We start from the raw sequence: 139,111 nt of genomic DNA, 5'->3' as shown, positions 1-139,111 counted from the left end.
CATGCAAAGCTTTCCCCATTGGGGTTTTGGTGCTGGCCGAGGTTGTTTGTGTTTTGCGGGATTTCCCACAACCTTTCCATTTGTAGATAGTCATGCATTGTGTACGGAAACTGCCGAAGGCAGTTCCCACTAACTGTCATATCCATCCACAGCCATCGACTTCCACTACCTCTGAACCTTCTGGACTACCTCCGCTCCTTCTTCACTAACCTCGGAGCTCCCCCTTGGCAAGGCCCTCAACATCCGGCTACACTTCACCTCGGGATACCACCCTGAAGGCAACAGTCAAACCAAGCAGATGAACCAAACCCTGGAGCAGTATCTACACGTTTATTGTAACTACCAGCAGGACAACTGGTCAGAACTCCTGCCCCTCGCCGAGTTCACCTACAATAACGCCCTGAATGCTACCACGGGGGTTTCACTGTTCTTTGCCAACAAGGGGTATCACCCCAACCTTGCTGTCCACCCCAAGCAAGATCTGACCTTGGCCCGAGCACAAGATTACTTGGTCGATCTCGACTCCCTCCACCAGTTCCTCCGTGAAGAGATGACCCATGCCCAGCAGCACTACCAAGGCCCTGCAGATGCTTGACGGCTCCCTGCACTGCCATTCGACATCGGCAGCTCAGCGTTTGTCATGGCCAAGTACTTCCGCTCTACTAGGCCATTGGTGAAACTCGCTGAGAAGAACCTTGGGCCGTTTGAGATCATTGTGCAGCCAGGCTCTCATTCACGCACCCTCCGCCTCCCCAACACCATGAAGGCTGTGCACCCAGTCTTTCATGTCTCCCAACTCAAGCCCACGACACCCAATACCATCCCTAACCGGGAACAGCCTCTGCCACTGCCAGTTGAGATAGATGGCAAACTCGAGTACGAGATCGCTGAGATCCTGGATTCCAAGACTGACTGACAGCGCAGCTGCAAGCTACTGTACCTGGTATGTTGGCTTGGGTACAAAGGCACTGATGAGGAAACTGAGTGGCTCCCCACTACAGAGCTGGAACACGCCTCGGATCTCATCGCCAATTTCCACGCACATTATCCGGCGAAGCCAGGACCACAACACACTTGATGGCAGAGGATGGGATTACTAATCAGTAAAGGCAGAATCTAACAACAGAGTGGAATAGGAGTCAGAGGTACTAGTCTCAGCCTGCCCAACTCTCTCTCCACCCAATCTTGCACCTCGCTCCTCAGCCTCCGTGTGTTCCCTCCTTGACCGCATGTCCATTAGGCATCATTCCTCAGTATTGGTGACGTATTCAAGCAAGTGGCCCACTATAGCGGTCAGGCCTGTCAGAGTCTTGTTCACAGCCAGGATCGCCTCGTGGATCCGCACAAGGTGATCCTCAGTGGAACGCTCTCCCTCCTCATCCGATTCATCATCCTCCACTTCCAACACCTCCATGTCCTCCTCAGGCCCCTTCACTTGTGGGTGCTTCACCACGGGTGACGTCCAGTCCCCACATCAACACTTCTGCTTCAGCCTCTGGCACTCAGTGCAAACACCATGATTGCCTGTACCCAAGATGCAGGCAACCTTACGCTGGATGCAACAATCGCAAGGTGGGGGTTCGTCTCCCGCTGTAGATGGTCGGTTGCTGGCCACGGGATGCTGTGATCAAGACGATCAGGATGATCAGTAGCACCCTGCGCCCCCGATCAGTCGACCAAGACTACTCACCTTCCCCATCACCGACTCAGCTGTTTTCCTCTTCTTTTTCTCCTCTTCCTCAGCAGCAAGACGAGCTGCCACTAGTCGCTCTGCCTCGTGGTGAGCCTCTTCTGCATGACGCAATTCCTCCACATGATCAGTCAGCCTCAACCCGATGCCGTCTGTGGCGTTCCTGGCATTTCTGGAGCATGAGCTCCTGTTTGTCGCCAGAGTCATACTGTTACGGGGATGGGGGAAATTCCCCATTCCTCGATCCGTTCTTATAGTGGGATGAGTGAGGTCATATCTGGTCTGTACCATAACTGGATATGTAATCGATGAATGATCCCAGTCTTGCCTGGGGGTGGACGATCGAATTCCCATCGATCGCGATTGGTGATGTAGTGAGCTATTAAGGGATTGATGGTAGGTAGTCGGAGATGCCAGGATGGACGGGTCAGCCACAGGTACTTGGTGCTCCTCAATGGAGCGTACCGTGTGCGAGGTCGCGACTTGTGAGATGGGCGAGAACTTCATATAGTTGCCATCGGGTACTTGGTGTTCGCAGTGCAAACGTACCGGTAGCGGGTTGATGTCATAAGCGTGCAATGAGGACTGACTAGTAGGGCCTTCGGTGACTTGGCGTTCCCAAAGGGAACGTACCGTTGGCAGAGAAACATGATGACTGGCAAAGGAGGGAACAGACGGTGGATGGGTGGCGACTTGGCGTTCGCGTAGCGAACGTGCCAGCATCACAGGAAGGTGGGCCTCAAAGTATTCACGATCTCCATGATCGTGAGGTGACGTCGTATGTTGAGTACTGGGGGGAGAGCGGAGTGATGAAGACCCATAGGGTACAGATTCAATAGGACGATACACATGTCGAGAGTCTTCGACTCTCGACCTCGAGTTCTCGTGGCGAGGGCCGTTAGAGGACTCAATATAACCAGACTTATAAGACATATTGAGAGTTGTACAGTCACACGGGTTCAGTTGAGTCACAGGGAGGGTTGTTACAGAAGACGGTACATGAGACAGTTGTAGAGCAGTTGTTAGTTAGCGGGAACCGCCTTCGGCGGTTTCCATACAAGACGCGTGACTATCTACAAATGGTAAGGTCGCGGGAAATCCCGCGAAACACAAACAACCTCGGCCAGCACCAAAACCCCAATGGGGAAAGCTTTGCACGAGGGGGGGAAAGGGGTAGAACAGGTAAGGAGGATAGGGTATCGGGATAGAGGACGGAAGGGAGAAAGAGGGGAGGAGCGATAGAGAGGGGAAGTCTTTGACCATGCGACGGATATGGTCGTTGGAGACTCCGTATCCGTAACACATACTGGAGGTCGTCAATGTTCCATGAAGAGAGGTCTATTGCGTGAGCTTTAGGGGGCATCTTGGGATGCGACAGCAAAGATTCTCACATGTGCACATGGGACTTCAAGGGTTCAGTCCCAAGGGGGGGATACTGTCACGACCTGCCAATTCCCACAGTCAGGTGACCATTCCCCACACCTTCTCCCACCTCTGCTTCGACCTCGTCAACTCCGCTCCCCACCTGACACCACCTGGACAAGCCCGTCACCCCTCCCTGTTGTTACTACCTCTTCCATGGCCTGTTAGAACGGGCAGATTCGGACGACTCCGGAGTGGAATCGGAGACTTAGTGTGGAAGGACCTCGGCCTCAGCGACTCAGGCAGAGCGCTGTGCCATTGCTGGTTGTCCTGGGGGTCCCTAATTTCGGATCTAGCAGAGGGAAAGTCTCTTGGGGGCATTTCAGGTTGATTTCGGACTGAGGTTACAAGTTACTAGTGTCAGGGACGCGTCCGGGGTCGAGAGGGCCCGGGGGTAATATCCGGCACTGAGGCCGTCGCGGGGTGTGGAGTGGGTGTGCGTACTGGCGGGCCCGATCCGGGACAGTGGTCCCTGGCCACTCAGACTGAAGTGGAGAATGTGAGAAGAAGGTTACTTCTTCGGTTCCCACTTCAGGTACATTTATGTACATGCGGCTTGAGTCACATGACAGGTGCCACATCATCCTCGGAGGCAGCCACAGGCATCCGGGTGTCCCCGTGGGGGATCCCGAGAGCGTCCGCTGTAGGAGAAATAATATTCAAAGAATAAAACAATGATCTATCAGAATAGTCAACGAACAGGTGACAAGTTCAGACGTTTAACAGATCTCATGATCTTTATGAGACTGGACAGACATTATAAATTATCTACACCCATGTAGTATGAGATTTAATCTACTACAATCATGCCTAGAACTTGGCATAGGTGTAATATTCAAAGAATATAACCCTACAACAAGAAAATAGCACATAGACGGCAGAATAAGAAGGAACATTGGGAAAGAAATGTGAATATCTCGGGAACCAGTAAACTTTTGACTGTAATCTTTTTACCATCTGAAAGGACTGTTTCTTAACTTTATCCACGGTTTTGTTTCATTCTAAAAGCTTCAAAACTGACGGAGATATCGCTCAAACGGCGAAACACCTTATAATTCATATATATTTATTTGCTAATTCTTACAAAAAGTAATGTGACTCAAGGGAAATATATTGGCGCCCGGAAGTCTGGCGGACCGAATACCATATGACAGAGTATTCCCCTGCGCGGGCGGACAGTTTTTGATCGCATCAGAAGAGGAGAAAATGCTAAAAAACCGGATCTTGTATATTTTCCCATGATTCATCAAAACTTTTTGATTTTAAGCTCAAATAAATCGGAACAAAGGAATGATTGATGATCTGGATCTCGGATCATAAGCATGAAGTGATTCAGAAGTCCGCGGATCAGTTAATTAATTGGGAAGGCTCTAGAACATTAGTAATGATGCGGCTTCACAAAAAGGGGTCAATTAGAGAACAGTCTAGAAAGTTCCTTTATAGCCGAGTCATTTCTAAAGATAACCGTTCGTAATTAAGGCGGTGTAGAGCATAGCTTCAGCGCTACAAGATCCCGCTGAGATCGGCCCAAAAGACAAAGAAATGAATTACTTATTGCTGAGTCATGTCCTAAGTCCATTATTAAGCTTACACAGCCCAAGCCCCTATATCATTCTAGAACTATCTATAATACAAATGTAGCACATGTAACTAGTGCGAGGCGTGGGAGTAGAGAGGCCTCTGAAAAGCATAAAAGGCCACCGCTTCTGCCCCCTCTCAAACCTCAGGTAGAAATAAAAGTTTAATTCTCCTCACCAGTGGTTGGTTCGTTTGCTCCAAAAGATAAAAGCAAATATTAGTTGTTAGCTAATATAAAACTAACACGTCACTCTAAGCGTGAGTTAGGGTCAGTTAGACGCAGCTGAACAAAAGTGTCATAGTGAGAATTAGTGAGAATTTGGTGGAGGGACTTCTTAATTGAATAATCTCTCAGCAATACTTGGTTATCACACCACAGGAGAAAAGTGAGCGATCCTGAACCTGCTAGATAACTAGCACGCACTCTAAGCGATAGAAAGAGCAGTTTGGTCACTCCTGTATTGAGTAACATTTATTGCGGAATTATTTTATTAGTAGTTTTCCTTCAGTAAATTATCAGGAAAATCACGTCCTACTGAAAAGTGGTATATCTAGGTGTAATATTGACTAGAAATCATAGTAAAGTCAATATAAAATTTTATCTGTAGACGATCTATACATCAGGTGAGATCGTTGGGGGGTGTTTATTGTTGTTTAGACAGTGAACAATCATATATTTGGCAACCAAAACACGGTCAGTACGCAAATCAGCACAAACTCTAATATCATTATTGGACATAGGAAACTGGTTACATAAGGTGATCCAGCTCCGCTCCTTCACCGACACCTGGGTTCCCTGTTCGGATTATTCCCCATACTGCCCTGGGACCTTTTGGTACCTTTTGGACTTTGTCTAAAGTACCTGTAGTTCAGAAATCCTTGTACCCTAGTTCTGATTTCGACTAAACCTCCCTAATGAACATCCTATGTTCCCCTCTTACAAGATACCCCAGCTCTATGAAATTAAGGACACCAGAGACATAAACAGAGGCACAGCACTCCCTTCTGAGTCGCTGACGCTGTGTCCTTCAAGGCTCTTGTATAACCTGTAGACTCAGGTGCCCTCCAGAGAAGATTCAGAGCACTACCTGGCATCCTAGATCCCCCTAGTTGAGCCCATCTGCACCAGAATTGGTGTGTTTGACAAGTCCAAAGGTAAACAGACGTTACCAAGGGGAAGCAGAAGTGAATAATAACTGACTCCACAGGACAAATGCATTTTAGGCAAAAAGCCTGAATTACATTTGAGAAGTGTGGAGTGGGAGAATGGTACACCAACTGAATAACAGAGGTTAAGTTTGTTCATAAGCAAGCAGGGGTACTATGAGGAAAATGTCTGGAAAGGTCTGGAACTCAGAAGTCGTAGTCCAGGATATTGGGTGCAGGGAAAATATAATATAAGGAGTAATTAAAGAATATGATGAGTGGAGGTAGGGTAGGAGATAAGGAGGTAACCAGGGGTACAGAGGTCCAAAGAGAGGACAAATGGAAGTCTGGATGTTATGGAAATGGGAATTTCCCATTTTAAACTCTTATGGGTTCTGTATCACATGATTTGTATAGTAATTAAGTTTAACCAATCAATAATCAACGAAAAACCTGCTGCAACACTATCTGCTACACTACATGTTACACCAACTGTGAAACTACCTGTAACTTCTTATGAACCACCTCCCTTCCCTTTTCCCTTTCCCTGTGCCTCGAATGGACAAAAATGGGCACCTCTGGCCCCATTTTTGTAACACTGGAGGTATGGAGATCCAGGTGGAAGGGGTAGGGCAAGGTAGGAGGAAGTATGACTAATAAAGGTGCATAAGTGAAAGGCAAGTAATATACAACTTGCCTGCTGTGGGTAAGAAGGTGAGAAGGAAGCTAACTTCTCACCTTCCCACAGTGGCCACAATATAACGAAAACTTCCGGAAATATCCAGAAGTCACATCATCAGCAAACTTGGTAGGGAGCTCTCAGAGCTCACAGAGCTCTGTGAGCAAATTGAGTCTTTTTGCTGTGCACCCTCTACACATTGGGTGGAGAAAATTAAATGGTTGAATGATTTTGTTCTCCTAAGGATGCAGAAGTGCAAAGATAATATATGTATATACATTTTTGGAAATGCATATTAAATGGCTAGCATCATTACTTGAAAAGCTCTATGAGCTCAGTGAGCTCATAGAGCTTTTTGTTTTTAAATAATGGATGGTCTTCATATCTCCATGAAATCTGCTTAGTTATTTTGGCACCAGTAGTGCAAAGATAATATGGATATATGTGTGTGTAAAATGGCCATTGTCATTGCTCTGAAAGCTCTATGAGCTCTATGAGCTCAGTGGGCTCATAGAGCTCATATACCTTTTGTGTTTACTAAAATCAGCACCTTATTTGTTTATTGCTATTTACAAAATATGAGGAAAACTCTGAAATTCAAAAATTTGCACTTTATCTTTCATCTCATTTCTTGCTCAAAACTCAACCAATTTTGATGATTCTATGTGAATTGGAATGCACCAAAGTGTGGCAATGTAACCATGCATGTTATGTAGGGTATAAATCAGTTTTAAAAAAGTGTTCCAAATGAAGTAAATTAAAAATACCACCCAATAAAGCAAACAAAAAGCTGATGTATTCTTCAGATATCATCCAAGCCTTTGACACCAAATTTCCCATGGTCAAAAAGCCATGGTTATTTGGCTCACCAAAACATGGTGGGAGAGTTTTCTAACACTGAAACATACATTGCTACATTGCCCCACTTTGGCACTTTCCAATGCACATTGAATTATCAAAAAAGTGATTTAATTTTTTTTTCCAATTATTCCTAATTTCCTGAAATATCTCTCCCTAACTTATCCCAAAATTTCTGATTTTCCCCCTAATTTCCCCTGATTTTTTGGACATTCTCCTTTTTTAGAAAGTCCCCCATTTTCTGAATTTTCCTTAATTTTCCCAGACTTTTTAGAAACCCCCCAGTTCCCCCTCAATTACCCCCCATTTCCCCCCTCATTTCCCCCTCATTTCCCCCCTCATTTCCCCCCTTCAATTTTCCCCTCATTCCCCCCCCCCCCCAATTCCCACCTCATCCCCCCCCTCATCCCCCCCCTCATCCCCCCCCTCATCCCCCCCTCATCCCCCCCTCCAAATTTCCCCATTTCCCCCCTTTAATTTTCCCCTCATTCCCCCTCCCAATTCCCCCCTCATTTTCTCCCTCATCCCCCCCCAATTCCCCCCCATTCCCCCCCTCAATTTTCCCCTCATTTTCCCCCCCCATTTCCCCACTCATTTTCCCACTCATTTCCCCCATTTTCCCTAAGTAATTTCAGATTAACTGCATTTATATCCCTAAATTTGGTCTATATATTGATTGGGCTACATAGCTCTATGAGCTCTCAGAGCTTTGACTACTTTTCAGAGCTCTCAGAGAAGGGGCGCTGCAGGTGGGTCAATGGTACATTGATACAAAGAAGGTCGTCCATGTAGGATAAAGAGAGAATAAAGAAGAAGTAAGATAGGAGGAAAGTGAGGAAGCATGGATGAGGGGAGAGGAGGGAAGGGGGAGGAGGTGAGGAGGGGTGGACATGTCACGGCCGTGCATTCCGGCCCGTTAGCCGCCCATCCCAATGCCACCCGAGCCCATTCCTGCTATGCGAGCGTGAGCGTGAGCCCCAACCTCAGCCCTATCCTCCATGAGGACTCCCTGCTCACTCCCCTGCTTGCCCCTGGGCTCCCCTGCACCTGGCCGACTCCCCCACAGCCACACCAACCTTCCTGCCCTGAGTCCGCCTCCGGCACCGTGCCCAGTGCGACCTCTCTACCCTGCCCACTCGGCCCCTACAGGGCCGCTACCATTCCTGTGCCCGACTCCAGCCCAACTCCGAGTCCGGCGCCGCTACGATACCATTGCCGCTATTGCGGCCCTACACTCCTTCCTTTATTTATCTGTTATTGTTTGTTTTGACCCTCGGTCATTGCCGGCCGCTGTGCGGCCAACCCCGCTCCTTATTCATGTTTGCTTCCGGACCCTTCGGCCTTCGGCCCGGGTCCACTCCCATTCATTCTTTCCTCCTATATATATCCTGTATACTACATTATAGTACTTTAGCTCTAATATCAATTTGACCACGACCTCCCAAGTCCTGACCCCAGCAAGGCAACCCCAGTGAGTCTGAAATGAGGGCCAAGAGACAGCTAGGGGGCACAGCCCTCCTTTAGAGTCGCTGAGGCCAAATGCCCTACCCTTGGGCCTTGTTCACGGCATCACGGCCATTGCGGCCTATAGCGGCCTGCTAACGGTGACCTTCGGTGCCGACCCCAGACCAGTGTCTAACAGGACAGCGGGGTACCGGGTCAGGTTGGGCCGGGTGGAGCCGGGTCAGGCAGGTGTGCCCTGACACTAGTTGATTTTGAACTGCCATACAAGCATTAGTTACAAGCTGTATATAAGCGCTAGGGAACTGAATAGAGAATAAGTCGCCAGATCTCGCGGAGATTGTGGGTGGAGAAAAGAAGAAGGAAAACAAACAAGAAGCACATGTTTAAGACAGTGAAGGTCAAACGTGACCTTTGCTGCGAGATAACAGGGTGCAGCAAAACATGGGACAAAAGGTCGTGGTGCTCTGTGCCGCTAGGTCGTTCAATGACAATTAGGAGAGGGGTTGTGGAGAAGTGGCAGGAAGTGGTTAGACAGCGACAGGCAGCAAGCAGAGTGTGCAGGGAGTGTTCGGGCATGGGAGAAGGTCGGGGAGGAGGTCGTCTGACTCCGGGGAATGCCGGGTCGTGACATCAGAGCAGCTTGGTGCCCTGACAATGGCTGGTTCCCAGTCTGTCAAAGACAATCAGCTATAATATTCAATGGGGGAGTAGATAGGCTGAAGAGTCATCTACCATGCCACTTTATATATCCACATATGGGTTTACGCTGGAGTCGGCATACACATGCGGCTTGATAAATAATAGACAAGCATGCTTTCGCATGCAATCTCAATAACTCAAAGTAGATGTATATACAAGATAAAATCACAATAAATATTGGGAATCAAGTAGAGAGCGTGTGTGGCCCTTGCAGGCCTTACACCTTCCCTTCTTGATTATTGTTTCATTTGATTGACCATTGTCAATCACTTTTCTGGAGCTGAGTTTGCAGGTAAACCATGTGCTCTCTAAGATCAAAAATTTTAGGAGTTTCACTGCTTGCAAGCTTGATTAGGTGGGGTATACCCATCCTTGGTCCTTGTGTGCAACAAGTTAGCAAGGAATCTTGATAATTAGTATAAAGCTTGGGAATGAACACTAAAGCACATATTGGGGGCTATTCAGGCTCGGCCATGGTAGGCAACATTGTATTGATATTCGTGGTTTGTCTATCCATCGGAGCCCATGCCATCCGTGGAATATGCCTGCAAGACTCCATGATAATCATCCTCATCATCAGCTTTGACACCTTCCTCTTCACTCATTGACACAGGTGGCCCCGTCGCCGGGACCGTTTTGGATTCACAATGAGATAATTTGCGCCCTCTTCGTTCGCGTGGTGATGGCTTCCGGTAAAGAGCGTAGTCTGAACTTTGTCCCTCAGGCCGTGGCGTGATTGGTTGCCTTGGTTCGTCGTCAGATGCATCACTCCACCATTGGGAGTTTGGCTCCTGGAGGTGCGAAAGCCCTAGTGAACGCTTGAAACGTGACCGGGATGGACGCGTTCCAAGGGTGGAATTATTCATTGAGTATTCAGCATGACTCATCCTGGGATTCCATAGATCATGATGAGTAGCGGAGGAGATATCATTCGGTGCAACATTGTTTCGAGGCACTTCATCCTCCACTGGTGGCGAAGATGTGCGCAGGGTTGATGTGTAACGTTTATCTGGGTGAATTGTAGAAGTAGGATCGCTGTCATGTGCCGCGGATGTCTCTGTTTCCCAATGCGGGGGCACGGCCGGTGACATTAATGGTGATCTTGACAAGGCTGAAGATGATGGCGAATTCATGTGCGCGCCAACTCTCCGCCTGCGGATCGGCACTATCCTGCTGGTCTCAGAGTCTGAAAGATGACTCTCTCCCGGTTGGCTGGTGGAGGACATGGAGGACGGACGCGACTGCGTAGAGTCACGAGTTACTCGTCGGCTGGACAAAATGAGGGGCCGCGGCCCACCCCCGAATACATTCGGCGAAACTGGTGGAGATTGGGGCCGTTCCTGGAGCCCACTCCCTCTCACGCGCCAGTTGGAGTCAGGGGGATTCGTTTTGGACGATCTTGTCGAAGTTTCTGAGTCGTAACCGGCGAGAAGTGCTCCAGGGCTTAATATTCTAGCATCAGTTGGGCTGCGGCTTAACGCCGAGGGGTTGCTGGTGGGCGAAGATATCGCACTATCTTGGGATGAATTCGAAGAATACGACGTCCTCCAAAGAGAAAACTGGCCAAAAGATTTCGTTCCTTCTGAAGATGACTCAGCAAATTTAAACCTTTTGGCACTATCATGGTGGGATCCCTTCCAGTAGTTCAAGGCTGCCGCAGCAAGATTAGATCGAGCTTTCGAGAGGGAGGCAACCGCATCGCTTGAGTCTAAGAATTGGCTCAAGGTTACTTTGGGTTTGGTGTCTCCCTTCAAGTCCTTGGTCTGGGTGGATGTAACAGCAACGTAACCTGGGAACCAAGGACTTTTAAGGAGTCGTCCGTGCACGCGATTCAGAGTAGATGGGATGGATAAAAATGGCGGGTCATCACTGCGTGTCCCGGATGCACGACCTTCTCTCTGCTGCTTGCGTGTTAGCCACACGACACCTTGCATTATGGATTCCAGTCCCACAACATGAACAGGATAGTTTTGCAGTATCTGGATGCCTTCAATAAATCCTTCGCCCATAATTCCCTCGGGTCGAGGAGCCTCAATTGGGGCTTCTTCGGCCCACAGTCCTCCTTTGTAGCGATTACCGGCAATAATCAGCCTGTTTCGTATTCTCAACACCATTGATGTGCAGATATCGATTAATAGTGTGATGCGCGGAGCATTCGAAAGGTTGGAGGGCGGCTGAGAGAATAGGAGATCCCACAATAGGATTACGTGCTCAAAAGGCAAGGTTCGGGAAAAGAGTGATGAAATCCATCCCAGGGCCCAGTAGGGCAGCGCAGGATCGAGAGATTTTGCATGCTACAAAGACAAGGTCAGATGAGGGACTAGGATTTACGTGATCAGGGCGTACAAGCTCTTCCCACAGCCCATTATCTGCCCAACAGAGTCTTTCGCTTAACCGTCCCAACACCCCTTGAACACCGTTTGTGTCATTGAGGTCACCCACCAAACCAATAAAACTGCCGAGATCGCCCACCATCTCCCCGAATGCCCAGAAGACGTCCGATTCGGCTTGGAGAGCATTGTCATAGTCAACTTCATGCAGTGCAAGCACGAAGTACAGCGGGGCGAGGACAAAGGACATTGCCTGGTTGTATCCCCGATCTGGATAAAGAAGGGCGTGGAAGTAGAGGATGCGGAGGAGGGAATCCCGATATGAGTTCTGCGGCTCATCGGCATTCTCGATGGCGGGGGGCACAGACGATACAAGAGGAGAGTCAGGAAGGGACAGGGTAATCTCGGGCTGGACGGAGTTGCGTTGCGGGCCAGACTTTACTTTCCGTATCGAACGAACCCTACACTGGATCGCTGCCCAATGGGGTTGAGAGATTTCTTGGCGACCCGGGGGCGAACTCCACGATGATGATGAGGGACCTGAATATGTCGGGAAGAAAGCTTGCAAATCCATGGCAGCTACATCCTTCTCTATGCCCTCAAGCAGTCTGTCACCAAGTGACAGCGGATACGTCGGCTATATGGGGGTTAGAGAGAAATGCAAGCCAATGAATCGATATCTCACCGCTCCCTGGACTTCAAGATCGCCTATAAAGCGACGGGCAATTCCCTATGAAGGAGGGGGATTGGCGGGGCGCCAAGGAAATAAGCAGGCCATCTCACCAGATATTTGAGTTGGGATTGTTCGACAGAACTGGTCCATTTAGACTTCTCCGGAGGAAGGGAACCAAGTAATAAACGCCACACCCGAGGTCGCAAAAATGGGGGATGGTCAGGGATTCGGCCAGCAGAGCAAAGGCGCCTAAATTCATCTATATTTACGGTATGAGGCGAGGTACTGGGGTCCAAGAAACTCTCTATCTTGTTAAGCCTGGTGGAGAGAAATTAGCCATTAATTGAGGGACCGGTGCCGCAAAAAGAGGGGCACCTGAGGGCCTCTTCACTGGCTTCTCCCATGAGAACGATGCAAGCATGCGATAATTTGTTGTTGAGGCAGTGTTTTGGGCTCTCCCGTCACGTGGCACTGAACGCTACGCGGCGAGGTTTCAGACTTGGAGCCAGAAATATGTCGCAGGACGCATCTGCAGCAGCATGTTGCATTCAACCAGACCACTTTTATCCGAATGGGTACACTATGGGGAAACGGCATGAACCCGGGGCGTTGCTCGACCCATCGCAGGACCCATTTGCCACACGCGGTATACCTGTATTTCGACCATCCATGGAGGAGTTCCAGGATTTCGAGGCTTACATGGAGATGGTGCAAGTTTGGGGAGCTAGGAGCGGAATCGTTAAAATCATCCCTCCTCGCGAGTGGTATTACCATGCGAATCTTGACATGGTCAGTCACTGATGACACTCCAGGGCGCAGTCTTTACCGTCAACGGTTCCTTTGTTGCCTTCTATTAAAGTGAAGAATCCCATTGAGCAACGCATGGAGGGTGGGGGTGGGCTCTTCAGGCAATGCAACGTGGAAAAGCGCAAGACATTTACGATCATGGAATTCGCTCAGATGTGTTGGAGGGAGGATCTCAGGTCGCCGAGCCCTTCTCAAACTGCACGTAGTGCACGTTCCAGCTACCGTTGCAACGGGACGTCCGGGGAGAGTGACTCTGAGCACAACGCGTCCAGTGTCATCCCATTCGACTGGGCTACCGTGGCGAACAGTCACAACTTGAGTTCAGAGGAACTAAATTTCTATTCTACATTCGATCCTCATTCAGCCTGGCTTCCTCCTGATACTCAGACATCGGACTATACTCCTGAGGCTTGCCGAAATCTTGAGCGTATTTATTGGCGAACGTGTGGAATATCTGCCCCGGCGTGGTATGGTGCAGATATGCAAGGATCACTGTTTACGGATGCTACCACAACGTTCAATGTTGCCCGTCTGCCGTCACTTCTTAGCCGTCTCAGCATGAGACGAGCCTTGCCAGGAGTGAATACTCCCTACTTGTATTTTGGCATGTGGCGTGCCACATTCGCCTGGCACGTAGAAGACATGGATCTTTACTCGATCAATTACATCCACTGGGGGGCACCAAAACAGTGGTACGCTGTCCCGAACGAACGGAGCAAAATGTTCGAGGCCATCATGCGAGGTAATCACTTACATTTCACCGTGATGTCCACTGATGCATGGTGTAGGGTACTTCCCATCTGACACTTCGGCATGTCCAGAGTTTCTGCGACACAAATCGTACCTTGCATCGCCGACATTATTAGCGCAAGCGTCATGCCGACCAAATCCACTGGTTCAACATCAGGGTGAATTTGTGATTACATTTCCCAGGGGATATCATGCTGGTTATAATATGGGATTTAACTGTGCCGAATCAGTTAACTTCGCCCTGAAGAATTGGGTCGATATTGGCAGAAAAGCCAAGTTTTGCACATGTGTACCCGATAGGTTTGTTTAGTCTTCGTTCGTGTGGCCACATGCATCTCGGGTCTTACCACTCAAGCAGCGTTCGCATAGATGTGGATGCACTGCTCGCGGAATCCAGAGAATCTCAGGAACAGGAGGAAAGGAAACGTCGGCATTTGAAACGCAAAATCCCTCCCGATGAAGTCTTGGTCCCTTCGCACCTTGCTAAGCACTCTGCACGTCATGATTCTTCGCCAGCAACGCTTCCTGCCCATTCGACGGACAAGTTGCTCGTGTGCTTACCGAAGAGGATCTCGCATCAACCACAATCGTCTGGTTACTTTTGTTGTCTATGTCCCTCATCCACAACTCACAGCTCTGGCCCTCTTCTGCGTTGTGCGTCCGCGCCACCGACGCATCTGCGAGGTCAGGCTTCGACGGCGACCAAATCCCAATCCCAACCGTTACCCCAAGGGCTGCTCCCAGTTGTCGGGCTAAGAGCTCATGAAACATGTGCGTTGGTGCTGCCAGAGACCTGGATTGATGTAGTGGACGGTGAGAACGTTGTGTGCGGCCTCGACTGCATCGGGAAAGACCGTTGGAGTTTGGTGAAACGATTCGTTGGCACTGTCACAGCATTTGCTAAACATGCTTGTCCCAGTAGAAATGCTCGGTGTGCATCTCTCCGGCTCAAAAACAACACGGGGCCAAGATACAATGCACCCGCGGGAAATGCATCAAGGCGTTTCATGTCACTTGTGCATTGCAGAAAAGTGATATAGCATTCAATACAGAGCTGACCCGATCAGACGTGGTTCTGGTTGACCCGGCATCAACACACTCCGATCAAGATCTCTCATCCACTTCACCAATACGATCAGTGAAAAAACTTTCCTATGAGCTTCTCTGCTCTCAGCATAACCCGGTATGTACTTGTCTTGTCTTCCCACAATGCAGCCCCCAACGATTTGTTCCAGATTGTTCAGCAGCGTCGGAGGACTCAACGGCTTGACAGGATGCAGGCGGATTTGCTTGCCTTGCCACCAGATTCTCGGATTAGAGTTCGAGTTTCTAGTGGAGTATTTGAGGTGACTCTTGTTCAAGTGAATGTGCCAGAGCACAGCATTTTGGTTCAGTGGGGTGATGGGTGAGTGCACTGGGATTCCCAAATTTTTCTCTGCTCACTTAGATGACGTACAGGAAACTACGTGATCTTAAGTGGGGCTGCATAGTAAAGGCATCGCCAAAGAATGTGCTTGGCACCTGTCTCCCTTCCTCGGGTGTAACAGGGCCTGACGACTTAGAACTGAAATCCGTTGGACAGAATCTCAGCTTCACCCCGGGGCAGTCAACAACTACAACTTTGCCTCCTAGCTTGTCCGACCCTGATCATATTGGCGGGCTCTTGGGTACCGTCCAGAGTGCCACCAGTCCTCAGCTACTTAACATCGCTCCGAATGAATCATCAACAATTGAACGCCAATTGAAGTGCATTTGCATGACGCCACCTCTTTCATCCGACAACGCATATGCTACACAAGGCCCGTTGCCGTACTCGACCCTATCTACGACCTTTGACCCGGTATAACTGACACACAGTGATTTGGTTGTATGCATGCTGCCTCTGACTGCCGCAGCTCCTTTGTTAGATACTCTCTGTAAATAATATGGGAGTTTCTGTGGTTTCCACTGCATCTGAAGCACCAGCGTTTCCAGCTTTCCACATCTGTTCCCGCTATTATTGGTTCAACTAGTTGAACTGCCTTCGGCTGGTTGAGGACATTTGTTGTATTCCAAATATAGCAACACGGTTCAGTGGCCCCCAGATGTAATATAGAAATGAGAGAACTGTAACTATAGAACATATGGTGCTAAAGCACCCATATTTATACCATGTGATGACATTCCGAAGCTTTCTATGCACAACACTCATGTGCTTAGTCATGTCCTCTACACCATCTTTCACATGTCTTGGTGACTTGCATTTCCAACAACATTGAATGTGGTTCCCTGTTCTCAACAACATCTCAACTGTAATTTAGGACATTCCAGACATAGGATAGCATAATAATTTCTAGTTCCTCCTCTCAGGTTGGAGGGAACTGTAAGGTTGTGTTCATGGGTAGTTTCTACCCAGAGTGTGTAGTTCAATCATGTGTAGGGCCTAGTTCCCAGCCCATTGAGATATGCGCTGTATGGTTGTTATGTTATAATCACGGCATTTCAGCCAGACACACTGAGTACAATATCACAGTATCATTAGATATCGCACTCAGCTCTACATGCCACACTTATATACATTTCTGTGTGGCACAAAAGAACAAAGGCTAAACTGTTAGAACAAGGAAATTTCCCATAAAAGGGAACAATAACCGTGACACATGGGCATCAGAATGCCACTTCAACATGTTATAGAAATGGGAATTACCCATTTTAGACTCTTATGGGCTCTGTGCACAGCCCATATTACATAATTTGTATAATAATAGAGTTTATCCAATCAATTACAACCAAAAAATTGCCACTTGTTAAACATCTATAAAATCATATGGACTGTGATATCCATACAATCCTGACCTCAGCTCCAGGCTCCCAGAACTCTGAAACCAACTCTGGAGCCCCACACCACCCTCTTCCTTGCCGACTCCCAAGAGGTTATCCCACCTCCAGCTCCAATATCACTTTCAGTCCAACTCCGGACCATTCCGGATCCGACCCCTAACGGAATAACCACTTGCTCTAATGCTAATGCTAAAGCTCAGTCTCAAGCTAATGCATGAGAACTATAATATTACCTAATGCTAATGCTATAAGGTAATATACAATGAGTTACAATGTATAAGAAATAAGAGTAAAAGAATGTTGTAACTAACCTCAGTCTCAAGCTAATGTGCGAGAACTGAGGGAAAAAAGGGAAACTAATTCAACCGAATGAATATAGTTTGTGGCCTTCACAGATAAGTCCGAAGTGACCAAAATAAGTAAGAAGAAAAGGTGTTGTGACCAAGTAGTCACGCTACCATGGGAATGTGGCTGTATGACAAACTCATCCAGCCTCCCATAGCACACAGTTCCTCCAACAACCCCAACCATGACACCTTCCAGATGAGTATGCAACATCCCTGCTCCTGTTAGATGCTGTGGGTTCAGACAATTCCAGAATGGAATCAGAGACTTATCATGGAGGGACCTTGGCCTCAGCGACTCAAGTGGAGTGCTGTGCCATTGCTGGTTGTCCTGTTGGTCCTTAATTTTGGATATGGCAAGGGTAAAGTCTCTAGGGGGGAAATCAAGTTGATTTCAGACTGAGGTTACAAGTTACTAAGTACATTGTATATATAGGAGGGGTCCAGTGAAGGGGGAGAACAGAAAATCCTATAAAGGCTGTTATTTCTTCTGATACTTATATGTTAGTATTGGTACTTTAACTCAACCACTGTAGCGTTTTGGTTGCTTTGTGTATTGATATTTGTATGTGTGACTAATTGTTTGTGTGTGTATGTAACTCTCAGGGTTCAATTCACTTGTCTACCTGATTGTTCCACATGAAAATCGTGCTATAGACCTCTATTTTTAGTTGTTTCACCTCTGTCTTGTCACTTTTAACTCGGAGTGACTCCAACTGACTTGACTCAACATCACTATTTCTTAACTTCTTCTTAACTTTCTACTGAGGGTTGATCACTTTTACTCAGATGTGATCTGAACTGCACACTAATCAGGTTTGACTGAGGTCATAGCAGGAGATGGCCCAGGAGGCCCAGAATGTATTGGCAGCAAGCACAGCAAGACACGCATGATCCATATCAATCTGCTACAAGTACAAGGGAATTCCAAGCAATAACAAGAAACCATACAATGAAAACGAATGGAAACAACAACCAAAGTCAGACGTGAGCAGATACTAATAATACACACAAAAATCGGAAACAATCACAAAAGCTCAGAAGATAGGAGATAGGAAAGGGAAGAAAAGTTTGAACTGCAATATTATGGTGGCAGCGAAAGGGGAGGGGGTGGGAGAGACAGAACTAGTCAAGCTATAGCAGCAGATATGAGCGAGTTAAGAAGATAACAGCAGCCAGGGAAGCAGGAGAGGCAGCAGCAGCAGTTCACGAGTGTGAGTTTGATGAGTGGCAGCAAGTTGGCATTTGACTCACCACAAGAGATGTGAGAGGATTCAGCCGATAGGGAGAGGAAAGGGGGCATCATGGAAGCCCTTATAAGCATGGCCTGAATCATCGTGAGCATTCTCGTGATGAGTGAAGTTCAGTACGTACCTCCACTGGTATAATCTGCTTCGCACATCTGCACCAGAAAACCCAGCGTATGACTGAGGCATGGTTCCTGGGTCCATCAAATGGTCAGGTTTGCACAGCGACTCATGAAAGATAGGGTGGCAAAGGGGTGAGTGTGGTGCTGAGACAGGTGCAGCAGGGTCTGATCAAGCAAGAGAAGTTGCAGCATCAGCTGGGCTGATTCCAGTTGTTGCCCCATGATTAGTCTTGTGAAATGAGGACATTAAACAACAATAAAACTTATTTTATTAGGACGCCTTATGACCCATGAGCCAGAGCACATGGGGGAGAGGAGTAAAGAAGGAAGAGGGGTGAGACCAGAAAATGCGGTCTTTTATACCTTTCCTAAGGGCTCTGTTTTCACATGTCACTTTACTATTTACATTGCTGAGTAATCTTGTATTGAGCTCAGTAATCCTCTTATATAAGCAATCAGCATCCCATTCTGCTTCTAGAACTTCTGGAAGTTTTGGTGTGGGAATCAACCAATTGCACTGCCTAACACCCATCATGACCTTATTTACCCTTGTTTACTCACTTTATTCTAAGTCACATGTCATGGGGGTTATTTGTTAGCTTAAGAGTGTAGCTTTCTGTTGGTATAAACAACAGTAAACTACAAGGATTATTTATGAAGATATGAATTTTTCAAGATTTAATTTCAAGGTTCTCCAGATTGCTTCAGCATTAACTCATCCATTTTCTTACAATTAATTCTGGATAAATTATGCCTTGTTCCTGGACTTGAACTCTTTAGTTTCGCATTTCTACCACAAAATCAGGACGTTTGAGCCAGTCTTCTCTGAAAGCTTGTTTTAATCTTGTTAAATCCATTTCTCCCTCAATTCTTCAGATTCTAACATGAAATCTTCCCATACACAGACCTATACTTCATCAGCAAACCTGGATGTGGAGGTCTGAGAGCTCTCAGAGCTCTCAGAGCTTCAGTACTTTGAAATTGCAGGTCACCCACCATACACCCGGCCCGGGCACCTCAGGCGACTTCCCGCTGTGCCCAGTACGCATGCCTGCACCGGATGCCCTCAGGATCTCCCACGGAGACACCTGGGTGGTTACGGCTGTGTGTGAGGGTGACGTGGCATCTGTCATGTGATCTAAGCCACATGTATATAAACGAACCTGAAGTGGGAACCGAAGAAGTAGCCTTCTTCTCAACTTTCCACTTCAGTCTAAGTGGCCAGGGACCACAGTCCCGCATCAGGCCTGTCAGTACGCATGCCCAATCTGCCCCCTGCCAAGCTCTCAGGCCCGGACGCTACACCTGGGCTCCCTCGACCCCGGATGAGTCCCTGACAACTAGAAATTCCCCCCTAAGCTTACTTCTGTTCCCCGTAAGACCTCTGACCTTCTGAAGTATCGGGACCGCGTTGAGAATGAGGCACAACGCTCCTCCTTGAGTCGTTGAAGCCGAAATCCCAGCTCACTCGCCTAAGTAGCCTCAGCCTCGAGATCGGTGAGGTTGACCCTCGCTAAAGCTTGGTCGTGAGTAGGACACCTGTATCGTTAGCGGCCAACATTCGGTCGCTGACAGCTACCATCGGCAAAGCTTTGCACGGTTCTGACATCTGAATCCAAATCAAGGATTCCGGAGGTGTTGACAGAGTTGTCACTCAAAGGATGGGGGTCTGCTTCAATGGGAGACCCTGAGGATGTGGTCCATGTTAAGGACTCCAGCTGAGCAGCAAGGAGGAAGTGAATTGTATTGCATTATGTATATTATGAACAACACACCTGAGCAGCAAGGGGGGAAAGAAGAAAACTACCTTCCTCACTCACTACTCAGAGGATGATAAGGTAGGCACACCCAGCTATGCAGGGCTGCTTCACAGAAAGAAATTGTCAGAGACCAGATCTGGGATGAAAGGCAACATCCCCATGATGGAGGGCTTCGGCCTCAGTGACTTATCCCAGGAGTGCTGTACCTAGTAACACATCTGTGCCTGTTAGATTGGGTGGATTTGGATGACTCCGGAATGGAATCGGAGACTTAGCATGAAGGACCTTGGCCTCAGCGACTCAGGCAGAGTGCTGTGCCATTGCTGGTTGTCCTGGGGGTCCCTGTTATAGGAATGGAGTCTCTTGCGACCGTGTCGACTGAACGTCAACCACAGCAGGTCCTCCTTGTCCACATCCTCCCATCTCTTTCTTTCATTCTCCCCATTCCCCCCTTCTTATACACTCACTCCGCGCTAAGCTTTCCCTTATTGGGTTTTGGTGCTGGCAAGATTATTTATTCCATTTCACGAGACTTCTCGCAATCATTCATATTCAATAGTTAGCATCACATTCATGTACAGCTACAGCCGAGAAAGACGGAACTAAATGAATAACACACTCCCACCTTCTGTGCAACAACTGTAAACCTCCTTGTGTCAACACTGTAACGTCTGTGTAAGGTTGTATATGTCTTGGTCACCATCTATATGGGTCATCCCTACCGAGGTTGATGACTCTAGCCCTGGATTGTCAAGTTCGCACGTGACTCAACTCAGGTATGTGCGAACATCTTCTGTTACAACTCACATTGCTTGCTGTCAGGGACCGGTCCGGGGTCGAGAGCGTCCGGGTATATTGCCCAGCGCTGAGGGCCCGGTGGGGTGTGAAGCAGGTGCATACGGTAACAGGTCCGGCGCAGGCAGATGTCCCTGAAGTGGGAATGGTGTTAATTATCATTAGAAGGAAAACTAAGCTACTTACCTGAAGTGGGAATGGTGAGAAGAAGACTGCTTCTCTGGTTCCCACCCCAGGTATGTTTATATACATGGTGCTCAGGTCACATGAGAGTTGCCACGTCGTCCCCATGCACAGCCCCAGCCACCCGGGTATTCCCATGGGGGATCCCGAAGGGATCCGCTGCAGGCGTGCGTGCTGGGTGTACCCGGGGGTGGTCCGGAGCGTCCGGGGCTGGGTGCGTCGTGCATGGGTTGCAGGCGGGTTAGTAGTACATCGATCAAGGAAAGTCGTCCGTGTAAATAGAAATAGGAAGAATAGAGAATGAGACAGAGGAGAAATAAGAAGAGGGGGAAGTGGAGGGAGGAGGAGACAGAAGGGGAAGAAGGGGGTAGCGGGTGGGGTGGAGCCGGGTGGAGCCGGGTGAGGTGGGTGTGCCCTGACATCACCCCCCCCTTAAGCCGCTTCGCCTCGAAGCGGCCAGAGGGTTTTCCCTTTCCCTCCCTGGGGCATGGGGGTGTGTCTGGTGGAACTCCTTAATTTGGTCGGGGGCATGGGTTAGTTGGTCGCGGGGAAGCCATTCATTTTCTGAGTCCGGCCAGCTGGTGAATTTTACCAAATACCAAAGTCTCCGGTGTAGCCACTTGGAGTCCAATATTTTCTCCACCTCATATTCCTCCTTTCCATCTACGAGTTCTGGACCTGGGCGGGGGTCGGGAGGTCGTTCTGCAATCTCGTCTGGGCGGTGCGGTCTGATGTTCGTCACGGACACAACTGGGTGGACTCCCTTTTGTCATGTGGTGAGTTGGAGTTTGACAGCGGCTGGGGAGATGACTTTAATAATCTTGAAGGGGCCTAGCCATTTGTGGTCCAACTTCTTGGTCGGCTGGTCCGTCATGTAGTTCTGGGCGCTAAGCCAGACCTGGTCGCCCTCTTGGTACTTTGGGGCTGCCTCACGGTCTCGGTCGTAATAGCGGGCTATCTCGTCCGCTGCATGTTCCAGCGCTGCTTTCGCCTCTTCCTGCATTTTCATCATCCTAGACGAGAAGGCATCTGCAGCTTCCACTTCAGACGTGTGTGTGGGTTCCGTCCCCATCCTGGGGTGCTGCCTGGTATCGAGTTCGAAGGGGGTCCGGCAGGTGGAGGAGTGGACGCGGTTGTTGTGGGCAAACTCTGCCAAGGGTAGCCAGTCCGCCCAGTCGTCCTGGTGGTGGTTGACGAATACCCGGAGGTAGGCCTCGATCTCCTGGTTAACTCGCTCTGTCTGTCCATCCGTCTGGGGGTGGTAGGGTGTCGAGGGGGTCAGCTTCACTCCTAGGAGGTCCGCAAGCTCTCTCGAGAAGCAGGAGACGAAGGCGCTCCCTCTATCGCTGAGGATCTCTTCCAGGAGCCCGTGGTGTTTCCAGACATGGTCCAGGAAGAGCCGCATGATACCAGCCAAGTCCACTGATGTCGTGGTGGGGATCGCGTGGATACGTTTGGACAGGCGGTCCACTACGACTAGGATGGCATTGTAGCCCTTTGACTCGGGGAGTTCTCCCACCATGTCTACTGAGATCACCTGCCAGCGTGTCAGGGCACACCTGCCTGACCCGCCTCCACCCGGACCCACCTCACCCGGTACCCCTTCTCCCACCCTGCACCCTTCCTTCATATCCCTTCCCCCTCTATCCCTCTCCCATTTCTATTTCTATTCCACATGGATGACCTTTCCCTTATATCTATGTATTATTGACCCACCCGCGACGTGCACACGACATGCCTAGCCCCGGACGACCCTGGACGGCTCTAGGGTGCAACCTAGTGCGTGCGTGTGCAGCATACGCCCTCGGGATCCCCCACAGGGACACCCAGGTGACCGCTGTAGGAGAAATAATATTCAAAGAATAAAACAATGATCTATCAGAATAGTCAACGAACAGGTGACAAGTTCAGACGTTTAACAGATCTCATGATCTTTATGAGACTGGACAGACATTAGATCATTATAAATTATCTACACCCATGTATCATGAGATTTAATCTACTACAATCATGCCTAGAACTTGGCATAGGTGTAATATTCAAAGAATATATCCCTACAACAAGAAAATAGCACATAGACGACAGAATAAGAAGTAACATTGGGAAAGAAATGTAAATATCTCGGGAACCAGTAAACCTTTGACTGTAATCTTTTTACCATCTAAAAGGACTGTTTCTTAACTTTATCCACGGTTTTGTTTCATTCTAAAAGCTTCAAAACTGACGGAGATATCGCTCAAACGGCGAAACACCTTATAATTCATATATATTTATTTGCTAATTCTTACAAAAAGTAATGTGACTCAAGGGGAATATATTGGCGCCCGGAAGTCTGGCGGACCGAATACCATATGACAGAGTATTCCCCGGCGCAGGCGGACAGTTTTTGATCGCATCAGAAGAGGAGAAAATGCTAAAAAACCGGATCTTGTATATTTTCCCATGATTCATCAAAACTTTTTGATTTTAAGCTCAAATAAATTGGAACAAAGGAATGATTGATGATCTGGATCTCGGATCATAAGCATGAAGTGATTCAGAAGTCCGCGGATCGGTTAATTAATTGGGAAGGCTCTAGAACATTAGTAATGATGCGGCTTCACAAAAAGGGGTCAATTAGAGAACAGTCTAGAAAGTTCCTTTATAGCCGAGTCATTTCTAAAGATAACCGTTCGTAATTAAGGCGGTGTAGAGCATAGCTTCAGCGCTACAAGATCCCGCTAAGATCGGCCCAAAAGACAAAGAAATGAATTACTTATTGCTGAGTCATGTCCTAAGTCCATTATTAAGCTTACACAGCCCAAGCCCCTATATCATTCTAGAACTATCTATAATACAAATGTAGCACATGTAACTAGTGCGAGGCGTGGGAGTAGAGAGGCCTCTGAAAAGCATAAAAGGCCGCCGCTTCTGCCCCCTCTCAAACCTCAGGTAGAAATAAAAGTTTAATTCTCCTCACCAGTGGTTGGTTCATTTGCTCCAAAAGATAAAAGCAAATATTAGTTGTTAGCTAATATAAAACTAACACGTCACTCTAAGCGTGAGTTAGGGTCAGTTAGACACAGCTGAACAAAAGTGTCATAGTGAGAATTAGTGAGAATTTGGTGGAGGGACTTCTTAATTGAATAATCTCTCAGCAATTTTTGGTTATCACACCACAGGAGAAAAGTGAGCGATCCTGAACCTGCTAGATAACTAGCACGCACTCTAAGCGATAGAAAGAGCAGTTTGGTCACTCCTGTATTGAGTAACATTTATTGCGGAATTATTTTATTAGTAGTTTTCCTTCAGTAAATTATCAGGAAAATCACGTCCTACTGAAAAGTGGTATATCTAGGTGTAATATTGACTAGAAATCATAGTAAAGTCAATATAGAATTTTATCCATAGACGATCTATATGTCAGGTGAGATCGTTGGGGGGTGTTTATTGTTGTTTAGACAGTGAACAATTATATATTTGGCAACCAAAACACAGTCAGTACACAAATCAGCACAAACTCTAATATCGTTATTGGACGTTGTTGTGGGGACAACTCCGTGTACCGCAAAAAGTCGGATTCTGCGGAATTTGGTCACTAACATGCAGTACATATTCGCTGACGCTCCCGATACTCATTCTATCACTATCCAACACTCCATACACTCATTCCATATTTTTCCATATTTTCCCCATCATTCCCGACAGCCCCAAGCCAAATTCCCACACCCAACCACGCCACCAATTTCACCCCCTCTCCACATCTCAAGAACCACTGCACCAATTGGGATGAATAAGGGCTCATTGGAAAGCTGGAGACGAAGAGGTTGCTGTCGGGAGGATAGGCGGGCGCTGTGGCGAAGCGTTGCGGAGTTAACTTTTACATTTCCCATTTTGGACCCATTGTCACATTTTCCCCATTCATTCATATTTCTTTTATTGTTTCTTTGTTCCCAATTGGATATTCATCATTTACGGTTGCCTAACGGCCCGTTTACATTCCCCCACTCCATTCATTCCATTCCCAACATATATAAACTAGATAACAGCTTGTACATAACAAGTTAGTATTGAATAGACCCGTGAAGGGACAAGCAGAAGTTGCATCCAAGTGGCAAAGACGCCATCCACGACCCTAACGCCCCCTCTGAGCTAGTTGCTCACGTCTAAGACCCCTCACATCATAATACTCAGCCTTGACGTCCAAGAGAGACGTAGGTGAGTGTTTGTTTGAGGTTTTTGCAGACTCAGTAGCACCCACGGACCAAAACCCGGCCCAACGAACCACACCTGCGCACACTACCACCCTCCCCCTTCTCTCTGTCTCGAGTCTAGGCGATAGACCCGTTACAACGTAGGAAACTGGTTACATAAGGTGATCCAGCTCCGCTCCTTCACCGGTACGCCCATCTGGGTGCCAAGTATCCATCAACCCAACCTCAGGAAGCTCCCTCAAGGAGTTGGAATCCCACTCGTTGCTGGTACGCCTGTCTGGGTGCCAAGTACCCATCAACCCAACCTCAGGAAGCTCCTCAAGGAGCTGTTATATCACTCGCTACCGGTACGCTCCCTCGAGCGCCAAGTACCTGTTAGCCTCTTGCCCTCGACTGGTCCAGCTTGGGATATCCCCTTTACTTGTGATCCTATACATCCGCGCATGGTACGCTCACATAATGAGCGCCAAGTATCCATCACAGCAGACTCCCACTCACCGCGAGGTCCCAGCTTTCTGTCAAAAGCTTTAAGGCTATCGGATGATACTCATTACACAACTAGGCCACCCTACATACACGAGGTCGACGATTCCAAGTTGTCTATAAGGACGGAAAGAAATGGATTACCCAGAACCCATTTCTTTAACAGTCCCTAATTTCGGATCTAGCAAGGGGAAGTCTCTTGGGGGGAAATCAAGTCGATTTCGGACTGAGGTTACAAGTTACTAGGTACATTGTATATAAGGAGGGGTCCGGAATCAAAAGCAACAAGGGTAGGATGAAAGGAGACAAAGGGAGCTGGAAAGAGGGACAACACCAAGGGTCAAGGGTGTGACTCAATGTCAGAACCGTGTGAAGCTTCGCCAATGGTAGCCATCGGCGACCGAACGTTGGCCGCTAACGATACAGGTGTCCTACTCGCGACCGAGCTTTAGCAAGGGTCAACCTCACCGATCTTGAGGCCAAGGCTACTTAGGCGAGTGAGCCGGGATTTCAGCTTCAACGACTCGAGGAGGAGCGTTGTGCCTCATTCTCGACGTGGTCCCAATACTTCAGAAGGTCAGAGGTCTTACGGGAAACAGAAGTAAGCTTAGGGGGGAAATTCTAGTTGATTTCGAACTGCCGTACTGTCAGAACCGTGAGAAGCTTCACCGATGGTAGCTGTAGGCGACCGAACGTTGCCCGCTTGTGTTACAGGCATCCTACACATGACCGAGCTTCAGCGAGGAATAACCTCACCAATCTCAAGGCCGAGGCTACTTAGGCGAGTGAGCCGGGATTTCGGCTTCAACGACTCAGGGAGGAGTGTTGCGCCTCGTTCTCGATGCGGTCCCGATACTTCAGAAGGCAGAGGTCTTACGGAGAACAGATGTAAGCTTAGGGAGAAGTTCTAGTTGATTTCGAACTACTGTACAAGCATTAGTTACAAGCTGTATATAAGCGCTAGGGAACTGAATAGGGAATAAGTCACCAGATCTCGCGGAGATTGCGGGCAGAGAAAAGAAGAAGGAAAACAAACAAGAAGCACGTGTTTAAGATAGCGAAGGTCAAATGTGACCGATAACAAGGTGTGGCGAAACATGGGACAAAAGGTTGCAGCGCTCTGCGCTGCTAGGTTGTTCAATGACAATTAGGAGAGGGGTCGTGGAGAGGTGGCAGGAAGTGGTTAGACGGCAACGGGCGGTGAGCGGAGTGTGTGGGGAGTGTTCGGGCATGGGAGAAGGTCGGGGAGGAGGTCGTCTGACCCTGGGGAATGCCGGGTCGTGGCATGTACAAGCATTAGTTACAAGCTGTATATAAGCACTAGGGAACTGAATAGAGAATAAGTTGCCAGATCTTGTGGAGATTGTGGGTGGAGAAAAGAAGAAGGAAAACAAACAAGAAGCATGTGTTCAAGACAGTGAAGGTCAAACATGACCTTTGCCACGAGATAACAGGGTGCGGTGAAACATGGGACAAAAGGTCGCGGCGCTCTGCACCGCTAGGTCGTTCAATGACAATTAGGAGAGGGGTCGTGGAGAAGTGGCGGGAAGTGGTTAGACAGCGACAGGCAGCGAGCGGAGTGTGTGGGGAGTGTTTGGGCATGGGAGAAGGTCGGGGAGGAGGTCGTCTGACTCTGGGGAACGCCAGGTCATGACACTCAATGGTGTTTTTCAAAGGAGGAGTGGAGGGCCAAGGCCCAAGGAGGAAGGAAGGAGGTTGGGAGTTGGGAATGGCTAGCTGACTGAATAGAAAGGAAGCAGCAGCCCAAATAGGAATGAGGGAGAATAGCAGAATTGAAATGGGACAATGCAATAGTTGCAAGATCCGAAGTAAGTCCGGAAAGTCCGAACTCGGAAGTAAAACTCCGGAATATTGGCAAAGGTAAATAAATGGAATCGGCTAACCAATACAATGGGTATAAGTGGAGGTGGGGTCAAACTCCGAGGTTGGAGCTAAGACCGGAGTTCCAAGATGGAGATGCAAACAGGATTCCAGAGTGGAGGTCTGGAGCCAGGAGCACAGTTGCACACTTGTCTGGAAGGTGTTGAGGTTGAGGTCGGACCCAGAATGGTCCAGAGTCGGACTGAAGGTGGTGTCAGAGCCGGAGGTGGGATAACCTCTTGGGAGTCGGCAAGGAGAAGGTGATGGAAGGGAAGTGGGGCTCCGGAGTTGGTTTTGGAGTTCTGGGAGCCCAGAGTGGAGGTCAGGATTGTATGGATATGACAGTGCCCTAATTTACTGACTGGCAAGGAACTCTAGAAGAGGGGGGAAACTCTAGTTGATTTTATCACTGAGGTGTAACCTATCTACAAGTTATGTATATATAGTTACATAGGAGGTGGGCCCATAAATGGCGGGGCTGAATGGAGCAGAGCTAACGGAGTTACAGGTTAGCTGACTGAATATTACTGACAAGTTGGGTTATGGGGTTAGCAGGGTGATGGACTATAACCCAGAAATGGAAAGGAGGGATCGGCCTGAAGGTAAACTTGCAGGAAAGGCAACTGAGTTGCTGTCAGGGGACGACTCCCAGGTCCCCATGACCCTCCCCTATGGTCCACAACCTCTGGTGTAACCAGCCCTATCCAGGGCACAACCTACTGTGGGTAAGGAGATGAGAAGGAAGCTAACTTCTCATCTTCCCACAGTGGCCAGAATATCAGGCAAACTTCCGGGGATACCCAGAAGGGATAGGAGCCAGGCCTGGAGCATGCGGCGTGCAGAGCATGCATGCATGCAGGAAGCGCAGCAGGTGGATGTGGGTCCAGGTCCAGGCTAGTCAGGGTGTGCCCTGACAGTTGCCTGGTGGAAGCAGGGGTGCACTTGCAGACATTGGAGCTGTCCAGAGACCTTTGGGGTTTCTGTACTTAGGGAGGCATAGGTAATATATTGAATTGAGGGGGTGGTGACCATTGGGGGAGTTGGAGGGGATTGCAGAATCTGGAGGCTCTGAGGTTAGTGATGAAGGATGTTATGGAAATGGAGATTCCTATGGACCATGCACACAGGTAAGACATTTCCTTCCCTTCACTTTGTTCTTTGCCAAACCCCATGCCAAGCTTTCCCACTGGGTTTTGGTGCTGGCTGGGGGATTTGTTGATTTCCAAGGGACTTCCCTTGGCCACTACAACCTTTGTATTAGATAGACACAAGTCATATGACATGTATGGAAAATGCCGAGATGTTTTTCCTTATCGAAATACATAACCCACAAACCTTGTGCTGCAATTGTAACCATCACACCATTGTGCCACCACTGTACACTCAACCTGTAACCCTGGAACCATGTCCACCTCCCTATTCATCCTTTCCATGACAAAACCACAACAAGGAGGGCATTCCCACGCCCAACCTCCTGCTCCCCGCTCCCACCAGTCCACCGGGTGGTTGAGCGGTCACTCCCATCCAACCAATAGTTCCCTATCAGGAACTGTAGCCTATCCCACCTCCTTAGGAGGGGGATATGGTCCAGGCAGCTCCAGGATGCCTGGCCATGCACCCATGGGTCCCACTTCCCACGGTCACCCACTTCCGTGCACTGGTCCACCAACCCGCTTTCCCCAACAACTCCTGCTACCGGTACGCTCCCATGAGCGCCAAGTCACCGATAGCCACCAACTGGGTGACTCCCTTTGGGAGTCCCAGTATCCCACACTACCGGTACGCTCCATCGAGCGCCAAGTCACTGCTAGCCAACCACTCCCAGCACACCTGCTACCGGCACGCTCCCAGGAGCGCCAAGTCCCTGTTAGCAGACCACCAGGTGGCTCCCTCAAGGAGTCCATGTTAAACTCGCTACCAGTACACTCCCAGGAGCGCCAAGTTACCGTTGGCCAACCCACAGGTTGTACTTCCAGACACTCATCCCTTTCCGCTCTCCCTCTGATGGCTACGCAGCCACCTCCATTAGTGAGCCGAACAGTTCAGGTTGGGTTCCCTGGAACCCATTCCTGTAACAAAGGAGCAGAGGCAATCCAGAAGGACCAGAGGCGATGGAAGGTGATGGCTGTGGATGGATATGACAGAAATGCAGTACTGTAGTATAATGACCATTAGTTCATTCCCACAGCCTCCAGGAGTTGCTGGAGGCACCAAATCAAATCAATCATGTTCATTTTCAATTCAATCCAAAATCTTCATATGACATGTGATGAACTTATGGTCATTATAGTACAGTACACTATGCTAGTCCAGGGGTGTGATCAGGCTGTGCTGGTCTGGGGATGGTGATTGGAATAGGTCAGGTGCTCCATAGTGTCATCAGTGGTGAGTAAGCAGCCTCAGGCTTGGCTGTACTCTGACAGCCATCAACACATCTAAGCTACACACTTCAATACCTGTGAATACCACCTTACAGAAGGGCTCCAGGACACACTAAATAACAGGCTAAGGCAAGAGAAAATGCTGATGTGTCAGATGCATATGGGCTGAGCTCACATCACTCCTCCCAGGTCTGGAACTGTCCCAGACCCATTCATATGCCCTCCTCCACCCCATGAACTTCTGCTCTCAGAGTCTCTGGAGGAGGATGAGTTTGTTGAGGTTTTTGTGTTTGCTGATCCAGCAATCAGAGTCCCTCTCCTGCCAAGTAGAAATACTGGGCTTCACCACTTGCAATCAGCTGTCTCAGCTGATTGAATCCCTTCATATCTGAAAGGGAACTGCAAGTCCAAAGATAGGACCAAGTAGTGATCCTAACTCCAGGGCAGCAGACTTGGAGGAAAGTCTGCACAACTTTGCTGCCAGTCATTGGCAGCATTCCTCTCATGCTGAGAGGTTCCTGATGGTCCACCCAACCATCTATCTATAATGTTATGGCTCCTTAGGCCAAGGAGCTGCTACTGTTTCTGGAAGTGCCCTGCACTTCCTTCCTTCTTCCTTCTTTTCTCTGGCTTTTCCCTATGGAAGGCCAATTTGCTTTCCTCTCGATCTGAGGGGCTGGAGAAGGTCTAAGCAACTATCTCTCCACTAGTTTTACACCGGTATTATAACTCTTTGAGCTCAGCTGAGAGCTGAGCTCAGGAAGCACCCTGCACTTCATCACATCCAGGGTTTTTCCCCTACCATCCATTCCTCTCACTCTGAGAGGTCTAGAATGGTCCAAGCAACCGTATCCCCACCCATTCCACATGGCGATAAAGGCATCTCAGCATCTGCTGAGTGCCAGCTCACCGATGCGCCCTGTACATTGACTTTTCCTGGGGCTGTTAGATCACCAGCCCCTATCTCTTCCTCTCATTCTGAGAGGTCAGTGGCCATCCCTACGACCACTTCCCCACCTGTTACAAGTAAGGAGAAGCACATACAAGCCTGGGCTGGGTGCCAGCTCACTGAGTACAGTGCCCCAAAAAACAGTTGCAATGTTTTGCACTTTTCACTTCACAGGCTTACTGCACCCTGGGAAGGGATCCTAAAATTGCATAAAAATATAAAAATAATGCGCTAGTACCTCATTAATAGCTCCACCAATTCTCTAATAAATGTGTTCATTTTCGGTAAAGTTATTCACTTTACAAAGGACCCATGTCATTGCAACGGTTTTTTGGTGTGCATTTTGGAGAAAGGAAAATCACATTAACTAGTATTTAGTATAACTACCTTTTGCCCTAAGTAGTGCCTCAATCCTCCTAGGCATACTCTCGATTAAATCCTGGCAGACACTTGGTCCTATCCTCTCCCACTCCTCCTGAAACTGATCCCACAGCTCATGAACACTACTTGGAGGTTCTTCATACTCCCCAAGCTTCCTCTTTACATGGTTCCATGAATGTTTGATTGGATTAAGGTCTGGGGACTGAGAGGGCCACTCCATGACCCTGATACCATGGTTATTGAACCAGTTCTGGGCCCTTTTGCTGGTGTGTTTTGGGTCATTGTCCTGTTGGAAGAGGATGTGGGCTGGGTTTTTGTCATAATATGAGGGGGTTTGCTGGAAGTCCTCTTCCAGGATTTGGCAGTAGAGCTCTGCATCCATCTTCCCATCAATCTTGCATGCCATTCCAACTCCATCTGATGCCATACATCCTCAAACCATGACAAAACCACCACCAAACTTTTTTGTGCCTTGCACCAGCCTGTCTGTAAGAGGTTCATCCCCCCATTTCCACACCCATTTCCTCCCATCTGAGCCCCAGCAATTCACCTTAGTCTCACCAGACCACACCACTCTCTTCCAATCCTCCGGAGTCCACTCTTTGTGGCTGATTGCAAAGTCCATTCTCTCCATCTTATGATATCTGCTGAGCATGGGCTGCTTCTTCTTCACCACTGCTTTCCAACCAGCCTCCTTTAGTTACAGACAAACAGCCTCAGTTGAGAGGCTGGTGCTGGTGACTTTTTGAAGAATTTGGGTGACTGGTGCAGCATTGTTGGCTTTACCAGAGTTGATAAGATGCATTGCATGATGGATATTGGTGTCTGACAGTTTAGATGGGCAACCACCACTGGGCTTAGGAGTGTCAGTACAATGTTTAGACCAAATATGGGTAACAGTGGAATGGTGGACAGCAGTAATTGAGGAGATCTGGTGAGCACTGTGGCCAGAAACAATGAGAGAAAGCACTTGTTCAACATCAGCAAACTTGGTAGGGAGCTCTTGGAGCTTTAGGGAGCTCTCAGAGCTCTCAGAGCTCTCAGAGCTCTGTGAGCAAATTGAGTCTTTTTGCTGTGCACCCTCTACACATTAGGTGGAGAAAATTAAATGTTTGAATGATTTTATTCTCCTAAGGATGCAGAAGTGCAAAGATAATATGTATATACATTTTTGGAAATGCATATTAAATGGCCAGCATCATTACTTGAAACACTCTATGAGCTCTATGAGCTCACTGAGCTCATAGAGCTCATAGAGCTTTTTGTTTTTACATCATGGATGGTCTTCATATCTCCATGAAATCTGCTTAGTTATTTTGGCACCAGTAGTGCAAAGATAATATGGATATATATGTGTGTAAAATGGCCATTGTCATTGCTCTGAAAGCTCTATGAGCTCTATGAACTCTATGAACTCAGTGGGCTCATAGAGCTCATATACCTTTTGTGTTTACTAAAATCAGCACCTTATTTGTTTATTGCTATTTACAAAATATGAGGAAAACTCTGAAATTCAAAAATTTGCACTTTATCTTTCATCTCATTTCTTGCTCAAAACTCAACCAATTTTGATGATTCTATGTGAATTGGAAAGCACCAAAGTGTGGCAATGTAACCATGCATGTTATGTAGGGTATAAATCAGTTTTAACAAAGTGTTCCAAATGAAGTAAATTGAAAATACCACCCAATAAAGCAAACAAAAAGCTGATGTATTCTTCAGATATCATCCAAGCCTTTGACACCAAATTTCCCATGGTCAAAAAGCCATGGTTATTTGGCTCACTGTCAGGGCCCAGCCCTTGTTCTGTGATGGGCCCAGGGGGATCCTCCTAGTCGCTGGGGTATCTAGTCCCAGTCCGAGATCCTCAAACTCACTGAGGGGGCTAAACCTTCTCAACCTCCTCTACAAATGGGAGCCAGGAACTATACAGTTTTCAGCTCTTTGTTGACTTTCCATAAATGGCACCCCCCCCCCCCGTGGGAATGAGCTGCTCACCCAGAAAGTTCCCACAGTTGTGGCTGTGATGGTTTCTGGGTGAGTAACTTGCCCAGAACTTTCCCATGGGTCTGCATGCATGCGGGGTTGTGGAATAGTGAGGGGCTGTGCCCTGACACTCACCAAAACATGGTGGGAGACTTTTCTAACACTGAAACATACATTGCTACATTGCCCTACTTTGGCACTTTCCAATGCACATTGAATTATCAAAAAAGTGGATTAATTTTTTTTTTCCAATTATTCCTAATTTCCTGAAATATCTCTCCCTAACTTATCCCAAAATTTCTGATTTTTCCCCTGATTTTTTGGACATTCTCCTTTTTTAGAAAGTCCCCCATTTTCTGAATTTTCCTTAATTTTCCCTGACTTTTTTTCAAGTTTTTAGAAACCCCCCAGTTCCCCCTCATTTTCCTCCCATTTTCCCCTTCATCCCCCCCATTTTCCCCTCCAAATTTCCCCCTTCAAATTTCCCCTCATTCCCCCCCCCATTTCCCCCCTTCAAATTTCCCCTCATTTCCCCCCCCATTCCCCCTTCAATTTTCCCCTCATTTCCCCCCCCCATTCCCCCCCTCATTCCCCCCTCATTCCCACCTGCTAGATAACTAGCACGCACTCTAAGCGATAGAAAGAGCAGTTTGGTCACTCCTGTATTGAGTAACATTTATTGCGGAATTATTTTATTAGCAGTTTTCCTCCCCAATTCCCTCCTCAATTTCCCCCCATTTCCCCCCTCAAATTTCCCCTCATTTTCCCCCCCATTTCTCCACTCATTTTCCCGCATTTTCCTTGAGTAATTTCAGATTAACTATATATGTATATCCCTAAATTTGGTCTATATATTAATTTGGCTATATACCCTTGGTGTGTAGTGCCGCATTGGGGGCTGAAAGTTAAGCTTGGTTTGTTCAGTTTCCGAGGGACTTGGCTGTGACTCATCACATGATGCCAGAGTCACTGCTCTTAAATTTTAATTTTTGATATCGGATAAATTAAATACTCAGGGAGCTCATATAGATAATAGTGCCCTGTGTGCAAATATAGCTCTATGAGCTTTGACTACTTTTCGGAGCTTTGACTACTTTGGGGAGCTCTGAGAGAAGGGGACCTGCAATTTCAAAGTACTGAAACTCTGAGAGCTCTGAGAGCTCTGAGAGCTCTATGAGCTCTATGAGCTCTCAGGCCTCCGCATCCAGGTTTGCTGATGAATTTTCAAAGCAGCCAATTGACACATTCTAGAATTGGGGATTACAGCTTAAAATCCATGTGTATTTATGCTCCAGAAATGTTTATTTGTTTACTAGTGTGTATTCTAAACAATATCACATGACCTATCAGATGATATTTCCAGTTTTAGTCCATTCTGGCAGCACACCAAAAAACCATTGCAATGACATGGGTCCCTTGTGAATTGGATAACTTTACCAAAAATGGACATATTGCTTATGTAATTGGTAGAGTTATGGACAAGATACTGACACATGTTTACATATTTATTTGAAATTTTAGAACCCTTTCCCATTGCTTAATAAGCTCTTGAAGTCAAAGGTGCAAAACATTGCAACAGTTTTTTGGGGCACTGTACCTGCATGACCTGACCTTTTCCAGGTCAAATTTCCCAGTGGTTCTTGCCACTATTCCCAGGTGACCCACTTCACCTGTACACCCATAATCGACACAGACAACATGTTCTATGTCAATTCCAGGCCACACTCCTCAGCTGGTGGTGAGCACTGGGCCATAGAAGCGCCTTGTGCATCAGGCCCCAACTTTTCCTTTACCCTACGGGTAAAGTACCTATTCGCTCCCTAAAAATCATTTAGGGAGGAGTGGCCTTAACTGGCCTAAGGTCTGTTAATTGACCCCATCTGCTCCCTGACAACTGTCTAGGGAGGAGTGGCCCTCATGGGCCTAGGGTCCTTTAACCCAATATATTATTGAAAGGCCTAGCAGCCTTTATGTTTGTGTTTAACTTTAAGCCATTATACAATGGTTTTGTAAAGGCTTGATTGCCTTTACCTTCATATTTCTTTAAGCTGTTCAACAATGGTTTTGTAAAAGCTTACTCCTTTTATTGTTCTTGCCCATGAAGGTCTAACCACTTTCACCATTCCTGATGCCACATGTGATGGCCATATTTTTAATAGTTCTTTCAGCCTCTGAAACATGGGGCTTTTCCCTCCTTTGTTCTTGCTGGTTAATGACTGGTTTTCATGAAGGCCTAACAGCTTCTGCTAATTTTTATTGTTTGAGCCATCCTTAGTGTTGGTTCTGTAAAGGCCTAACTGCCTTTACTCATTTAACTTCTTCTTGCCATCTTAGAGATGGTCAGCGAAGGTCTAACCACCTTCACCCCTTGTAATATCCACCATCCCAACTGCTTGTCCATATTATTCATGCCATCTTATGATGGTTCTGTGAAGACCTAATTGTCTTCACGCTTATTCTACATCTCCATCCCTCTCCAGGGATGTATAATTTATATTTCTTGTTACATGCATGAGCAGATTTCTTTGTCTTGGTATCTTGATGCAATATCAAGTATCGCATGGTGTCAGAGCCCAGCCCTCATTCCGTGATGAGCCCAGGGGGATCCTCCTAGTCGCTGGGGTATCTAGTCCCAGTCCAAGATCCTCAAACTCACTGAGGGGGCTAGCCCCAGCCTTCACAGGAAATGAGTTGAGAAGAAGGGTAACCTTCTCAACCTCCTGTGAAGCTGCTACAAATGGGAGCCAGGAACTATACAGTTTTCGGCTCTTTGCCAACTTTCCATAAATGGCACCCCCCCGTGGGAAGATTCTGGGTGAGCTGCTCACCCAGAAAGTTCCCACAGTTGTGGCTGTGATGGTTTCTGGGCAAGTAACTCACCCAGAACTTTCCCATGGGTCTGCATGCATGCAGGATTGTGGAATAGTGAGGGGAAAAATAGGGGAAAATGGGGGAAGGGTACAGTTCTCCAATAAACCATTGCAATGTTTTGCACTTTTGACTTCATGACCTTATAGCATGATGATAATGTATTCTAAAATTTCAAAAAAATATTTGAAACATGTAATAGTATCCCATTTAAATATGTACCAATTATGTAAGCAATATGTCCATTTTTGGTAATGCTATGTAATTTACAAACCACCCAGGTCATTGCAACGGTTTATTGGAGTACATTTTTGGGAAGGGAAAATGGCATTAATTAATACTTTGTATAGCCACCTTTTGCTCTAACCACTGCCTCAATCCTCCTAGGCATACTCTCAATCAGATTCTGGCAAATACTTGGATCTATCCTATCCCACTCCTCCTGGAAGCAATCCCACAGCTCCTGAACACTACTTGGAGGTTCTTCATATTCCCCAAGCTTCCTCTTCACATGATTCCAGAGATGCTCGATTGGATTGAGGTCTGGAGACTGTGAGGGCCACTTCATGACCTCAATACAGTGGTTATTGAACCAGTTTTGGGCCTTTTTGCTGGTGTGTTTGGGGTCATTGTCCTGTTGGAAGAGGACATGGGCTGGGTTTTTGTGATAATATGATATGGTTTCCTGTAGTTCCTCATCCAGAATTTGGCAGTACAGGTCCCCATCCATCTTCCCATCAATCTTGCATGCCATTCCAACCCCATCCCAGGTCATACAACCCCATACCATGATGGAACCTCCACCAAACTTTTTTGTGCCTTGCACCAACCTGTCAGTGAGAGGCTCCCCCACCTGCTTCCACACCCATTTCCTCCCATCTGAGCCCAGACGATTCACCTTAGTCTCATCAGACCATACAACTCTCTTCCAGTCCTCTAGAGTCCACTCCTTGTGGCTGAGGGCAAAATCCATCCTGTCCCTCTTGTGACGCCTGGTCAGCATAGGCCTTTTTTTCTTCACCACTGCTTTCCAACCAGCTTTTTTGAGCCCTTTATGTACAGTCTCAATGGAGAGGGATGTGTCATTGATGTTTTGGAGTATTCGGGTGACTTGGGATGAGTTGTCAGCCTTCCCAGAGTTGATGAGACAACAAGCATGGCGAATATCAGTGTCAGAAAGCTTGGATGGATGACCACCACTGGGCTTGGGAACATCAGAACGGTGTTTAGACCATAGGCGAGTGACAGTGGAGTAATGGTGGCCAGTAAGAACTGAGATTTGGCAAGCACTATGGCCAGAATCAATGAGGGAAAGGATTTGTTCAACTTTTGAAGTGGCTAAAGGATGCATTTCGGATTTGGGGCCTTATCATGTGAAGTCCTCCGGTATTTATGCTTTATTAATGTCATTTTGTTTACTAGTGTGTACAGTAAACAATATCACATGACATGTCACATGATATCCCTATTTTCTGTTCAGCCTGGGGGTACTCCAATAAACTGTTGCAATGACCTGGGTAGTTTGTAAACTACATAACATTACCAAAAATGGGAATATTGCTTACATAATTGGCAGATCTTTAGATGAGATACTTTCCCATGTTCTGAATATTTTTTTGAAATTTTCAAATACATTTTCATTGTGCTATAAGGTCATGAGTTGAAAAGTGAAAAACATTGCAACGGTTTATTGGAGAACTGTACCTGAGGGTGTGTGGGGTCCCTGACATCACCCCCCCTCTATGCCACTTTGCCTTGAAGTGGCCATGTTCTTGGTTGGCAGGGTTCTTTTGTCTTTGCTGGTTTGGGGGCTTCCAGGTGAGTCTGGTGGAATTCCTTTATGAGGTCTGGGGAGTTCTCCAGGTTTTCCCTGGGGAGCCATTCATTTTCCGAATTTGGCCAGCCTGAGAATTTGACGAAGTACCAGAGCTGTCCATATCGGTACCTGGAGTCCATGATTTTCTCCACCTCATACTCCTCTTCACCATTTACGATGTCTGGGCCCGGGGGTGGGTCTGTCTGGCATTTAGCAATTCCATCGGGGGTATAGGGGCGGATGTTTGTGACTGAGACCACCAGGTGGATCCCCCTCTGCCGGGCTGTGAGCTGTAACTTTACCACTGTCAGGGATACTACCTTAACAATCTGGAAAGGGCCAATCCACTTGTGGTCAAGTTTCTTGGTTGGCCAGTCTGTTGTGTAGTTCTGGGTGTTGAGCCAGACCTTGTCCCCGACTTGGTATGCTGGTGCTGCTCTCCGGTTCCTGTCATAATACCGTGCCATTTCATCTGCTGCATGCTCCAGTGCCGCTTTTGCCTCCTCCTGCATTTTCATCATCCAAGAGGCAAAGTCATTAGCCCCTTCAACTTCAGATGTGCGGGTCGGTTCAGTTCCCATGCGTGGATGCTGCCCGGAGTCAAGCTCGAAAGGGGTGCAATGGGTGGAGGAATGGATGCAGTTGTTGTAGGCAAACTCAGCAAGTGGCAGCCAGTCAGCCCAGTCATCCTGTCTGTGGTTGACAAACACCCAGAGGTAGGCTTCTATCTCCTGGTTGACTCGCTTGGTCTGGCCATCGGTTTGTGGGTGGTAGGCTGTTGAGGGGGCAAGTTTGATTCCTAGGAGGGCTGCCAGCTCCCTGGAGAAGTGGGAGATGAACGCACTGCCTCGGTCACTGAGCACCTCTTCTGGAAGGCCATGGTGTCTCCAGACATGCTCGAGGAAGAGCCAGGCTATGCCTGCCGAGTCTGCTGTGGTAACAGCAGGGATTGTGTGGATGCACTTGGAGAGCTGGTCCACCACCACCAGGATTGCATTGTACCCCTTGGAGTCTGGGAGCTCGCTGATTGTGTCTACTGAGATCACTTGCCACCTGTGGGATGGGACTTTGTTTGGGATGAGCTTCCCAACTTTTTGAGATGGGAACATCTTCACCTGGTTACAGGTGTCACATCCTGAGATGTACTGGGTATGTATCAAGGCATCTTGGGCCACCAGTAGTTGTGGGAGACGAGCTCTAGGGTCTTCCAGCACCCTGGGTGTCCCATTGTTGCTGAGTCATGGTGGAGTTGGACCAGGTCATGGCGGAGTTTTGGATCTCTTGGGACATACACCCGTCCTCAGTAGAGGATCAACTCTCCCTCCTTTCCCCACTCATCTGAGTGTAGGGTCCCCTTCTCTAGCTCTCTCAGTGCCTTCACCACCCCCTCATCATGGTCCCTCCCTCTGCATATTCTGTCGAGGATATCTGCTTCCTCTCCCTTGTCAGGGCACACCCGCCTGACCCGCCTCCACCTGGGCCCACCTCACCCGGTACCTCCTTTCCCACCCTGCACCCTTCTTTCCTGTTCTCTCTCCCCTCTATCTCTCTTCTACTTCTGTCTCTATTTCTATTTCTATTTCTATTTCTATCTTACATGGACGACCTTTCCCTTATATCTATGTATTATCGACCTGCCCGCGACGCGCACACAACATGCCTAGCCCCGGATGCCCTGGACGGCTCTAGGGCGCACTTAGTGCACGCACATGCAGCATACGCCCTTGGGATCCCCCGCAGGGACACCCGGGTGACTGCAGCTGTATGTGGGGTGATGTGGCAGACCTCATGTGACCCAAGCCGCATGTATATAAACACACCTGGGGTGGGAACTGAAGAAGTAACCTTCTTCTCAACATTCCCACTTCAGTGGCCAGGGATCGCTGTCCTGCATCAGGCCTGCCAGTATGCATGCCCGATCTACCCCCCGTGAGGTCCTCAGCACCGGACACTATGCCTGGACTGCCTCGACCCCGGATGTGTCCCTGACATCCCTCCACCATGATATTATAACTCAGCAGATAGCACAGTCTGAGTCGACTTTAATGTTATTACAGAAGTAAGAACAGTAAAGAGCGACTTGGAAGTCACATGACACTAAGTAGAGCATAGATTGAATAGAAAATGAAGAGAAATAACCACAACATGTGACCCCTTCTGTAGCTCTTACCTCGAACCAGTCCGGGTGCAGGAGGGTCATGTTCATATTGTCCTCCTTTCCCTTCAGGTGGTCCGGGCGGTGGGACAGTGCATCTGGTTTCCCCATGGGCCTTCCTGCTCCATGGACCAACAAGAAGTGGAAGTGGGAGAGGTAGAGGGATCACCAGGCCTGGTGTCAGTTCAACCTCTGGGCTGAGTGGAAGTAGGAGAGGTTCCTATGGTCGGTGAATATGTCAAAGGTCTCTGGGGTGCCTTCGAGTGGTGCCACTCCTCTAGGGCCCGGACTATGGCCAGCATCTCCTTGTCATAAATCTCATAGTTCTCTCTGCGTCTGAGAAGCCCTTGGACATGAAGGCCACTGGGTGGAACTCTCCATCCTCTTGGAGCTGAGAGAGTACTGCTCCTGTGGCGAAGTTCGAGGCATCACGTTCTAGCCTGAAGCGGCCAGAGTTGGAGGGGAAGGTGAGGACTGGCACTGAGGTGACAGCTTCCTTCAATCCATCGAATGCCCTTTGTTCCTCTCTGCCCCAGGTCCACTGCTTTGACTTCTGTCATATCCATACAATCCCGACCTCTGCTCCAGGCTCCTGGAACTCCGAAACTGACTCCAGAGCCCTACTTCCCTTCTGTCACCTTCTCCTTGCCGACTCCCAAGAGGTTATCCCACCTCCGGCTCTGACACCACCTTCGGTCCGACTCCGGAACATTCCGGGTCCGACCTCAACCTTGACACCTTCCAGATGAGCATGCAACACCTATGCTCCCGACTCCGGACCTCCACTCCGGAATCCCATTTGCGTCTCCGTCTCCGGAACCTCCGGTCTTAGCTCCGACCTCGGACTTTGACCCCACCTCCGCTTATACCCATTGTATTGGTTAGCTCATTCCATTTAATTACATTTGCCAATATTCCGGAGTTTAACTTCTGAGTTCAGACGTTCCGGACTTATGTCGGACCTTGCAACTATTGCATTGCTCCATTCAATTCCGCTATTCTCCCTCATTCCTATTTGGGCTGCTGCTTCCTTTCTATTCAGTCAGTCAGCCATTCCCCACTCCCATCCTCCTTCCTTCCTCCTTGGGCCTTGGCCCTTCACTCCTCCTTTGGGAAACACCATTGAGTCAAACCCTTGACCCTCGGTGTTGTTCCTCCTTCCAGCTCCCTTTGTCTGCTTTCAGAGTACCCTTGCTCCTTTTGATTCCAGACCCCTCCTTATATACAATGTACATAGTAACTTGTAACCTCAGTCCGAAATCGACCTGAAATGCCCCCAAGAGACTTTCCCTCTACTAGATCCGAAATTAGGGACCCCCAGGACAACCAGCAATGGCACAGCGCTCCGCCTGAGTTGCTGAGGCCAAGGTCCTTCCACACTAAGTCTCCGATTCCACTCCGGAGTCGTCCAAATCCACCCATTCTAACAACTTCCTGGTGAGTGCATGGAGAGGTCAGGCTTTCTCAGAGAAGTCCCGGATGAACCAGCGATAGAAGTTTATGAACCCAAGGAAGGATTGGGCACTGGCCAATCGGTCACCCCTCGCACCTTCACCAGGTCCATGGCAATGTGGTTCTCCGAGATGACTAGCCCCAGATAGTTGATCTTCTGCTGTTTGAACTTACACTTTTCTGGTTTGAGGAATAACCTCCGGTTCCTCAGGGTGGTAAGGACTTCTCGGACAACCTTCTGGTGCTCTTCCAGGGTAGGCATGAACACTAGGATGTTATCCATGTAGCAGATGACAACCCCTTGGTTTATGAAGTCTCAGAGAATGTCATTCATCATCATTTGGAAGGTGGCAGGGGAGTTGCACAGTCCAAGGAACATTACCATCGGCTCGAACAATCCCTGGTTAGTGGCAAAGGCAGCTTTCCACTCATCCCCTTCTTTGATGCAGACATTGTTGAATCCCCATCTTAGATCGAGGGCTGGGCTGTGCGGAGTCAGGTGAGGATGTCGGAGACGAGGGGGAGGGGGTAGGAGTTCTTGATCATAATTTCATTCAGTTTCCGGTAGTCCTGGACCAGCCTCAGGGAGCCATCCTTTTTTTTTTTACAAAGAACACCGGAGCCCCCATGGGGGACTTAGATGGGTGGATCCGCCCGTTGGCCAGATTCTCCCTAAGGAAGTCATCGAGTTCTCTCTGCTCTGTGGGTGACAACGGGAATGTCTTCCCCCATGGTAGCTTGGCCTCAGGGACGAGGTCAATGGCATGGTCCCAGGGCTTCTGGAGGGGTAGTTCCTCAAAGGCCTCCTTTGAGAACACATCCTTGAAGTCTTGGTAGTGTTGCAGCACCATCTCTTCAAAGGGTTGTTCCCCTGAGGTGGCATCCTGAGCCTCCTGGGCTAGCCGCTGCGATGGGGTGGTAGTCGCTCTCAGGGCATGCCCCCATCCGGGGGGGATTACACCCCATCCCCAGGTTCCAGTGTGAGGTCAGGGTCCCTTGGGGTTGTCAGCTGTGGCCTGAGGCCTTGGCAGGCAGGTGGGCATTGGGACATGGTGACTCTCTGCCGGGCCCAGTCCACTTCCGGGTTGTGGTGCAGGAGCCATGAATGACCAATGATGACTGACTGACAGCCTAGGTTGGTTACTGCAAATTGGGCCCGCTCTGTGTGCCGACCGAAGCTAAGGAGCACTTCCACCTCTTCCATGATGGACCCATTCTCATTCAGGGTGCCATCCACATTGTGGACTGGGACTGGCTGGGGGAGGGGGATGGTCTCCAGGTTGTGTTTTCGGACGAAGTCACGACTTATAAACATCCCTGTAGCCCCCGAGTCTAGTAGGGCGGAGGTGGTAACTGAGGCTAGGGACATGGTGGCAGTCAGCTTCACCAGGAGGTTAAGGGATCGGGGGGGACGTGTCATGGCCATGCATTCTGGCCCATTCCCCACCCGTCCTGATGCCGCCCAAGCCCATTCGCACTGTGTGAGCATGAGCGCAAGCCCCAACCCTCAACCCTATTCTCCTTGAGGACTCCCCACTCACTCCCCACTTGCCTGTGGTTCCCCAATGCTAGACCGACTCCCCTGCTGCCACACCAACCTCCCCACCCTGAGTCCGCCTCCGGCACTGTGCCAAGCACAACTCCTCTACTCTGCCCACTTGGCCCTCAATGGGCCGCTATCATCCCCACACCAGACTCCGGTCCAACTCCGAGTCTGGCACCGCTACGACACCATTGCCGCTATTGCAGCCCTATGCTCCTTCCTTTATTTATCTGTTATTGTTTGTTTTGACCCTCGGTCATTGCCGGCCGCTATGCGGCCAACCCCGCTCCTTATTCATGTTTGCTTCCGGACCCTTCGGCCTTCGGCCCGGGTCCGCTTTCATTCATTCTTTCCTCCTATATATATCCTGTATACTACATTATAGCACTTTAGCTCTAATATCGATTTGACCATGACCCCCAAGTCCTGACCCCAGCAAGGCAACCCCAGTGAGTCTGAAATGAGGACCAAGAGACAGCTAGGGGGCACAGCACTCCTTTAGAGTCACTGAGGCCAAATGCCCTACCCTCGGGCCTTGTTCATGGCATCACAGCCATCGTGGCCTATAGTGGCCCGCAGTGGCAACCCTCAGTGGCAACCCTGGACCAGTGTCTAACAGGACACTTGGACAGTACATAGATTGCAGGTGGGGGGACGGCCACTTCGGCTACTGCATCTGGGGAGCTGTTCCTCGTGGGGTTAGTGGGTGTGGCTTTTCTTTTCTTAGCAATCACTTGGTGTAGTTTAGGTTGCACAGTAGTCTTGGGATTACCATGATATCTACATGCGGGTACAGTGATGCTGGGGGGCGGCCAGGGCACATCCTTCACTGGTCACCTTCTCAAAAATCCTCAGTTAGTTCCTCCCCTGCTTCCTCCACTTTCACCTGATCCAGTCCTTGAGGGTGGTCCCTTAGTAGGTCCGCAATCGCCTGGAGGTCTTCCAGGGCTAGGCAGGCTCGCTGGGGTCTCGGTCTTGGGCAGTGTTGGGCCACATGCCCTGGTTGGTTGCAGTTGGAGCAGAGACCTGCTCGTCTTTGCTCCTCCCAGGGAGGGTGCATGCAGTCCAGGTCCATAGGCTGGGGGCCTGGATTTGGGGCCAGGGCCAGGATGGTGGCTGGGGTGGTGGGGCGCACGGGTGCTGGAGCAGGTTGGGAGAGGAAGGGGGATGGCTTGGTGGCTGGGAGGCAGGGTTGGGTGGCTTGGAATCGCCGCCATTGGTTGTCAAGGACTGAGGCCTCACACTTCCACTCAGCCCAAGTCGTGGGATGGGTCAGAGGCGGTAGATGCTCTCACAGAGCTGGGGGTGGAGAGTGTGCTCGAAGCAGTCCACCAGGGCAACATCTCCCATCCACGAAATAGGGCCATACAGCTCAAACTGCTGATCAGCTTGTGTCAGGGGATGGACCCCAGGTCCCCCTGACTGTTGTGGTTATTTCTCTTCATTTTCTATTCAATCTATGCTCTACTTAGTGTCATGTGACTTCCAAGTCGCTCTTTACTGTTCTTACTTCTGTAATAACATTAAAGTCGACCCAGACTGTGCTATCTGCTGAGTTATAATACTGACCCCTCTCTACAGTCCACAGTCCAACCTGTAAACACAACCCATCTCAGGGCATGACTACTGTGGGTAAGAAAGTGAGAAGAAGGTTAACTTCTCACTTTCCCACAGTGGCCCAATATGGCAAAAACTTCCGGGGATACCCGGAAGTCACATGAAGAGTGGGAACCGGGCCCGGAGCATGCAGGTCCGGGTCCGGGCTAGTCAGGGTGTGTGCCCTGACACATATTTACTCAATGGACTGGGAACTAAGCAACCTACACAATTGAGCCACACACTGAAGGAGAGAACGAAGGAAGGTCAGTTGGGAGGTTCAAACGAGACCACCACCAAGCTGTTCCCTGGTTCTTTAGTTAGGATGGGGAAGTGTACTAGTATTATTAGTTGTAAATATAGTACCAATCCGAGTGTTTTGGCTAATTCTATTTTTATGGGTTAGTCTAAAATTTCTGGGAATTGACTTACAGCTAAACTGAGCCCTGCGGAGCTGTTCCTTTATTGAAATTTCTTAATTTCTCCAGGTGTAATTCTGTGTAGCATTGTTTAATTTGGAATTTAACTTGAATTAAATCTTCTACTTGGTGAAGTTTCAAATCTACTCAGTTAATGGATTTGGATTGTGTCTGGAATGTCCCTTGAGTTTGTTTTATTTTTGTCTTATTGCTTGTTTTAACAGTAGCAAAATAACTGTTTTGTGTTTACACTTTGAAATCTGGAGTGTTAACCAGCTCTCCTGTTGAAATATCTACTTAATATTTAATTGCTGCCTTTTACTACAGTGGCAATCTTAACTGTATATCACTTTTTCGCACTGGAGTGACAACCAGAAATGCTTGAGAAAAATAATACTCTATTTTCTTACTTCTCTAAGGGGGGTGAAAAGTTGCAGAAAGGGTCTCCCTTTTATACTCCTTGGGTCGCCTTCCTTTTTCATGCTCTACCTCCTATTTACAGGATTTATTTACAGTGTATTTTTCTCAAACTGAATAAAAAATGAAATTTTCACGCTATAGTTCTACTGCACTTTGCTGTGCTGAACTGCGGCTCTACTGCGGTCAGACTGCGCCTAGAATCCTTATTGTCCTTCCTCGCCTAAGCTATTTTAATGGTTAATTAAAACTTGACTGCACTGCATTTGTCACAGTTTTCCTATTTCAAATTCCTCATATTTACCATTAAATTTGCTATGACTCGGTGATTCTGAATTCAAACTTCGCATTACTATGCGTGCAGCTGCACTGAGACCTTCAGCTGATTTATTCCATTTTTATTCAGCGACATTTAGTTAAAATGAGACTTGAAATGGTAAATGAGTGAATTATTCAGGTTTAAAACTGAAAGAAAAAGTTGCTAGTAGTCAAGAATTACTCAAACGAATGTATTATAGCTCTCCACTTCATTAGAATATTGTTCCCTAAAATTCCTGCCATGGTCCATCGTAGTTTAGTGGTTTTCATGGATTTCGTTCATCTTCCCTGATTCCCCTTTGTATTATCACATCCTAATCCTCCATATGTATTGTTCGTTGTTATAGTAGGTCGTCCTCAAAGATATCATATTTTTATGTATTTTATTTAGGGCTCTGGACCTCTTGAAGCTGTCTTCCCACGCATTATCAGGTTTCTAACTTCATGTCCTTGTATCTCATTCATTTCTGGATGGTTTCTCACGTTCTTGGTATCATAAATTTTCATTTATTCTCACCTTTCCAATGGAACTAAAGTTGTGTTCTATTTCCTGGTATTCGTCGAGTTAGCAAAAGTTCGCGTGCACATTCGGTAATCACGTGCATCATTCCCATAGTCGTTCATATGCAGGCGCTGTTTCTGTTTAATTGTTCAGGATTTATGGTATGCGTGGGTGTTTATATCCTTTATATGGGCTTCTGTGATTTATTTCAGATTTTTCCCTCATGATCTAAGGTTGTTCTGCACTTTCCGTGCTTTGTTTTGACCGGGCTCTTCCTTATTTGGACGGAAATTGGTCTTTGCAATCTGCCAAAGTGTGGATCTCGGTTCCGACAGCCGGTTCCCTTCGCATTGCCACCCTCACATGTCATTAAACATGATGCGGATTTCTATATTCCCGTCATTGGTATAACTTTACAATGGCTGGACCGTTTGGGCTGAAAATTTTCATAACTATAGTTTCCTATTTTTCATAATTTCCGTGTAATTTCGTTGTATGTTTTAATTATGGATCCTACGTAAACATCGTTTTTTCCCTGAGCTCGGACTTTTGATGTCACTATTCCTGTTATTGGATATCTCATTAATGCGTGATCCCCCCATTATGAAAATTTGGGTGGATTAAGATTAGATCCCTTCCTTTCTAATGGGCTATCAAGCTCGTCTCAGTCGTTACTGGTTATTCTTCGCGCTTGCTTTTTAAGCGTTGTCCTTGTTTTGCGGGAGTTTTAGTCATATCTCCGTCGTTTATGGGTAGTTTTCCCTGTAATTACTTTCATTGGGTCCGTTTGGGGGACATCTACATTTCGTATTATAAACACGACCTTGAATTTTGCATTAGTTCCTGAGGAATCCTTGTTCCGCAGTACTTCCATCCTTGGCTACATGTGTGGACATGGGAAAGTAGTTTCCATGGAGGTTCTCTGATTGTTTTTATAGTCAAATCTTGGTCGATTGTCCTAATTCTTTGTTTAATATTTGCTATAAATTCCCCCAAGAATTCCGTCTTGTTGATGCTAAGCTTGAAGTATTTTTGCTAATTTTCTTTCTTTCAATTTATCGCGTATAATCGTAATAATTCATAAAAAAATTTGTTAAAATTCATTAAAGTTCAGGTCCTTCTATTTTCTCATATCTACTTGTCATATGGGGTTTTGTGATTTATCTGGCATATTTCCATAATGGGTTTCCATAGTGTGTCCGTTATTTCCCCTACAACGCTCTGGGTATATACTACCCATGAATACAACCTTACAGGGCTGGAGTTCAGAAAACTATACCCTACAAAGTGGGATCACAAGTTGAGGTTGAGGGCCATGATGAGAGAGTTGAGTGCAAACCAAAATGACCACCGAGGTTTTGTGTGCCAATGGATGACTGCTGAGTAAGAGAGTGAAATGACATGAGGGTCTAATTTGGGTTGGATCATGCTGGATTGGTGGAGGAAGAGAACTGGGGCCATCAATGCTGATTGTGATGCCCATTGTCAGGGGATGACCTCCGGGTCCCCATGACCCCTCTCTCTACAACCCACAACCTGACCTGTAACAGCCCATCCCAGGGCACAGTGCTACTGTGGGTAAGAAAGTGAGAAGAAGGTTAACTTCTCACTTTCCCACAGTGGCCCCAATATGGCGAAAACTTCCGGGGATACCTGGAAGTCACATGAGGAGTGGAAACCAGGCCCAGAGCATGCGGGGCAGAGCGCACATGTGGGTCCAGATGTGGGTCCGGGTCTGGGCTAGTCAGGGTGTGTGCCCTGACAGTTGGTCAAGTGCAGGGGAGCCTAGGGGCAAGCAGGGGGGGGTGAGCAGGGAGTCCTCAGGGGGATAGGGATGAGGTCAGGGCTCATGCTCATGCTCATGCAGCAGGGACGGGCTCAGGTGGCATCAGGATGGGTGGCTAATGGGCCAGAATGCACACAGCCCCCCACCTAGACTTCCCATGTATCTATATATACCATATTTGTAGATACTGAAAAGTCAGTCAGAAAATCAACCAAAGTTTCCCCCCTTTCTAGTAGACTCTCCCATCCATAAATTAGGGCCCCAACGTTATACTGGGCACAGCACTCCTGGTCTGAGTTGCTGAGGCCAAAGCCCTCTGATACACTGAGTCATTCCCTCCCATTAGAATCCAGTCTTTGACTGTTGTGGTTATTTCTCTTCATTTTTATTCAATCTGCACTTCTACTTAGTGTCATGTGACTGCTGAGTTGCTCTTTACTGTTCTTACTTGTGTAATAACATTAAAGTACAACTCAGACTGAGGTATCCTGCTGAGATACAATAGGTTATGAGCCCTCTTCTCTGAAGAGTTTTTCAAAAAACACTGATTTTTCGCATTTTTGACACACACTCTGAGTCCCTGTGTCCTCTATCGCCTCAGTTGCTGCACGCATTGCTTCATCGCACACCCACGGGATACTATGCATAACGGACTACATTCTGCCACAGTTTTGTAACGATTGACACATTTTTGATGCTGCTACACCGACTTCTTATCATTTTGACTCTGCCACATCACCTAGCACTCAGAATCATTCTGAAATCACACAGAATGCTTATCCCACGTCACCTAACCAGTTACTTCACCCTCATGCTGATCGCTGCACTCCCTCTGTGTGAGGTCTCAGGGTAGCTCAGCACACAGAGCCATAAGTGATACAAGGGTGTGTATTTTACAGTAGTGTGTAAGCAGTTACCTGGAGGTTCCCACTTACCCACGTGACTATATGTATCTTAATTACATGTGGCTCGGGGTTCAGGGCTATTGCCCTGACATTCTCCCCCCTTGCATTGCATTTGCGATGCATACAAGGTTAATGGTGAAGAAAATAAAGTTTAAGAATTGATTTACATTGAGTTTGAAATTATCAATGAGCGTTTTATTGTTGCCACTTTAAAGTGGGCGATTTGTACATGTCGGTGAAGGAGAGAGAAAAAGGTTTAGGGAATAAGTGAGTGTGGGCCGTCACTTTGAAGTGAACGGCGATACATGGGTATCACAGAGAGGAAAGTAATAGATTTTGTTGAAAATGAATTTCGACCCAAAGGTTGTATGTCTTTGGTGTTCCTCACTTGTTCCATGAGGGTTCGTGTGTAAATGGTGTTTACACACGAGCAGTGGTGGATGTGGGTTTTTTTTTGACGAAGTAGAGATTTCCGCAATTGTTACTTGTGGTTCCTCGCATACAATATTGTGTGCAGGGCCTTGAGTTGGGGAAGGTGTTTTCACAGGCACCTCGATGGCATATTACCATGTCACTTTCCCTTTCCTCAAGGGTGGAGTTATTGCCCCAGAGGAGGGTTTTCCTCCAGGTTGTTCATCTGGACATCCGATTGCTGTGTCGGATGCGATGACATAGCCTGGGCTACATTGTCGAGCTGTGGGCTCGACGAAGTGGGCGCTCCCTGGGTGGGAGCGGGTTGTTGTGTTCCTGAGCTACTTGGCTCAGGTGTGGAGTACAGTAGGTCTACCGTTCTTCCCGTGGGGAAGGGTGGTTGTTGGCCTGGTTGTCCAGTGCAGAGACTTGCGTCTCTTTCCTGGTATTTGGAAGCTTTTGCTTCCCGCTCCGCAGTTCTTGCAGCACGTTCCTCAGGGGTCCTGAGTGGTTTGAACTGGGACTTTATATAGGCAGCTTTGCCTAGACTTTCCCAAGAGATTTTTCCCTTGTTCTCCGGGGAATTGTACTCCTCCATGAGTCTTACAATACTCGGGAGTCCCAAGAAGTATTTCTCGGTTTCCTTCGCTTTTTCGCGAAGGACTCTATGTACCTTGCCGCTTTTGAAGGCAGCTTCAGCCTGTTCGTACCAGTGTACAAATTCTTTCCCACTCATGCTTGTCCACCAAGCATATGTGGCATTGTGTGCCGCTTCTGACTTTGCTATTCTCCTCATGGGGAAGTTGGGGTCAATTGTTACATCGACTGGAGCTTTGACTTTGCCGAACTCGTTAAGTTCGGCAGTCTTGTATAACATGTGGACACTTCCCTGCAGGGTAGCTTGCCCATAGGGTGCTGAGGTACTCAGTGGCCTGCCGCCTCTGGCAGTGGTCCCCATTTTAGGGTCTGCCATCAGTTGCCTACCGCTCTCCCTCTTCCCCTCGACATGGGTTTGCCCTTCTGAGGGCGGGCCCTTATGCAACCTGGACAGGGTCACCTGCCCACAGGGTGGCGGGATAGTCAGTGCCCCAGCACCATATCCCCTCCCCCTGACCTGGGAGGCCCCCATCATGATGGGTTTGGCAGTGAGGTCTGCCAGTGTGCATGCCTCTCTGAGCTTGCATTTTAGTAATTCGATCTCCCTCTTTTGGAGATCGACCTCTCTCTCTGTGTCTTTCAGAGAGTCAAAGATGCCCTTAGCATCTCTTCATGCTCTGTTGTATTTGCACCTCCAATGGGTGCAATTGTCGCAGGCATCTTCTGACACCCTCGAGTTATCAGACCATGCCTGTTTGGACGGTCTGGACGAGGAGCTGCTGTTGCTCCCTCATCTCCCTCCTACGAGGGACTTCATTTCTTTCAGCTCCTGGTGGAGCTGACCTGTCTGAGCAGCTACCGCTGATGCGATAACTGATTCCCAGCCTACATTTGGCTGGGGTGTTGTTGGACCTGGGCCGAATTGGCCGATCCAGGGGTTGATCTGGCCAGGGACGTTCCCTGGGGAGTATACCTGGGGCTGCAGCAGCAAATGCTGCCCCTGGAATGGCGCTTGTTGCGCCATCGGTGCAGTTTGCACCGTGTATGGTTGGAAGCCCCTTTGAGGAGGCTGGGGGTATGCGGTGCCTGTTGGCAACGCAGATGGTTGTTGGTTTGCAGCACTCATTTGTGCTGCATGCATCATGTAGTCCATGGCGCTTATCTGCACCTGGTGTTGTTGTTGTTCCGGGGAGCCTTGCTCCCCAGGTTGTCGTATTTCTTGTGGTGGTGGGAGGGGTTTTAGTTCTTGTGTGCATGGGATTCACCGCCGTTGTGTGTGCTTTTACATGTGAGCCTGTGGTTCACGTGGTCTAGGCGAGTTACTCACCTGGCCCATGTGATCTCTAGCACATGGTGTGGCTGTCCAGGTGAGTTGCTTGCCCAGAACTTTCCCACGCTCTTGGCTGTGGGCAATCGTCCCTCAGCTTTACTTCCTCCGCCTCTGTTTTTGGGGGCATAGTGATGCCAAGAGTTCCCTGTCTTCTTTGATAGGGAGGTTTTCTGGTTCCCTCACATTTTGTAGTGTGAGGTACTTGTCCAGGTGGACGAGGTCGTTGCAATTTCCTAGGGGTTCCCATGTGGTGTCCCCTAGCTCCCATTTAACCTTAAACCAGAGTTCATTGTGAACCCATGCGTGGTTTAAGATTTCGCGAACTACTGCTTTGCGATCGGGGTCTTCCCCAAAATTGTAGAATATGTTTACTTCCCTATTCAGGAGAATTTCTTGGTCATTCAGCTTGTGAGGTACAAGCCAGGATACGTGGAATCTTGGGTGGATTCCACGTTGTTCAAGTTGTGGTGACAACTCGAGGATGTAGTTTGACATCTCTGGAAATGTTTCCAGAATTTCGTAAGGCCCTATGTATAAGGGCTTTAGTTTACCTGCCCTCCCTTTGGGTAGGTTCAGCTTATCCGTGGATAAGTATGCAAGCTGGCCTTTTCTCAAAGGCGGGTCCAGGCGTCTTTTCTTATTCACCTGGATTGTTTGAGTGGTGCGATTGTGTATTATTGCGTCGTGTGCTGCCATGAGGTTTTCCTTCACCTTTTGGGCGAAGTCATTTACTCCCGGGTAGTCCGAGGGTGGTCCTGTTAGGCACATCTTTGGCATGTGGCCATAGATTAATTCGAATGGGGCAAATCCTGTCAATGTGTTCGAGCTCGCATTGATCGCAAATTCCACCATCGACAGCTTCGCTGCCCAGTCGCGTTGATCTGGTCTGACCATCACATGTAGTATCTGTACTACTCTTTGTATCATTCTTTCTGCTTGGCTGTCGCCTTGCGGGTGGAATGCAGTTGTGAATTTCAACTGCACACCGAGTATTCGGTGTAGTTCACACCAAAATTTTGACGTGAATTTCGAGTCTTGATCTGATATGATCAAGTGTGGTAGACCATGAAGTCTTACAACTTCGCAAAGGAATACAAACGCTAGTTCTAGTGCATTCATTGTTGTTTTTATTGGAATTAGGTGGACGTTGGATGTCAACCTGCAGATGATTACCCAGAGGTAATCATATCCCAAGCTTGTTGGGAATGGACCTGTGAAGTCCATGGCTATTGATGACCACAGTGTCTCCAGGGTCGGGAGTGGGTGAAGCAGTCCGGGATTTCTCCTGGTGCTTTTCTTTGTTGTTTGACAAGTTCTGCAAGACCTGCAGAACTTGTGGGTATCCTTCCTCATCGACTTCCACCAGAAGTGTCAACGGAGGGTTTCCACTGTTTTCTTGGATCCCAGGTGTCCAAGTGTTTCGTGGATGTTTTCGAGGATTATTCCTCGGATGGACTTCCTTTCATAGTTCCCTTTCAGGACTACTATTTGGGTCGTTCCTCCTTCGGGTTATCAGCCCATCTTTTATGGAGAAGTTTTTGGAATTCCCCGGGTTCTCTAGGATTTCCCGGTGGATCTGGCTTTGCAAGTATCCAGATTTTATTGCCTCAATGAGGTCTTTTCCTTCGAATTGTTTTCGAAGGTTCTCTTCTGGAATTATGATTTCTTCCAGGTTTTGGGCGCTCCCCCTAGAGTTTCCTCTAGGTTATCGCTCCCCCTAGAGCTTCCTCTAGGGTATTTCTCACGCATATTGCTGCGAGTCTCTTTTTCTCTGAGTTTTTACTCAGGGTCCTGCTTAGCAGCAGTTCTTCATATTCCTCGATTCTGTTGGGGATAGTATCTTCTGCATTTTTGTCCAGATGGATGTCCACTGACACGTAGTCATCGAAATGCAGATCCTCGTCAGTTGACAAGTTGTAGTACCGTGAAAGTGCATCTGCCACTTTGTTCTTGTGGCCTTCCACATATTTTATTTCGCAATTAAAGCTTGCGAAGAAGGCTTGCCATCTCAGGTGTCTACCTGAGTTGTGGTTTTTTGCTTTGAAATATTCCAAAGCTTTGTGGTCCGTGATTACTGTGAATTCACAGCCTCCCATGAGATCGTCTTGCCATCTAATGAGTGCTTCGAGGATGCCCAGTGCCTCGAGCTCATAGGCAAAGTACCTACGTTGTGTGTTGGTGAACTTTTTGGACATGAATGCGGCCAGGCAGCAAGTCTGCCACTTTTCGCCTTGTCCAATTAGTGCGCCCATGCCCGCTGGGCATGTGTCTGTTATGACCCAGACGTGGAGTTTGCTCCTCTCTTCTTCTGAGAGGCTTTCCGGTGGATTCCACTGGACAGGCTTCAGGATTGGAGCCCTGCATGCTAGATGTTTGATCTCATCAAAGCATTTCTGGTGGAGTGGTGTCCACCTGAATGTCTGCTTGTTTGAGCAGATTGTTTGCAGTGGCCCTGTGTAGCCACTGACATTTGGCATGAATATTGATAGATATTCTACCATTCCCAGGAATCTTAGGACTCCTGTGTGGTCTACTGGCTCTCGCCAGTTGCGGATTTTTTCCATTTTATCCGCTTGAGCATGGATGCCTTGTTTGTCCACGTGGCTTCCTAGAACATCTAGGATTGGGGCAAATGGCTAGAATTTTTTCCAGCTTATGTAGAACTTCGCCCCCTTGAGGCGAGTGAACAACCACAATAATGCTTTATTGTGGTTCTCCACCGAGCTTGTGCTGGTGAATATATCGTCGAACCAGACATGTAGGTGTCTGCCTACTTCTCCTCATAGTTCCCAGGTCATCGTGCGCTGGAAAGTACAGGGAGCGTTGCAGTCTCTTTGCTGCATTGTGTTTGAGTTGTACGTCCTGTGGGGCATAGAAAATGTCGTCCTATGGACGTCATCCAGATCCATGTGTATTTGTTTGTACATGTCCGACATATTGATCTTGGATCGGTATGTTGCTCTGGCGACTGATTCTTGGATCAGTTGCATGTCTGGCATTGGTGTGATGTCGAGGATTGTGTTTGAGTTACAATTCCTTGCGTCTATTACTGTGTGCAAAGATCCATCTGCTTTGCGGATACACAGTAGCAGGCATGCTCGCTCGCTGTTTGTGGGATACCACCATCCTGCTTTTACATAGTGATCTATTTTGGTTGCTAGTGCTTCCTGCAGTGCTGCAGGACATCTCGGGGTGTTTTCCCGAAATTTCTTGTTCAGATCCTTTAACGGGATTCGATGGTTCACCTCCCTCAAGGGAGGCATTTCTAATGGCACTGGTATTGTATCTCAGCAGGATACCTAAGTCTGAGTAGCAGTTTAGTGTTATTACAGTAGTAAGAACAGTAAAGAGCGACTTGGCAGTCACATGACACTATATGGAGCACAGATTGAATAGAAAATGAAGAGAACTAACTACAACAACTGGTGCCATTACAGTTTTGAATTTCTCTCTCCACCACTCCCTGAGTATTTCGAACTCGGGGTTGTTCATGGAGAGACCTTCCAGATGTGGTATGTCTGGAAGTTCTAGTCCTTCCGGACTAGGATTGGGCCAATCTTCAGGGTACTTTCTTTTGATTACCCTGAGGTGTGTTTCAATCCTGCCTCCCTGTCAGGGGGGCTTCTTTTTTGGTTGTTCTCAAGCTCTTGCTCGAGTTTTCCATCTGTGTGATCTCGTCACATGGTCTTCACTGACTCCAAGGGTATCTATGTTGCCCTTGTTCACCGTTCTCACTTTGTGGGACCGGAAGTCTAAGCTTACCTGGTTTTTGTTTAACCAGGGGGTGCCAAATATGGCGTCATATCTATCAATGTTAATCACATCGAAGTAGTGTTTTTCTATGTGGCCATTGATCTCAACGTCCATGTTTGTTCCAAACAGGATCTGTGATCTTGTTCCTTTCATCCCCATTTGAAGGACAACTGGGTTCTCCAATTGGAGAATTGGGATGTGGACCACGCAGACGAAGTCCGGCGATATAGCATCTGTTTCAGCTCCACTGTCAAGTAGCGCATAGGCTTTTATGCCTGCTATTTTTATGTGAGCCATCAGCATTCTCTTTGTTGAGAGCAGTCTGTTTGCGGGGTATTTTCCTGCATCTTTTGAGATGCGGAATTTCGCATCAAACAAGGGGGTCTGGGTTTCAATGGACTTTTGGTCCTTCTTCCCTTTCTCCTTGTTTTCCTTGGGTACTTTGGTGTATTTCCCTAAGGCATCTTTTCTTGGTGCTTCCACCAAGGCTTCAGCGACTTTCTCGTCTGCCGTGTTCTCTAACTGGCACGCTACAGCCAGTTTGATTTTGTAATTTATGTCGTCGTGATTGACAACTGACATTGGGCCCATCCTTATGGTCCCGATGTTGACTTCCTCACCCTCTGAGTTGGGTGAGTATTGAGGTCCTTCATATGGGTCCTCTACTTTGAAGCTTGATGCTCCGGAGTTACCAGAGTTGTTCTCTGGTTTTTCGTCTGATGAGTCTTCTGACTCTTCTTCTGTTGTGTTTGCGATCTCCATGGCGGCTATGCACCTTGGTTTTTCATCGCTCGTTGCATTGTGTCTTGGGCAATCTTTCGTTTGCCCTATTTTGCCGCATTTGCCGCAAATTGGAACTGACTTTTGGTCAGTTTTCCTCGAGTTTTTCGAGGATGTATCCTCTTTCCATCTGGATTTCAGCTCTTCAGCCTTCTTTCCTGATGGGAGAGCTCTACCGCAGCTCGTGGTTGCCGTGGTAGTTGTTCGGGTATAATATCCCGATTTGTAGGCTGAAGACATTTTCAGCCCATCGATTATCTTGTCTACACGAGATATTGCTTTTAACATCTCCTCATTTGAGGAGAAGTCTGCTCTGATTCTGTCATGAGCGATCATTTCCCTCTTCCATTTGAGGGGAATGTAGTTTAGGAACCTGGCGTTGAAGGACGCCTGGTCTGGCGGCGTCACCATCTGGGATGCTGCTTTAGACAGTTCTAAGTAGAACTGTTTTAGGCCTTTTTCCGCTTCGTATTTAACATTGCAGTACTTCTTTGTCACGTTCAACATGGCAGAGGCTTTAATGAAGGTTCTCATCAATATGTTGAGAACTTCAAGGAACATGCCCTCGTCTCCTCTGAGGAGAGTTTCGTCTTGGAGTCTTATTCCGAGGTCGAAAGTGGGTCCCCCTAATCTGCAAATCAAGCAGTCCAGATGGACTTCGTTGAATTGGGGACCTTTGCATCCTCGCAAGGTGAGGAATCCCAGTAGTTCTGTGAACCACTGCCAGAACGATTCCATGTCGTTCTCTCCTGACCATTTCTTGTCAGGAAAAGCTGGCCCATTTTTTAGAGCTTCAGGCTTCACTCCCTCTGGGTAGGGAGTGAGTATTCTCACTTCGGCCATTCTTATGGCCTTTTCGTACCATTTCTCTAGGTACTCCTCTTGCTCCCCTGCCTTCGTGGGGTCGCTATCCAATGGAGATCTCTCCTTTGGGGGGTTTTTGCTGGGGGGAATCTTCCTTGCAGCGTTTCTTTGGTTTCAGGCAAATTTGCCTGAAGTTGTATTTGAATTCTCTCATTGTTTTGAGAGAGTGTGGTTGAGTTACCTCTCTGTTTGAGAGGTTCATTGAAGGTGGATGTTTGGCCGAACCTTTGGTACGTGCCGATTCTCCTCCTAATTTCTGAACGATGCCTTCTTTCGGCATCATCTTCTCCTATCCTTGGGAGAAGGATCTTCTTAGTGTCTCTGTTGAGTCGCTGATGATACTCCAGTGTGCTTTCACTGGTGGTTCTTTTCATGAATTTTTCACAAGTTCTGTTTTTGTCCTGGCCCAGGGGTATTTTTTTGTTTCCTCACTATTTTGTGAGAAGTTTATCTCCTTCAGCAAGTCCGTCTGCTCGCTGATTTTTTCAGTCAACGCATCAATTGCGTTGGCCATTCTTTCTAGAGTTATCTCTAGACAAGCCGTGCTATTGTGGTTCGTTTCCTCGATCTTTTTTAGGATCGAGTTTATCACGTTTATTATGCACAATTCCTGGTTTTCCAGGAGGAAGTTTGGTTGGGTGAGCAGTGACTCTCCCCAGTTGACATTGCCGCTTCTGGGGGTTCCAGAAGGGGTTCTTGGAGTGAACACTTCACACTCGCTTTGTTTAGGTGAGGCTGTTGTGGAGGGTGCTTCCCTTTCATAGAGGGGTCTGTTTGCTGGTTTTTCCTTACTTTTTCGTAAGGCTTCTTCAGCGAATTCCCTCATTTCGGTTTGCCTCCTCTTCATTATTTTGGAGACCTCCTCTGAGGTTGGCAACTGTGCCTTGTCTGGCATGGCGTGGGGTAGTGTAAACAGCGGAAGTTCTTTTGGAGCTTCTGCACTCTGGGAGATCCTGCTCTCAGGGCATTTTTTCGCACCTTCTCAGGCTTCCAGCCTGAGAAGAAGTTGGTCTTCGCTTTCCGTCCCCCATTTGGATGGAACCTGGAACAGGTCCAGTAGTTTTTCGGATAGCTGATGTGGAGGCTCTTCCCTTTGTTTCCCTTTGTCTGCCTTTGGGGCTTGACTTGGGGACATGGGGGAGGACTCCAGGGGATAGTTGGGCCCTGGAGTTTCCTGCAACTCTATCCGATCAGCTTTTTGGGCTGATCGTTCGGCACTTACGCATTTATCGTGCAAGTCAATCACCTCCTGAAGAGGTGAGGGATCTTCCCCAGCTTGGGTTAGATCAGTATGTCATGGAGTTCTAGGGGTATTGGGCCCCACACTTACTCCACGTAAGTTTCTAAAACCTTCAGAGGCCAGCCCTGAGGTGGTTGCTTTTACCGGATCGTGTTGATCCTCATCGTCATCTGATGATGGCTGTTGATTTGAATCTCCCATGATGGGAGATTGCGGTTTCTTAATGAACCGCTCGTTTCTTTTTAGCGCTGCTGCAGATGCGACCTTGCCCTTGCGGGCATGTTTCAGCGCCATTGGCACTACCGAGTCAGATTGTTAAGATGTTAAGTTTTGGTGGGTTGTGTTGTAAAACACACCTCATACACTTAAAAAAGTGTGAGGTCTCAGGGTAGCTCAGCACACAGAGCCGTAAGTGATACAAGGGTGTGTATTTTACGGTAGTGTGTAAGCAGTTACTGTCATATCCATACATACTCGATCCCGAACCGACTCCCGGACCTCCATCTTCACCACCTCTGGAGTCCTACCCTACCGCTGTCTGTTCCGATATTCACCTTCGGTCCTGACACCACACCACCCCTCACCCCTCAATGCCACCTCCACCCTCCCGTCCTTCTCCTACCCTATCTCCGATACTCATCTCGGACCAAACATCACTCCTCTCACTCCTCCTCACGACACCTCCACCCTTCTGTCACTCTCCTACCCTATCTCCGTTCACTCCGACACTCACCTTCAGACCTGACACCTTTCCTCTCCTCCACTCCTCACCCCTCCCCTCTCTTCCCTCTGACCCTCTTCTGCTGACCCTCTGCCAAGTTATGACTTTTCGCCGCTGTCCTGTACCCCGTACTTGGACACTGCTCGTACCTTCGCTCTGAGACTCTGTCATAGTTCCTACCTCGGACTTTGACTCCACCTCGGCTTTAGTCCATTGCATTGGTGACCTCATACTATGTAAACACCATTGCCAATATTCCTCGGACTTTCAACCCCACCTCCGTAACCTCCATAAGCTCTGCAACCTCCGAGCTCCACAGATCATCTTCAGCACTTTTGCCGCTTGTAATGTATCTTTCACGTTTTCCCCTCATCCCTATTTGGACTGCTGCTTCTTCCCATTCTAGCCAGTTAGTCATCATCCCCACTTCCCCTCATCCTCCTGCCCCTCTGGGCTTCGCCCTCCTTACCTCCTTTCGGATGTACCACAGGTTCTGCCCTATGACCTTTGGTACCGCTCCACTTCTGTCATCCCTTTGTTCCCGTTTGGACGCCTTCATTCTGATTCGGACCCCCTTTGTTTCCTTGTGCTTTCGCCCTCTCCATTATATATATCGGCGCTTGTACATACTCGTTTTAGGCCTTTAGTCTAAAATCGACCTGAAATGCCCCCTAGAGACTTCCTGCTCGCCGCCTATGAAATTAAGGACCAAATGGACAAACAGCAATGGCACAGTGCTCCACTTGAGTCGCTGAGGCCAAGGTCCCTCCTTGCTAAGTCTCCAGTTCCCCTCCGGAATTGTCTGCCCTCACCCAGTTCTAACAGTTACCTGGAGGTTCCCACTTACCCACGTGACTATATGTATCTTAATTACATGTGGCTCAGGGTTCGGGGCTATTGCCCTGACACTCTGGTGCTACTCAATGTTTTTTGGGCCACAACTGGGGCCACAACTTTTTCTGGCTGTCTGGGCATCTCTACTTTGGACTGTGGCATTCATTTCTGCTCTCCTGGCATCCCTAGTGCTTGGATCAACTCCATTTTCGCACTCAATATTGTTCGTTGGGGACTCTCACTGCCGTTTCGATTTGGCACCAAGCGCTTCATTTGTTTGCTCACCCCCACATCCATGCCATCCCTGATATCCCTGGACTCTCATTTACACTCTCTGGGGATCTACACCATGTTGATTGCTCCCAAACTCGGACATACTATACTTCGTACAACGTCCTCATGGCTGTCAAAGGTTGGCACTGAACACTGTATTTTCCCGGCCCCCACATCCCAATTCATTCATATCAGCTCTGTTGGGACCTATACTGCATCATCCACCTTAGTTTTTGGGCAGAGTATACTTTGCATAGTACTCTTGCTCACACCTCAATTTGGTGTCGAGTGCTTCACTGTGGCTGGTCTGCCTCCACCATTTCCAACCTCTATTGGATCATTCCCTTCTGTCAGGGCACACACCCTGACTAGCCTGGATCCGGACCCGCATCTGGACCCACACCCGCATGTGTGCTTCTGCCCTGCACGCCGCATGCTCTGGGCCCGGTTCCTATCCTTCATGTGACTTCCGGGTATCCCTGGAAGTTTTCACCATATTGGGGCCACTGTGGGAAAGTGAGAAGTTAACCTTCTTCTCACTTTCTTACCCACAGTAGGCAAGTGTACTTACCTACTGTTTTATCTATCCACTTTCTATTATAACTCAGCAGATAGCACAGTCTGAGTCAACTTTAATGTTATTACAGAAGTAAGAACAGTAAAGAGCGACTTGGAAGTCACATGACACTAAGTAGAGCATAGATTGAATAGAAAATGAAGAGAAATAACCACAACACTTTCTTACCCACAGTAGTTATGCCCTGAGATGGGCTGTGTTTACAGGTCAGACTGTGGACTGTAGAGAGGGGTCATGGGGACCTGGGGTCCATCCCCTGACACCTTCACTCTCTGCCTCTCCTGATCTCTGGCATCATTGTTTTTGCCATATTGGTCGAACTTGGCTCAAACAACTCATATCAGGGAAATATGTAAAGGACCTCAACATTGGAACTGTTGTAGTTTGAGTTGTCTCTTTTCATTCCAATCTTCACTCTATAGATAGTCATGTGACTTTGGAGTCGACTTTATCCTTTCTACTTATTGTATCTAGGCTAAAGTCTACTCCAGGCAAGTCTTCCTGTATATTATCCTTTCTACTTATTGTATCTAGGCTAAAGTCTACTCCAGACTGCCCCAGGGCTGCTCACCTGAGTTACTACACTCTGCTGGGCAATTCACTTGCTTGCCCTGCAAGTCTACCTTTGGGCCTATCCCTCCTTTCCGTTTCTGGGTTATAGCCCATCATTCCACTAAACCCGTAACCCGACTCATTGGTAATATTCAGTCAGCTAACATCTAACTCTGTTAGCTCCACTCCACTCAGTCCCACTATTCACGGGCCTGCCCTTGCTGTAACTATATACACATAACTTGTAGATAGGCTACATCCTAGTGATAAAATTGACTAGAGTTGATCCCCCCTTTTAGTATTGTATCTCAGCAGGATACCTCAGTCTGAGTTGCACTTTAGTGTTATTACAATGGTAAGAACAGTAAAGAGCGACTTGGCAGTCACATGACACTATATGGAGCACAGATTGAATAGAAAATGAAGAAAACTAACTACAACATTTAGTTCTTGCTGCCAGTAAGTAAATTAGGGCACAGATGTGTAACTTGGCACAGTGCTCTTGGTCTGAGTCGCTGAGGCCGAAGCCCTCTGCCATGGAGATGTATCCCTCATCTCGCATCCAGTCTCTAACACATCTTCTGATCACCATGGTCACTTTGGTGACAATCACTGCATTTTCCTGGCCACTCCAGCAAGTTTTTCGCTTTTGGGCCACCATGTGGACCAGAATATCCGATTTTTATCTGGAACTGCCCCCCCTATTCCCATTGCCTATGCCACCGGTGAATTGATAGAATTCGCTGGTAATGCTAGTGCAAGTGCTCTATCCACTCCTGCCAACTCAGGCCCTGATTTCTGGATTGCAGACACTGGTGCAACGGCTCATATGACACCAAATCGCCACTGGTTCTCTGAGTATAAGCCTTGCAAGATCCCAGTTCGTCTTGCTGACAATAATCTGGTCTATGCTGCTGGTGTTGGCTCAATTGTGTTCAATCCTGTTAAAAATGGACGACCCCTGCGACCCATCGAGTTCTCCAATGTTCTCCATGTCCCTCTCCTTGCCAACAACCTCCTCTCTGTCCTCACACTCACTCGAAAGAAGAATTTCGAAGTTCTCATCAGGAAATCAACCATGGACTTTACTCTAAACAATCAAGTACTGTTCCAAGCTTCAGTTTCTGATGAGAATATAGCTTGTCTGGATGGATCAACAGTTGTTCAAGCTTCAGCTCTCAAAATGTCAACTTCTCTGTCCCCTGAACTCTGGCATAGACGTTTTTGCCACATTGGACAGGAACGATTCAAGCAGCTGGTTTCTGGCAAATTATTTGTGAGGGACCTCCTAATCCATAATTCGCCTTCCTCCCCTCCCTTCCCTGACTTCTGTGAACCCTGCCTGGCTGGCAAGCAACATCGCTTTCCATTTCCACCTGCTGCCTCTAATAGGAGAACTCAACCTTTGGCACTTGTGCACTCGGACCTCCATGGGCCAGTCTCAGTCCCAACTCCCCAAGGGCACAGGTACTGGATAAGCTTTGTTGATGACTATTCTCGCTATAGAAATGTCTACTTGCTGCACAAGAAGTCAGATGCCTTTCTTGCCTTCAAGGAATTCAAGGCCTTTGCTGAGAAGCAGACTGGATTCCCACTCAAGGCTCCCAGGGATGATAAAGGTGGAGAGTACATGGGTAGGGAGATGGACGACTTTCTTAAGACCCATGGGATTGCTAGGGAACATACAACCACTGCCACACCCCAACAGAATGGAGTTGCTGAGAGGTCAAATCGGATTTTTGATGAGGGAATTAGTTCTATGCTGAATGAGGCCCATCTCCCTGGTTCTTTCTGGGCCAATGCATTGGGGTCCTTTATTCATGTTCTCAATCGTTCTCCTTCCTCTGCTGTCAAGGGGGTCACACCATATGAGGCCTGGTTTAATCACAAGCCCTCAGTCTCGCATTTTCGTGTTTTTGGCTGCCAGGCTTTGTAGTAACTCAGGTGAGCAGCCCTGGGGCAGTCTGGAGTAGACTTTAGCCTTGATACAATAAGTAGAAAGGATGAATACAGGAAGACTTGCCTGGAGTAGACTTTAGCCTTGATACAATAAGTAGAAAGGATAAAGTCGACTCCAAAGTCACATGACTATATATAGAGTGAAGATTGAAATGAAAAGAGACAACTCAAACTACAACAGGCTTATGTGCATGTGCAAAAGAATAAATGCCACAGCTTTGAATCAAAAACACGAAGGTGCATCTTCATTGGTTACCCCCCAGACTTTAAAGGCTGGAAACTTTATGATCCATCCACTCAGCAAACTCTAATTTCAAGGGATGTGATCTTCGATGAACAGACTATGCCTGGTACGAAATCCAGCCACTCTGATCTCCCATACCACCCTCTATCTTCGAATCAAGTGCCAGAGTCAGGGGGAGACAAGCCAAGTAATAATCGCTTCACTCCCTTCCTTGATGAAATTGATACTTTGACTTCTGCCACTGATTCTAATCCACCTCCAAATCGTCCTCCTTCTCCCTCTCCTTCTCCTTCTCCTTCTCCCACTCCTAATCCTCCCTCTCCATCACCTCCCTTTTCTGGTACTCCTTCTCCTTCACCTGGCCCTTCCACTCTTCGCAGGACAACTCGTTCCACTGCTGGCAAGCCACCTGGTGAGTGGTGGAAGGTTAAGCCAACCCCTTCACCCCCTGTCAGCAAATGGGAAGCCATAGAGCCCACTCCTGATGTTGAGTCACAATCAGACTCTGATAAACTCGATGAGGAATCAGAGGATGAACTTGCAATGGCAGCTGGCTTTACCAAGTGGCAATCCAAGGTCTTGTCTATGGAGCAAATGGTTGAATTTGCCTTCGCAACTTCACCTGCTGAACCAAGGTCTATGAAGGAGGCTCAGAATCGTGATGATTGGGACTTGTGGTATGAGGCTGCCCTCAAGGAGTACACCCAGATGCTTGCACACAACACCTGGGAGTTGGTACCTCTTCCAAAAGGGAGAAAACCAGTTGGTCCTAAGTGGGTATTCAAGATTAAGGAGAATGCAGATGGGTCTATCGAAAGGTATAAGGCCAGGATCGTTGCTCAAGGATTTTCCCAAAAACCTCACCTTAATTACACTGAAACCTTTGCCCCTGTCACCAAATTCGCTTCACTTCGTACCATTCTTGCCATTTCTGCCATTGAAGACCTGGAACTTCACCACATGGACGTATCCTCAGCATTTCTCAATGGCGACCTCCAAGAAGACATCTACATGGTGCAACCTGAAGGGTTTGTTGAACCTGGAAAGAAACACTTGGTCTGCCATCTGAAGAAGTCGCTTTATGGTCTCAAACAAAGTCCTAGGCAATGGTACCAGAAGCTACATGGGACCTTCTCGGATTTGGGCTTTAAAAGGTGTCCCAGTGATAACTCCATCTGGGTTTGGGCTAAGGATAAGGTCAAGGTCATTATTCCTGTCTATGTTGATGATCTCACATTTGCATGCAATGATCTGACTGCTCTCAATGAGCTCAAGTCAAAATTGCAGTCCAAGTTTGAAATGCGAGATCTGGGGGAGCTAAAGTACATCCTAGGGCTTGAAATTCGTCGAAATCGCTCACATCGCAAGCTCTGGCTCTCCCAACATAAACATACCCTTGACATCCTTCAACGTTTCCACCATGAACACTCCAGGCCAGTTTCTACCCCCCTTGATCCTTCCATCCCCCTTTCCAAAGTCGATTCTATGTCCCAGGAGGAGAAGGAGTTCATGTCTGGTGTTCCATACTTGAGTGCTGTTGGGAGCCTCATGTATTTGGCTATTGGGACCAGGCCTGACATCGCATTGTTGTGGTTATTTCACTTGGTTTCCTTTCAATCTGCGCTCTATTTCACGTCACATGACTGCGGAGTCGTCCTTTACTGTTACTACTAGGTGTATTAACACTAAAGTCCGACTCAGAGCGGCTATAGCTGAGCTACAATACGCATATGCAGTTGGGCTTCTAAGTCGCTTTAATTCCTGCCCAGCCAAGGTTCACTGGAAGGCCATTCAGAGGGTATTCCAATATCTTAAAGGTACTTCAGATTTTTGCCTTGAATTTGGTTCCTCAAGTGTAGGGGGAGTCAATCTCTCAGTCTTCTCTGACTCTGACTATGCTGGTGACACTGAGAAGGCTAGATCTACCTCTGGCTATGCCTCCTTCATTGGGGCTTCTTGTGTCAACTGGTCAAGTCGTCGCCAAGATGTAGTGGCTAAGTCCACCACTGAGGCAGAGTTAATTGCAGCCAATTCTGGTGCATCTGATGGGACTTGGCTAACCCACCTACTGGAAGAACTTGGATTCCCTCAGGCCTCATCATTCCCCCTTCAAATGGACAACCAATCGTCTATTAAGGTGGCAAAGAATCCAGAACACCATGGAAAGATGAAGCACCTTGACACCAAGTATTATTGGATTAGGGATCAGGTAGATTTGGGGAAGTTGAGGATAGAATGGGTGCCATCAAGTGATAATAGTGCTGATATTCTGACAAAGGCTCTTTCAAAAGACCTTCATCAACAACAATGTTCTTTACTGGGACTTAAAAGACAGGAGCTAGATTGAGGGGGAGTGTTGTAGTCTATCTACCTCTTGTTTCCTTTGTTTCTCTTCTATTCTTCTCTATATATAGTCACATGACTGCAGAGTCGAACTTTAACTGTTACTACTTGTGTATTAACACTACAGTTCGACTCAGGAGTGCCTATAAGCTGAGCTGCTATAAAGCCAAGCTGGCGATGGCCTGGGCTAGCTGTGTGATAGCTACATTGGGGATAGGCTCGGCATCGTTGGTGGCTGGGACAGTAGGAATAGGAGGATCAGCAGGAGGAGGGTTGACGAAGTCGGGGACCTCGGAGCCAAGTCCAAAGAAGTGGACTGGATCTATGGGCTGCTCTGTGGTGTCTCTGAAGTCGGAATCTGCAACTGGTGATCGATTTCTAATGGGGCGCATGATCAGAGTCGACGGGAGAGGGGTTTCTAAATTAGAGAAGCTTCGGAACTCAACTGGATTTCTCGCCAGACAACTAGGACCAGGCTGCGAGGGTTTGGGAGACAGGGAGGCTGAGTTAGGAACCAATGTATGTAGTTGTGAACAACTGCGAGGGGCTTTGGGTGCCATACAAGACGTGTACTGTCAGGGAGTGATAAAATACTGTTAGAGACCAGATGCGAGACGAGGGATACGTCTCCGTGGTGGAGGGCTTCGGCCTCAGCGACTCAGGCCAAGAGCACTGTGCCAAGTTACACATCCATGCCCTAATTTACTTACTGGCAACGAGAACTAAAAGGGGGGATCAACTCTAGTCGATTTTATCACTGGGGTGTAACCTATCTACAAGTTATGTATATATAGTTACAGTGAGGGCAGGCCCATGAATAGCGGGACTGAGTGGAGCAGAGCTAACGGAGTTAGATGTTAGCCGACTGAATATTACCAACTCGTTGGTGTCAGGGGACAACTCCCAGGTCCCCATGACCCTCCCTATGGCCCACAGCCTCAAGTCTGGCCAGCCCTATCCAGGGCACAATCCTACTGTGGGTCAGAGATGATATATAAAAGAGAGGCAAGTATATACAACTTGCCTACTTGTGGGTCAGAGATGAGAAGGAAGTTAACTTCTCATCTTCCCACAGTGGCCACAATAGATTGAAAACTTCCGGAGATATCTGGAAGTCACATGAGACCCAAGACCCAAGGTCCAGGCCATCTGGCCGCACTGAGCGTCCGGCACAGGGTGCATGTGGGAAGTGCAGCAGCCGGGTGTGGGTGCGGGTGCAGGTGTGAGTGCAGGTGTGGATGTGGGTATGGGCTAGGTCAGGGTGTATGCCCTGACAGTTGGGTTACGGGTTTAGCAGAATGACGGGCTATAACCCAGAAACGGAAAGGAGGGATAGGCCCGAAGGTAGACTTGCAGGGCAAGCAAGTGAATTGCCCAGAAGAGGCAGGAGTGTGCTAGCGGACATCAGAGCTGTCTGGAGACCTTTGGGGCTCCATACTTAGGGAGGTGTAGGTAATATATATTGAATTGGAGGGGTGGTGACCATCGGGGGGGTCGGAGGTGATTGCGGAAACCAGAGGCTCTGAGGTTAGTGACGAAGGAGCAGAGGGAATCTGGAGGACCGGAGGTGGTTGAGGATGATGGCCGTGGATGGATATGACAGGGAGTGTTGTAGTTAGTTCTCTTCATTTTCTATTCAATCTGTGCTCCATATAGTGTCATGTGACTGCCAAGTCACTCTTTACTGTTCTTACTATTGTAATAACACTAAAGTGCAACTCAGACTGAGGTATCCTGCTGAGCTACAATACATATTGCCATGATGCTGCCAAGTCCACTGGTGGTCATCCAACAAAGCTTACACCTGCCAACATCACCTATGCAAATGTTGAAGTTATCCTTTTGTTTCTATTCAATCTCACTCCATATGAGTCACATGACTACTGAGTCGGACTTTACTGTTTCTACTACTTGTATAAACACTAAAGTCATCCTCAGGCAAGTCTCCCTGTATATACTGTTTCTACTACTTGTATAAACACTAAAGTCATCCTCAGAGGTGCCATAACCTGAGTTACAACAGCAAAGCATCTCATTCACATGCAGAAAGCTGATAATGCAGTCCAAGTGACCCAATCTCTTCAGGATGTCACAAGCCTCTCTGTCTCTCCCCAAACTGTTCATCGTCATCTTTGGAAGGCTGTGTTGTGGTTATTTCTACTTGTTTTCTATTCAATCTGCGCTTTCTATAGTGTCATGTGACTGCAGAGTTGCTCTTTATTGTTCTTACTTGTGTAATAACACTAAAGTGCAACTCAGACTGTGCTATCTGCTGAGTTATAATAGGCTGGTCTAAGGCCTGTGGTGAAGAAGAAGTGCCCATTTCTGAAACCAGCCCATCAGAAGGCAAGGTTGCTGTGGGCTGAGAGGCACCAGGAGTACACTGTGGATGACTGGAAGAGGGTATAGCAGCTCAGCTTATAGGCACTCCTGAGTCGAACTGTAGTGTTAATACACAAGTAGTAACAGTTAAAGTTTGACTCTGCAGTCATGTGACTATATAGAGAGAAGAATAAAAGAGAAACAAAGGAAACAAGAGGTAGATAGACTACAACAGAGGGTGTGGAATGTTGTAGTTTGAGTTGTCTCTTTTCATTCCAATCTTCACTCTATATATAGTCATGTGACTTTGGAGTCGACTTTATCCTTTCTACTTATTGTATCAAGGCTAAAGTCTACTCTAGACTGCCCCAGGGCTGCTCACCTGAGTTACTACATGGAAAGAGGCAGGAGAGAGAGGGTCTTACTGATAGGCAGGTTGAGGGAACATTGAAGTTTGGTGGTGGAAATGTGATGATGTGGGGATGCGTGCTGTGGGAGGGTGTTGGGTATGCCACTAGGATCAAAGGGAAGATGGATGCACAGCTTTATTGCTCCATTTTGGAAGATGAACTCCAGCAATCCCCCAAATTCTACAACAAAACCCCTGAGGACATTATCTTCCAACAGGATAATGACCCAAAGCACTGCAGCAAACTTGCTCAAAAGTGGTTCCAAGGTCATAACTACACTGTTATGAAGTGACCAGCACAGTCCCCAGACCGTAACCCCATAGAGCATCTCTGGTGGCATGTGAAAAGGAGGTTGGCTGACTATGAAACTCCTGCAAGTGGTGTGGGGGAGCTCTGGGATCGTTGTCAGGTGGAATGGGAGAAGATACCAAAGGAGGTGTGTCAGAACCTAATAGAAAGTATGCCTAGAAGAGTACAAGCTGTAATTAAGGCAAAGGGAAGCAGTTCCTTATCATGGGTGTTGTAATTGAGCTCCGGTGCCAAGAGTGTTCTAGAGCGGAAAGCAACAGGGCGAATCTCTCCATCATCACAACAGATGGACAGGCTTCTGGAGATCGTGTAATCGGAGGTGTCGGTTTCTACAATGAGGGGGGGTGTCGGGTACCCAATGAGTCAGGATGGGAGTATTGTAGTCTGAAAAAGAGGCCACACCAGGATTCGAACCTAGGACCATCCAACATATATTTGGAGGTGTTAACCACTACACCATATGGCCAGTAGCCATAGGCCTGTTCTCTAGGAGCAGATGGTCTGACCACAACAGCATGTGACCCATTCCTTTATATAGCAACCATGCGGGGAGATGAGACCTTTACCCTTCTTCTCACCTCATGCCCTGCATAGGCAAGTGTATATATTCCCTTTCTTTTACTATACATCTCATGCCCTGCATAGTGTCAGGACAGTTGAGGCTTTGCTCTTGCTGAACACATCTATGAACTTGTGGTACTCCTTCGGAATGGCCAAAAGGTCAACGGAATCAGTGTGGTAGGAGGCAGCCTTTAGGCAGCTTTCCTGGGAAGGGATGGTCAGGCTGAAGGATACCAATCCTTCAAGTCGACATGCCTTTGCAAATGCAGAACGGCTGACGAACTTGATGGATGGCAATGGAGAAGTGGGAGGCTGGGGCTGAGGTGCTAACGGAACATCAGGTGGTTGGATGTCGGACGATGGCAGTGGTGCTGGAGACGACAGGGGAGAGCTCGGAGTAACTGTCTTGGTTAGTTCAGGAGTTCGGAACGTAATACTGCTTGAGACCCAGTCAATCAACAGATTGTAGTGGGTAAGCCAGTTGTGTCCTAGGACTAGAGAACAAGATCCATCCAGCAATGTGACAAAGAAAGTCATAGGGGTGATGTTTCCGGAAGCGAAGCAGAGGGGAATATCAACAGCACAGGTTATGATTGAGTTGGTGCTGCTGTCGAAAAGGTGTAGTTGTAGAGGTTTAATCTGATATGTCTTCAGGGCCAGCTCCTTCATGAATTTGTTGTCGATGAAGCAGTTCAAAGACCCAGAGTCTATGAGTGCGGGAACATTCTCATAGGTGTGGAAGAGTTTATTAATACTTGGTATACCCCACCATTCACGACGCGTTCTGATCTTGGCATCACTACCTTGAAGGTTCAGGAACCCCAATCGACATCGTCACCAACCACAAGAACCTGGAGTATTTCTCTACCACCAAACTCTTGACTTGGCAACAAGCCCACTGGTCAGAGTTCCTCTCCCAATTCCACATGACTGTCCGATTCCATCCTGGAAGACTCGGAGTGAAACCAGATGTGTTGACTAGACACTGGGACATCTTATTGTATCTCAGCAGATACCTCAGTCTGAGTTGACTTTAGTGTTATTACACAAGTAAGAACAGTAAAGAGCGACTCAGCAGTCACATGACACTAAGTAGAAGTGCAGATTGAATAGAAATGAAGAGAAATAACCACAACACATCTATCCCAAAGAAGGGGATATGGACTACGCTCGTGTCAATCCGCAGAACTTCCAACTGGTCTTCACTTCGGAGCAGCTCACTGCATCCTTACGAGCCACATTTCTAGCTGCCACAGTAATCTGGGCAGCTGTACCCATCGACACAGAGGCTCTCCATTGAGACATCCTGTCATCCCTCTCCTCTGACACCACAATCTTTTCTCATCTCACTTCCCCCAACCTCCCCAATTCCCGCTGGTCTGTTGATGCCGAAGGCCTGTTAAGGCTGGACAACCGCATTTATGTTCCGGACTCCAACGATCTCCGTCTCTGCATATTGCAAGACAAACATGACCACCAGCTCTCTGGACACCTCGGTCAAAACCAGACTCTGGACCTAGTGTTGTAGTCAATAGACCTAGTAGTCGATAAGACCTACAGGCTCCTAGAGAACCAGTCGTGGCTGCATGGTGTAGTGGTTATCACCTCCAAATAGATGTTGGATGGTCCCTGGTTCGAATCCTGGTGTGGCCACCTTTTTCAGATTACAATACCTAGTCCGTCATGATTACACCTGGCCGGGCATCCGTACCTTCATCAAGAACTATGTGTCCTCCTGTACTTCTTGTGCCCATGCCAAAGTCCCTCGTCACAAGCCCTATGGCTTGCTCAAACAACTCCCTATCCCCAAACACCCTTGGAACTCCATCTCCATGGATTTCATTGAACAACTTCCCTCCTCTTCCGGATTCACTTCCATCTTGGTCGTCATGGACTGCCTGTCCAAACAGTGCATTTTCATCCCTACCCACAACACCATCACCTCTCCAGAACTGGCCAAGTTATTCCTTCTCCACATGTTTTCTAAACACAGAGTTCCTTCCCATGTCACCTCCGACAGGGGTCCGGAGTTTGTTTCTCATTTTTTCCGTTCACTTGGTAAGGCCCTTGACATCTGCCTCCACTTCACCTCTGGTTATCACCCGGAAGGAGATGGACAGACCAAATGGATGAACCAGATGCTTGAGCAGTACCTGCGCATCTATAGTAACTATCAGCAGGATAATTGGTCCGAACTCCTACCTCTCGCGGAGTTCGCATACAACAACGCTCCGAATGCCACCACAGGCATCTCTCTGTTCTTTGCCAATAAGTGTAGTAACTCAGGTGAGCAGCCCTGGGGCAGTCTGGAGTAGACTGGAGTAGACTTTAGCCTAGATACAATAAGTAGAAAGGATAAAGTCGACTCCAAAGTCACATGACTATCTATAGAGTGAAGATTGAAAGAAAGAGACAACTCAAGCTACAACAATAAGGGCTACCATCTGAACATCACCGTTCACCTGGAGCAAGACTTAACCTCAGTACACACCCAAGAGTACTCAGTAGATCTCGACTCCCTCCATCACTTCCTTCGTGAGGAAATGCATCATGCTCAGATCCGTTATCAGGGCCCGGCGGACTCCTGTCAGAGTCCTGCCCCAGCTTTCAAGGTAGGAACTTTGGTCTATGTAAAGGCCAAGTATTTCTGCTCCACCCAACCTTCCAAGAAGCTCTCCGAGAAAAACCTCGGCCCTTTCGAGATCATTGCCTGCATTGGAACCCACTCCCTCACTCTCCGCCTCCCAGAAAACATGAGAGCCATCCACCCAGTATTCCATGTCTTGCAGATCGAACCCTCCATCCCAAACATTATTGTAAACTCTGAAAAGGGTGGCCACACCAGGATTCGAACCCGGGTCCATCCAACATATATTTGGAGGTGATAACCACTACACCATATGGCCACAGCAGTTCTCTAGGAGATTGCATCAACCAATAGGAGGCAGGTCTATTGTACTGCAACAAACATCATTCCAAACCACCACCACCAACCACCTCCACCTCCAATAGAAATCAAAGGCAAAATGGAGTTCAAGATCGAGGAGATCCTCGACTCCAAGATTGACCAATGTAGACGCAACAAGTTGCTCTACCTGGTCAAGTGGTTAGGCTATGAAGGGACCGACAAGGAGACACAATGGCTCCTTGCCAGCAAACTCGATCATGCCTCCGACCTCGTCAAAGCTTTCCACTCTCGGTATCCAGACAAACCTGGACCCGAAGCTCCTTAGGAACCTTGACTCCTCTCCCATCTCTCCTTTCCCTCCAACTCCTCATTTTCATTTTTTATTTTTTCCTTTCTGTAAGTACAGCTCCCCTCACCTTACTAATTCTGGGCCTTCAAGGGTTCAGGCCTAAGAAGGGGATACTGTCATATCCATCCATGGCCATCATCCTCAACCACCTCCAGTCCTCTGGATTCCCTCCGCTCCTTTGTCACTAACCTCGGAGCCTCCGGTTTCCGCAATCACCTCCGACCCCCCCAATGGTCACCACTCCTCCAATTCAATATATTACCTACGCCTCCCTAAGTATGGAGCCCTGAAGGTCTCCAGGCAGCTCCAACATCCGCTAGTGCACTCCCACCTCTGCTGGGCAATTCACTTGCTTGCCCTGCAAGTCTACCTTCAGGCCTATCCATTCTGGGTTATAGCCCATCATTCTGCTAAACCTGTAACCCGACTTGTCGGTAATATTCAGTCAGCTAACATCTAACTCCGTTAGCTCCGCTCTGCTCGGTCCCGCTATTCACAGGCCTGCCCTTGCTGTAACTATATATACATAACTTGTAGATAGGTTACACCCCAGTGATAAAATTGACTAGAGTTGATCCCCCCTTTTAGTTCTCGCTGCCAGTAAGTAAATTAGGGCACGGACATGTAACTTGGCACAGCACTCCTGGTCTGAGTCGCTGAGGCCGAAGCCCTCCGCCATGGAGATGTATCCCTCATCTCGCATCCGGTCTCTAACACTCCCCCTCAATCCAGCTCCAGCTTTTTAAGCTCCAATAAGGAGCATTGGTGTTGATGAAGGTCTCTAGAGAGAGCCTTTGTAAAAATGTCTGCACAGTTGTCCCTGGAAGCCACCCATTCCCATTTGATCTCCAACCTCCCTAAGTCAACCTGATCCCTAATCCAATAGTACTTGGTCTCTATGTGCTTCATTCTCCCATGATGCTCTGGGTTTTTGGCAACTTTGATAGAGGATTGGTTGTCCATGTATAGAGGGAATGATGTGCCTTGGGGGTATCCAAGTTCTTCAAGTAAGTGTGTTGCCCAAGTACCATCTGAGGCTCCTGCATTTGCAGCATAAAGTTCTGCTTCAGTGGTAGACTTGGCAACAACATCTTGTCTCCTACTAGACCAACTGACACAAGAGGAGCCAATGAAAGACACATATCCTGTAGTGGACAGTGCTTTTGAGGCATCCCCAGCATAGTCTGAGTCAGAGAAAACTGAGAGTGTAAGATAGACGACATTCATAAGTCATCACTATGATGGCAATTGCTGGATGTGGCAGTACAGGTCACAAGCAGCCAATGTTTCTAGGCCCAGAAATTCATGTGTATAATTGAAGTTATTGTATTGTTTGATTGTTTTATATATACTATTTATATATCTTTTCAATATTTCTAGCTGCAAATTCCTGAATAACCTCCTGCACTGCCTCAGGTGGGAGTCCATGATGCCCTTTATATTTTTTGACTGCCCATTGGGCCTCACACCCATTCAGGCCATAGCAATAGCTCTCCATGTACCGTAATGAATGATTTGCAAACCTGTGGATTTGTGTTATCATAAATATTTGGGATTTAATTGAAGAAGGAATCCTTACTTTCGCATTGAAGTTATCGTCACAGATTCCAATGCTTTCTGCAGATTAATTTCCACATCTTCAACCTTCGATGATGGTGGAGATTCATGATAGGTCCTCTTTGAATAGCCCCATACTTGTTCAATAAAGTTCAGTTCGCAGTGGAATTTTGGGAGGAATAGAATGCCAAACCCAGCAGCTTCACAGTGTGTCTGAAGCAGGGATTTGACATTCATGAAGTCGTTAGAGTGGAAAAGGATATTGCGGCAGCAGCATTGTGCTGCTGTACCACGACATTTGAACTTGTCACACTGAGCACGAAGCCCAGCAACCTCATAGCCCCGCTCTTCTAAGATCTTTGCCATCCCTTTGAAATATCCAGGATATTTGGGGTGATCATCAGGGTAATAAATATGTTGAATTTGACCATTCCAAGTTGTGTCTGCCATGTGTTTAATCGTGGTTTGAGGTTTCCCATTGGGCCTGTATATGATTGTGCCACTTGAATCGTGTGCATTCACGGTTATTCCCCATTCCTTGGGACCCTTTGGCATTTTGAGTGCTGACAAAGCATCATCAGCACATTTGGAATGTGTGCGTGCATTGTCAAAGACCAAGACATGATTGTCATGGGGATAGTGCTCCTTCAAGATCTCCATTGCTGTTGTCACCTGTTTGATCACATCATCGTTCGTGAAATATCCATCCCGGTTACTGCCTGGCCTGAGTGTGACCCGAGCTGTCTGATCACCACCTTTCAGCCACCCATAATCAGCTGAGATGAAATCAGCCACCATAACAGAAGCACCTTCACCCTTAGCATAGGGTTTTGCTGTTTCGGAGTTATGAACCCAATGGACCTTCCAATGACCATGAGTGTAGAAGATGGATTCATCATGAAACCAGACAACAGTGCATGGACCCTCAGTTGAATCAATCACCTCTTCCCCCTTTTCATCCCATTTCCTCATTGTCATCCCATATTCAGCCATTGCAGGAAGAAACACATGCTGCCGATATCAGATGACATCTTCTCACTCATGACTGTCATATCCGTGCATATCCGATCCTGACCCGACTCCTGGACCTCCTTCTTCACCACCTCCGGAGTCCTGCCCTACTGCTGTCCGTTCCGATATTCACCCTCGGTCCTGACACCACACCTCCCCTCACCCCTCATGCCACCTCCACCCTCCCATCCTTCTCCTACCCTATCTCCATTCGCTCCGATACTCATCTCAGACCGAACATCACTCCTCTCACTCCTCCTCATGACACCTCCACCCTTCCATCACTCTCCTACCCTATCTCCGTTCGCTCCGACACTCACCTTCGGACCTGACACCTTTCCCCTCCTCCACTCCTCACCCCTTTCCTCTCTCCTCTCTCTTCCCTCTGACCCTCTTCTGCCAACCCTCTGCCAAGTTACGACTTTTTGCCACTGTCCCGTACCCCATACTCGGACACTGCTCATACCTTCGCTCCGAGACTCCATCATAGTTCCTACCTCGGACTTTGACTCCACCTCGGCTTTAGTCCATTGCATTGGTGACCTCATACTACGTAAACACCATTGCCAATATTCCTCGGACTTTCAACCCCGCCTCCATAACCTCTGTAAGCTCCGCAACCTCCGAGCTCCATGGATCATCTTTGGCACTTTCACCGCTTGTAATGTATCTTTCGCGTTTTCCCCTCATCCCTATTTGGACTGCTGCTTCTTCCCATTCTAGCCAGTTAGTCATCATCCCCACTTCCCCTCATCCTCCTGCCCCTCTGGGCCTCGCCCTCCTTACCTCCTTTCGGACGTACCACAGGTTCTGCCTTATGACCTTCGGTACCACTCTGCTTCAGTCTTCCCTTTGTTCCCATTCGGACGCCTTCGTTCCGATTCGGATCCCCTTTGTTTCCTTGTGCTTTCGCCCTCCCATTATATATATCGGCGCCTGTTATTATAACTCAGCAGATAGCACAGTCTGAGTTGCACTTTAGTGTTATTACACAAGTAAGAACAATAAAGAGCGACTCTGCAGTCACATGACACTATAGAAAGCGCAGATTGAATAGAAAACAAGTAGAAATAACCACAACACTCCCCCTCAATCCAGCTCCTTCTTCCTAAGTCCTAACAATGAACATTGATGCTGGTGAAGGTCCTTGGACAGTGCCTTGGTAAGAATGTCAGCACAGTTATCCCTAGAAGGTACCCATTTGATCTCCAATTTTCCCATGTCCACCTGGTCCCTAATCCAATAGTACTTTGTTTGGATGTGCTTCATTCTCCCATGATGCTCTGGATTTTTGGCAACCTTGATTGATGACTGATTGTCCATAAGGAGGGGGAATGATGAGCCTTGAGGATATCCAAGTTCTTCAAGTAAGTGGGTCATCCAAGTGCCATCTGAAGCCCCAGCATTTGCAGCATACAGCTCTGCCTCAGTGGTGGATTTTGCAACCACATCCTGTCTCCTACTGGACCAGCTGACACATGAGGAGCCAATAAGGGACACATATCCTGAAGTGGACAATGCCTTTGAGGCATCCCCAGCATAATCCGAGTCTGAAAAAACTGAAAGAGTAACTCCCCCAGAAGATGATGCTCCCAACTCCAAGTGATAATCCAAGGTCCCTTTGAGATACCTAAACACTCTTTGGACTGCATTCCAGTGGACTTTTGCAGGGCAGGAGTTGAAGCGACTTAGAAGGCCAACAGCATATGCTATGTCAGGCCTTGTCCCAATGGCAAGATACATGAGGCTGCCAACTGCACTCAAGTATGGCACACTCTGCATAAAGTCCTTTTCCTCCTGGGACATATCCATAACTTTGGAAAGAGTGATATCTGGATCAAGAGGGGTGGAAAGGGGTCTGCAATGCTCATGATGGAAGCGTTGCAGGATGTCTGAGGTGTGCTTGTGTTGAGAAAGCCAAATCTTGCGATTTGGGCGATTTCTGTGGACTTCTAGACCTAGGATGTAGTTCAACTCCCCCAGATCCCTCATTGCAAACTTGGACTGAAGCTGAGCCTTGAGGGCAGTCAAAGCAGCCAAGTTGTTGCAGGCCAGAGTCAGATCATCAACATAAACTGGAATGATCACCTTCACACTATCCTTGGCCCATACCCAGATGGAATTGTCACTGGGGCACCTTTTGAAGCCCAGATCCAAGAAAGTCTCATGGAGCTTCTGGTACCACTGGTGAGGACTTTGTTTGAGGCCATAGAGAGACTTCTTAAGTGTTGTAGTTTGAGGTGTCTCTTTTTGTTTCAATCTTCACTCTACATATAGTCATGTGACTTTGAGGTTGACTTTATCCTTTCTACTTATTGTATCAAGGCTAAAGTCTATCTCAGGCAAGTCTCCTTGTATATTATCCTTTCTACTTATTGTATCAAGGCTAAAGTCTATCTCAGACTGCCCCAGGGGTGCTAACCTGAGTTACTACACGCTGTGATGCAGCTGGGATACACAACCCTCCCTCTATGCCATGTGCCTAAGCAGCCATAGCAGGGATCCTGGGCACCCTCACCAGTGGCATCCATTGCCTCTCATGCTCATCCTCCATTGTGAATCCAAAAGGGGGCACTTGTGTGTGTGTGTGACTCTCAGTTGCAGGTGAAAGTATTATAATTTGAAAAAGGTGGCCACACCAGGTGTTACAGGAATGGAGTCTCTCGTGACCGTGTCGACTGAACGTCCACCATGGCGGGTCCTCCTTCTCCATATCCTCCCTTCTCTTTGTTACCTTCTCCCCGCTACCCCCCTTTCTTACACGTTCACTCCGCGCTAAGCTTTCCCTTATTGGGTTTTGGTGCTGGCCGGAATATTTATTCTATTTTGCGAGATTTCTCGCGATCATTTCTTATTCAATAGTTAGCGTCACGTTTATGTACGGCAAGAGCTGAAAAGACGGAACCTAACGAATAACACACCATCCTCTTCTGTGCAACAACTGTAAACCTCCTTGTGCCAACACTGTATCATCTGTGTAAGATTGTGTATGTCTCAGTCACCGTCTATATGGGTCATCCCTGCCGAGGTTGACGACTCTAGCCACGGATCAGCGAGTTCGTGCGTGACTCAACTCAGGTATGCACGATCACCTTTTGTTACGACTCACGTCGTTCGCCCAGGTACTGGGTTCACGTCTGTCTCACCTTATGGTGAGCATCTGGTTAATTCTACGGATGGATGGACATCTGATACAAGCCCGTTCCCTTCGTCGCCGGTACGCTCTCGTGAGCGCCAAGTAGCCGTCGAACCCACCACGTGTCGTTCAACCTATGATCGACTAACCCCTCCGTCACCGGTATGCTCTTACGAGCGCCAAGTACCTGTTGACACATATACAGACTGTCCGCCAGTTAAACGGTCTCATACCTCGTTGCCGGTACGCCCGTCTGGGTGCCAAGTACCCGTCAACCCAGCCTCTGGCAGCTCCCTCAAGGAGCTAGAATTTCACTCGTTGCCGGTACACCCAATTGGGTGCCAAGTACCCATCAACCAATTCTCAGGAAGCTCCCTCAAGGAGTCGTTATCTCACTCGCTACCGGTACGCTCTCTCGAGCGCCAAGTACCCGCTAGCCCTGTGTCCTCGACTAGTCCCGCTCTGGACATTCTCTCAACCTGTGATCCTATACACCCACGCACGGTACGCTCACGTAACGAGCGCCAAGTATCCATCGTAACAGACTCCCATTCACCGCGAGGCCTCAGCTTTCTGTCAAAAGCTCCACGGCCATCGGACAATTCTAATTACACGACTAAACCGCCCTACATACATGAGGTGGATGATTCTAAGTCGTCTATAAGGACGGAAAGAAATGGATTGCCCTTAACCCATTTCTTTAACACCAGGATTCAAACCAGGGACCATCCCCCATATATTTGGCAGTGATAACCACTACACCATGTGGCCACAACTGGTTCTCTAGGAGCCTGTAGGTCTTTATTGACTAATAGGTCTATCAACTACAACAGAAAGTGCAGGTGGGTGGTCTCTAGTGCGTCATTGTTCTTGCATCTGCAGTTACAAGGCTGGCAGTGGGTGGGTGAGCCATACAGGCAGGGGACTAGGCAAAGGGCCCAAGGATGGAAGGAACTGGGTTTTGCTGATGTAAGGTTGCCAAGGGTTGAAGGAAAGGTGGGTGGTTGCCCAAAAGGGGAAAGGGGTGAGAGGTCTGAGGGTGGACTTGGAGGGCAGGCAATTGAAGGGCCTGGTAGGGGTGGAACTGTGCTTGTGGACATTGGTGCTGTCCAGAAGACTTTGGGGGTCTGAAACTAGGGAGGTATATGTAATATATTGATTTGGAGGGGTTGGGTTGTGATGTGTTGTGGTCAGACCATCTGCTCCTAGAGAACAGGCCTATGGCTACTGGCCATATGGTGTAGTGGTTAACACCTCCAAATATATGTTGGATGGTCCTAGGTTCGAATCCTGGTGTGGCCTCTTTTTCAGACTACAATACAGGGATGGCAGTGGCCTGGTGAGGGCCAAGTAGGTGGAGTAGGCGATGTCGCAGAGTCATGCTAGGCACGGTGCCAGAGGCAGACTCAGGGCAGGGAGGTCGGTGTGGCTGTGGGGGAGTCGGCCAAGTGCAGGAGAGCCTAGGGCAAGCAGGGAGGGTGAGCATGGAGGATAGGAGTGAGGTTGGGGCTCGCACTCACACTCACACAGCGGGAACGGGCTCAGGCAGCATCAGGACAGGTGGCTAATGGGCCGGAATGCACAGTGTAACAGGTCTATCCAACTAGACTCAAGACAGGAAGGAGGGGGGATAAGAATCTCACTACTGGTCAGGCAAAGGGTGTATGGGTATATTTTGGTCCTCTAGAGTGTGGTGCTGATAACTCTCTAGCTACTGTACAGCAGTCATGGAAGAGTCCGAAGAACCAATAAGGAAAGAACATCACATGACAATAAGGAAACATTGGGCTCTAGACACCGGAAATGGAATCAGAAAAATAAGGAAAAATAAGGAGTGTGTATGAGAAGTGGGTGAGAGTGTGTGCTATGTATTGAGGATGTGGGGAGTTTGTTGAGCATGGTAGAATCGCAGGATTTGGCTCATTTATGGTACACTGGCAAATCTGTTGTAGTTAGTTCTCTTCATTTTCTATTCAATCTGTGCTCCATATAGTGTCATGTGACTGCCAAGTCGCTCTTTACTGTTCTTACTACTGTAATAACACTAAACTGCTACTCAGGCAAGTCTCCTCATGTATATACTGTTCTTACTACTGTAATAACACTAAACTGCTACTCAGACTGAGGTGTCCTGCTGAGATACAATAAAATCCCCATTACAATGGCTGTGACACTAATACAAAATGGTGTCATTTAATCCTCTTGTTGCCTCTTCCTTATTTAGATGGCTGCTTCCTTTCCACATTAGTCAGCTGTCATCCCCCACAACCCACTCCACTCCTTCCCCTCTTGGCCTTGCCCTTTTGGGAAGCACCATAGAGTTCCAACCCTTGACCCTTGGGGTTGTTCCCTCATCCAGTCCCCCTTTGTCTCCTTCCAGTCCCCTTTGTCCTCTGACTCCACTCCTGTATTATTATATACACACTCTGTACATAGTTTCCTGTACCCCTAGTCTGAAATCGATGACTAGAGAACCAGAATCGACTGGATTGTCCCCCAAGAGACTCCCCCTGCTAACCTGAAATTAAGGACCACCTTAGACAACAAACCAACGGCACAGCACTCCACCTGAGTTGCTGAGGCCAAGGTCCCTCCTTACTGAGTCCCTTCCCCACTTCCAGACAATTACATGCTCTTATAACAGGTGAGTAGGGATTGAGATTCCAGGATGTGACAGATCTCTCCAGATCAGATCAGGGGATGGGGATCAGGCCAGTTTCCATGTGCTACCATCATCAGCAAACCTGGATGTGGAGGTCTGAGAGCTCATAGAGCTCATAGAGCTATATTTGCACACAGTGGACTATTATCTATATGAGCTTCCTGAGTGTTTAATTTACCCGATATTAAAATTTAAATTTAAAAGCATTGACTATGGCATCATGTGACTAGCCATAGCCAAGTCCCTACCATACAAGGGACTGAACAAACTCAGCTTAACTTTCAGCACCAATGCAGCACTGCACACCAAGGGTATGTAGCCCAATCAATATAGACCAAATTTAGGGATATAAATGCAGTTAATCTGAAATTACTTAGGGAAAATGGGGGAAATGAGTGGGAAAATGAGTGGGGAAATGGGGGAAGGGGAAAATTGAGGGGGGGAATGGGGGGGAATTGGGGGGGGATGAGGGAGAAAATGAGGGGGGAATGAGGGGAAAATTAAAGGGGGGAAATGGGGAAATTTGGAGGGGGGGAATTGGGGGGGAATGAGGGGAAAATTGAGGGGGAACTGGGGGGTTTCTAAAAAGTCTGGGAAATTTAAGGAAAATTCAGAAAATGGGGGACTTTCTAAAAAAGGAGAATGTCCAAAAAATCAGGGGAAATTAGGGGGAAAATCAGAAATTTTGGGATAAGTTAGGGAGAGATATTTCAGGAAATTAGGAATAATTGGAAAAAAAAATTAAATCACTTTTTTGATAATTCAATGTGCATTGGAAAGTGCCAAAGTGGGGCAATGTAGCAATGTATGTTTCAGTGTTAGAAAACTCTCCCTCCATGTTTTGGTGAGCCAAATAACCATGGCTTTTTGACCATGGGAAATTTGGTGTCAAAGGCTTGGATGATATCTGAAGAATACATCAGCTTTTTGTTTGCTTTATTGGGTGGTATTTTTAATTTACTTCATCTGGAACACTTTTTTAAAACTGATTTATACCCTACATAACATGCATGGTTACATTGCCACACTTTGGTGCATTCCTCACATAGAATCATCAAAATTGGTTGAGTTTTGAGCAAGAAATGAGATGAAAGATAAAGTGCAAATTTTTGAATTTCAGAGTTTTCCTCATATTTTGTAAATCCCAATAAACAAATAAGGTGCTGATTTTAGTAAACACAAAAGGTATATGAGCTCTATGAGCCCACTGAGCTCATAGAGCTCATAGAGCTTTCTGTCAGGGGACGACTCCTGGGTCCCCATGACCCTCCCCTATGGCCCACAGCCTCAAGTCTGGCCAGCCCTATCCAGGGCACAATCCTACTGTGGGTCAGAGATGAGAAGGAAGTTAACTTCTCATCTTCCCACAGTGGCCACAATAGATCAAAAACTTCCGGAGATATCCAGAAGTCACATGAGACCTGAGGTCCGGGCCATCCGGCCGCACTGAGCGTCTGGCACAGGGCATGCATGGGAAGTGCAACAGCCGGGTGCGGGCATGGGTGCAAGTGCGAGTGCAGGTGTGGATGTGGGTATGGGCTAGGTCAGGGTGTATGCCCTGACACTTTCAGAGCAATGACAATGGCCATTTTACACACACATATATCCATATTATCTTTGCACTTAGGAGAACAAAATCATTCAAACATTTAATTTTCTCCACCCGGTGTGTAGAGGGTGCACAGCAAAAAGACTCAATTTGCTCACAGAGCTCCCTACCAAGTTTGCTGATGTTGCAACCCTGTCTATGGTGATCAATCTTGGAGTTGAGAATTTCTCCAATCTTGAACTCCAGTTGTCCATCAATCACAATTGTATAGCAGCTCAGCTTATAGGCACTCTTGAGTCAAACTGTAGTGTTAATACACAAGTAGTAACAGTTAAAGTTCAACTCTACAGTCATGTGACTCTAAAATGAGAAGAATAAAGAGAAAACAAATGAAACAAGAGGTAGATAGATGTCAGGGATCAGCAATGACCCTGGACCCTAGCCGGCTGCGCATATGCATGTGGGAAGTATGCCAGTAATTCCTGTCTACTCCGCTTACCTAAGCCCCAGTGACCCGGATCATCTCCGGCATTGTTCTGGAACATTCTATGATCACGTGATTCTATCGGCAATCCGTTTGGTTTCCTTATTGCTGGACTCTACATGTACATATATAGCTGACCCTAAGATGGGGACATCCCTTTCCCCTGGCTTTAATCACAACTAGGTTATCGGAGCATCCTGTGCGAGCATGTGCATCCCCTGACAATAGACTACAACAAATCAGTGGAGGTGGAGGTTGGTTGCAGTTTGGGATGACATTAGGAATGGCAGGCTTGATTTAAGACACATGGAAGACCAGATGGATGACTCAGGGAGATGGAGTGTGATGGAGTGGGTGTCATATCCATACATACCCAATCCCGATTTGACTCCTGGACCCTTTCTGCCACCTCCAGAGTTTCACCTCAACCCCTGTCTGTTCCAATCCCCACCTTTGGATCTGACCTCACTTCCATTCCCCCCTGGCTCCCCCTGGCTCCCCCTGCCAATCTCTGCTAAGGTATGACCCCCCATTCCATCCTACACCCTGACCTTGGACACTGATTGCACCTCCACTCCGAGATCCCATCTTGGTCCCCAACCTCAGACTTTGACCCCACCCTGGCTTAAGTTCATTGCATTGGTGACACCATTTCATGTAAACACCATTGCCAATATTTCAACTCTGCCTCCATAAGCTCCAATACTGTCAGGGATGGCTCCAAAGGTGAGGAGGTCTTGGTATGGCACCCAGTGACAGGGGCAGGAGGGGTATGAGGTGGCAAGCCCAGGTGTGGTGTAGGGAAAGTTCTGAGGACATCATCAATGACTGAAGAATGACCCTCACATGCATGGACACTTGACCCTTGTATGATAGCAAGTTGGAATGGGAGGAAAGAGTAATTGAAGGAGTTAATCAAGGATGTGTGTATCACTTGGATTCAACACCATGTTGAAGGTCATGTGACAAGTTAAACACTTTAACTGGTGAGAGTGACCACACATTTCAGCCTCAGTCTTGGCACAAATTTCCCTGTGCATGGACATTCACCAGATGTTCCCACAGCTGCACATTGGCAGATCTTCATCAAATCTTCATCAAATCAGACAAAACTGGTATCAATGGAAAGCTGAGAGCGAGGGGGATCGGACATTAAGGATGAGAAGACTTAGGTGAGATACATTACATTTTTATGACATTTTTTTTTGGACTGTTTATGTTAAAACATATTTTGAAGAACATTATTCTTACACTATATGGATTATATGAACCTATGAACAACTACTTAGAAATATTTTCTAGTCAGAACTGTATGACACCCTGACTGAGTCATACACAGCCCCATCACACCTAACCAAGTCATTTTGGTTGAGTCATATCTGACTAAGTCATCTGAGCAAGTCATTAGCACTTTCTAGAACAAAAGCTTGTAAATACTCTATTGCATGTAAATAGTGCAAAGCATGGGAAAGAAAGGTTTTGAAAGGTATCAAAGGACCATGATTTTGCTCTCTTTGCAGCCCCTCAGAGAAGTAAGAAAATAGAGTAATATTTCTCTCAAGCACTTCTGGTTCTCACTCCAGTGCGAAAAAGTGATAAGACAGTTAAGTTTGCTACTGTACAAAAGGCAACAACAGTGTGATAAGTGAGATAGGAGATTTATAGGTGTCTAAGTAAGACACTTAGAAGCAGTTTGTTACTACTGAACAAAAAGTAACAGTGTGAGTGTGAAGGGAAAAAACAGTAGTATCTTTCCACACATAGGAGTAATCACTTCCTAAACTAAAAAGTGGTAAAATTAGGTGAATTCTGACTGAGAGTTGAACAGACCAGAGTCGGCTCAGACAGACAGAATTATTTGAATAGCTCCACAAGGTGTTTGATTGTTTGATTTTTCTATAGCACATTAAACTGTTGAAAAGCGACCAAAACACTAACACAGCACTGTACTCAACAAGTACACACCCCCACAACCAGGAACAGGAAAACTGCACTCTCAATTCCGCTCCTTCAGCAGGCAGGTGTCTCTGGCCACTGAAGTGGGACCTGTTGGTTATTATTATTGAGAGGAAAAGCTACCCTACTTGCCTGAAGTGGGAACTGTTGAGAAGAAGGCTACTTCTTTGGTTCCCACTTTGGCTGTGTTTATATACATGTGGCTGTGGTCATGTGGGAGGTGCCATGTCATCCTTGCATGGAGCTGGGCCTCTCTGGGCATCTCTGTGGGAGATCCCAAGGGGGTCCGCTGTCAGATGTGGAGTAGATGTGGCAGCAGTGGCAGCAGTGGTGGCAGTGGGGTAGGGGTCATAGGTGCTGGTGGTACATTGATAAAGGGAAGGTGGTCTGTGTAGTAGAGAAAGGAATAAAGAAGGAGAGAGAATGAAACAGATAAAATAAATAAAAGAGAGGGGGGGCAGAGGAGTCTGTGGGAGCGGGGCAGTGCAGAGCAGAGGGTGGCAGAGCAGGGTTGGGCAGGGTGTGCCCTGACAGATACTCCCAAGCTCCATGGACCTACCTCGGCCTATTGTCAGGGACGTGTCCGGGGTGGAGGGGGCCCGGATGTTGTGCCTGGCAGAGGGACCCTCTTGGGGTGCGAAGCGGGCATGCATGCTGGCAGGCCCGATGCAGGACAGCAGTCCCCGGCCACTGTCAGGGGACAACTCCTGGGTCCCCATGACCCTCCCCTATGGTCCACAGCCCTGAGGTGTAACCAGCCCTATCCAGGGCACAACCTACTGTGGGTAAGAAGATGAGAAGGAAGCTAACTTCTCATCTTCCCACAGTGGCCACAATATCAGGCAAACTTCCGGGGATACCCAGAAGTCACATGAGGGGGTAGGAACCGGGCCCGGAGCATGCGGTGCGCAGAGCGTGCACGCATGTGGGAAGCATGGCAGGTGGAAGCGGGTCCGGACGCAGGTCCGGGTCCAGGCTAGTCAGGGTGTGTGCCCTGACAGCCACTTAGACTGAAGTGGAAAAGGTGAATTGTTATTAAAGGGGAAAACTACACTACTTACCTGAAGTGGAAAAGGTGAGAAGAAGGTTACTTCTTTGGTTCCCACTTCAGGTACATTTACGTACATGCAGCTTGGGTCACATGATGGGTGCCACATCATCTTCGGAGACAGCTGCAGCCATCTGGGTGTCCCCACAGGGGGATCCTGAGAGCATCTGCTGCAGGCACACATGCTGGGCATAGCGGGAAGCCGTCCAGGGTGTCTGGGCTGGATGGGTTAACAGTACAATGATACAAGGGAAAGTGGTCCATGTAACTAGAAGGAATAAACAGGAAGAGAGAATGAAATAAAGGAAAGGGAGGAAAGAGAGAAAAGGGAAGAAAGGGAAGAAAGAGAAGAGGGAGGAAGGAGGAAGGAGAGGGATGGGTAGCAGGGGAGCGGGTGAGGTGGGCCCAGGTCAGGTGGGTGTGCCCTGACACCTATTTGCCATTGGTACTGTATGATTCATGTTTCTCCCTCACCCTTATTTGGACAGCTGCTTCTTCCTATTTAGCCAGTTAGGCATCCACCCCATTTCCACTCATTCTCCTGCCCCTCTGGGCCCTCACCCTCCCTACCTCCTTTCAGATGCACCATAGAGTCAAACCCTTGACCCTCAGTGCAATTCCTAATCCAAATTCCCTTTGTCTCTGTTTGGACACCTTTGTTCTGATTTGGATCTCCCTTTGTTCTCTTGTCTTCTGTCTCCCCTTATATAGACTATGTACATAATTGTTTGTACCTCAGTCTAGAATTGTGACCAGACACCCCCTTGACTTCTGCCCTTGAGACTTACCTGCCATCCTGAAATTAAGGACCCCATAGACAAACAGTAGTGGCACAGTGCTCCCTTCTGAGTTGCTGAGGCCAAGGTCCTCCTGTATTGAGTCTCCCATTCCACTTCCAGAACCACCCAAATCACCCACATCTAACAGTGGGTGCCCACATGGGCAATGGTCTTGAAGGGTCTGAGGTTCTTTTCAGACAACTTCCTCGAAGGTTGGGTGGAGCAGAAGTGCTTGGCCTTAATGTAGACTGAGTTCTGACCTTGAAACCAGGGGCTGGGATGCACCTAGCATCTGCTGGACCCTGCTAATGGATCTGGGTGTGGTGCATCTCCTCATGAAGGAATTGGTGGAGAGAGTCAAGATCTACTGTGTACTCCTGTGCATGTAAGGAAGATAGATCTTGTTCTGGATGGATGGAGAGGTTTGGATGGTAACCCTTGTTGGCAAAGAAAGGGGAGACACCAGTGGTAGCACTGGGAGCATTATTGTAAGCAAAGTCTGCAAGGGGCAAGAGCTCAGCCCAATTATCTTGCTGATAATTGCAATAAATGTGCAAATACTGTTCTAGTGTCTGGTTCATTCCCTCAGTTTGTCCATCTCCTTCTGGGTGATAACTGGAGGTGAAGTGGAGGTGGATGTCGATGTCTGTTAGTGTTTTAGTCTATCTACCTCTTGTTTCCTTTGTTTCTCCTTTATTCTTCTCTCTTTATAGTCACATGACTGCAGAGTTGAACTTTAACTGTTACTACTTGTGTATTAACACTACAGTTCGACTCAGGAGTGCCTATAAGCTGAGCTGCTATACTTCAGCCCTTTCACTGTAGTGGGGACAAGTTTGTGCAGGCCAAAACAAGCCCCATTGCACACTTCACCCTTACTGCATCAGGGACTAGGATTGGGGAGTCGTGGTAATAGTAGTAGTAGTAGGGACTGGGTAGGTGGTTCCAACAAGCCCAAGATCGTCGGATTTGGTGGAGTGGTTGAGGAGATACAGTGGTTTCCTTATTTTCATTACTATTTTCATTCATTCACACATGTGGCTTTCCTTTTCTTATTGTATCAGACTCTTCTGTGACAAGCTGTATAGTTTGTTAGAGTTATCAGCACCACACTCTAGAAGACCAATATACCCCTCTTGCCTGACATATAGAGAGACCTACCCCCCCCAGACCTGAGTCACAAGTCTAGTTGGATAGACCCATTACATTGTTGTGGTTATTTCACTTAGTTTCTCTTCAATCTGTGCTCTATTAGCTGGGTTATAATAATAAGGGAATACTGAATAGCATCTGTGATGTGATTCAAATGTTTTGTATTGTACATGTAATTATGATGACCAATGCCAGAGTCCAGTTTGCAGAGGGTCATGCAACAAGTCATTTAGTGTTAACCCATGTGGTCGTTGCACCCAACCCGACCCTGGGAGCTTGAGGAAGCACAGTCAAGGTCATGGAGTCAATACCTGGGCATGTGGTAAAATTAATGGTTTAAATATTAGTTGTAACTGTAACTGTTGTTGGTGTGCTGTAGTGTAGATGTTATAGCATGAGTTGAGGCTATGCAGTCTTTTTGGCTGCATGGGTTCATGTCAGGGCATACACCCTGACCTAGCCCATACCCACATCCACACCCACACTTGCACCCACACCTGCACCCACACCTGGCTGTTGCACTTCCTGCACATGCCCTGTGCCAGATGCTCCATGTGGCCGGATGCCCTGGGTCCCGGGTCTCAGGTCTCATGTGACTTCCGGGTATCCCCAGAAGTTTTCAATATTGTGGCCACTGTGGGAAGATTCGAAGTTAACTTCCTTCTCATCTCTGACCCACAGTAGGTTGTGCCCTGGATAGGGCTGGTTGCACCTGAGACTGTGGACCATAGGGGAGGGTCATGGGGACCTGGGAGTCGTCCCCTGACAGTTCAATTCTTGCTTGTTGCAACTTTTTTTTGGCATTCTCCCATGCAATATCACATGCCCAGCATTGAGGAAGCACAGAGTCAAAGCTGCAGAGTCAATACCTGGGCACAGAGAATGCCAGAAAAAGGTGGCAACAAGTGAGAATCGAACACATGCAGCCAAAAAGACTGCATAGCCTCAACTCATGCTATAACATCTACACTACAGCACACCAACAACAATTACAGTTACAACTAATATTTAAACTATTAATTTTACTGCATGCCCAGGTATTGACTCCATGACCTTGACTGTGCTTCCTCAAGCTCCCAGGGTTGGGTTGGGTGCAACAACCACATGGGTTAACACTAAATGACTTGTTGCGTGACCCTCTGCAAACTGGACTCTGGCATTGGTCATCATAATTACATGTACAACACAAAACATTTGAATCACATCACAGATGCTATTCAGTATTCCCTTATGTGGCACTTCCATATCTGGCCACATTCTGACCTCTATTCAGTAGGGTCAGTTGGGTCCCAGACTGTCAAAAACCCGGGTTGGAAGGGGGGGTAAATGCGTGAGTCCGAATGCAGGTGGGGCTCAACTAGAGGGGGGTCCAAGGGCTCTGGTAGTGAACCGAAGCTTCTCAGGGAGCCTGGTTCTGCTGGATGGTACAAGAGGCTCTAAGAAGGACACGGCCTCAGCGACTCGGAGGGAGCGCTGTGCCTCCGTTACGTCTCAGTTAGTCCTTGTATTTCTTATGTCTGAGGTGTCTTGTAGAGCAGGAACGGGAATCACTCAGAGGGACTTTGGGTGGCATTTTAGTCGAGATTAGAACTGAGGAACTACAGGTTCTAATCTATGGGTATTTATAAAGGAGAATGGGGAGGACTTAGTCAAAGTCCGAAATGGCAAATGGGACAACACCGAAAGGTGCCGAATGATACCGAGAGGTACCGAAAGGTCCCGAACGATATCTTAAACGGGGAACCGAGGTGTCGGGCCAAAGAGGGCGGAGTTGGAGGCCGGAAAATGAATGGGGAAGACAAATGGGTAAAGGGGGTTAGCCGACTGAATGGTAGGAAGAAGGTAGTCGTGCTAAAAATGGAAGGTGACTAGTAAGTGATAACGTGAGGGAGATCACCGAAGGATGTGGGTAGCTCCGAAAGCGGAGTTGCGTATCCGAAAGATGTTAGGTGACTCCAATAAATGAAGTGGGTGGAGGAATGGTTTAAGGGCATGTCACGGGATGTCGGAGGTCCGTCGGAATATCGGAGCAAATCCAGGGTCTCTGAATGTTCTGACTCGGGACCGAGGTTCCGGGATGGGAGTGGCCAAGGTTCGGTGTGCCGCAACCAGACCGGAGCTGAGACAGTCAGGAGGGAAGGTGACTTGGGGAGTGGGGAGGCATGGTGTAGGGGATGGTGAAGTTGTTAGGAAGGTGTGGTGTGGTGGGAGTGCGCGGGGTCGGGATTCCGGGATATGACACAGACTACCACTGGGGGTGGGCAACATAGGTTGGTTCCATGTTCTGCTTATGTAATCACATGGAGCAGAAAAGTGTACCAAAAATGTCTCATGTACTTTCTCACTGCACACAACAAATAAAGAGAAACATCATTAGTAAACATTAATCAGATTGACCTAAAATAAAAATTGTTCAGAGGAATTTTTGAGAAAGTCAAAAATGGCTGTGTTGTGGTCGAGGAAATGTGTATAATTTGCCCATACAGTTGAAACCATGATAACCCATACCTTGTGTTCCCAGATTTAGGTATGGGTAATGACAGGTATGGGCTACCTCAAATTTCTCACAGGCACATGCTATGTTTACATAAGTCTTTATCGTCAATCACCACTACCACCATGTCTATCAATGTCACCTCTCTATCACTCTATTCAATCTTTTTGAAGTAAGAATCAAGTGTGCTGCTGCAGAGCAATGATTGGGCTTCATAGTGGGTCTCACATCCAAACTGAGCCAACATGGACTCCATCTTCCATGCAAAGGAAGAATTCACTTGTTTGGTGTAAGTCTTCAGCAGGAGTGCTGCCTGAATGGCATCCTTACACGAGACAGCAGGCATGTCATCATCGGAGTTGTTGGCATCATGGGCTCTGTTATGGAAATGGGAATTTCCCATTTTAGACTCTTATGGGTTCTGTATCACATGATTTGTATAGTAATTAGATGTTATCAAATGAATTACAACCAAAAAACCCATCATGTCTAAACATCTGTGAAACCACCTGTACAACCATCTGAACCCCTTTCCCCATTCTATTCCCTATTCCTGTGCCAGAATGGACCAAAATGGGTGCCTCCGGCCCCATTTTTGTAACAGGCTCCTTCTGCGATGTTGTCCTTTTCCCTGTTCTCCCATGCCTCAGACATGGCATTGAAAATATTGTCATTGGAGACATCTGCAGCATGAATGATCTCTGATGGATTGTCTACCAGCTTGGCTATGCTCATTCTGTTTCTCTTGCTGAGGATTCCAACTGACTGGAGACTGTTCAGGCCTTCCTCTATGTGAGCATTGGCGATAGTGATTGGGTCCATTGATTCCAGCATCAGTATGTCCTTGTCCCACTGTGGCTTTCCTTCCACTCTGCCTGATGGTGATGGGTCCTCTGAATTGACAAGCATTGACAAAGGTATTGCCATTTTCCACACTTGTGTGCACAAGGGCAGGATTCCAGCCTTGGCCCAGCAGTGGCAGATGGTGTCTGGCATGACTTCCATCCAAGCTGTCTGTGCCAAATGCATTGCCTCAAGCTGGTCAATGTTATAAATTTTTCCTGGTGAGACTCCAGAATCGTAGCAATTGATTGCATGACTAATGAATTGACTCCAATAGTGTGCTTTGAAACAACAAATTACTCCAGCATCCATGGGCTGCACATGGGCCATCAGATTTGGTGCAAAAAATTTGCATCAGATGTTGGTCAAGTTGTCTTGCTGTTAGAGACTGGATTCAAGATGAAGGAGATGTCTCCATGGCGGAGGGCTTCAGCCTCAGCGACTCAGACCAGGAGCACTGTGCCTAGTTACATGTCCATGCCCTAATTTACTTACTGGCAGCAAGAACTAAAAGGGGGATCAACTCTAGTCGATTTTATCACTAGGGTGTAACCTATCCACAAGTTATGTATATATAGTTACAGCAAGGGTGGGCCCGTGAATGATGGGGCCAAGTGGAGCGGAGCTAACAGAGTTAAATGTTAGCCAACTGAATATTACCGATGAGTCGGGTTGCAGGGTTAGCGGAATGGTGGGCTATAACCCAGAAATGGAAAGGAGGGATAGGCCCGAAGGTAGACTTGCAGGGCAAGCAAGTGAATTGCCCAGTGGAGGTGGGGGTGCACTAGCGGACGTTGGAGCTGTCTGGAGACCTTTGGGGCTCCGTACTTAGGGAGGTGTAGGTAATATGTTGAATTGGAGGGGTGGTGACCATTGGGGGGGTCAGAGGTGATTGCAGAAACCAGAGGCTCCAAGGTTAGTGACAAAGGAGTGGAGGGAATCCAGAGGACCGGAGGTGGTTGAGGGTGATGGCTGTGGATGGATATGACACTTGCACAGTGTGGCCAGAAAAGTTATCGTGCAGATAGAGAATGTGCTGTCCTTGAGTGCAAAGTTCAGCATCCCACTGTCTAAGGTATGCCAAGTAAATTGCTGAGGTCATCCAGGCCTTGGCATTGTTCTTATAATTGAAGCCAAGCTCATGGCCAGTCTTTTTCTTGAAGCACCAAGGCTTGAATGCCTTTCCGATAATGAGAGGCTCCCATCTCTCAGAACCTGTGGCATTGGCGACAAAAAAGTATGTCAAGCACACTTTATTTCCCTTCAATCCTGGGGTTGGGCCCTTGCTTAGGCCCTTGTCTGGTGGCATACTAAGGAGAACTATTGGGTGACTGTTGGGGAGGGGGGATTTGCACTCACAAATAGTAAAGTCCTGTTTCATCACCATTAAAAATGTTGCTGAGGGAATACTTGGACAAGAGCCCCTGTAGACATGCCTGTTCTGCAGTGACATCTTCTGGGCTGGCTGAACCTGCCTCACCATGGCGTACATGCAGGCAGAGCCCGAGTCGATTTTTAATGGATTCAAGCCACCCATTGCTCATCTTAAGCTGGTCATGTGGTGGAATGCCAGCATGATCAGAAAATTGCTTAAATTTGGCCCAGAGTATGTCTCCAGTGAGTACCACCCCTTTCTCTTCAGCAGCAATAGTCCATAGCTCCAACATGTCAGTGACCATTGGGAATGTTGTCTGTTGGATGCACTTGAACTTCCTGGCAATTTCCAATTTCCAAAATTCCTTGCAAAGTTTTGTCTCACTCTTCACCCAAACAGAGATGAGAGGCTGTTTTATCTTGAGATTAGGGTAGATGGACTCAAAATGCTTTGCAGTCTTTGTTTGATTTTTCACATTCTTGTGATACCAATCTATGATCTTGATGCGCTGTTGCAGTGTGGCAATTTCTTTATGAGTAAAGACTGGCTGCTTCTTTGCTGATGGTTCTTCATCTGGGTCTGGAACAACTCTTTGAGAGCCTGGGAGTATTTTGAGTGCAAATTTCTCCAGCCATCACAGCACTCACACTTTAAGTTTGGGTTGGATTCACATTGCACAACATTTGCAACCATCCCCAAGTTTTGACCTTCAACACCGCTTGCAGCTTGCATGCACTGGGCAATTGCTTTGTGGTTGTTTGAGAGGGAGTCAAGGGCACTCTGAAAGTCCATTGCATGTTGGAGCTCAGCAAGAAGCAATGTTTCATCTGTGAAGTTTGCTTCATGATCCAGCCATTTCTCCTCTTCATCAGTGATCAATATTCCAGAAGTAAGTTTAGTTTTTAGCTTGTCAATGAGAGGCTGAGTGTCGTTTTTTAGAGCAGCAAGGCCATTCTTGAGAGAGGACAAAGTGATTGGCATGGTGCACAGTTGGACAGCATGTGGAGCAATTTCTATGTTTATTATGTACAGTATTTTCTGTCCTGATCCCCATCATCCTCACATTATTATAATATTAACAGTTAATAAAGTTTCAATATCTATGCATTCACCTGTCATCATTGCTCATATGTACTATGGGTTATGGATCAAATCTCAATATAAAATTCCCCCCTCACATTATGGATTATGGGGGACAGCAGGTTTATGGGTTGACATCCAATTTCCAATAGGAACCATGCCAGTTCCTGGAAGTTCCTATGGGTAATGGCAGGTTATGGGTTATCGCAAGTATGGCCTACCACGGTTTCAACTGTTAGAAACCACCTCCACCTAATGTGGGCAACTCTAGGTACCTATGCAGGGCTCTGCAGTTCAACTCCCAGAATGTCCATATTTTATGCATTAAGGTTCCTGAGACCACATGTACAAATTCCAACATCAACTGTATCTTCAATTGTAGGAAGTTACACACAAATTCCTCTGAACATTTTGTAGAAATCTACCATCTGCACCATATCCCCAATTTATATGCTCTCAGGAGGATACTGGAGAGAGAAAGTACAAACAGGGATTTTTGTTATGGTTTATTTGTACTTCCATTTAATTTATCAAGTCTTATGAGAAAGCAGGCCAATATAAGCTATGCAGCAAAGCCAGTGCTTGTGTCAGCATCTAATACAGGCTAGATTTTGGAAATATGAGTCCAGATTAAGTGTCAAGGGTACCAGCTGGGTTGTGTTTGCCCTGATGCAGCACACAAGTACAAATAAACCATAACAAAAATCCCTGTTTGTACTTTCTCTCTCCAGTATCCTCCTGAGAGCATATAAATCGGGGATACAGTGCAGATAGTAGATTTCTACAAAACATTCTGAGGAATTTGCATGTAACTTCCTACAATTGAAGATATGGGCAAATTATACACATTTCCTTGACCACAACACAGCCATTTTTGACTTTCTCAAAAATTCCTCTGAACAATTTTTATTTTAGGTCAATCTGATTAATGTTTACTAATGATGTTTCTCCTTATTTGTTGTGTGTGGTGAGAAAGTACATGAGACATTTTTGGTACACTTTTCTGCTCCATGTGATTACATAAGTGGAACACGGAACCAACCTACGTTGCCCACCCCCACTACCACCATCCCTTCCTTACATGCATGCTGTGCACACATCTTTATTCATTGTTTATTTCCTTTTTATTCCTTGATGTAAATAATTGTATTTACATGTATATACTGTAGTGTTGGGAAGGGTGAAAGTTTTCACTCTTCTCCTCCCCTGTCCAAAATAACAGCTCTATACTGCCTATGACAACTGGTTCCCACTAGATTGCCGGACACAGCAAATCAATTCAGTTTTAATTCAGTTCAAATTTCTCACGTGATGTGCAGCACATGTCACACTAAGGGATGAACTATGCAAGGAGATGGCAATAAAAACCGTGGGAATGAACCTATGGTCATAATGGCACAGGACCTTGTCAGAAAACAAATTCAGTCCTGGGCCAAAAATTTGCAGGACCCACTACAGAGTAGTGGGAATTCATTAACGGCTGAAAATGCAGGGGTCAATATTGAATAACTGGGGAATGCCACCTGAAGCGGCAGATCCCGCTACTCTTACAATTGCATGCATGTTCACTCTCAACGTTGCTATTGGCTGAGACGAAGCCGAGATTCGTTCTAAACCCACCGCACACTCTGGTTTCAGGACCACGTAATTTACACTGCAGCATGCAGTGAGCGGAGTAGAACTGTATGGGGCAGAGAATGGACCCTGGGTTTGAGGGTCATACAGGACCCTGTGCATAGGACAATTGAGTTTGGGAGAAAAGAATGTAGGCCGCTACGGAGTAGCGGGAATTGAGACCGTGGCACTGCCTCATTGAAATGGGTCACGTGGGGTTGAGCCCGACCCCCAATGAAAGGAGCTAAGAAACCATGCGAGGTCGATTTCCTTGATGTCTCTAGAGCACACCCACTTAGTTTAGAGCTTGCAAGTCTGAAAGAGTCTCTCGCTCAATATCAGGTTGGATTCGTCTCCTTGTATTGGTGTGCGTTTCACTGACCACCCTATCTCAGCACACCGCACATGCGCTATCAGTACAGCTTCAGCGGGCGGCTTTGGAAAAGCTGAATGCGCAAAATGAGGTCCACATCTTGCAGCAAACCAATGTCTTCCTTGAACGTGAAGTCAAGCTTCTACACACACAAGTCGAGCGTCCGTCTCAACAACCATCGCAAATCCACTCTGATCTATCACTCACACTTCTCCGAGCGCAGGAAAAGACCAAGTTCTTGGAAGAGGCCCTGTCTGAGCATATAAGGAACCATGTAGCTTCGAGATCGATACGGGACAGTCTGATTTTGAAGGTTGATTCCCTGGAAAACAGTCTCTCAAATGCCCACTTCCGTGAGGAAAGCGCTCTTCAACGGATAACTGTCCTGGAACGTGAGACTCGTCAAGCCTGCATTGAGAAGGAGATGGCGGATCTTGCGTTGACGGAGTATGCAGACCTTGTGCGCAAACTTGAAGGTCGGACCGCTACCTCAAACGAGTTTTGTAGTCTTCCTCTCACTTCACATGCTGAAGTCAATCCAACAATCCAGTCTCTCACTGATGCCCATGCTGGATTGCGGAGGCTTTTGGTTGACTCGCACCAAGAGGTCGATAAATTGCACGCGGAAATCAAAAATCTCCATGTAACAATGGAAAAATTACAAGCTAATTTACAGGCCAAACAAGGTGAAGAGCAGGCATATCAGCGCCAGATTACTGCATTGGAAAGTAGATTGGGCTTGTATGAGGCGGAAGATGGATCTGCGAGCCAGATGGTGGAGAAGTATATGTATGGTATGGGACATCAATGAACCCAACCTATCTCACTCAACTCTTGAATAGGTCATTCTCTCAGGCGTCAACCCAAGCTTTGCAAGCCTCATTAGAGCTCGTGAAGTCTCGGCATTCCGCCTCGCAAAACACCTTGCACCACAAGATAGAGACCCTCGAATTGGCCCTTAAGGGAGAGCGCGTTTTACATGACAGTCTGAGGCAACGCTTCGATGTCGTTGCCGAAGGTGAAGTCCGTCGGATCTTATTATTAGGATTCGTTATTCAATATTCGTACCGCTATCATCACCACTGTTTATAGAAATATCTCGGGCTAGTTTTGAACGACGCCGGGAGGCATCTCTGCGACTAAAACTGATTGCACGCGAAGAGTGTCTAGCCGAGGGTCTACGTAGAATCATCTGCAAGCTCGAAGAAGCTGTGTCAAGTCATTCTATCGGTAGTTTGAATGCGGATGGTGACCACACCTTGAGGAACATTCTACGCATGGCGCTTGCGCTTCAGGGCTCCTTAGATGGCCCTGGCAGTTTAGAGTCAAGTGATGGATCTCTTGGTCGGCTCATTCTTGCCCATAACACGCTGAACGAGGTGTTATCGGAATTGGAAAGAGAATCTGAGAGGAGGCTCGTGCTTGAGAACCAGTTTCCAGTCTCCACTCAGAGGGAATCGTCATCCGGGGTCAGATGCCTTGAGGACCAGATATTGGCCTTACTTCTTAAAGGCTCCATTACTGCGCCTGGAGAAGCGTCCGGTTCATCGACTGATGCAACGATCAAAGAACACTCACTACAACCCGGCGAAACTGTTGATTTTCCTGCCCACCTTACCCCGGGTCACGTCCCAACATATGGCTTCACCCAGAACCATTATGGCCAGCCGACTCTACCCGCATGTGCTGTTGTGGAGCGAGTGCTCGATAAGCATCAGCAGCTGCGGCAGCAATTCCGCGACTGTCGTACCGGCGTCGTAACCGTGCTGGAGCAAATTGAAGGCGCAGTGGAACCTGCCATGAGTTACCATGGAGGTTTTCGCGAAACAGCTTTTCGCTTTCTGTCCAAAGTTGGGGCTCGGTTGAGCGATATAATCGAAGACGTCCTGGTGGAAATCGAAATCAGAGTCTCCGATGACATGCGTTCCATTCAGGGATTCCAGACACTCCTGAACCTTACCAAGGAACCAGAGTTCCCTTCCCCCCAGGGCCATTCATTTGCGGAAATCCAAGAAGATTTCCAGAAGTTCACGAATGAAGCATCGTCCCCCTCTCGACCTTACAACAAAGCGCTGGAGCAGAAGTTAGGCGACATTCAGCATGATCTAGCAGTGCTCAAGCTTATCTTTCATGAAACATCAACTCCCTCTCTAATGACTAATCATCTCTCTGACTCATCCCGATGGGATGCCTTCATCTCCTCCTTGAGTTTCCGCCTGGGCATGGTTCCTATTAAGACCCAGGACACCAATTCTCCAACCGTATCGTATGGCACTCAGAGAATCCTGGACCATTCTCGAATTTCTGGCATCCTGGGCCTGCGTTCCGTTACTCGCAGGGATAAGTTTTCGGGAATTACACTAGAAGTAACTCCAAGAGGATCGATAGAGGGTGGCGTCGATGTAGAGTGATAACCCACATCATCTTAATCCTGCGCTAGCCAACACCGTGCAACCCGTGTGCTTTCTTGTGCATCGCTTCAAACCCGATCTCTGACCCATAGCATGGGGAGTGATTCACTCTCCCCATATTTAAAAAGAGTATCATCACGCGGGTTGTTCATCTTAGAATTTTCGTTGACATTTTACATTCCACACAGTCGTGAGAGGACAACCAAACATAGGACGCTACGTGTCGGAGAGATGAATTCCTTATCCAGTCGGAAGGGATCCTAGGATAAACAAGGTCTCTTTTCCTTTTTTATTCTTCCTTTGATTTGAATTTGTTCCACTGGAGTTTGAGGTACCGGGTAATGCGGGAGAGCTGTCAGCGATTTGTCTCCATATGCTCGGGGGCGGGCGGCCAGATGCATCGTGTGCGTTCTGGCTGGCTCGGATGAATTCCTTTGGAACTTGTGAGCGAGATGATGGTGGAAGAGAAGGAAAGCTGTCCGTTAAATTCATCGTGGGTCGGCCAGTGACACCATCTGTAACTGTTCGTAAGAATTTGCCTTGAGGCTGCGGCGATGGATTACTCGAAACACTTCCCTTTCCGTGACAGAGAGGGGAACGGGGCGGTGCTCGAGGTGGAAAGTGTCACGGCCTTTTCGTCACGATTCCAGACCCCTACCGATGCTCCAGCACCAACATGCTTCTCTGGAGGTTTCTTCGAGTTCACGGGAACATTTGAAACAGATCCCAATGATGGGAACTGTTCCCCTTCCTGCGTCAAGTCATATAGAATCGTTGGAACACTTGAAGATGTTTGTTTCAGCCTCACCTGTGATTTGAGCCTAGTCCAGCTCTGAAGTACCTCGCTTTGCTTTTCCTTTTTGGCCTCAAACAGATCGAGGATTTTGACAACGATTGGGCTCATGGCTCCTAGATTCCCATCGAACACGATGTGAATGTTGTCTAACATATCACGAGAAGACGATTCTGAAGCTTGGAAGCTCCGGACATTGGACAAAACTGATAGCCGTGCGTGCGAGCTGAGATTTTGCAGGGAACTATCCAACGTCCCTAACCTTCATGGGGGAGGATCAGTGTGCGGACTAGCAACAAGATTCCCCCGTACCCAGCGAAAATTGCTCCAGCACCAGTCGATATTTCACTTGGTGATCCACAGTTATCAGGATCGGTCAGATGATGGTTCCCCAATGTTCTTCTGCGATTGATGTTCACGATCTGCTCGCTTGAACTGGCAGTTGTGCTACCTGGCACGCTCACTCTGCTTGACGTTGACGCATGCTGTAAGTTGCTTGATCCAAACACACTCCCAATGCGTAATTTGTCCTTTTTCTGCCGGGTCGACATCTCATCGCCGTGCTGCTGAATTTGGTGAATTTGCAAATCCAACTGCGATGGGAAAACGATGAATTTTTGTGCAAGGCAGTCCGAGTGGGGACACGGGAAATGATCAGATCTTTCAACGAACCATCAGCTCGCGAAGGCATGCTCGTGAGGGCCTCCTACCGGAAGTGCTGATACTGAAAACAATATAAGAAGACTCCAGGTAAAGTAATTAGTGAACATACTAGTTTCTCATAGTTCTGGAAGCTGCATGAATGAGTGTTCAGGGTGCGACCCCATAAAGGATAGAAAGAATTTACTAGTAATCTCGAGTCCCGAGACGTCGACAAACGAAACACTCCTCATGTCTTTCCCTCAGATGGAACGATAATTCGTCGTCCGCATAGAAGCACTCCTTACAGAAGGGACACAGTGGGTGAATCACGTCCGCCGTTCTTTCCTCGGGGGTTTCGCTCGCCCCTTTTGGTAAGGGAGGCGGCCGTCGCAAGGATGGAAGATGCTGTGCTAGCATTCGTGGTGTGTACAATGGATGTTCATGGGGAAATATCTTCTTATGCCGAATGCACAAGTCGCTGAGTGAGGGATGAGGAAACATGTCAACTGAACATCAGTGCTTGGTCACCAACCACAAGAATTGTGCATGATCATCGCGGACATGGGACTTCAAGTCTGCCCAGCCCTTCGCGGTGAACTCGCACTGGACATGTGGACAGTTAAACCTGCAACGAAAATCAGCAACCTAAGCTGGGACAAGTGAATAAGAAACAGGTAACCGGAGTAGGAGAAGGGATTCATTCATCATTTCTTTTGTCTCGAATACTATGCCCAATCTATCATCAATGAAGGACTGAGCCTTTGGGGGAACCTCGCAGGGGCTAGAGCCGGATGATGTGAAAATAAGTCGAGGCTGTGGGCTCTGGCAACGACCGTCAATAACGGTATGAGTTGAGGCGCTGGGAATCTACCTTGCAAAAAGCACACTCGTGTTTCTTGTACAAAGCCCTCCACCGGAGGGCACATTGATGACATGTGCGGTGATTACAGCTAGAGATAGCGTAATACTTCACAGGCTCAGCACAAATCAAGCAGGAGTCTTCGCGGGAGGACAAGGTCGTTGGCGTGGCCGTCCGCAGGTCAGCAATTGGCATTTCGACCGAGATTCCCGCGGACCAACGCTTGTGGGGCTTCTTTCCCGAAAGGGTTTCCAGGACTCCTCGGTTCGGTTGTCCTTGGGCATGGCCTGACGTCCCAGATGGCATCGTGCTCGGACTAATTCTCATGATGCCTGAAACTCGTGACTCCAATGTTACCTGCACAGCAGTGGACCTGCATGTGCGTTTTTTGTGCCACTTGCGCTTATCTTCCCTTTCTCCATCACGACTTTGTTGCTTACTTCCTTACAGGAGGATGTAATGCAGCAGATACATGTGTTTACATGGGTACTTAATGCAACGTGCACTCGGATATCCACCAGTGGGTCAAGATGAATGCCCTGCAGATGATGCCATCATAGCTGCCTGAGAGGCTGCCGTGGCAGCTTGCCGTGTCCGCTTCCTTTCCGCCTCTGGAGAACAGCGTCGTGGGTTACAACTTCATGGATGATGCTGAGGCACACACCTTGCTCCTTTTCGCGCTCAATCTCAGCCACAATGGACTCAATAGTTTGGAAGTCCAGATTCTACCCCCAACATAATACAAAATAAGCACTGCAAAAGCTCGCTAACTCACGCAACTTACAGTGATTTGATTAAAACCTTCCATGAGGCTGATCTCGATATTTTTTGCACCAGTTTGCACAACCTCCAGCAAGCTCTTCACTGTCAGCTTCACCGCTTCGTCCCGGCTTAAGTCGTCCTTATAATTCCTCTCAAGAAATTCTCGGACTGTCTTAGATGATCTACCGATGGCGTTTGCCTACCATCATGAGCCAAAGTTTTCAAAGCCAAGATGAATAGCACGTACCTTCCAAGCACTGTATATACCACTGGGTTCCGTCTGATATAGTCGGGGCCGCGTATCCGCAGGATCGAAGCCCACAATCAGAGTCGAAATGCCAAAGGGGCGCACCCCACCAGATTGCGTATATTTCTATAGCAAGTTGCTTAAGAGGATGCGTGCACATCTCTGGATCTGGCAAACCTGCTGAATCCCCGCAATATACCGAGTGATATATTCCACAGAGACGGGATCTTCTACAGTAAGGCGGTGACTCTGACATTCCACACGTGCTTTGTCAATAAGGACACGCCCGTCAGCGGTCAGACCTGAGATAACATGAGTAATAGAAATATACAAAGTAGGAAACAATCCGTACCTGCAAATGCGAGACAAATATGGTCATCGAGCATGACAACCTTCCGGACGGTCCGAGAGTCCTGGAGCTGCAGCACAGATTTCTTCTCGACACCGAGCACGACAACATCTTTTCCACGAACGCCAACCTACGATTGAATGCAGCCATGACATTCCACAAAAATCAAACAACACTGACTGCACAAGTCCCTTTTCTGACAGCTTCAAGTGCATACTCCACTTGAAAGAGATGCCCGTCAGGAGAGAATACGGTTAAAGCTACCACGTAACAATGTCAGATCAGGTTTAATAAACTGATGGAAGATTAAGTTGTAACCTCGGTCGTACGATGCAGACATGAGTGAAGGCGTAACTGTTGCTGGACGCGTACACGTCTGAACACGTGGTTTCTATGGCTGTGACGGAGTTAGCCGCATGTAGGAGCCGAGGTTGGTCGGTTATTTCGGTACACGTGCGGGAATAAGGGCCGTGAGATGGCGGGGTTTCAATTTGTGGAACACATAGAAACAATATTACAGGGCAGTTGATATGCAATTCGGAGGGTTGCATCATGATGAGTGGTTAATCAGGTGGAGATCCGACACGGACCTTGGTGTTGGGCCAGGACGACCAGCTCTACCTTTCGGTGTACGTACAAAGGCAATATACGACACGTGCACGTTCCCCTCTCAATTAATGATGTTGGGGAATTCTAGGAGGTGAGTTTCACATGGATGTAATTCCAATGAATGAACATGTGAGGAAGGGACATTTGCGCGGTTATGCTACACGGTCGTACAATGAGGCTGGGTAGATTGGCTAGTTGGATCCAACAGTTTAAATGCCAGTTGTTTGATGAACTCTTGTGTGTCACATCGGCCATGTTGTTGCGACAGAATGGGACTCATTCCCTAATTTCACGTGCCACATAATGGTGTTGAATCGGAAAGATCCGTTCGACTGTTGCTCAATTGCGTTACGTAACTCAAATTCTCCGCATCCGGCTCAAAAGGAGAATAACCGGTTTCGGACCTCTCACGCCCCGGGGTCGCTACTTAAACCCATCCGCTTGAGTCAAAGGGTCTTCCCTTCTCCCCAATCCATAACCCCTCTGTATCACACATCATTCAATAATGTCCACTGTCATCGTCGTTGGTATGCTCGCAAATTACCTTCTCTGCGCAGTATTTCACTCACCTCCAGCATTTTAGGTGGTGGTCTTGCGGGTCTCTCAGGTTTGACTCTTCTCACAATAGCTCCGTTTCCCTATATCCTTATAATACCTGATACAGCATGTCATACCATTCTCGAGCGCGGTGGGAACGTCCTTCTTTTGGACAAGAATCCGTGCGTTTTCAACTGAGCTTATCTGCACCTGGCCTAATCAAACCGCCGCTTCACCGCAGCTTCATGGGAGGCAATTCCACAAAAGCAACTTCGGGCATTAATGGCGCAGGTACAGCAACCCAACAGGAACTCGGCATTCCCGATAGTGCCAAAATCTTTTTCGAAGATACCAAGCGATCCGTGAGTACAATATGACCCTTTCATTTTCACCCCACGAGTAATCGCTGCCGTTGAATTTCCAGGCTCGCGACCTCGCTCGCGATCACCTCATCAAAGTTCTCACTGGTCGCTCTGGCGACGCCGTCAATTGGTTGCAGGACAAATTCTCACTGGATTTGTCTAAAGTTGCACGTCTTGGTGGCCACTCTCAGCCTCGCACGCACCGCGGTAGTGCTCAGTTCCCCGGGATGGTCATTACCTACGCCCAGCTGGAACGTCTCGAGGACCTCGCTGAGACTACACCTGACCGCGTCAAAATCATCCTCAAAGCTCGCGTGACAAGGCTTCTCTACGAGAATGGCGCCGTTGTTGGTGTTGAATACCAAAAGGATGGAAAGACACAGAATGCGCTTGGACCCGTCGTTCTCGCCACTGGTGGTTATGCTGCCGATTTCACCGAAAACTCATTGTTGAAGAAGCACAGGCCTGAATACTATGGTCTTCCCACCACCAATGGTGACCATTGCACCGGTGATGGTCACAAAGTGGCGCTTGCTATTGGTGCTAGTGGTGGGTACACATCCCCGACTCGATTGTGTTAGGACTATGGTGATCCCTTATCCCCATTTCTTAGCCATCGATCTTGAGAAGGTTCAGGTCCACCCCACTGGGCTTGTTGACCCCAAGGACCCCGAAGCCAAGGTGAAATTCTTGGCTGCCGAAGCACTTCGTGGATGTGGTGGGATCCTGCTCGACAATGAAGGTCAACGTTTTGCCGACGAGTTGGGCCATCGTGACTATGTTACTGGTCGTATCTGGCAAAACGGCAAATATCCTATTCGTTTGGTACTGAATGGACAGGCCAGTAAGGAGATCGAGTGGCATTGCAAGCACTATGTTGGCCGCGGCCTGATGAAGAGATTTGAGAACGGTCAGGAGCTTGCAAAGGAGTTTGGTTTGGACCCAAGAGTCTTGGAGAAAACTTTTGATGAATACAATGAGATTGCGAAGGACCCCAAGAAAGATCCTTTCGGGAAGAAGGTCAGCGTCGCCTCCACTTTTCATTGCCTAAAAGGAATAACGGATCTCTCACGTTCTCACTGTGCAGTACTTCCCCGGGGGCAAGTGGTCCCTGGATGACTTCTTCCACGTTGCCATTATGACTCCCGTTCTCCATTACACTATGGGTGGCCTAGAGATTGACGCTACTTCTCGTGTTATTGACACCAGCCATAAACATATTGCCGGCCTTTTCGCTTGCGGTGAAGTCGCTGGTGGTGTTCATGGAGCTAACCGTCTTGGCGGATCATCCCTACTTGGATGCGTCGTATTCGGCCGTGTCGCTGGTGATAACGCTAGCGCTTACCTCCTACAAAACTCCAAGGCTGCTGGGCGGTTAGGTGCTGTTGCTGGGCATCTTTTGGAGACCAGGGTCAAGGTGGATCCTTCAAACTCCAAGCTGAGCTTGGAGTTCTCCTGGGCCGATGGCCCTACTTCCTCCGGTCCTTCATCTTCAATGCTCTCTTCAGCCTCTGTCGCCTCGCCAATGCATTCCTCTGAACCCCCTTCTCCCGAGAGGACTGCGAAAGAAGAGAAAGAGGGTAAAGCTGCGGAAAAGGCTTCTTCTGGAGAGTATACTCTAGAGGATGTGGCCAAGCATAACAAGAAAGAGGATATATGGGTTGTCGTGAACGGGGAGGTGCTGGATGTGACCAAATTTTTGCCGGAACACCCTGGTGGCGAGAAGGCTATACTCTTGTTCGCAGGAAAGGACGCTAGTGAGGAGTTTAACGTACGTATAGCAACACCCATTATGGATACTGGTGACTGAGGATTAGCCAACGCAGATGCTCCACGACCCTAAGGTTATTCCTCGCTATGCACCCGACGCCATCATCGGGAAGCTGAAGGCATAAATGCTTCGTTTCTGTTCATCATCAACAGCTCTTGTCCACAAATACACGTCGCGTATGTGCGTGCGCCCCACCTAATCCCCCCTATACTTTCTTCGTTTCTTTGTACGTTACACATCTCCGTCACCAGTTAAAATTGAACATTTTGGATGAAACCTCTGATTACCATATTGTTGTTGGCCCCAAAACCTCAATCCGTGATCTGAATGCCACCGCTATGGACATCGTTGGCGTTGAGCGCTTAGAGTACAACCTCGTGCGCGACGTCACGGGATAGGGTGTGATAGCATTAGTAATATTTGCTTTGAACTATGCAGGCAAGACTCCAGCCTCTATGACTTCGCAGTATTATTTAAGAGCTTCGAACCAATGCGCGAGAAAAAATCGAAAAACGAATTATTATAAATGCAACTCCTAGATAGCTACTTTGTTATCCAGTAAGAGATACATTCCATATTTTTTTTGTAAATATTCGTACGCGCCAGAAGCGTACTGGCGACAGCCGCTTGTGGACCTTGATTTTGCTTCCGAACACAAACCAACCCTTTGCAGCACAACTTTATTCTTACATACACTTTAGCATCCCACTAGTGGCCGTTCTACGACTATTACGGGGTTTCAGGCTGCGCCGCCGCTCATCAAATAGACGAGTAAGTCCGCAGGGCTGACGGTCGCAACAATCGACTTGGGGAAGTGGAGAACGGAAGTGAGCGGTCTGCGAAGATAATTCATGTCGTCTTTCTCCTCTTCAAGGGAAAGTAACGGGTTAATTACTATCGTCAAAGCTCAGGTTGTCTTTCTCCTCTCTACCCTTAGCGAAGATAGATATGAAAGGTGGGTTTTCACCTTGCGCATCCTCTTTCATCGAATAATGTGATTAAACTAATCCTAAATCATGCACCCTTACCTGTTCATAGAAATCAGGCGGAAATACGATCACTTTGCGAGCAGCATGGAGTGGAGACATATCTCCATTTCATTCGACGACTCATAGCAGCGTCTGCCTCTCGACTCCAGTCATCCTCCAGCAGTACCTCACAGCAATATGACACTTCATCCGCACTCACATCCCGCCTCCTCGTTCAAGAAACCCAGAGGCTAGCAAGAGACCCATTCCTTGCGGACCGTTTCCGTGATGCAGTGGACAAAGGTGAAGGGGATATTTTTCGGCATTTCGACCTGGCACGTTTCGTAGAGCGAATGGGACTTAAGCCACTTGAACGGTTCATCCTGGCGAGTTCCGTCGTGAGCAGCAGCACTCCTCGTCGAGAACTTACTGCCCAAGCTGCTCTGATGGTTCGTGTCAACCTCGAAGATGCTGCTCGGGCACTGGTAGCCCGCCCCAGTTTTGAGCCTGCCCCGGGATCATCTGTTACGTCCAGTGGTTCGGGCTCCGCGGATGATCTGTCTCCTCAGCAACTTGCCAGGCTGTTGAGCCATTTGCTGAGTGATCCACCCCCTGACAGTCCTATATTGGACGCCGCGCAGCGAGTCAAACTCATTTCAGCGGCGCAGGCGAAATTCGGCCAAGAAACAATGGGGCCTATCCTACGAAGCATCTTCCCAAAGTTAAGGTTCGTCGTTCCGCCCCTCACTGAGGTGTTCTCATCACTCTTGCTCTACCTAATGCTTCATCCAGCCTTTCGCCCGGTACCTCACTTGTACAAACACTTTGTCAACTAGGTCCAGAACTGACAAGTGATCCTGATACTGTCTTAGCGCTTCTACAGCGTTTTGGATTGTCAGCGTCATCCCCCCCTCGTGAAAATCAAGTAGTTGAAATCTTGTCGACACTGGCCCGTTATGCTGCTGAAGGCACACCATTGTGTGATGTTGCATCTCTCATAAAGGCAATTTGCAGCTTGGTGGGTGTCAGATGCATTGTTCGGTAACGCCAGCGTTCACAACTTGAAATAGCCGGGCTCCATAGACTGGTGTAACGTTCTGTTATATGCCTTTGACCGCCCAGAACGGTCGGGCATCGATACTGCCACATTGAAGCTTCTCATTGCAATCTTGCCAAATACTCCTAGGGACAGTACCATGCCTTCCATATGTGCATTTTGGAAGGATTGGAGGAACACTCTGTACCAGCTTCGCCTTCTGGATGCTCTCCTTTCGCTGCCAAACGATACATTCAATTTAGTCAGTTTACCTGGAAGGCGCATTGTCACTGTCGACGATGTTGCTGGAGCAAGTCCCACCATCAAAGCTCTTGCTGCGAATGTGCAAGGCCATACCTGGAACTCCTTGGATCTTATTGAAACTTTAGTGAGACTCGGAGATTCCGATGCCCCGGAAGTGGCTCAATGCGTTAGAGAAATGCTTGACAAAGCAGTTAAGATCAGTGCGGAGCTGGTTCACATGGGCCTCCTACAAGTTGCGGTATGTCCCTTCACATAGGATTGTACTCTGATTAATGGATCACAAGCAGAAACCCTGGGGCCCAACGCAGCAAGAGTATTCTACCAAGCTGCTTAACATGTTTTTGGCTGGGCACCCAAATCATCAGCTTGTCTTCATGCGCATCTGGCAAATTGACCCCGCGTATTTGACTTCGGCATTCAGAGATTTCTATGCAGAAAGCCCGGTGAACATCACTCGGATACTAGATGTGGCGCAGGATTTGAAGGTGTGATGTTTATAGAAACATGATTGGGTCCGGATGCCAATTATTCTACTTATTGTTAGATCCTCGATTCTCTATTGGACGTCCGCCCTTTCGCCTTTGCTCTGGATGTTGCCGCCCTTGCATCTCGACGGGAGTATCTCAATCTTGACAAGTGGCTGTCTGATCATGCTGCCACACATGGTGAAGCATTCATCCACGCAGTGCTGGAATTTTTGGACGTCAAAATCAACAGCGAACTTGCGCGGCAGGACCCTGCAGTCAAACACCAAACCATGCCCCTCAACCCCCAGACTATTACTATATTCATTCGTATGCTTCGTAGCAGGTTGGTTACGTCTACCAAACGCATATCAAAGTTCTTACGATTCATCTCTTCACAGCAACATGTCTCCGACCGATGCGAAATACTTTACCGAAATCCGTAACCTCAGCTATCAGCTTCATCCTAGACTTATGAACTTGACCCCAGGTTCTGATGGAGAGCCTGGGCTCACCGTTGTCACCTTTTCTCCGGAGATTGAAACCGAAGTTGAGACGATCTATCGGAGAATGTATGATGGTGACATCTCCATCGATCAGGTCATTGACATGCTGCGTGAGTCAAAAAACTCCACCAATTCAAGGGAAAAGGAGATTTTTGCCTGTACGCTTCACTCGCTATTTGACGAGTACAAATTCTTCCAATCGTCTTATCCAGCCCGGGAGCTCGCAATGACTGGGTATCTCTTCGGGTCGATTATTCAATTCCGTCTCATTGATTTCATCCCTCTCGGCATCGCATTGAGATATGTTCTTGATGCAGTCCGAAGCCCGCCCGACTCCAATCTCTTCACGTTTGGCATCGAAGCCCTTATTCGCTTCGAGTCCAGATTACCTGAATGGCCCCCTCTTTGCAATACACTTCTCCGGATACCTCACTTTCAATTGGCTCGTCCGGCGATAGCTGAAAGAATACGTCATGCTCTTACTATCGCTGGAACTGGGTCTGGGGAAGGGAGCAATATTATAGGCGAAAATGACATTCATCTCCCCGAAATGGAGCCTACCCCTCTTGCGTTCACAGCTATTCAAGCAGACGATATGTCAGAAGACCCCCTTGTCGAACCAAAGGCGGAAGAATCGGAGAAGATCCTCTTCATCGTTAACAACCTTGCCGCAAACAATTTCGACATTAAGCTTGCTGAGATGAAAGAGCGTTTCATCACCGGTTACTCGCGCTGGTTTGCAAACTATTTGGTGGATCGTCGTGCAGGCACCGAGCCGAATAACCATGACATTTATCTCCGTTTCTTAGAGGGCATTAATGATCGAAAACTGGACAATCATGTCCTAAACGAGACCTATTTCAAGGCATCTCTGCTGTTGAACACAGAGAGTAAACCGTCTCAAGCCAGCAACGAACGCTCAACGCTGAAAAATCTGGCCGCTTGGCTTGGCTCCCTCACTGTAGGGCGTAACCGGCCCATCAAATACAAGAACCTCGCCTTCAAAGAGCTATTGATAGAGGGATATGACAATAACCAACTTCTCAAAGCCATCCCATTCGTTTGCAAAATCCTGGAACAATGTTCAAAATCTACTATATTCCTTCCTCCTAATCCCTGGCTTATGAGTGTGCTGGGACTTCTTACGGAGCTCTATCATTATGCGGATTTACGACTGACTCTCAAGTTCGAGATTGAGGTGCTTTGCAAGGCTTTGTTCGTCGACCTGGGGAAGATTGACGCGACAACGATTCTGCGTGATCGCGCTTCTGCTAACGACCAAGGACCGCCTCTTCCTGATTTCGTTCCAGACATCGACTCAATGCCGATTGGCAACTATGGTGGACAGAACACATCAGAAACTCAGATACAAACTTCGGGATCGTTGCTTCCAATCAGCTCTACAAGTCCCACTCAGAACCAGCGCCTTATTGCATCCCAGATTGAAGCAATTATGACTGATATCCCCAATCATGTAACCGTCAACCCTCAGTTAACAGCAATTGCCATGAGCCCTGGCTTCAAACGCAGTGTTCAACTCGCTGTCGAACGCTCTGTTCGTGATGTGAGTATACTTCAATCCATGAAGCATTGGGCATTGACTGATATCGTATAACTAGATCATCCTACCTGTAGTGGAGCGCTCCGTAACTATTGCTGGCATCTCCACCAGGGAACTTGTCTCGAAAGACTTCTCCCGCGAAGCGGACGAGGAAAAAATGCGTAAAGCTGCTCATCTGATGGTGTCATACTTGGCGGGGAACCTAGCACTCGTCACTTGCAAGGAACCGCTCCGAAGCAACATGGCCACCCATGTCCGTCACTTGTTGGCGGAGCAAGGGTACAATGAGGTTTGTTCATTGCCTTTATGACAGAGGACACGCTCACCTATGGAGCAGCAGGTTGTTCCCGAGCAGGTTATTGGGCTTATTGTTTCTGACAACATCGAAATGGCTTGTTCTGTAATTGAGAAAGCGGCGATGGAGAGGGCAATCGCTGATGTCGATGAAGCCTTCGCTTCTGCTTACAATGATCGCCGTTTGCATCGCGAAGTGCGGCAGTTTCCTGTTTGTCTCGATGGGGATGACCTCTGACCATTTCTCATAGCAGCGGCCTGGGCAGCCTTTCTGGGACGCCACGGTACCCCATGATGTCGCATCAACACTACCCGAACCTCTGCGACCCCGGTCGAGAGGCATTCCTTTGGCACAACTACGAGTTTATGATGACTTTGGTAAGTGCATCAAGGCGAGTAGAAAGATTAGGTTCTTACGCTCGCAATTCCAGCACTCAACGCCCGCTCTGGTATTCATCGCTCGGAACAATCGGGGACGGTCTACTCATCCCCGATGTCGACCGTCCGTCCGCCCAATCCTCTTGGGACCCACCAAGCTATAGAACGCTTCACTGTAAGTAGTCCCGCACATTCTTCGATTGTTCTGATTTTCCTCATGCAGCAAGCCATCAATGACATCGAGCGCCTATTGGATCAGTTCCCGCCATCACAGACAGTGGCAACCCTTCCATCCAACAATGATATTAGCATCCTTCTCCGCCAAATACTCGTTTTGCTCAATCAAACTAGTGAGAGGGACGAAACTGCTCTAGCATTTTCCCAGAAAGTCGTCCAGATGCTGTACAAGACACCGACGCAATTGGGTCGAGATGTCTTCGCCATACTGCTCGACAGACTGTGTGATGCCTCTCCTCAAGTTAACAAGGAGGCGATTGACTGGCTGCTTTTTGCCGAAGACGAGGTATGTTATCGTAAGTTGTTTCAGGAGTAGGGAGATAGAATGGCTTTTGTAGCGCAAGTTCAACATTCCAGTCACTGCCCTTCTCCTGAAAAACAAACTCGTTCCTATCTCCGACCAAGATTCCCAGTTGGCAAAGTTGATCACTAGAGACATGAAGATTAGCACAATCAATTTCACCTCAAACCTTATTCGCGATGCAGTACTCGGCAATGGGGCTTACGCTCATCCCAGCTCATTTCGTCTGTCGCTGGAGGCCCTTTCTCATGCCGCCCAGCTTCGGAAGGGTACAGAAATGTGGGCTAAACTTGTACTTTTGTGATGAGACAAGTTAACGTATTCCGTATCAGATCCACTCAATTGTTGGAAGATCTTCGTGCGACTCGTAATGACTCTGATGGCCCCGACGTCATCATGTATGACAGACTTGCGCGATACTATGCAGATTGGGTCCGGCTCTACCAACGATCTCCAAATCTGGAGAAGTCATTCGTTTCTTGGGTGACCCAGCTGACTGCCCAAGGCATTCTCAAAGGGGAGGAGATTTCTTCTTTCTTTTATCGCGTTTGTGTCGAAGCAAGTGTCACGCTCTACCAAGAGCTCGCCTCACATGGTGAAATCTTCAATGCGTACCAGCCAGTTGACGCACTTTCTCGGTTAATCGTGCTCATGATCAAATACAATGGCGATACCGTCCAGACCAAAGTTCATTACCTCACCAAAATCCTATCCATCGCGGTCGTGGTCCTAGCCCATTTCCACGAAGAGTCGACCGCCGAGTTCCCCCAGAAACCCTTCTTCCGTCTGTTCTCCAGCCTTTTCAATGATCTACATGCCATCGAGTCGACAATCCAAGGGGCATACTTCCAGCTACTCATCGCTCTTTGGTAAGGCAGACTGGTTTGTGTTTCCCTCCCAATATTTTTAACGTATCCATTCACTAGTGACACGTTCAATACTCTCCAACCAACCTATTTCCCTGGGTTTGCCTTTTCATGGATATCCCTTATTTCCCATCGCCGTTTCATGCCTAAGTTGCTGATGTCCGAAAATAGAGCAGTACGTTCAACTGTCCCAGGAAAAACTACCTCTAATTGTGTTGTTCCCAGGGTTGGTCCGCCTTTCATCGACTCTTGTTGTCCCTCTTCAAGTTCCTAGCACCCTTCATACGGAAGCTTGAGCTTCAAAACGCATCCCGTAATTTGTTCCGCGGTGCTCAGCGTCTGCTTCTCGTCCTCCTCCACGACTTTCCTGACTTCCTTGCGGAATACTACTTCTCAATTTGCGATGTCATTCCACCCCGATCTATCCAACTCCGAAACGTGATTCTGAGTGCATATCCTCCAAAACTCATTCTTCCTGACCCCCATTTAGTTGACGTCCAAGCTGATATGGGCTCCGTACCCTCCATTCTCTCTGATTACACTGCGCCGCTTGGCGACAGCGAATTCCGGGCCTCCCTCGATCGTTATTTAACGGGGCGTGGTAACACCGCGATTGCGACCATGCTGAAAGATCAGCTAATAATCCCGGGTGCTGTTTCCGATTCACTATCTGAACGCTACAGCTCGCCCCTTATGAATGCTCTCGTATTGTACATCGGAGCCAAAACAATCGCCCAAGCAAAGGCCAGGACCGGCTCCATGGCCTTTAATTCATCTGACCCAGGGGCATTGTTATTCGCTCAACTGGCATCAGACCTGGACGTTGAAGGTCAACACCACCTAATGAGCGCGATAGTCATGCATCTTCGCTTTCCCAGTGCCCACACCCATTGGTTCGCCAACTTAGCACTTCATCTTTTTGCTGAGGTCAAGACCGAGAATTTCCACGAGGTCGTGACCAAAGTTCTTCTGGAACGTTTTATTGTGCACCGCCCCCACCCATGGGGTGCATTGGTGACCTTCATCGAATTACTTCGTAACCCAAAATACGAGTTCTGGAGCCGTGGTTTTGTTCGTGCCGTTCCAGAGATATCGACGCTATTAGAAAGTGTCAGTGCATTCGTAAAATTCACGTTAACCCGTCTACTGATCATCTATTATTGTTCAGGTATCTCGCTCTATCTCTCGTAGCCTGTAATTTCTGGTATTGTATATTCTTATGTCGCATAAATGTCATGCATCTTGGGTTTGCTTGCCATCAATGTATAACATAGCATCAGCCCGAATTCAGCTGTTAATCGCACTTTCGCCATCACAGTTCATTGACTTGGATTTCATGCCTGCGACACAAACAACGCATAACAAGCCAAATGTTTAAAAAGGCACGAAGGAGAGGATCATCGCCGTCAAACACCCTTGCATGACGAATTTTACAGAAAAATGGGCAATCGCGAGTTTGGAACGAGATGTTCGAGGCATACTGAAGAAATAGATCTACAGTTCAAGCGGCTCATGGCTTCTCGCATCCAAACCACCAGGAGATAAATGATCCGAGGTATTAGCACCACTGGCGTTGATGGCATTGGTATTCCCGTTGTTTCCAGTCCTAACCAAGTCACTAGTTCGTCTCAACCCAAATCCGGGGTTCCCCGCAGGACCTCTGGGTTGGCGTACTACGCCAGATGATGTTGACGAGGAAGAGTCGACGAGGTGACTAGGCAATGGAGGAAGTGTAGGTACAGGGGGGATAGATGTGCCTCCATTAGTGGTATTACTCCCACCAGTGCCGAACAAATCACGAAACGACGCGTTATTAGCCCTACGACCAGGACTGGAGATAGTGGCTGAGTATCCCTCTCTGATATTACCGTTCGACGACCGAGAGTTGAGTCGTGGAGGAGGAGTATGGAGGGATGCCAGATCAGGCATTGACTTCTTCACCCTGAGAGCCGCTGAAGCAGTCCTGGTAGGAGATGCTATCGCTGATGGATTCAAGTAGGTCGACTGGGCCCTCGATAATGTATGCACATCACCCTGTCGTTGGGAAGATTGCTAATGTCACGGAAATTGGGTGAATGCTCCGATTTAAGAGCGGAATCACTTACGCGATTTTCTCTCTCAATGCGAGTGACCACTGCATAACGTTCGTCTCCCTCCCCAACTGAATAGTGATACACTCCCAACTTCTGCGCGACGAGATGAACTACGCGACGTTGTTTAGGCGTGAGAGAACGCGAGAAGGCCAACTCGTCCCTCATTCGGTCCTCTTTGAAAACTAAAATTCGCGAATATATCTCCAGGGTAGAAGGGTCATTCAAATCAAGCTCCGCGCTGTTCTTAGGCTGGAGATTGCTGGACGGTTGGATGGGTGGAGAGGCAGAGGCGTGAGATGGAGGAGAAAATGATCGGGCATACTGTTCCTGCAGCATGCCGTCAAGTGAATTGCTGCTGTTCTGAGTCCCCGAGGGTGGAGTAGAAATTCGCAGCTGCGGAGTTTGGATCTGTTGAGGCGGCCGCTGCACAGGCAGATAGTGTGACGGGAGGGGCACGACGCTGGGAAGCTGAGTTTGTACCGACGAGGAATACGGGAAATTATTCAATGGTCCAGAATTGAAACTGCGAGGTGATGTAGACCCGCCGTTGTCATTACCAGGATAACCCAATCCAATACCACTGCCAATGGGGCCCTGTACTATCGGAAAAGATTGTGCTTGCTGTATGACACCATAATCTTCGAAGTCAGAATTGGCGTTGACACTGACAGCCAGTCGTTCTTTCTCTTTTTCTAACTGCATGCTACGCATGCGGCGGAGAGCCTTCTCTCGCTCAATTCGTTCCTTTTCTCCGGCTTGAAGCACTTTCTTGTATTCCACTCGGAGCTTGCGACCTTGGACCTCGAAACCGTTGAGGGCAGCAACAACAGCGTCAGCGTCAGCTGCAAGCCGAAAATTCGCGAATGCAAGGCCCCGAAAGGCGCCAGACGTATCCAAATGGTAGTTGAAAGCATAGGGTGTGGGGATTGACAGAGATGCCTTGGGGAAGTCGATAATCAGGTACAGTACCTGCACCCATCAGCTCGGAACTTACAATAATTTCAAGCAGGGTTTCCTTCTTGACGGAGAATGGGATATTTTTTATTACAATTGCAGTAGGGATTATCTCATCTTCCATAGAATTGGCTGGAAGCTGAGCGCTAGGTGCCATATTTGGTGCATTGACAAGCTGGGGGGGAGGCGGACTTCCCGTCGACGAGATGTCCGTTGGCGGGGAGATTGAACGGGTATCCAGCGTGTTGTTCGTAGCTTGTTGATCGAGCCAATGCTGAAGAACAATGAATGAAATCAGACCTCAAGCCGACAGCAAACCTTCGGCTAGCCAGCAAATAACGTACACTGGGGAGCCCGGTGCGAGCGTACTTGTTGCCCATGGTAGCAAGAGTATTGTTAAATGGCACATCAAGGGGCGGTTGAGCCCCCGTCGCGATCGAATAGGGAGATGGGACGGTGGAGTAAAACGGATGATCGTACCCGTCGCTGGCGCGATGGTCGTGGATAGAAAGCCCTGAAATATCAGGTGTAGTGGTTGGACTGGACATGTCGTAGTCGTCAAGCGAACTGAGTTAGGACAGAGACAAACAAATTAAGCGTTGCGAATCGTAAACTTGTCGTTGATGGATGTCCTCTTTCTTCTCCTCTCTTTCCCGTTCGTTTTTGGTGTTGAACTAAGGCTCCCGAATCGGTGCTTATGTAATCAAGTATGTAGTGACCTGGAATGCCATCGTTCCAAGAAGACAAATTGAGAATTAAGTAATGGGGAAAATTACAGTGAACTCCGTTCAGCTGCATCATGAAAAAACGCATCTAGCTCATCCACGAATGAGACACGAGACGTTGGACAGTAACCAGCGATTGGAACTGAACATCAGGGTCAGCATGCGACATCAACTCCATTATCCGTGTCTTCCCGCCCAAATCGTTCACTGCTCTAGGTAGATTGTTTTCAAATGAGTCGAGTGCGCATGATATTGAAGGGAAAAAAATGCAAACCTCCTTCCCTTCCCGGAATACTTGATATACTGTCCAATATCATGGATAGCCACGGCAAGCACGACTGAATCTTCAGCCGTCCGTATTATCCTAAGCAGAATCCTAGCAGCGCAAGGAGGGAGCAAGACGGGAGGTCAGAAGAACGCTAGAAAATGAGGGCGCTCGCACTTACTTCAATTTCTCGTAGTCGTTATCGTTGAGTTTACTTGAGTTCTCCTTCCAGAACGTCTCCGATTCGTGAACAGGAGACCACGACAGACGGCCAGACTCAAGCTCTGAAGCATATTCATCGTAGGTGCTGCAGTAGACATCACCTCAGTCAAGGATGCCAAGTTCATGCAGGTAAAGGCCAATATATTCACGATAAACTTTCAAAATTTCTCGCAAGTTCATCCCGTAGGAAATCGAGGTCATCAATAACTTCTTCGTCTGAGTACTTTCTTGTCGACAAGTTCTTCACCAGCGGCAATGACTCTGCAACCAGCATTGCAGGCAGATTCTCGGCTGGAGCTTTCGTGACCATGTTCTAGCATGTGTAACAGGCCACCTAATAAGTGACACCTCCGGGAAATCAGAGAGAGCGACTTGCCCTGAATGTGGCAATAATAACACGTATGACCTTCTCTTTCACAGCAATCTTGGCAATCTTGATGAACGCAGGTATTATGTCATACTTCCTATCAACACCGTCAGCATTCAACAGATGTGCTTCCACAGAAATAACCATCACTTATTGATGGCTTGAGCAATGGATGTATCAAACGAAAGCAGCCAAAGACAATACACGGCCTGATACGTTAGCTGCGGAGATACGTTCGAATTTGCAGCTTGGATCAACCTTGGCTTACGATTTAGCTTCGGAGAAAGGTCAAATTAGCCAAGACTCACCCCTGAATGAGTTCGTCTATCTTCCACACGGCTTTCCGAACCTCTGCTCGAGGCAAGAGGGATCCCAAACACTGCACGCCCACATCCCGCGCGTTTTGAGAGCCTTGCAAAGACACGGTGATCGTAGACAGAAATGACCGGATATGCTGGCTTTGCAAAGAAGATGGCTCCGAACTGCAGATCCTAAGTCCCATACCCCCCACCCAAATATCCCTTCATTAACCCGAACTCACCTTAGGAGGGCCGTCACGATCTGCAAGGCCTTCAATCGAGCGAACTCATCCTGAGTCTCTAGTGTCCTTGTGAGCGTCAGATGCACTCGTACTACACACAGATGTCTCAGCTCCGTTACCTGGAAAGTGGGCCGTAAGGTAAATCAGGGTCGGATTTAGAACTTCCTTGAAATAGAGCTAGCCTCTCAGGATGGTCTAAGCATGCAACCCAAAGGTGAAAAACCGATAGCTCCAGCCTCGAAAGATTTACTTGCCGGTAAGGGCATCAGAGGCCATAACAAGCAAGTATTGCAATGGGTCGACGCGAACCAGCTTCTTGAGGAGCATGAGATAAAGATTGGCATACGTTTGTCCATCAGACATTAACACAGATTCAATTCTAGCGCGCGGTTGCCGATCCACTCTCTTTATAAGACCTAGGTCCTCTACGGTGATCAAACCCGCCCGCTGATAAGCCTTTGCGGGCGGATATCCCAGTTCAGGGGGAGCTCCCAGTAAGAGGAGACAGTACTCGCCTCCCAGGGAACAGGCTTGGAGCGAACTTTCGCCGCGCTTTCTTCAAGAAAAGTATTTGAAACATCGGCCAGTGGCATAGCGGTGAGAGTTCCGTCAATGATCGCTGACTAGAGGGTCAAACCCCTCAAGCGTGGGAATTTCCGCGTGATGCCAAGTTCCCCATATATGTGCCGCCCGAAGGCAATCCTCCAGGCGAGTAAGTCGTTTCCGACTTCATCTCTTTGCAATACTTGTACTAAATTCTTCTAGTCTTACAGGGGCGCGGAGAAGCGCCTGTCGCGTCACACTATACTTACTCACTATTCAGGCGGTATTCAGTTTCCGCCTCGCCGCCCAATGAGCCATTACCTAGTGCATCCAATGGATCCCTGCCATTCACGCTTCAAGCCACTATAGTCCTCGCCCGCGCACCATTGCTTACTGCTTCTCCAAAAAAATTTGAGTCCGAATATTACGCATATCAAGCTCGTCTACACCGTGCCTTATCTCAGCCTTTCCCTGCCGATTTCTACTTTAAAAAAGGGTCTCTCCTGGAAAGGAGGTTCAATGCTGAGGAAAGGGCTCGTGAACAAGTTACCTTTGGCGATGGCTTCGGCATTTCCACCAAACTCGACGATATCCCCTCTGACGAGGAGGCACTTCGTTTACAACCTCGTGAAACAGACGCGGATAAAACGAACAACGTCAGAGATCTCAATAGACAGGGGGAACGAACGCTCTACCTATTAGTTAAATCTTCAAAGGCTTCTGGTACCTGGGAGTTCCCAACATGGGAAGCTGGCACTACTCAACCCCTTCACACCGTATGCATATGAATTTGGGATCCATGTCAAAGGGATTCACGCATTTAATTCACTTTTTTTTATTCTGTTAGTCTGTACAGGAGGCTCTAACCGCCTCGCTAGGTCCTAATATGAATATTTGGATGATTGGGCGCCAGCCAATAGATGTCCTTGATACAGACGCCAGAAAGGTACGTCTGCAGATGAGACCAAATCTTTCACGTTAAAAAAAAACAATCTCCAGACTTTTTTCTTCAAAGCACGAATCCTTGGTGGAAAACCTGAGATTCATTCCAATTCATTTGAGGATTTCGCATGGCTCGCGAAGGAGGAGGTTCAGGACCATGTTAACCCGGCTTACTGGACGCATATTGATTCATTACTGCCGAGAGTATAACGTACTGCCAATAGATATTATGAAACATTTGGGGCAGAGATTGCTTTTACGTGCCTCTTGGCATCGTCAAACCGTCGAATTATTAATTGGCATGACGTTGTCCTGCAAATGTTTTTTGCACTGGATTTCACAGAATCTGGGAGAAGCACCAATCCTGATGCTCTTTCCACAGCGTCGACTGAGAAGAGGGGATCACAATTTCGACACTGCCTAAAACTTCAGAATGAGGCCCACCTGGTATCATGAACGACTCCAAAGGTGCTTCATCAGGAATTTCTGTGTTTGGTAGCACAAATGCGCCTAGACACAACTCCGCGATGTGTGGAGTGGAAGGCGACGATGGTTTTGCCGCGAGGACCACCTTACTGAAGTGTGTTGGAACGCCAACGTTAGCCATTTCCCCTATCATTTCGTGAGTCTGGTCGGAGCTATCAGATACGGAAAGGGGCACGTCGTCAAAAAGATGACTTACAATCTTCCATTTCCCGTCGGGATGTTTTTTGGGAAGGTAAAGTGGAATGGTGAAGACGTATACTTCTGAGAATGAACTAGTGAGTCTACGACACCAGTCTTCCAAGTATGCCCAATCTTTAGATAGGAACATATCTATCGGATCAATCGTTGGCTGGGAAGTCATGGAAGTCCTTACAATGACGATTGAATCCATCACCGACTTGAGGGGCAATGTTAGTCAATAGGAACGTTTCGTCCATCGCCGACTGCAAGGGATGACACGTATGTGACAAGAAACTAGATTGCTGCCTGGGAGCATACCTGAGAAGACTTCGCGTCCGCAGCTGGCACCCTTTGAACCCGCTCAACCTGCTTATACCAAGGGAAAAACTCCAAGTACAACCCACATGTGACCACGATCATAACCGCTTCTAAAATAATCTGCTAGGCGAGCGCGGAACATGGCAGGTATAGATTCATCCTCTTTGAACGTTGAACGTCCACGATCCCCTCTCCCTGCCTCATCTGAGTATGATTTGCCTCGCCCAAGCGATGCAGCTGTCAGTCGCTCAGCAGTCTTCGCCTAATTAGAACTGCTGCATACCCCAAAAACGCCGTAATGAGCAACTTACCCAAGCAGGATGCCTCAATCTTCGGTCGTACCCAGCAACATACACCTTTCGCTCAATTAAATCAAATATTGGCCCTATCCGTACCGAAAATAACGAGGGAATGAGAGTCACGCGAGGGCCTCAAATGCTGCAAGCACAAACCGGGGACCCCGAACTTCAGATTTTCACTCTTGATTGCTGGGGGTGGAGGCGATGCCACATCCTTGGAAGGAACGTTGGGAGCATGCGGCTTTCTGGCGATTGCAGAAGTGACAGCAGCACCTGCTGCCACGCCAACACCAAAAAGCGCGAGATGGGCCAACTTAAGTCCACTCATAGCAGAATGAGTTCCCGCGATGAATAGAATGACGTGGGAACAAATTAACTAAAATCCTGTATGCAGCCATGCATAGTACTCTAAACTTTTGTGCAAGAGTGCTCTTAACGCTTGCTCGAAGACATACAGCACTCTCTGTGTTCCCACGGAACTCAGCCCAAATTCAGTATCTCAGACAAATGGCACCAGCAAACATCTCAGCATCGTGCGTCCCAAGTCCCTCTGCGTGCGATTTCCGCAGCGACACGGTAACAACACCTACACCTTCTATGTTACGAGCAATGGTATCATCTAGTGTGGGAGACGGTAGGTAGCTACATCCCTTTTTTCCAAAATTGGCTAGACAGATTCTTCAGATGTGTATCAAGAGGACACGACTACATCATCCTTCGAGCAACAAATTGCGATGCTACTAGGGCATGAAGCTGGATTGTTCGTGTCTTCTGGGACGATGGGAAACCAGCTCGCCCTTCGTTCGCTTCTAATGAGGCCCCCACACTCCGTACTCTGCGACTACAGAGCCCACATTGCAGTTGCAGAAGCGGGGGGAGCATCGAGCCTTAGTCAAGCAATGCTCCAGCTTGTAGTGCCCAAGAATGGGATCTATGCTACCCTAGAGGACATTAAGGACTCCATTACACTTTCAGACGACATACACACTTCCCCTACTAAAGTCATCAGCTTAGAGAACCCTCTTGGAGGCTCCATACTGCCATTAATGGAAATTCAAAAAATATCCTCGTTCGCTCGGCAACATGGGGTAAAATTGCACCTGGATGGGGCGAGACTATGGAATGCTGGTGAGCCAAACACGGTTGAGGCTTACCATGACATCTTAAGTAGCATGCGGTCTCAGTCGCTGCCGGAGCGGGAACACTCGAGGAATACGGGAGATGTTTTGATACAGTTTCTGTTTGCTTCTCGAAAGGTCTAGGCGCGCCAATCGGTTCCATACTCGTCGGAAATGAAGAACTGATTCGCTATGCACGGTGGGTTCGCAAGTCCATCGGAGGGGGCATGCGGCAGGTTGGGTTGATTGTTGCGGCTGCCCGTGCCGCATACGAAGACGTGTTTCCTACTGGTCTACTGGAAAGTCACAAGAAGGCGAAAAAGATTGAAGTCAGTGTGGCTCCGTTCCTTTCTTGCTATTTTGCATTACATGTTCACGACAGGCATTTGCACGGGGGCTTGGAATACGGACAGTACTTCCTGTCGACACCTCCATGCTCCTCCTTGACTTGGGGGCGGCCGGCATTTTGGACTCCTGGCTGGTAGAAGAGGCAGGCAGGCAGGGCATCAAGTTAGAGTGCGGAGGACGCATAGTCATCCATCACCAGATCACAGATGAAGCTGTGACGGCACTCTTGAACACCCTCGAAATCGTTGCCAGAAGACGAAATACGTGATCTAAGTAAGCTGCGAAACATGTAACACTATGCTTGAAGAAGTCAACCTCCGTAGCACGCGAGGTAGAATCAATCGCCATCATTCACAGCGAATAAAGTGACTGAAGGCGGACCTATAAAAAAACAACCAGCAAGATTCTATCGGTCTGTCTTGCTGCTTGTGTTATCAAAATCATATGTAACATGCATTGGCCTAGTGCTGGGTCTTCGATGTTTCATTTTGAACGACGACGTCGACATCCAACACTATTGAGAGTCATGCAACGATCTCCAAAACATAAGCCTCCAGCTTTGATTAAAGTGTGTGCCATGCATGTGCGCGAGGTTGACCGAACCCCGAAAGCTAATATCACTCGAGCCTTGTTAGATGGGACGATAACTTGTCGCTCCCGCTACAACTTTTATGTCAGCCTCGCAGATGTTACCTTGTTCTCGGATCCGAAAAGTGACCACGTTCATGCCCACGAGGGGGCATCTAGGATGTCTACAAGCATGGGCAATGACATAATTCATAGATCGAGCTGGAGAGGAAGTTCCTGACCATGCACCATGGCCGATTGCCCACCCATGCAGAGAGCAGAGTTACAATCGAAGGCTAACCCTAAAACATTCCCCCAGTCCGTCCCGCAAAGATCATGTGCCGAAAGCAAAAATAGTTCAAAAATAGAAAACCTACAAAACCCCCCTGAGATGAGCGCAAAAGGAAATATACACGTGATCAGGGCCGCACAAGTCCATTGCCTACATGTGATGTTATTATGTACGTTGTCCCCTCCCTGTCATTCCCCAACCCAACCCAATTACAAAACCCAAAGGGGTGTCATTTCGGGAAATGCCGAACACAGGGTACGGGGGGGGGTTCATGAGAGAGGGCAAAACCTATTTTCAGACGACATTTTAGATTAAGTTATGTACAGTGAGAAATCGATTGTTAAGTGAAGAGTGTATGTTATGAGAAGGAATGTTGGAATACGAGTCACATGATTAGACTAAACTGGGAATATTCTAGTGCTGGGCATAGAAGAGCCTGGAATGTTATTGAGGAGTATAAATATGGGCACTGGAGTGCTGTGTGTATTTTAGTTATATTTCTTTCTATATTACATCTGGACTGTGAGTGAACCGCTGAAGCAGGTTGCCATATTTGGAATGCCGCATTTACAAGGGTGGGTCAGAGCGAAGGGTTGGTCAGCAGAAAAAGGTCAGTCAGCAGTGAAGGGCGGTTGAAGGCAAGAAGCTGGACAGCAGAAAAGGGTTGGCTGGTGGCGAAGGTCTGATTGGTTAGGTAATTATCAATTACATTGTAGTTCATGTACTTTAAACTGAGTGCTTATATGTGACTAGTTCATAATTTCAATACACTTTAGTGGGACATTTCCACATGTGTTCATTTGAGATGGAGTGCTTGCTGGGCCCATATGAGAATTTAAGAAGTTTTGGAGTATTTTGGATGAATTGGGATTTCAATTCTTGCTCCAGACCAAATTCCTAAATTTGGGAACCGGCATCTCCCGAAATGATGGATACTGCCGATTGAATTGAAGAGGGGGGGGGGGTCTTGCACACTGCCCTAATCCTAAAAAGGGACATGATATTTAGGATTTCCATAACTGACCCCCCTTGACAAAACCAAGATTATTAATTACCATCACAATGCTTGTGTATTGTAGAACATGCTTGGCATAGGGTTTGTTTAGTGTAGTTAGTGTAGCATTGCTTATCGCTATTATATATACATTGAAGTCATCCTTGTGCAATAACTCTGGCAAAAAAACCCCACCAAGAATGAATCGAACCCACACAAGCAGAGGGGTCTATAAACAGCGCTATAACCCACTAGACCAAGTAGACCTCACATGTACTTGGCCTTAAAAGTAATATATAAAGGGTTAATTTCAGCCACGGATCCGGGGTTGATCACGAAGTCAAAAGCAGCTACACATTGATCACCCCTTTTGGAAGTTTTTCATCTTAAAAGTATTCTGGCCTCAGCAATCTTCATCCACTATTTTCTTCTTACTGTACACAACTTTCTTTTCCCTTCCCTTAAATGCCCCAAGGTGCCTGGGCACCTGCCCATGCATCTTCATGCTTGCATCCTATTCATTTCCTTCATGTTGCAATGTTGTAATTGGCAGATTCAAAAAATATCATCATTTTCATATTCGCCAAACACGTGATTTTTTGCGGGATGTACTGGGGGAATGTTTTAGGTTTGCTACAATCGAAGGCAGCACCTATGTTACCTGCACTGCAGGTCACTCTGGCTCCCCCATAATTACATACCAGGCTACAATTGTTATGAGGGTTCCCCTCAAACTGGATGGCCAAGCTTGCAGCACTTTTGGTGCAGTTGAGATGTGCATTTGGATCTGATGAAGTCCTATGGGGTGATGATGTGCACTCCATGACTGAAGGGTCGGTTGAGGTTCTGACCTGGTGTTGACTCCTGCTATCCTCAAGCTGTCAGAAATATAGGCAGTATAGAGCTGTAATTTTGACAGGGGAGAAGTGTTATAGGAATGGACCTAGAATCTTATGGTCCATGCCTATAGGTAGGTTGTCTCTGTCCTTTATTATTATACTTCTCTGCCAAAACCCCATGCCAAGCTTTCCCACTGGGTTTTGGTGCTGGCTGGAAATTGTTAAGTTTCAAGGGACTTCCCTTGACCATTGAAACTTTGATATTAGATAGAAACCAGTCATATGACATGTAAAGGCAAATGCTGAAATGTTTGATCCTTATTGAATACATAACCTACAAACCCTTGTATTGTGATTGTACCTGCCACTCAACTGTGCCATCACCTGTAACCATATCTGTAACCCTGGAGTCATGTCCACATCCTCATTCCTACTCTCCATGACAAAACTGCAGTGAGGAGGCTGTTCCCATGCCCAACCTCTCACTACCTGTTCCCACCAGCCCACCAGGTGGTTGAGTGGTCACTCCCATCCATCCAGCAGCTTCCTATCAGGAGCTATAGCCTATCCCACCTCCTTAGGAGAGGGATATATGTCAGGGCAAACCCCACCTGACCCCGTGCTGCACCGCCCTACTCTGCTCCTCCCGCTATCACTCCCCGTTTCTCCTTTTCCCTTTTCTTCTTTCTTTCTATTTCCATTCCACGGTTGACTTCCCTTTCTCTATGTACCACTACACACCTAACCCCGCTCCCCTGATCGCCATGCCTGCCACATGCATTCCTGCTCACAGAGCGGCACACCTCCGGGATCTCCCATGGAGATACCCAGGGAGGTGCAGCTGTGTGCAGAGATGATGTGGCTCCTCCCACATGACCCCAACCACATGTATATAATAGTGCCTGGGGTGGGAACAGAAGAAGCAGCCTTCTTCTCAACTTCCCACTTCAGACTAAGTGGTTGGGGATGCTCACCCTGTGATGGGACCGCCGCTATGCATAGCCAACACCTGTCCCATCAAGTCCCTTGCACTGGGACCTCACCACTTTCGGAGCTGTCCCTGACAATATAGTCCAGGCAGCTCCAGGATGCCTGGCCATGCACCCATGCATCCAACTTCCCATGGTCACCCATTACCATGCACTGGTCAACTGTCATATCCATACAATCCTGACCTCCACTCTGGGCTCCTGGAACTCCAAAACTGACTCTGGAGCCCCACTTCCCTTTTGCCACCCTCTCCCTTGCCAACTCCCAAGAGGTTATCCCACCTCCAGCTCCAACACCACCTTTGGTCCAACTCCGGACCATTCCAGGTCCAACCTCAACCTCAACACCTTCCAGACAAGTATGCAACATCTATGCTCCCAACTCCGGACCTCCACTCTGGAATCCCATTTGCATCTCCATCTCGGAATTCCAGTCTTAGCTCCGACCTCAGACTTTGACCCCACCTCCGCTTATACCCATTGTATTGGCTAGCTAATTCCATTTATTTACCTTTGCCAATATTCTGGAGTTTGACTTCCAAGTTCAGACTTTCTGGACTTATTTTGGACCTTTGTCAGGGGATGACTCCCAGGTCCCCATGACCCTCCCCTATGGTCCACAGCCTACTGGTGTAACCAGCCCTATCCAGGTGTCAGGGACAGCTCTGAAAGCGGCAAAGTCCCAGTGCGAGGGACTTGGTGGGACAGATGTCGGCTGTGCATAGCGGCGATCCCGTCACAGGGTGAGCGTCCCCGACCACTTAGTCTGAAGTGGGAAGTTGAGAAGAAGGCTGCTTCTTCTGTTCCCACCCCAGGCACTATTATATACATGCAGTTAGGGTCACATCATCTCCGCACACAGCCGCACCTCCCTGGGTGTCTCTGCAGGAGATCCCGGAGGTGGCTGCTCAGTAGGTGGGAGTGCGTGTGGTGCATGCAGCGATCAGGGGAGCGGGGTTAGGTATGTAGTGGTACATGGAGAAAAGGGAAATCGACTGTAGAATAGAAATAGAGAGAAAAGGGGAAAAGGGGAAAGGAGGGACGGGGAGTGATAGCGGGGGGAGTGGAGTAGGGCGGTGTGGTGTGGGGTGCAGTGCGGGGTCAGGCAGGTGTGCCCTGACACCAGGGCACAACCTACTACTGTGGGTAAGAAGATGAGAAGGAAGCTAACTTCTCATCTTCCCACAGTGGCCCCAATATCAGCAAAACTTCCAGGGATACCTGGAAGTCACATGAGGAATAGGAACCGGGCCCAGAGCATGCAGCGCACGGAGCATGCAGGGTGGAGCACACATGCGGGTCCGGGTCCAGGCTAGTCAGGGTGTGTGCCCTGACAACCTTGCAGTTCTTACTGTATTGTCCCATTCAATTCTGCTATTGTCCCTCATTCCTATTTGGGCTGCTGCTTCTTTCTATTCAGTCAGCTAGCCATTCCCCACTCCCATCCTCCCTCCTTCCTCCTTGGCCCTTCATGCCTCCTTGGGAAACACCATTGAGTCAAACCCTTGACCCTCAGTGTTGTTCCCCCTTCCACCTCCCTTTGTCTCCTTTCAGATTACCCTTGCTCCTTTTGATTCTGGACCCCTCCTTTATATACAATGTACTTAGTAACTTGTAACCTCAGTCTGGAATCAACTAGAATGCCCCCTAGAGACTCTCCCCTCACTAGATCTGAAATTAAGGACCAACAGGACAACCAGCAATGGCACAGTGCTCCCCTTGAGTTGCTGAGGCCAAGGTGTCATGACCATGCATCCTGACCTGGATGCTGGCCCTTGTTCTGTCTCCTTTCACCTGACCCATTCAGTTTCTCTTACTATATATACATGTATAATACATTATCATATCTTTAGTCTGAATATCAACATGGTTTTGTCCCTGTAAGGAAGGAAGGGGTGGTGATTACATTATTCCTTTATTATTCCTTGTTGTACTTTTGTATTTACACATGTATGGTGTGGAGTCAGGTAAAGGGTTCTTTACTCTTCTCCACACCAATGTCGAATACTAAGTTCTGTCTAACCTAGATATTGACTGACCTGAGGACTGAAGAGGCACTAAGGTCGGCACCTACACCAACCTTACAGTCCCCCTAACAAGGCAGCCCCAAGCCACTTCAAAATGTGGGCACTGAGACAGTAGGCACAGCGCTCTCTTGGAGTCAATGAGGCTGAAGCCCAACCCCAGAGCCTTGTCCCTGAGTTGTCCCTGTTTGCCTGACCTGTACCTAACACAAGGTCCTCCTTGATAAGTCTCTGATTCCATTCCAGAATCGTCTGAACTCACCCATTCTAACATCAACCAACCTGCTTTCCCCAACAACTCCCACTACCAGTATGCTCCCATGAGTGCCAAGTCACCAATAGCCACCAACTGGATGACTCCCTTTGGGAGTCCCAGTATTACACACTACTGGTATGCTCCATTGAGTGCCAAGTCACCGCTAGCTGACCACACCCACTACTGGCATGCTCCCAGGAGTGCCAAGTCCCCATTAGCAGACCACTTGGTGGATCCCTCAAGGAGCCTCCACTGTACTTTCTGCTGGTATGCTCCCAGGAGCGCCAAGTTACCATTGGCCAACCCACAGGTTATACCTTCAGACACCCTTCCCCTTCTGCTCTCCCTCTGATGGCTATGCAGCCACCTCTGCCCATGAGCAGAACGGCTCAGGTTGGGTTCCCTGGAACCCATTCCTGTAACAAGAAGAGTGAAATCCTGTTTCACCCTTCCACATTATATACATGTTTATTTACACTGAGGAAATAAAGGGAATAAATAATGAAAGAAATACATGCACAGCATGCATTCTGTCAGGGACCGACCCGGGGTCGAGAGCGTCTGGGTATATCACCTGGGGCTGAGGGCCCGGTAGGGTGCAGCGCGGGCATGCATAACAACAGGCCCGAAGCAGGCAAGGGTCCTTGGCCACTTAGGCTAAAGTGGGAAGTGTGAGAAGAAGGTTACTTCTCAGTTCCCACTTAGGCTGTGTTTATGTACATGCGGTTGGAGGTCACGTGGGGAGTGCCACGTCATCTACGCGCACAGCCATGTCTGCCCGGGCATCTCTGTAAGAGGTCTCAGGGGCATCCGGTGTGTAGGGCGTCACCCGGTGTGTCCGGGTCCGGGCATGTTGCGCAGTCTGGTTAATGGTACATCGAGCAAGGAAGTCGTCCGTGTAATAGAAAAGGAAAGAAGAAGAAAGAAGAAGGGGAAAGGAGAGGGGGAGAAGGGAGGAGAGAGGATGGGGGCCATGGGTGAGGGTAGTGGAATCGGGTGGGGTCAGACTGGATGGAGTGGGGTCAGGCGGGTGTGCCCTGACATCACCCCCCCCTTAAGCTGCTTCGCCTCAAAGCGGGCAGCGGTTCTCCCTCTCTCTTCCTGGAGCCTGGGGGTGTGTCCTGTGGAACTCCTCAATCCGGTCGGGGGCATGGGTTAAGCGGTCCTGCTGGAGCCATTGGTTCTCTGAGCTTGGCCAGCCTGTGAACTTTACCAGATACCAGAGTTTCCGGCGTAGCCATTTAGAGTCCAATACTTTCTCAACTTCGTACTCCTCTTCTCCATCTACAAGTTCCGGGCCCAGGGGGGGTCAGGGGGTCGTTCTGCGATCTCGTCCGGGCGGTGGGGTCTTATGTTCGTCATGGACACGCTGGGTGTACTCCCTTCTGCCGTGCGGTGAGCTGGAGCTTGACAGCAGCCAGGGAGATGACTTTGATGACTTTGAAGGGACCTAGCCACTTATGGTCCAGCTTCTTGGTCGGACGGACGGTCGTATAGTTTTGGGCGCTGAGCCAGACTTGGTCGCCTTCCTGGTACTTGGGGGCTGCCTCCCGGCCTCGGTCGTAGTAGCGGGCCATCTCGTCCGCTGCGTGCTCCAGAGCTGCCTTCGCCTCCTCCTGCATCTTCATCATCCTGGATGAGAAAGCATCAGTGGCTTCTACCTCGGACGTACGTGTGGGTTCCGTCCCCATCCTGGGGTGCTGCCCGGTGTCAAGCTCGAAGGGGGTTTGACGGGTGGAGGAGTGGACGCGGTTGTTGTAGGCAAACTCTGCCAGTGGGAGCCAGTCTGCCCAATCGTCCTGGCGGTGGTTGACAAACACCCGGAGATAGGCTTCAATCTCCTGGTTGACCCGTTCCATTTGTCCATCAGTCTGGGGGTGGTAGGGTGTTGAAGGGGTCAGTTTGACCCCCAGGAGGTCCGCGAGTTCCCTTGAGAAGCATGAGACGAAGGCGCTCCCCCTATCACTGAGGATCTCTTCGGGGAGTCTGTGGTGCTTCCAGACATGCTCCAGGAAGAGCCAGGCGATACCAGCCAAATCCACAGATGTCATAGTAGGGATTGCATGGATACGTTTGGACAGGCAGTCCACTACAACTAGGATGGCATTATATCCCTTCGACTCTGGGAGCTCTCCCACCATGTCTACTGAGATCACCTGCCAGCGGTGGGTGGGGACTTTATTTGGGGTGAGCTTCCCGACCTTTCGTGTGGGGAAGGTGTTGACACGGTTACAGGTGTCGCATCCGCGTACATATCGTCCGACATACTCTTGTCAGGGACGCATCCGGGGTAGAGGGGGTCCGGATGTATCGCCCGGCAGAAGGGCCCTCACGGGGTGCAAACCGGGCGCGCGTGCTGGTGGGTCCGGGGAGGGACGGCAGTCCCTGGCCACTTAGACTGAAGTGGAGAATGTGAGAAGAAGGTTACTTCTTCGGTTCCCACTTCAGGTACATTTATGTACATGCGGCTTGAGTCACATGACGAGTGCCATGTCACCCTCGGAGGCAGCCGCAGGCATCCGGGTATCCCCGTGGGGGATCCTGAGAGCGTCCGCTGCATGCGCGCGTGTTGGGCACAGCGGGGAGCCGTCCGGGGTGTGTGGGCCGGACGGGTCAATAGTACATTGATACAAAGGAAGGTGGTCCGTGTAGATAGAAGGAAATAAACAAGAAAAGGAAGATGAGAGGAATGAGATAAGGAAAAGGGGAAGAAAGAGAGAAAGGAAAAGGGGAGGAGAGACAGAGGAAGGAGGAGGGAGAGGGTTGGACAGCAGGGAGCGGGTGTGGTGTGGCCGGGTGGGTCCGGGTGGACCCGGGTCAGGCGGGTGTGCCCTGACAACTCTGCCATCCGGGGCCACCAGTAGTTGCGGGAGACGAGCTCCAAGGTTTTCCATCGCCCTGGGTGCCCCGTCGCCCGCACATTGTGGTGTAGCCGTACCAGATCGTGGCGGAGTTGTGGGTCTTTCGGGACATACACCCTACCCCGATAGAGAACCAACTCTCCCTGTTTCTCCCACTCGTCTGACCTCAGCGTTCCTTCTCCCAATTCCCTCATGGCCTTCACCACCCATTCGTCATGATCCTTCGCTTCTCGTATCCTCTCCAGAATACCTGCTTCCTCACCCTCTACTGAGACTGCCTCTGTCGCGCGGGCCTCAAACCAGCCCGGCTGGAGGAGTGTCAGTCCCTCGTTGTCATCTCTCCCCTTCAGGTGGTCAGCACGTCGTGAGAGCGCATCCGGTTTCCCCATGAGTTTCCCTGGGCGGTGGATGAGGGTGAAGTAGAAGCGGGAGAGGAAGAGGGACCACCGTGCTTGACGTCGGTTCAGCCTCTGGGCCATGTGGAAGTACCCCAGGTTGCGGTGGTCCGTGTAAACCTCGACCTTCTCCTTGGCACCTTCCAGGAAGTGCCGCCACTCTTCAAGGGCTCGGACGATTGCGAGCATCTCCTTGTCGTATACCTTGTAGTTGCATTCCACATCCGTGAAGCTTTTGGACATGAACGCTACTGGGTGGAACTCCCTGTCTGACTGGAGCTGGGAGAGAACTGCACCGGTTGCAAAGTTGGAGGCATCACACTCGAGCCTGAAGCAGCCAGAATCAGTGGGGAAGGAGAGGACAGGGGCAGTGGTGACAGCTTCCTTAAGGGTATGGAAGGCGTGGTCTTCGTCCGGGCCCCAGTTCCAGACCTTGGTTTTTCAGGTCAGTGCATGAAGTGGGTGGGCCTTCTCAGAGAAGTCTCTGATGAACCGGCGGTAGAAGTTTACAAACCCCAAGAAGGACTGTACTTCCTTTACCTTGGTTGGGGTGGGCCAGTCGAGGACTCCTCGGACCTTCACGGGGTCCATTGCGACACTCCCTTCAGAGATGATGAGTCCGAGGTACTCAATCTGCGTCTGCTCGAACTTGCACTTCTCTGGCTTCAGGAAGAGCTTCCTCCTTCGCAGCGTCTCCAGGACCTCTCGGACAACCCTCTGGTGCTCCTCTAGGGTAGTTGTGAAGATGAGGATGTCATCCATGTAACAGATGACAACCTCTCAGTCGATGAAATCCCGGAGGATATCGTTCATCATGGTTTGGAAGGTCGCGGGCGAGTTGCATAGCCCGAAGAACATCACCATGGGCTCGAACAGCCCCCGGTTGGTCGCAAACGTGGCCTTCCACTCGTCACTGTCCTTGATTTGGACGTTGTTGAACCCCCAGCGCAGATCTAGTGCTGAGAAGTATTTGGCATTGCGGAGGTGGGCGAGGACATCAGAAATGAGTGGGAGCGGGTACAAGTTCTTTACTGTGATCTCGTTCAGCTTCCGGTAGTCCTGAACCAGGCGTAATGACCTGTCCTTCTTCTTAACAAAGAAGACTGGGGCTCCCATCGGGGACTTGGACGGTCGGATGCGCCCGTTCTGCAGGTTCTCTCGCAGGAACTCGTCTAACTCTTTCTGCTCCGGCTGTGAGAGCGGGAAGGTCTTCCCTCTGGGGAGCTTGGCATCCGGCACCAGGTTGATGGCATGGTCCCAGGGTTTCTGGGGAGGTAGTTGATTGAAGGCCTCTTTGGAGAACACATCCCGGAAATCCTGGTACTGCTCTGGCACCAGTGCTTCGAACGGTACGGGCTTCGCCTCCGGGTCATGGGCTTCTTGGGCCATCCGCTGGGAGGGTGTGGTGGTCGCTCTCAGCTCGTGTCCCCATTCTGGGGGGATGATCGCGGTGTAGATCCCATCTCCGGGCTCTAGTGCAGGGTCTTGGTCACTTCGTGCTTGTGGTGGGTGGCAGGAGGATGGGCAATGGGACATGACGACCTTTTGCCGTACCCAGTCCACTTCTGGGTTGTGGTGCAGCAGCCACGAGTGCCCTATGATGAGGGACTGTCGCCCAAGGTTCGTGACCGCGAAGCGGGCCCGCTCTGTATGGTGTCCGAACGTCAAGAGGGCCTCCAGTTCCTCGGTTATGGCCCCGTTCTCGTTTGGGGTTCCATCAACGTTGCAGATGGGGATGGGTTGGGGGAGCGGGGTGGTCTCAAGCCTGTGCTTTCGGATGAACTCAGGGCTTACGAAGTTCCCAGTGGCTCCTGAGTCGAGGAGTGCTGACACGGATACAGAAGCCAGGGAGGTCAGGGTGGTCAGCTTCACAGCAAGGTTGAGGGATCTCGGAGAGTGTTTGGAGAGGACATAGATAGCGGGTGGGGACACTGCTACCTCTGGGGTCATCTCTGCAGTTTTCTCGTCCTTGCGGGCTGGGGGTGCTCCCTTCCTCTTCTTCTTTGCAATGACTCGGTGGAGTTTCGGTGCTGGTAGGGGCTCGTGTGCATCATGGCGTCTGCGTGAGCTATCCCTCATGGGCGGCTGGGCCTCTGGGCGCCTTCTTTGGTCCATGCCTAGCCCCTTCCCTCTTGCTTCTGATCCTTTCGTCACTTGGCCCCTCAGCCCCTTCATCAACGTTTGGAGGTCTTCTGGGTGCAAGCGTCGGGTCTGGCTGGCCTCCGGGTGCGGGTTCGTCTCTGGTCTGGGGCGGGTTACAGGAGTCACGGACGGGACTAGTGGGGGAGAGGGTTCGGGTGAGGGCATACACAGCTGCGTCCTCTGGAAGCACTGCCACTGGCTGTCAAGGAGGGTGGCCTTGCGTTTCCATTCGGACCAGGTGGTGGGCATAGGGCGGAGCTGGTAGATGCTCTCGTGGAGTCGGGAGTTGATTGCCCACTCGAAGCGGTCGACTAGCCCTACGTCGCCCAGCTGTGAAGTAGGCCCAATATCTCAAACTCCTGGATGAGCTTGTCCACGGGATCACTCCCCTGTCGGACGGTAGCCAACCTCTGCCGGGCTGTGGCTGCCCGGTTTGGGTCTTGGAACATGGCATCGAGTTCCGCGTTGAACTCGTCCATGGTGGGTGTGGGAGAGCCTGTTGTCAGTAGCGCCATGGTGCGTTGCATCGCCCACGCTCCTGCAGTCCCTCCTTTCATGTAGGAAGGCATGAAGAGGACTTGGGAGAGGGTGCTGGGGAATTTGGCCGCGCGGACATAGAGATAGATCCCGCATTCGGCCCTAAAGCGGTCGAGGTCCTCGCTGACTCCCGAGAAGGGGGTGGGGGGGGCGACCTTGGGTGGTCTGGGCATGTGCGCGGGCTGGCCTTGGGCTTGGGCTATCACAATGGCCTGTAGTTCCTGGAATCAGGCCAGCAAGTCATCATACTGTTCTTGCATCACCATGGCAGGGGAGATGGGGGGAAATGGGGTTGAAACCTTCTTCTGCTGTCAGGGACCGACCTGGGGTCGAGAGCATCTGGGTATATCACCTGGGGCTGAGGGCCCGGTAGGGTGCAGTGCGGGCGTGTGTAACAACGGGCCCAAAGCAGGCAAGGGTCCTTGGCCACTTAGGCTAAAGTGGGAAGTGTGTTATTATTATTAGCAGGGGAATGTAAGCTACTTGCCTAAAGTGGGAAGTGTGAGAAGAAGGTTACTTCTCAGTTCCCACTTAGGCTGTGTTTATGTACATGCGGTTGGAGGTCATGTGGGGAGTGCCACGTCATCTATGCACACAGCTGTGTCCACCCGGGCATCTCCATAAGAGGTCTCAGGGGCATCCGGTGTGTAGGGCATCACCCGGTGTGTCCGGGTCCAGGTGTGTTGTGCAGTCTGGTTAATGGTACATCGAGCAAGGAAGTCATCCGTGTAATAGAAAAGGAAAGAAGGAGAAAGAAAGGAAAGAAGAAGAAAGAAGAAGGGGAAAGGAGAGGGAGAGAAGGGAGGAGAGAGGATGGGGGCCGCGGGTGAGGGTAGTGGAATTGGGTGGGGTCGGACCGGATGGAGTGGGGTCAGGCAGGTGTGCCCTGACATTACCCCATGCAGTCTTGTACTGAACCCAACCTAACCTGTAGTGTCAGGGCCCAGTTGAGAAGGTTACCCTTCTTCTCAACTTAGTGCCTGCATAGTATCAGTATAAGCATACCTCTGGGTCCCAGGCTGGGCCCTGACATGTAAAGACTTGGAGCACAGTCAAGGTTGTGAGGCTAATACCTGGGCATGTGTGGGAACTAACCCTTTATATTGTCAGAGGATGGTCTTGGATGGTTCCAGAATGGAATCAGAGACTCAATTATGAAGGACCTTGGCCTCAGTGACTCAGGTGGAGTGCTGTGCCATTGCTGGTTGTCCTGGGGGTCCCTAATTTCAGATCTAGTGAAAGGGGAGTCTCAAGGGGAATCTCAAGTCGATTTTAGACTGAGGATACAAGTTACTATGTACATTGTATATATAGATTGGGGCCAGAGTCAAAAGGAACAAGGGTAAGCTGAAAGGGGACAAAGGGAGCTGGAGGGGTGTAAGAGTATAGTAAGATGGTTGTGAGTATCACCTCACACTCCTAGTCCATCAAATGATATGCTTTAATAGGTTGTATTATCAATGTGTCATGATGTGGCAATATCCAGAACATCTGTCAAAGCACCCTAGTGCCACTGGCCCATCCACCTGTGTCAGGGTCCATCCCTCATCCAAGGGGGACCTAGTGAGGAGGTCTGGGAGTGGTGCTGGAGAGTCTTCTCCAGCCACTAGTTCCTCAAAGTCGCTGAGGGGACTTGCCCTGTGCTTCACAGGGAATGAGTTGGTGTGCATTAGGAAGTAGGTAATTACAACTTGCCTTCACAGGGAATGAGTTGAGAAGAAGGGTAGCCTTCTCAACCCCTGTGAGGCTGCTACAAAAGGAGCCTGAGAACTGTGCAGTTGTCAGGTCTTTCCCAAGTTTCCATATTAGGTACTGTGGGAAGATTCTGGGTGAGCTGCTTGCCCAGAACATTCCCATGGTTGTGGCTGTGCTGGTTTCTGGGTGAGTCACTCACCCAGAATGTTCCCACAGGTTCACATACATGTACCAATGTGGAACAGTGGAGGAAAAATGGGGGAAAATGGGGGAAGGGGTGTCTGAGGGTGTGTGTGTCAGGGCACACACCCTGACTAGCCCAGACCCGGACCCGCATCCAGACCCACATGCATGCTCCGCCCCGCATGCTCTGCACACTGCATGCTCCGGGCCTGGTTCCCACTTCTCATGTAACTTCCGGGTATCCCTGGAAGTTTTTGCCATATTGGGCCACTGTGGGAAAGTGAGAAGTTAACCTTCTTCTCACTTTCTTACCCACAGTAGCTCTCTGCCTTGAGACTAGGCTGTTACAGGTTGGGCTGTGGGCCATAGAGAGAGGGGTCATGGGGACCCAGGGATCATCCCCTGACAGTGTGGGGTTGAGGGCTGTGCCCTGACAACCTGCTACTATCATCATCCAACCATCCACCCATCCATCTGTCACCCTCATCTGTACCTTCTCCATGCATGTGCCTTCCAATTGAGGCTGTCCATTCAGGTGTTCCCTTGTTATCCACCTGCCAGCTGGATGACTTGCTAGATGGCCAGATGGCCTTTTCCCTTTTGTTCAATTACAGATGCTCTTTCACTGTTGCCACTCACTTGTTTACCACATATCCTTAATTAAGATAGATGATATTCAAACCTTGTAACTATCTGGAATCAAATTGTTGCAAAGCTCGCATTGCTGCTCATTCCCACCTCAACATTATTGACGCCAATCTGGCACTCAAAGGCTGTAGAAGCAAGCCTCTTTTATAAGTTCTCAGTGTCCAAATTTTAATATTCATCAGCATTGTGAAATAAATCCCAAAATACTTTATAGTGCTGGAATTGGCATTTCTTTCGATTCCTAACCAGAATACTGCAAAAAAAAAAAAAAACCAGTTTCAAGTTTTTGCCCGCATGGACAGCATGAAACTGAATTATGGGGATTGCTGAGCCTATAAAAGGAAACTATACCTTTGGTCCCAGGCCTTCTGGCTGCAGATGTAAGCAGTGTTAACAATGGAGCTACTCAGAAATAGAGTTGGAGATAAAACAGAATTCTTTGATTTGCTCCCAGAAGGCCCAGTACATCTCTTTCAGCCAAAGGACATGTATAAGTAATTTCAAAACGACCTAATCCATGCCATCCATAGAGAATTTTCCATCAATCCGGCCTTTGTTGCAGTGACCTTAAAAATATTTGCTGCTTGTGACCCTGCACTGCCACACCTGGATAACTCCGGATAGTACCCAGGTTTGAATGTTGTCTATCTTACCTTTTGTTGGCAAGGTTGCTCCTTGATTGCTGATATTACTTCTTTGTTATCCTTCACACATTAATATTGTCACTTGATCTGCCACTCCTTCCAGGCTGGTCCCATTTAGTTAGTTGTCCTTATAACTCATGTAGACTACACTGGAGGTACCTCAGTTCATATATCGACTAGGATTTCCCCCCTCATCTCTACTCTGTGTTGTAAGTTCTGTCTGAAATTGGGACACCAACATAAGAATGAGTGCAGCACTCCACCTGAGTCACTGAAGCTGATGTCCTGCCCCTCCGACCTTACAAACCCAGGTGACTTTGTGCACCCCTACAGACACTCCGGATATGTGTTCCTGACAGTATATACGGACTCAAACCACTCTTAGGTTCTTTCTCTACTCTTTCATTTTTCACTAAAACATGTCTAGAGCTTATCAGACCTGTTCTCAGACACACAGTACTGAGCCTGGTGTCAGGGCGTGGGAAAACGTTACCGTGACTCGCCGTCAGCGACCGTTAAGGTCCGCTACTCCGGCATAACAGCCCATTAAGGGCGGGGATGACAATCGCGGTGAAACGGGGTTTCGGCTTCAATGACTTGTTCATGAGCATTGTGCCTCGTACTTGACGTGGCCCTGATATTTCAGAGGGCAGAGGGTGCGACTGAGTCAGACAGGGAGTGCAGGGGGTAACCCTAGTTGATTTTCGAACTGAAGTACGAGGTAGTATACAACCGGTATTTAAGTGTAATGGAATGAATAGAAATAAGTCGCCAGATCTCACAGAGATTGCGGGCAGGCTTAAGAAGGAATGAAAACAAACAAAGAGTGTGGGAGAAGGATGGCCATGCATGGCCGTCAAGAAAACAAGCATGATAAGGAATGACTCACAGGCCCATGACTGTGGAACAGGTAGCAGTAATGGGGAGGGGTGACGGGCTTGTCCAGGCGGCATTGGGCAGGCAGCGGAGTTGACGGGGTCGAAGCGGAGAAGGGAGAAGGTGTGGGGAGTGGTCACCTGACTGTGGGAATTGCCGGGTCGTGACACCTGGCCCTTCTAGGCTTCCAGGTCTCAGTATGCTTGAAGAACTGTTGCAAAGACATGACCATGACCTGGACCCTTTGAATGTCCACCATTCCAAAGCTTTACAGCTGACTGCAATGACCCAACATCATCCACTCCAGCACCTTTGCATTGATTTTGTCATTTGATATTTCAGGATCATGATGAGGCAGCTGCTGTTGAGAGAGATGTTGATCTGGACAGCCAAGCTGAGGACCATGACCCTGAAGCTTCCTGTAACCCTACCCCACATCCTGACCCTGCCAACCCTCTGGGCCCACCAGATGTCCCACCCAACCATAGTGGTGATGATGGTGGTGATGATCTACCTGATGACCTGCTGGCAGATGACCCTGATAGCCATGTGTTGGCCCAGTTGATGGCTGCTATAGCCACCCTGGCCTGATCAACCACTGTCACCCACCAACCCCCAGATCCCAGTCATAGGACAAAGCTTTGTGAGCCTGACCAGTTTGATGGTAGTGACCCTCAGAAACTCCATACTTTCCTTGTTCAGTGTGAACTCAACTTCCAGAACTGCCTTATTGAATGAATAACCCCCAAACCATCACTTTGTGATTGTAATTGCCACACCACTGTTCCACCACCTGTAAACCTGATTGTAATCTCTGGATTCCCTCATGTCCACATCCATCTTCTTGTGATCTATGACGAAACCCCAAAGGCCTGGTGAGTGTTCCATCACCAGACCTTCTGCAACCTGCTCCCAGCCTACTGGGTGTGGGAGCTCCTGCTCCAAACCTTCTTGCAGTACCCCACTGGGTACTGCAAACTGTTAGATCGGGTGGATTCGGATGACTCCGGAGTGGAATCGGAGACTTAGCGTGGAAGGACCTTGGCCTCAGCGACTCATGCAGAGCGCTGTGCCATTGCTGGTTGTCCTAGGGGTCCCTAATTTTGGATCTAGCAGAGGGGAAGCCCCCGGGGGAAACCAAGCCAACCCCGGACCGAGGTTACAAGTTACTATGTACATTGTATATAAGGAGGGGTCCGGAATCAAAAGGAGCAAGGGTACTCCGAAAGCAGACAAAGGGAGCTGGAAGGAGGAACAACACCGAGGGTCAAGGGTTTGGCTCAATGGTGTTTCCCAAAGGAGGAGTGAAGGGCCAAGGCCCAAGGAGGAAGATGGGAGTGGGGAATGGCCAGCTGACTGAATAGAAAGGAAGCAGCAGCCCAAATAGGGATGAGGGAGAATAGCGGAATTGAATGGAGCAATGTAATAGTTGCAAGGTCCGAAGTAAGTCCGGAAAGTCCGAACTCGGAAGTTAAACTCCGGAATATTGGCAAACATAATTAAATGGAATGAGCTAACCAATACAATGGGTATAAGCGGAGGTGGGGTCAAAGTCCGAGGTTGGAGCTAAGACCGGAGGTTCTGGAGACGGAGATGCGAACGGGATTCCGGAGTCGGGAGCATGGGTGTTGCATGCTTGTCTGGAAGGTGTCGAGGTTGAGGTCGGACCTGGAATGTTCCAGAGTCGGACCGAAGGTGGTGTC

At 48.4% G+C, this 139,111-nt stretch overlaps 16 protein-coding genes and 4 non-coding genes across 20 annotated transcripts; 10 read left to right on the top strand and 10 right to left on the bottom strand.

The window, feature by feature from the left end:
- Window positions 1-9,922: 9,922 nt before the first annotated feature.
- On the bottom strand, window positions 9,923-12,993 carry EI90DRAFT_3043668 (rab-GTPase-TBC domain-containing protein). The gene is made up of 5 exons (XM_039059273.1): window positions 12,915-12,993; window positions 12,650-12,857; window positions 12,552-12,596; window positions 11,883-12,503; window positions 9,923-11,830 (listed from the first exon to the last, which is right to left on the bottom strand). The coding sequence occupies exons 1-5, from the start codon at window positions 12,941-12,943 to the stop codon at window positions 10,046-10,048; spliced, it is 2,688 nt and encodes an 895-aa protein (XP_038920116.1). The 5' UTR covers window positions 12,944-12,993; the 3' UTR covers window positions 9,923-10,045.
- A 1-nt stretch (window position 12,994) lies between these two features.
- Window positions 12,995-16,235, top strand: EI90DRAFT_3043667 (JmjC domain, hydroxylase-domain-containing protein). Its single transcript, XM_039059272.1, has 7 exons — window positions 12,995-13,303; window positions 13,352-14,088; window positions 14,135-14,396; window positions 14,455-14,962; window positions 15,019-15,279; window positions 15,332-15,501; window positions 15,555-16,235. The coding sequence occupies exons 1-7, from the start codon at window positions 13,053-13,055 to the stop codon at window positions 15,940-15,942; spliced, it is 2,577 nt and encodes an 858-aa protein (XP_038920115.1). The 5' UTR covers window positions 12,995-13,052; the 3' UTR covers window positions 15,943-16,235.
- A 53,075-nt stretch (window positions 16,236-69,310) lies between these two features.
- On the bottom strand, window positions 69,311-69,383 carry EI90DRAFT_t67. Its single transcript has one exon. It is a non-coding gene; the product is annotated as a tRNA-OTHER (tRNA).
- Window positions 69,384-71,058: 1,675 nt separating this feature from the next.
- EI90DRAFT_t69 lies at window positions 71,059-71,131 on the top strand. Its single transcript has one exon. It is a non-coding gene; the product is annotated as a tRNA-Leu (tRNA).
- Window positions 71,132-72,311: 1,180 nt separating this feature from the next.
- EI90DRAFT_t66 lies at window positions 72,312-72,384 on the bottom strand. The gene has a single exon. It is a non-coding gene; the product is annotated as a tRNA-OTHER (tRNA).
- Window positions 72,385-79,668: 7,284 nt separating this feature from the next.
- Window positions 79,669-79,741, top strand: EI90DRAFT_t70. The gene has a single exon. It is a non-coding gene; the product is annotated as a tRNA-OTHER (tRNA).
- Window positions 79,742-83,440: 3,699 nt separating this feature from the next.
- Window positions 83,441-83,763, top strand: EI90DRAFT_3119086 (uncharacterized protein; the record flags this gene model as incomplete). Its single annotated transcript, XM_039063175.1, has 2 exons — window positions 83,441-83,653; window positions 83,716-83,763. 2 exons carry the CDS (start codon window positions 83,441-83,443, stop codon window positions 83,761-83,763), a joined length of 261 nt encoding a protein of 86 aa, XP_038920114.1.
- Window positions 83,764-89,683: 5,920 nt separating this feature from the next.
- On the top strand, window positions 89,684-90,308 carry EI90DRAFT_3013809 (uncharacterized protein; the record flags this gene model as incomplete). The annotated part of the gene is made up of 2 exons (XM_039056698.1): window positions 89,684-89,940; window positions 90,038-90,308. The coding sequence occupies 2 exons, from the start codon at window positions 89,684-89,686 to the stop codon at window positions 90,306-90,308; spliced, it is 528 nt and encodes a 175-aa protein (XP_038920113.1).
- A 2,965-nt stretch (window positions 90,309-93,273) lies between these two features.
- Window positions 93,274-93,762, bottom strand: EI90DRAFT_3013808 (uncharacterized protein; the record flags this gene model as incomplete). The annotated part of the gene is made up of 1 exon (XM_039056697.1): window positions 93,274-93,762. The coding sequence occupies one exon, from the start codon at window positions 93,760-93,762 to the stop codon at window positions 93,274-93,276; it is 489 nt and encodes a 162-aa protein (XP_038920112.1).
- Window positions 93,763-95,709: 1,947 nt separating this feature from the next.
- On the top strand, window positions 95,710-98,259 carry EI90DRAFT_3119084 (uncharacterized protein; the record flags this gene model as incomplete). Its single annotated transcript, XM_039063174.1, has 4 exons — window positions 95,710-95,817; window positions 95,871-96,637; window positions 96,691-96,866; window positions 96,941-98,259. 4 exons carry the CDS (start codon window positions 95,710-95,712, stop codon window positions 98,257-98,259), a joined length of 2,370 nt encoding a protein of 789 aa, XP_038920111.1.
- A 393-nt stretch (window positions 98,260-98,652) lies between these two features.
- Window positions 98,653-100,962, bottom strand: EI90DRAFT_3152271 (uncharacterized protein; the record flags this gene model as incomplete). Its single annotated transcript, XM_039065781.1, has 9 exons — window positions 100,566-100,962; window positions 100,374-100,516; window positions 100,227-100,319; window positions 99,900-100,172; window positions 99,763-99,846; window positions 99,365-99,712; window positions 99,068-99,314; window positions 98,836-99,010; window positions 98,653-98,774 (listed from the first exon to the last, which is right to left on the bottom strand). Coding segments are annotated over exons 1-9 (1,800 nt in total), but the record flags the coding sequence as incomplete, so codon positions are not given.
- Window positions 100,963-101,078: 116 nt separating this feature from the next.
- On the bottom strand, window positions 101,079-102,251 carry EI90DRAFT_3144576 (N-terminal nucleophile aminohydrolase; the record flags this gene model as incomplete). Its single annotated transcript, XM_039065162.1, has 8 exons — window positions 101,079-101,164; window positions 101,218-101,278; window positions 101,338-101,514; window positions 101,563-101,688; window positions 101,740-101,864; window positions 101,915-102,041; window positions 102,092-102,171; window positions 102,230-102,251. 8 exons carry the CDS (start codon window positions 102,249-102,251, stop codon window positions 101,079-101,081), a joined length of 804 nt encoding a protein of 267 aa, XP_038920109.1.
- An 851-nt stretch (window positions 102,252-103,102) lies between these two features.
- EI90DRAFT_3043653 (Flavocytochrome c) lies at window positions 103,103-105,394 on the top strand. The gene is made up of 7 exons (XM_039059271.1): window positions 103,103-103,127; window positions 103,185-103,239; window positions 103,299-103,419; window positions 103,482-103,968; window positions 104,033-104,439; window positions 104,507-105,190; window positions 105,246-105,394. Exons 3-7 carry the CDS (start codon window positions 103,303-103,305, stop codon window positions 105,312-105,314), a joined length of 1,764 nt encoding a protein of 587 aa, XP_038920108.1. The 5' UTR covers window positions 103,103-103,127; window positions 103,185-103,239; window positions 103,299-103,302; the 3' UTR covers window positions 105,315-105,394.
- Window positions 105,395-106,041: 647 nt separating this feature from the next.
- On the top strand, window positions 106,042-113,256 carry EI90DRAFT_2909744 (uncharacterized protein; the record flags this gene model as incomplete). The annotated part of the gene is made up of 16 exons (XM_039054376.1): window positions 106,042-106,145; window positions 106,229-106,885; window positions 106,951-107,176; window positions 107,229-107,696; window positions 107,743-107,943; window positions 108,003-108,277; window positions 108,324-109,992; window positions 110,048-110,278; window positions 110,327-110,479; window positions 110,535-110,661; window positions 110,715-110,840; window positions 110,889-111,184; window positions 111,237-111,478; window positions 111,532-112,068; window positions 112,126-112,240; window positions 112,291-113,256. The coding sequence occupies 16 exons, from the start codon at window positions 106,042-106,044 to the stop codon at window positions 113,254-113,256; spliced, it is 6,393 nt and encodes a 2,130-aa protein (XP_038920107.1).
- Window positions 113,257-113,389: 133 nt separating this feature from the next.
- On the bottom strand, window positions 113,390-115,819 carry EI90DRAFT_2674144 (uncharacterized protein). The gene is made up of 4 exons (XM_039053447.1): window positions 115,457-115,819; window positions 115,153-115,386; window positions 114,171-115,097; window positions 113,390-114,117 (listed from the first exon to the last, which is right to left on the bottom strand). The coding sequence occupies exons 1-4, from the start codon at window positions 115,658-115,660 to the stop codon at window positions 113,560-113,562; spliced, it is 1,923 nt and encodes a 640-aa protein (XP_038920106.1). The 5' UTR covers window positions 115,661-115,819; the 3' UTR covers window positions 113,390-113,559.
- A 106-nt stretch (window positions 115,820-115,925) lies between these two features.
- On the bottom strand, window positions 115,926-117,825 carry EI90DRAFT_3144571 (armadillo-type protein; the record flags this gene model as incomplete). Its single annotated transcript, XM_039065161.1, has 11 exons — window positions 115,926-116,049; window positions 116,112-116,213; window positions 116,284-116,409; window positions 116,474-116,637; window positions 116,701-116,788; window positions 116,842-116,949; window positions 117,000-117,173; window positions 117,233-117,298; window positions 117,352-117,427; window positions 117,487-117,688; window positions 117,748-117,825. 11 exons carry the CDS (start codon window positions 117,823-117,825, stop codon window positions 115,926-115,928), a joined length of 1,308 nt encoding a protein of 435 aa, XP_038920105.1.
- Window positions 117,743-118,991, top strand: EI90DRAFT_2674042 (39S mitochondrial ribosomal protein L46-domain-containing protein). Its single transcript, XM_039053446.1, has 4 exons — window positions 117,743-117,944; window positions 117,998-118,551; window positions 118,623-118,721; window positions 118,775-118,991. The coding sequence occupies exons 1-4, from the start codon at window positions 117,896-117,898 to the stop codon at window positions 118,925-118,927; spliced, it is 855 nt and encodes a 284-aa protein (XP_038920104.1). The 5' UTR covers window positions 117,743-117,895; the 3' UTR covers window positions 118,928-118,991.
- On the bottom strand, window positions 118,773-119,925 carry EI90DRAFT_3043643 (uncharacterized protein). Its single transcript, XM_039059270.1, has 6 exons — window positions 119,788-119,925; window positions 119,702-119,732; window positions 119,577-119,646; window positions 119,400-119,515; window positions 119,162-119,345; window positions 118,773-119,105 (listed from the first exon to the last, which is right to left on the bottom strand). Exons 1-6 carry the CDS (start codon window positions 119,841-119,843, stop codon window positions 118,945-118,947), a joined length of 618 nt encoding a protein of 205 aa, XP_038920103.1. The 5' UTR covers window positions 119,844-119,925; the 3' UTR covers window positions 118,773-118,944.
- Window positions 119,909-120,428, bottom strand: EI90DRAFT_3043642 (uncharacterized protein). The gene has a single exon (XM_039059269.1). It carries the CDS (start codon window positions 120,326-120,328, stop codon window positions 120,074-120,076), a length of 255 nt encoding a protein of 84 aa, XP_038920102.1. The 5' UTR covers window positions 120,329-120,428; the 3' UTR covers window positions 119,909-120,073.
- On the top strand, window positions 120,368-122,007 carry EI90DRAFT_3043640 (pyridoxal phosphate-dependent transferase). Its single transcript, XM_039059268.1, has 4 exons — window positions 120,368-120,634; window positions 120,685-121,128; window positions 121,185-121,422; window positions 121,492-122,007. Exons 1-4 carry the CDS (start codon window positions 120,397-120,399, stop codon window positions 121,601-121,603), a joined length of 1,032 nt encoding a protein of 343 aa, XP_038920101.1. The 5' UTR covers window positions 120,368-120,396; the 3' UTR covers window positions 121,604-122,007.
- Window positions 122,008-139,111: the final 17,104 nt, after the last annotated feature.

The sequence above is a fragment of the Cantharellus anzutake genome (assembly GCF_015039405.1).
Source record: "Cantharellus anzutake strain C23 chromosome Unknown EI90scaffold_9, whole genome shotgun sequence".
Lineage (NCBI taxonomy): Eukaryota > Fungi > Basidiomycota > Agaricomycetes > Cantharellales > Hydnaceae > Cantharellus > Cantharellus anzutake.
Note: the sequence above shows the minus strand (reverse complement) of the source record. Positions and strands in the feature narration are given on the sequence as shown.

Coding starts and splice junctions, on each gene's coding strand:
- EI90DRAFT_3043668 (XM_039059273.1), bottom strand. CDS start 12,943: ATGGGAGAAGCCAGTGAAGAGGCCCTCAG. Junction 12,858..12,914: donor GCCAGTGAAGAGGCCCTCAG/GTGCCCCTCTTT, acceptor TCTCTCCACCAG/GCTTAACAAGATAGAGAGTT. Junction 12,504..12,551: donor ATCTTGAAGTCCAGGGAGCG/GTGAGATATCGA, acceptor ACCCCCATATAG/CCGACGTATCCGCTGTCACT.
- EI90DRAFT_3043667 (XM_039059272.1), top strand. CDS start 13,053: ATGTCGCAGGACGCATCTGCAGCAGCATGTTGCATTCAACCAGACCAC. Junction 14,397..14,454: donor TGCACATGTGTACCCGATAG/GTTTGTTTAGTC, acceptor CCACTCAAGCAG/CGTTCGCATAGATGTGGATG. Junction 15,502..15,554: donor TTGGTTCAGTGGGGTGATGG/GTGAGTGCACTG, acceptor GATGACGTACAG/GAAACTACGTGATCTTAAGT.
- EI90DRAFT_3043653 (XM_039059271.1), top strand. CDS start 103,303: ATGGGAGGCAATTCCACAAAAGCAACTTCGGGCATTAATGGCGCAGGT. Junction 103,420..103,481: donor TCGAAGATACCAAGCGATCC/GTGAGTACAATA, acceptor TTGAATTTCCAG/GCTCGCGACCTCGCTCGCGA. Junction 103,969..104,032: donor GCTTGCTATTGGTGCTAGTG/GTGGGTACACAT, acceptor CCCATTTCTTAG/CCATCGATCTTGAGAAGGTT.
- EI90DRAFT_2674144 (XM_039053447.1), bottom strand. CDS start 115,660: ATGTCCAGTCCAACCACTACACCTGATATTTCAGGGCTTTCTATCCAC. Junction 115,387..115,456: donor CTCGCACCGGGCTCCCCAGT/GTACGTTATTTG, acceptor ATTGTTCTTCAG/CATTGGCTCGATCAACAAGC. Junction 115,098..115,152: donor AAACCCTGCTTGAAATTATT/GTAAGTTCCGAG, acceptor GACTTCCCCAAG/GCATCTCTGTCAATCCCCAC.
- EI90DRAFT_2674042 (XM_039053446.1), top strand. CDS start 117,896: ATGCCAAGTTCCCCATATATGTGCCGCCCGAAGGCAATCCTCCAGGCG. Junction 117,945..117,997: donor GAAGGCAATCCTCCAGGCGA/GTAAGTCGTTTC, acceptor AAATTCTTCTAG/TCTTACAGGGGCGCGGAGAA. Junction 118,552..118,622: donor CTACTCAACCCCTTCACACC/GTATGCATATGA, acceptor TTATTCTGTTAG/TCTGTACAGGAGGCTCTAAC.
- EI90DRAFT_3043643 (XM_039059270.1), bottom strand. CDS start 119,843: ATGTTCCGCGCTCGCCTAGCAGATTATTTTAGAAGCGGTTATGATCGT. Junction 119,733..119,787: donor GGTTATGATCGTGGTCACAT/GTGGGTTGTACT, acceptor GCGGGTTCAAAG/GGTGCCAGCTGCGGACGCGA. Junction 119,106..119,161: donor GGAGTCGTTCATGATACCAG/GTGGGCCTCATT, acceptor CCCTCTTCTCAG/TCGACGCTGTGGAAAGAGCA.
- EI90DRAFT_3043642 (XM_039059269.1), bottom strand. CDS start 120,328: ATGAGTGGACTTAAGTTGGCCCATCTCGCGCTTTTTGGTGTTGGCGTG.
- EI90DRAFT_3043640 (XM_039059268.1), top strand. CDS start 120,397: ATGCATAGTACTCTAAACTTTTGTGCAAGAGTGCTCTTAACGCTTGCT. Junction 120,635..120,684: donor ATCATCTAGTGTGGGAGACG/GTAGGTAGCTAC, acceptor CAGATTCTTCAG/ATGTGTATCAAGAGGACACG. Junction 121,129..121,184: donor GGCGAGACTATGGAATGCTG/GTGAGCCAAACA, acceptor ATGCGGTCTCAG/TCGCTGCCGGAGCGGGAACA.